The sequence below is a fragment of the Malania oleifera genome, chromosome 4 (assembly GCF_029873635.1).
Source record: "Malania oleifera isolate guangnan ecotype guangnan chromosome 4, ASM2987363v1, whole genome shotgun sequence".
NCBI classification, from domain to species: Eukaryota; Viridiplantae; Streptophyta; class Magnoliopsida; order Santalales; family Ximeniaceae; genus Malania; species Malania oleifera.
In genome coordinates this window covers 38,130,392-38,274,570 of record NC_080420.1, presented here as the reverse complement: position 1 = coordinate 38,274,570, position 144,179 = coordinate 38,130,392, and the positions used below count along the sequence as shown (strand labels likewise).

At 35.9% G+C, this 144,179-nt stretch overlaps 1 protein-coding gene and 1 non-coding gene across 2 annotated transcripts; one reads left to right on the top strand and one right to left on the bottom strand.

Moving 5' to 3' along the window:
• Positions 1-41,872: 41,872 nt before the first annotated feature.
• Positions 41,873-128,354, top strand: LOC131153384 (serine/threonine-protein kinase 1). Its single transcript, XM_058105657.1, has 18 exons — positions 41,873-42,919; positions 43,088-43,176; positions 43,283-43,390; positions 43,552-43,659; positions 44,101-44,191; positions 47,731-47,783; positions 79,085-79,147; positions 91,606-91,650; positions 92,360-92,395; positions 102,587-102,642; positions 104,393-104,474; positions 110,400-110,534; positions 110,634-110,784; positions 112,052-112,205; positions 112,966-113,173; positions 127,440-127,640; positions 127,730-127,815; positions 128,075-128,354. The coding sequence occupies exons 1-18, from the start codon at positions 42,196-42,198 to the stop codon at positions 128,172-128,174; spliced, it is 2,490 nt and encodes an 829-aa protein (XP_057961640.1). The 5' UTR covers positions 41,873-42,195; the 3' UTR covers positions 128,175-128,354.
• Positions 128,355-131,910: 3,556 nt separating this feature from the next.
• On the bottom strand, positions 131,911-132,016 carry LOC131154656 (small nucleolar RNA R71). The gene has a single exon (XR_009136572.1). It is a non-coding gene; the product is annotated as a small nucleolar RNA R71 (small nucleolar RNA).
• Between the last annotated feature and the right edge of the window lie 12,163 nt (positions 132,017-144,179).

Sequence of the window (144,179 nt, the reverse complement as noted above, 5' to 3'; positions counted from 1 at the left end):
CTCATCGACGAACACAAGGCTTCGTCAATGAAATTACTGAAGAACTCGTCAACGAAGTACAAACCTCATCGACGAATGTCGGGCTGCTAGGATCATTGAATCCAACAGAACGGCTAGTTTTTCCCTTATCTTGCATCAATAAATGCCCAACGGCTCTCCAGCACCCAACTCGCCCATTTGGTGTTTAAATAAGGGTTATTGCATTTACTTCTCACCAAGAAAGCTCATTCACTCATTAGATCATTTATTGTGCTTTCACTCTAGGGTTTCCCTAATACTCACTTGCCCTCTTCTTACTGCTCTTGCTCTTGTTTTACTCCATTGAAAAAAGGACATAGTGTGATGATATTGTGGTGATACTCAGCTCAAAAGGAGTATTTAATATTATATTCACCTCTCATCAACTACTTGTATAGAAAGGCCCTTTGTGAGCCATTGTAGGGTATCTCTAAGTGAGTACCTTGTTGAAAGCTCTTTGTGAGCAGTTGTGTGTATTGGCTTCTCTGCTTGAAGGAGGATCATATAGTGGATTTTGGGAATCCTTAAGTTGGTCTCAAGGCGTGGACGTAGGCGGGGTGCCGAACCACGTAAATATCTCTGTGTTAAGTTTCTCTTGTCTCCTATCTCTTTTATATTGCTTATTACAATTTGCTGCACTTTTATATTGTGATTTTATGCACTTGTTCTTGGCAAAATTTTTGTGTTTGTAGAAAATTTGCATATCCGCGAGAAACGTCTATTCACCCCCCTCTAGATGCTCAACTGGGCCAACACAAATAAAAATCCTTTTTACTCTCGTATTACTCTCATATCTTATTCAAGTTTCATATCTCATTTTTGGGAGTAAATCAAAGTTTTCTTCATATATATTCATTAATATATATCTTTCAAGAAAACTTTTTTATTGCTTGTGAATCTTGCACACATATTGCAAGACTTCAAAGGCTCATATATTCTTTATTACAAAATTATTTTTGAGCAAGAATCCTCGTTCCCCTAAACTTTATTTGAAAAACTAGTTTTTGGGAAAACTCTTGGCATATTGAAAAGAGTACCTTGAGCATACTTTTATTTCAATATCTTTGCTTGGAAGGTCTCTTACTCTTTGTTAGTAAGAAAACTATTTTTCACACTTGGATTTTATTGAGAAATATTTTTGAGTGAAAAATACACATTCTCACATTAAGCTTTAATTCATATCATACGTGAGTGTAATGAGCATATTGTTGTACATCATTTGTTTGTATTAGAAGCATTACAATTGTACACAAATTATTTGATTATTTGTTGTATTCCCAATGTGTGGTCAAAAGAGGGAGACTTACCCTATGAGAAGTCCTGAATTGCTCAGACCTGGTTAGGTGAGCATCGGATTGGTTCAGACTTGGTTAGGAGAACTAGGTGCACCAGCCTCTAAGATGTTGCAAACGGTGTCACTCCACCCGTGAAGTGAGCAACTAGTGGAATCCTCTTGCTTTCAAGCTCCACACATATATCCTAGTACTTGAACTGGTGTGAATGTTTTAAGTGCTTTAAATATTTGTATACTTACTTATTTGGGAAATACTGAGCTTGCTATATTTGTCTTGATCATTTGCTCAGTTTTATATTAGTGGGTAGTTGGCATTTGCTTAGAAAGACCCTAAGATGCAAAATACTAGTTAAGGATTTAACCTAGGTAGAAAATTTTAAATGCCAAAGTCACCCCCTCCCCCTCTTAGGAATACACCAATTCCAACACATAGTGAAAAATATCATTTTATTCAAAACCTAGCACTTTGCATTTTAGTTATTCATTCCAAGTGCTCAATCTCTCTTGCTCACTTATCTTTTTTGAATTATTCCTTAAGAGAGTAGTGCGAGGTTTGATTGTATTTGATATCGGCTCATTATGAGGAGCATTGCTTTGTATTATCCATCATCTTGCATGTAAAAGGTTCTTTGTGAACCAAAGGCTCTTTATGAGTGGGTAGGGATTTGTTCCTGAGTATAAGGGGTACCCGAGTTGTAAGGCTTGCTTTGCCAGTGAAGGAGTATTTATAGTGGATTGTGGAATCCTTAACTTGGTGCTAAGGCGTGAACGTAGGCTTGGTGCCAAACCATGTTAAAACTCTGGTGTTAAGCTTTCTCTCCCTTCACTCTTTATTTTATCTTGTGCATGATTTATTTGTGTATATTGTCATATAATTACTTGAAATCTTGCCAAGAGTTTTATTTTGTAGAGAAAATCAAAATACACGAAAAGAGTCCATTCACACCCCCCGCCCCTTGGACTCTATATACTCCCGGGTGGGACAATTAACAAGTGGTATAAGAGCAAGGCCTTTGAATTTTTTGAAGTAAAATCTAGAGCGTAAAAGATCAAATGAAGTATTTGGTGGGCACCTCTTCCAAAGGACAATCTGTGACCAAACCACCATTATTCAATGGTTCAAACTATCCGGCTTGGAAAAACTAAATGACCATCTTCATCCAAGCACACAATCTCAAAATATGGCGGGTCATCACCAAGAGAGATTATAAGTTCAAAAATGCCAAAGGTGAACCAAAACAACTTGAGGAGATGTTGGACAATGAGATAAAGTTAGTTAAGCTTAATTTTCAAACCAAAAATTTTCTTTATTGTGCTTTGAGTGATAATGAATATAATAGGATTTGTGGTTGTATATGTGAAACCGGCAAAGAAATATGGGACAACCTTGAAGTCACATATGAGGGTACATCCCAAGTCAAGAAGTCTAATATATATATATACTAGTTAATGAATATGAAGTGTTTAAAATGGATGAGGGAGAATCCATCACATCCATGCTCACTCGATTCACACACATCACAAATGGTTCAAAAGCACTCAGTAGAACTTATTCTATGGAGGATAATGTTCAAAAAGTTGTCTGATCTTTACTCGAGTCATGGCATGCAAAATCCACTGTCGTTGAGAAGGCAAAGGATTTAACCAAAGTTACACTTGATGATCTTATTGGGTCACTCATGACTTATGAACTTAAGAAAAAATATGACTTTGGATCCCAAAAAGTCTAGGAAGGATACGGGTATGGCATTAAAATCATCTAGTTCAAAATACAAAAGAAATGCTAGAAGAAAATGATGAGGATAGTGAGGATGATATAGAATCACTCACAAGAGATTTTAAGAAATTTCTTGTAAATAGACAACATTTTAGTAAGAAAACTAGAAAATAAGAAACATGCAAAAAAGATAGCATTAGATGCTACAATTGCAAAAAGGTTGGCCATGTCATAACAAATTGTCCCTTGATCAAACACAAAGGAAAATTCCAAAAACAAGTTTATAAGATTATGAATGCTACCATTTGCAATGATGATGAAAGGGAGGAAGAAACACACTTGTGCTTCATGGGTAATGAAGAAGAAAGAACAAGTTTAGAAGATGATAATGAATATATTCCTTCTTATGATGAAGTAGTAGAAAATTGTTCTAAGTTGTATAATGAATTAGTTTTGGCAAAAAAGAATAACAAAAGTGTTGAAAAAGAGCTTGCTATGGTTAAATTAAGGGAATCATCAATGAAAGAAGAAAATGAATCTTTAGTTGTTATAATCAAACACTTGGAAGATAAATTGTCAAAATGTAAAGGAAATGAACCTTGCCTTTGTTCCACCATAAAAGAGGAAAATATTTCTCTTAAAAGGGAAAATGAGGAACTTATTAAAAAATCTCAAAAAGACCATGAATCTTTTCAAGTAGAGGTAGGAAATTTGAAAAATCAAATTGTAATTGTTTAAAAAGAAAACACTTGCTTGAAAAAGGAAAATGAAGATCATGGTAAATTCATAAGAAGGAAAGAAAACTCAAATAAATCTTTGGGAGTTAAAAGAAATATTATTTCCAAAAAGAATTTTAAATCCTCTTATAAATCTCATGGTTATGCCTCCTCAAGTAAAAATAGTGAAAATAAATCAAAACCCTCTCACACAAATAAAATTTGTTTATATTGTGAGAGAAAGGGTCATATCCGGCATTTTTGCCCTTATAGAGGAGATATAGAGACCAACAAAGGAAGCTTGAATGGGTAGTGAAGAAAAATTCCTTGGCACCCACGGAAGAATGGGTACCAAAAGGAAATACATGATCTTTTATTGCTTCCTTAGTACCTAGGATTAGGAATTAGGATTCAGGTAGACTTTACAATACCTTGGTAAAGAGAATGAAGCCAATTTTCACTGCAAAAAAAATTGGTTTTTAGTTATGAAAGTATTAGTGACGGTTCCAATTTCGTCACTAAAAGAGATGTATTAGTGACGGTTTTTAAAAACCGTCACTACTAGTGTAAGGATTAGTGACTGTTTTGACAACTGTCACTAATAAGTCACTTTTAGTGATGAAATTGGAACTGTCACTAATACTATCGTTACTAAAAACTATTTTTTCCCGCTTAAACCATCGCAGGAAACCACTTTTCGCGTAGAAACTATTCTGGGAAAATATTGGTGAAGTTTCTTACGGTATTAGTGACGATTTCAAGGCATCACTAAAGGGTCATTATTAGTGACGGTTTAATATACCATTACTAATGCAAGACAAATAGTGACGGTTTGGAAAAACCATTACTAATAATGCATGTCGACTAAGAAAAAGTCAACTATATTAGTGACGGTTCTTATAAACCGTCACTAATAATGCATTATTAGTAATGGTTTTTCCAAACCGTCACTATTTGTCTTGCATTAGTAATGGTATATTAAACCGTCACTAATAATGCATTTGTTGACTAGAAAAATTCAAATGTATTAGTGACAGTTTATGCAAACCATCAATACTAGTCTATTATTAGGGATGAATTTATTAAATCGTAACTAATATAGTTTTTTATTTAAAAAATATTTAAAAAATTATTTAAGTATATTAGTGGCGGTTTATGAAAACCGTCACTAATATTCTATTATTAGCAAAGAATTTATTAAATCGTCACTAATAGGCCTCCTTGTTCTTCTTTCTCGCCAATATCAGCAAATGTTCCTATCTGTCTTCTACTACGAAGATAGTCTCCTATTGGCCCATCTGAACTATAATCATCTTCACGAGCAACCCACCCATTTATAGATATTTGAACCAAAATATTTCTTTCGCGTGCATCCGATTCCTTTTTAGTATGGTGATAATGAACAACTTCAAAAGATCGCTCAAACTCTATGCCATTTAAAAAATTAGTTCATCATTGCAGAACTTGACCACAACATCATTGGTCTATACACGGTCATTCCAAAGGTATCAACTCCAAAATGTTTAATTAAATTAAGAGAATCTTGGCAAAATACTTCGAAACTGACCTAAATGATGAGTCGTACCTCTCAAACTCGAAAGAGGAATGATCTATATTTGGCCAATTCGGAACTGGGATTGTTCTTAACATAGTGGATGAAAAAAATGGAAAAGCTGTAATTTATATTATAGTTAATATTAATTGAAAAGATTCTCCAAATTTAAACCTTTTTGAAGTTCATACCTTTTGGAATAACCGTGTACAAATCAGGGAAGATCGATGTGGGGTGAAGTTATGCAATGATTGGACTAGTTTTTGAAATGCAATAGAGTTTAAGAGATGGAATGCATGAAATTAAGAACAGTTGCTGATATTGTCCAGTACGCAACTTGACACCACATGCAAATGAGAATCTGGATGAGTTGAAGATAAAATACAACGCGAAGAGGATATCCTAGGTTTAATGGGACCAGAGCCATTACACATCATATTATATAGCTTTTCCCCTTGGGAAGTTCCACTTTCATCATTTGCGAAAGATTTTTCCAACTTCTTTAAGACAGACTTTGTAGTATTATTGTGCAAATTAAGGCTTCACGGAAGCATTACTCATTTTTAGCTTCTTGAATGACTCAGGTCCTAAATATCTTTTCCCACTTTTCCTAATAGAAGCAATCTCTTTCAAATCTGAAGGAAAGATCTATATGTCTGGCCATGGACTGGGATTATTATTCTTAACATAGTGGACGAAAAATAATGGAAGAGTTGTCATTGATAGTGAATATTGGTTAAAAAGATTCTCTAAATTTAAATCTTTTCAAGTTCATAATTTTTGGAATGACCGTGTACAGACCTGAGTCGAAGTAAGGTGTGGTGAAGGTATGCAATGATTGGACTAATTTTTTAAAAATGCAATAAAGCTAGTTTGAGAGATTTTTTGAAACTGTTCATCACGTACAATAACAAGGAATGGGATGCATGAAAGAGAAACAACGCGCTTTCTTCAAATGTCTATACATAGGTGGGTTGCTCATGGAATTAAGATGATTACAATTCAAAACTTGTCCTAAGTTTATGTGACCAGAGCCCTTACACATCATATTATATAGCTTTTCCCCCAAGGAAGTTTCAATATCACCATTTGAGGAAGATTTTTATAGCTTCTTTGAGACATACTTTGTAGTATATATTGTGCAAAGGTTTCACAAAAACATTACTCATTTTTAGTTTTAACTTCTTTAATGAATTAGGTCCTAAAGATTTTTTTTCTCACTTTTCCTAATAAAAGCAACCTCTTTTAGATTTGCAGGAAAAATCTATATGTCTGGTCATGGCCTGAGATTATTGTTCTTAACATAGTGGATAGAAAAAAATTAGAATAGAGAGGAACAATTGCTGATATATATTGTCCAAGAAGAATGTTGGCCTAACTAAGCTTTTCAATCAGTTTTGGTAATAACAAACAAAAGACATTTGATCGTGGAATGTTTGAGTTTTGGTGTTTCAGGAAAACAAGGATCATTGTGGACCATCAAGTTCGATAAACTAACAAGTGATCCAAAAAGAAGCTTAAACCAGTACAAGACTGATCAAAGCATGGGAGGCTAAAACTAGCTCAAGCAAACATCCAAGGGATTTCAAAGCAAAAAGAAAGTGGATGATCTCAAGCTTAGCATATAAGGTTTTAGGAAAACCAATGTAAGTACTTCAAAGTCTAAATATCTATTGAAATATCTTTCGAAGCTTCTTCAGGGGGTTATCTGAACTTAGAGACCTATTTTAAAAATAAAAAAATTCCCCTAAAAAGTTTTATAAAAGAATAAAGAAAGAAAGCAAATCATATTTTGCATATGGATTAAAAAATTCAGAAAACCAAAACATCAAAAGACTAAAATTTCTCTTAGAAGTCTGAAGTGGCAACTTCATATGATTGAACTCCACGTTCAGTTGACTGAAGAATTACTTTAAACGTCTGAAGAATAAGCTCGGGCGTCTGAAGAATTGTTTGAGAAAGATTATAACTGGCAGAAGCACTTTGGTCATCTGAACTTAACTCTTTAGTCGTCTGAACGCGACACTTCGGTTGTCTGACCCTGTATCCAATTCATTTTGTTTAAAGGATTAGGAACTTCAAATGACTGAACTCGAGTGTTCAATAGTCTGAACATTGTTAACAGGCAAAAATTTTCAAAATGTTATTTTTTAAATATTAGATGCTTGGGCTCCAATCTTTCTAAAAACTTGGGAAATACTCTAAGATAACTTAAGTAACAAGGAAACTTGTTTGAATGCATATAAATACATGGTTTTCCAAATCAAAATACAACCAAGTATTGAAAAATCTGCCATAAGCTCTCTTGCTCTCAAAGTCTCTACTTGCTCATCTTTTGCAAACTGAAAGTGCTGGTGTTTTGAGATCATTGATCATCAATCTCTGAGTTCTACTTGCTGATTTCTCATATGGAGAAAAGGGAGTTTGGTGAAATTTACTCTTAAGCTTCAAAAGTGTATTTCATTCTTGATATTTACTTTTTGAAGTACATAGATTTGAATTGTAATGACTTGCTCTTTGTAAGAGCATTCTTTGTACACAATCTTCTTATTGTTTCTCTTGTAGATTTTGGACAATTCCAAGTAGTTGGATCGTTGACCAAGCGAGAGTACATCATTTGGAGAAGGCGAGATCTAGCCTTAACAAAGGAGTGATCTAATCAGTGTTGTTTAGCCCGGTAAAGGAACTGCGATTGTGGAACCCTTCGATAATTTGCCAAAGGCGAGGACGTAGGCTGTGTTGAAGCCGAACCTCGTAAAATCTTTGTGTCTCTCTTTCTCATCCTTATTCATTATTTTTTTTTTTGCACAATATATCTTTGTGTATACTAAAGTGCAGGTTGCAGGCTTAAAATTAAAATCAAAGGAAGAATCTTGATATTTAAAAAGTACATTTTGATTAACCGTTTGTGGAAACCCAAAAGGGGGTATGTTAGTTAATTTGTGAAAATCTTAATCAAGAGAAGCACAAACAAATATTTCATCCAAAGTAGGTTGCAAACATCTACACGACAGCTAATAAAAGGCTTAACAAACTTGCATGATTGTTTGAATACTTTGGTTAATTGGTTTGTGTATCTTGTGGTGTGGTTTTTTGGGTGTGGTTATTAGTTGATTGATTTATTTTTCTCATTGTGGTATTAAAACAAGTAAGTTCTTATAAAAGGTCAAAATATTAAAATGAACCAATTCACCCCCCCCCCTCTTGGGACAACTATCCTAATTTCAATTGGTATTAGAGCCGAGTTATAGTAATTCCTAACAAGAAACTATAAAAAGATCAAATGGGAAATATAGGAGTAGCACCCTTCAATGAAGGCCAATCCTCAACCCGTCCACCAATATTTTGTGGACACAACTATACCTTTTGGAAAAAGAGAATGCAAATATATCTCCAACACATGGGTTGGAAAGCATGGGAAGTAGTTATGAATGGAAACCTCATACCCACTAAGAGAGTTGATGGAAAACAGATTCCAAAAGAGAAAAAGGATATGACTGATTCCGATTATAAAATGCTTCAAATTAATTCAAGCGCGATAAATGTTTTATACTATGCTTTCGATGCTAATGAATTTAATAGGGCTATGGCCTGCAAAACGGCTAAGGAGATTTGAGACAAACTAAAAGTAACATATAAAGGAACAGTTGATGTTAAAGACAGTAGGATAGATATGTTAACAAGCGAATATGAAGCATTTAAGATGAATTCGGATGAAACAATATCAAGTATGTACACCAGATTTACCCACATAATAAATTCCTTAAGTGCCTTAGGAAAAACTTATACTACCTACGAAATGATTAGAAAAATTCTAAGAGGCCTTCCTTCCATATGGGAACCAAAGGCTACAGCTATCACAAAAGGTAGAAACCTTAAAATCACATCTTTAGATGAAATCATAGGTTCACTTCTTACCTATGAAATGACTTTAAAAGAAAGGAATCCTGAACCAAAGCATAAAAGATTCATTGCACTAAAAGCATCTAGTTACAGCTCAAGTGAAGAGGAAAGTGAAACAAGTGACTTAGATCAAGATGAATTAGCATTCATCACTAAGAGACTAGGTAAGTTCTATGGAAGGAATAAAAGATTTCCTAAAAAGTTCAATAAAAAGAAACCTGAAAAAGGAGAGACAAGTAGAAAAGAAAATAAAAATAAGAATGAACCTCCAATATGCTATCACTGCAAGAAACCAAGGCATATCAAACCGGACTGCCCGTTGCTCAAGAAAGACAAGAAGTTAGAAAAGGTAGTAAATAAAGTAACTCAAGAGTTAGGAAAAACTCATGAAGATGATTTGAATAAAAAGGATTTAAAAGTAAATGAACTTAAGAAATCAGTAGAGGATAAGGAGAAAATTATATATAACTTTACCAAAGGTAAAGAAAATTTTGAAAAGATGATTGGACAGCAAAGGCTACATAGAAATAAAGAAAGGATAGGTTATAATGGTAAAACAAATAAAAAGAATAAAAATACATGGAATGCTTCGTCAAGGAAGTCAAGCACTATGCTAGCACCTCATCAAACAACAAATATGAACACACCACTTTCTATATGTGCAAGACTAAATGTCATGTAATGTTCAACTGCCCATTAAAAAGAAAATATGTTAAAATTCAAGGAGAATGGTGAGTCAATAATGGAACTAAAAACAATTCAAAGAAAATTAAGAGAATTTGGGTTCCAAAGACAAACACAATGAATTCTTCATTGTAGATATGCTTTAGGACAACATCGTCAATGGATAAGTGGGACTTGGACAGCGGGTGTTCAAGGCACATGACTGGTGATAAGACCAAGTTTACCACACTAAGACAAAAGCATGGGGGATACGTCACCTTCGACGACAATGCCAACGGTAAAATTATTGGCAATGGAAAAATAGGTAAATAACCTTCTCTCACCATTGATAATGTGCTATTAGTAGAAGGATTAAAACACAACCTTTTAAGCATTAGCCAATTAAGTGACAAAGGGTTGGAAATAACATTTAAGAAAGAAAAATACATTATCCAAAATCCTAAGAACAATAAAACCTTGTTTATAACTCATAGGATAAATAATGTTTATTGTATAAATCTTGAGAACCTAGTAAATCAGAACGTAACTTGTTTGGCAATAATGAATGAAATAAGTTGGCTATGGCATAGGAAACTAGGACATGCTAGCATGGACCTATTATCTAAATTATTAAAGAAAAATCTTGTAAAATGATTACCAAATACCAAATTCATAAAAAAACAAGATGTGTGATGCATGCCAAAAGGGAAAGCAAGTCAAAACAAGCTTCAAAAAGAAAAAAAAAATACATATCTACTAAAAGACCCCTAGAACTATTACACCTAAACTTATTTGGTTCAACTAGAACCTTAAGCCTAGGAAGCAAACAGTATGCTTTTGTAATAGTAGATGACTATTCAAGATTTACTTGGGTATTATTCTTAACAAACAAAGATGAAGCCCGTGACATGCTAATCACCTTATGCAAGAAATTACAAAATGAAAAGGGCTATAATGTAACAAGTTTTAGAAGTGATCAAGGTAGGGAGTTTAAAAACAAAGAGGTTGATAAATTATGTAAAGAACATGGAATAAATCATAATTTTTCAGCACCTAGGACTCCACAACAAAATGGAGTTATAGAAAGAAAAAATAGAACCCTACAAGAAATGGCAAGAACAATGATAAACGAAAATAACCTACCTAAATACTTTTGGGCAGAAGCTGTGAATACAGCTTGTTATATTGTAAATAGGATATCTATAAGATCAAGTATAGACAAAACACCATATGAACTATGGAAAGGTAGAAAACCTAATATCTCCTACTTTCATGTATTCGGATGCAAATGTTTTATCCTTAACACTAAAGATGATTTAGGAAAGTTTGATGCAAAATCTGATGAAGGTATCTTCTTAGGCTACTCTACAAATAGCAAAGCCTATAGGGTTTATAATAGAAGAACTCTTACTATTATTGAATCAATACATATAACATTTGATGAATCAAATAATTATGACAATAAAGTTAAGATTGATGAAAAAGAAGATATTCCACAAAAGGAAGAAGATCTTGAAATAAAAGAAGAAAACAATAATGAAACTTCAAATGAAAACATCATAGAAAATCTAGAACTACCTAAAGAATGGAGATATGCTAAGAGTCACCCAAAAGAACAAATTCTTGGTGAAACATCAAAAGGAATAACCACTAGAGCCTCATTGAAAAATATTTGCAACCATTATGCTTTTTTGTCTCAAGATGAACCCAAGAACATTAAAGAACCCTTAAAAAATGATTCTTGGATTATAGCTATGCAGGATGAACTAAATCAATTTGAAATGAGTCAAGTGTGGGAACTTATACCTAAACCCAAAGATAAATCAATCATAGGAACTAAATGGGTGTTTAGAAATAAAAAGGATGAAAATTGGGTAGTTATAAGAAATAAAGTTAGGCTAGTAGCACAAGGTTATAATCAAGAAGAAGGTATTGATTACGATGAAACCTTTGCTCTTGTAGTTAGAATGGAAGCAATTAGGATGCTCCTAACTTATGCAGCCCATAAGGATTTTAAATTATACCAATTGGATGTAAAGAGTGCATTCTTAATTGGATATATAAATGAAGAAGTATATGTTAAACAACCTCCTGGTTTTGAAAATTCAAAAAATCCAAATCATGTATTTAACTTAACAAAAGCTTTATATGGTTTGAAACAAGCTCCTAGAGCTTGGCATGAGAGGCTAAGTAAATTCTTACTCAAAAATGAATTTTCAAGAGGAATGGTAGATAACACTTTATTTATCAAAACCAAAAACAAAGAAATGCTAATTGTTCAAATATATATGGATGATATTATATTCGGAGCTACAAATGAAGAACTATGTAAAGACTTTGCCACATGTATGCAAAAAGAATTTGAAATGAGCATGATGGGGGAGTTAAATTATTTTCTACGATTACAAATTAAACAAGCTAAAAATGAGACATTTATAAATCAAACTAAATACATTAAAGATATGCTTAAAAAGTTTGATATGGAATAAAGTAAACCCATAGGAATCCCTATGAGTACATCAACAAGCCTTGACAGAGATGAAAAGGGAAAATAAGTAGACATAAAACACTATAGAGGAATAATTGGTAGTTTACTATCTAACTGCTAGTAGACCCGATATCATGTTTAGTGTATATATGTGTGCTAAGTTTCAATCAGCACCTAAGGAATCACATCTAATAGCCGTTAAGAGGATACTTAGGTACTTGCTAGGAACACTTGATCTAGGTCTATGGTATCCAAAGGATAGTGATTTTGATATGATAAGCTATTCCAATTATGCCGGATGTAAGATTGATAGAAAGAGTACTAGTGGCACATGTCACTTCCTAGGAAAATCCTTAGTATCTTGGTTTTCAAAGAAACAAAACTCCATAGCCTTATCAACCGCTGAAGCTGAGTATGTAGTAGCCAGAAGTTGTTGCGCACAAATTCTATACATGAAACAATAATTAAAAGACTTCAATCTAGATTATAAAACAATTTCAATAAAGTGTGATAACACAAGTGCTATAAATATATCCAAAAATCCAATTTCGCACTCAAGAATCAAACATATAGATATAAGGCATCATTTTTTGAGAGATCATGTCCAAAAAGAGGATATAATTCTTGAGTTCATTAATACAAATGACCAATGGGTAGATATATTTACGAAACCTTTAAGTGAAGAAAGATTTATAATCATTAGGAGAGAACTTGGGTTAATTCATAGTAGAGAAGTGAGTTAAAAATGAAATTATAATATCTCTATGATCTTCGGTTATCTAAACTAAAAAGTTCAGACGACTCAACACTGTAGCAGACAGGTTCAAATGACTGAACCAGGAACTTTAGACAACTAAGAAGCTACTAACTCTTCACATTCCAGATCTAAAAATCTTTAGACGACTGAAGATAATCTTCAGTCATCTAAAGTCACGGGATTTAAATATAACAACCATCCTTAAAACCCTAATTTCAGCCTTCTGAAGTTCGTTGTTCTACTCGTCCGAACCTATCTCTCTCTATTCCTCTTCATCCTCACCCAGAAATCTCTCAATCTGAAGCTTGATTCTCTCTTCTAAGGTTCATTCCACGAAACCTAGGGTTTCTACAATCAAGTTTCTTCATCGAATATGCCTCATATTAAGCAAACTTCTAATCGTGTCTCTTCATCTGGCAGGGATGAGCAAAATCTTGATAAATGGCTGATTGCACCTTGAGCCAAGCTTCGATACCATACTTCCATCGGCATCATAGATCCTATTCTTGGAAAGGTATTGGATATCTCATTCCTAAACACTAAATTTCCAGAAATCTTTCCTTTATTCAGAAATATAGGATGGTTTGATTTTGTTACCCAACAACCAAAAGGAATTTACCCTCATCTTATTAAAATATTTTATGCTAATATGACTTATGAAAATGAGATTTTCTCTTCTAAAGTAAAAGGGAAGAAAATCTTGCTAAATCCCGAAATTTTATCTCCCATTTTCAAAATTACTCTAGGAGAATTTGATTGTCCTATGTTTGCTCAATCTTGGATTTTAGAACAAGGGTTTACCCCTGAAATTTTCTTCCCATTAATCATGGAAAGCGAACTTATTTATTTTGGGCATCCTCCTTTATACAAGAAACTTAGTTTGAAAGCTCAAATTTTACATAAAATCGTTGCCAATAATATCCTACCCAAACAAGGTTCGTTTGATCACCTTTCGTATATTGAGTGCTTCGTTCTTTGGTGTCTGCTCAAAGGGAAGAAACTAGATTTGGCTAGTTTAATTATCAAATGGATGTGGGCCAAACTAGAGTCCTCCCGAGTTGTTCTTCCATATGGAGGTGTCCTCACTCTTCTTTTCTCCCACCTTCATGTCTCCACTAGCTCTGAATTCTGCATAAAGAGAACCCGTTATGATTTTTTTAACGTAACCTCTCTAAAGCAAATGGGTTATGACAAAGGAAGTTCAGGTTGGTACTTGAAATCAAGCAGAACTTTGCGTGCCCCAGCAGTTGCCACCTTAGCCTCAATAGCAGCACCTTCTTCTCCCACTCAGGATTTGAGATCCTCTCACGATGCACCTTCATGGTTCTTACCACTTCAAAAGGACTTCTCTAGTTTCTCATTTGAAGTGCGCACTGAGCTTAAAAGCATCAACGAAAAAATTACATCCCTTGATCAGCGCATCACTCGAATTGAGAAGTATCACAACAACTCTTCTCGAGGAGGTGATCCCATGGATATCAACTCAGCCCCTTAAAGTGAAGATGATAGTTCTGATAATAAAGCGGGTTCTGAAGAAGAAGAGGGAGAACAGGAAGAAGAAGAAGGAACTGATGAAGAAGGTGAAGGCCAAGAAGAAGAAGAAGCAGGAGGTACTAAGGAAGAAGAAGAAGGCCAGGATGAAGAAGAAGATCATAAGGCAGCATCTAGTGTCAAAAACTTGTTAAACTTGATTTTTGAATGTAATCTAGTATCTAATTAGCATCTAGCTCAAAATTTAAACTGTGTTGGTACTTTGACTCTTTTTGGTGTAACATCTCTTGATGAAAATTTGGTTGTCCCACCTCGTTATGCAAAACTTCCTTGATGGTCATAAAATTAACTTTCCTATTATGTATTACTTGTTCTTTTTGAATAATGACAAAGGGGGAGAAAAGTTATTAGCAAAGATAAAATGCAAAGAATATACAAGGACATATGAACTTGCAACGACTTATATTGACATGCTTGGATAATATGCCATGTTTCCTTGTTTATTTATTAGCTTGGATACTATGCCATGTTTCCTTCTTTATTTATTTTTTATCGGATGCTTATAGTAAGGGGGAGTATTTGAAGGGGGATATTTTTCAAAGAAACCTTTATCTTCGCTCCTTGTTTGTCATCATCAAAAAGGGGGAGATTGTTGGCCTAACTAGGCTTTTCAATCAGTTTTGGTGATAACAAACAAAAGACATTTGAACTTGGAATGTTTGAGTTTTGGTGTTTTAGGAAAATAAGGATCATTATGGACCATCAAGTTCGATAAACTAACAAGTGATAAAAAAAGAAGCTTAAAAAAGGACAAGACTGATTAAAGCATGGGAAGCTAAAACTAGCTCAAGCAAACATCCAAGGGATTTCAAAGCAAAAAGCAAGTGGATGATCTCAAGCTTAGCATATAAGGTTTTAGGAAAACCAATGTAAGTACTTCAAAGTTTAAATATCTATTGAAATATCTTTTGAAGCTTCTTCAGGGGGTTATCTGGACTTAGAGACCTATTTTAAAAATAAAAAAATTCCCCAGAAAAAAATTTATAAAAGGATAAAGAAAGAAAGCAAATCATATTTTGCATATGGATTAAAAAATTCATAAAACCAAAACATCGAAAGACTAAAATTTCTCTTAGAAGTCTGAAGTGGCAACTTCATATGATTGAACTCCAAGTTCAGTTGACTGAAGAATTACTTCAGACGTCTGAAGAATAAGCTCAGGCGTCTGAAGAATTGTTTGAGAAAAATTGTAACTGACATAAGCACTTCGGTCATCTAAACTTAACTCTTCGGTCGTCTGAACGCGACACTTCAGTCGTCTAACTTTGACTTCAGTCATCTGACCATGTATCCAATTTATTTGGTTTAAAGGATGAGGAACTTCAGATGACTGAACTCGAGTGTTCAGTAGTCTGAACACTGTTAACGGGCAAAAATTTTCAAAAATATTATTTTTTAAATATTAGATGTTTGGGCTCCAATCTTTCTAAAAACTTGGGAAATACTCTAAGAAAACTTAAGGAACAAGGAAACTTGTTTGAATGCATATAAATACATGGTTTTCCAAATCAAAATACAACCAAGTATTGAAAAATCTGCCATAAGCTCTCTTGCTCTCAAAGTCTCTACTTGCTCATCTTTTGCAAACTGAAAGTGCTGGTGTTTTGAGATCATTGATCATCAATCCCTGAGTTCTACTTGCTGATTTCTCATATGGAGAAAAGGGAGTTTGGTGAAATCTACTCTTAAGCTTCAAAAGTGTATTTCATTCTTGATATTTACTTTTTGAAGTACATAGATTTGAATTGTACTGACTTGCTTTTTATGTGAACATTTGTTGACCCTATGGGTCATACCCTGTTTTGATTATGATAAATACTCTAGTATTTAATAGTTTGATGAGTTTGTGTGCAGGACCAATCGAACGTATCATATGGTGCACGCACATGGATTTGTAGAAGACGAAGACTCAATGTGTATTTATTGTAATTTAATCATTTATTTGGGTCTGTAATAGTAATTTGGAGAACATGGTCTGTAATAATTAATGTCTTACCTGCACGGTAGGATGGATAAGCTCAAGACCATAGATGGATCTTAGGGAACACCCTTCGGTCGATCGAAAGTTGATTGACACCGAATTTTTTCGGTGTTCTCAAACTAAAAAAGACCTAGAAATGACCTTAGGACACTCACTCGCGCATATATATGAATGGTCATTTGAATAGGGTGTTTGCATGCTTAAACAAGACCAAAATGCTCGAAATAGACACATTTGGTCGACCGTACTTCCATGTACAAATATGCCCGGTTGACCGAACCCGGACCAGGCCAATAGTTTAACCACAATCCGATCGACCGAACTGATATAGTTCATTTATTCCCGGTCGATCGAACTCCCTTTGAGTCAACTTGTTGACCACCTTGTCGATCGAGCCCAAAATGAACTCCAACCGTCTGGTCAACCGAGGGTCCTCGGGAGATGCCTCAACGGTCTGGTCCACCAAACCATTTAGTTCATTTCTTCCTAGTCGACCGAATTGCGCTGTTTGGAAAAATCACCCTTCCTTATCGATCGACCCTGTAGTTCAGATTTGGCCCGGTCGACCGAACCATATGAACTTCGGTCAACCAAAAATGTTTCTAGTTAACCAGACCTCTCAGGTTGCCCCTAATTTTTTACCATGGTTAACTTTTTTAAATGGGGTTAAAATAATTAAACTATATTAAAACTTTCCTAATAATTCCAAGTGTTTCCTAAATGATTATATTTTGGGGGAAGTCTATATATACCCCCTTATTTGGAATAATTAGACAGAGATTAGCAAAAACAATTAGCAAATATCCTCTGATTCTCAAAAGCTCTATTTCTCACATTCAAGCTTCATTTTTCCATTCTTACTAATCCTCATTGCAAATCTTGCTAAGTAAGAGTGCTATTGTGAGTATCTAGTTTAGCTTACTCTCTCGTTTGTTCTAGTTGATTAATCTATATATTTTTATCCGAGAGTAAGCTTGAAGTTTTTCGAATAGACTTCATTAACAAGTCTTCCATAAGAAAACTTCATAGAGCTTGTGAGTTTTGCATAATCATTGCAATACTCAAGCGTTTGTATTGCTTTTTGTTTGTGAAATAATTTTTTGCAAATCGATTTCAAATATCTCGTGTGATTTACTTTGAGAAATATTTTATTGAGATATTTGTGCATACGCAAAAAGATATTTGTTGAAATATCCTTTTATTGATTTTATTTTCTTGAACACAAAGATCAAATTATTTTATAAATTAAATCTGAATATCTCTTGAGCCTTATATATTGAGAAATATCATTTGAGATATCTGAAGTATTGCTATCATCTTTTCTTGAGCATTGTGATTGAAAATATAGTGTGATACATAGATAGCATTATTTGCACTCTCACATACTGATTGAAATATTTGCATAATTATTTGAGAGTAGATACTTAGACTACACCAAGCTTATCAAATCATATTTCTTGGTAGTGTATTAATTACATTGTGCTTAGTGGTACATAATCAACTTAGTGTATGAAACATTTCCTTGTGCGCAAAATTATATACACATTTGTTGTATTTCCAGGCACGGGCCTGAAGAGGGAGACGAGCCCTTTGAAATAGTCCCGGATTGACTTAGACCCGGTTAGGAAAGTTAGGTGCGCCATCCTGTTAAGGCATGTAGGTTGAGGTCAGTCCCACTAATTGACCTAGTTGTAAAGTGTTAGCCCTATTAGCTACACTATCTTGGTTTATATGTTTTGATGATATTAACCTATTTGTTGTTTCTAGTATTTTCCATCCTTGTAGATCTTATCTAGTATAGGTACAAAGTGTTAAATATGCAGAGGTGTCAAATCAAAAGCAAAGATCGAACCTAGTAGACATCAAATAGAAAAGATCGGAAGGACACTGACTCAGAAGCACCAAAGCACATCTCGGAGTTTTTAATGTGTATAAATTAATTGTAATAAGGGTTGTGTGAGTGAGTGCGTATTATAACTCTTGCGGTGTGTGTCTTGTATGATTTCTGAGTAAGAGTTGAGCCATTGCATAAGCATACCAAGACACATGAGCATATAGGATCTGCACAAAAGTAACAAACTTACAATTCATAGTTTTCAAAGTAAAAATAAAGAGGTTGTCAAAATAATCTTATACTCAATTAAGTTTTCAAAATGGGACAAGTGTTAAGTAATATATGAGTTATAAACATTTTCAAAAATTGGTCCTGATTTTACAAAACTAGCTCTATGTCCTAAAGTCCTAAAAGTCAAGCATATTTTCAATAAAGGACATACTAAGTGTATAAGATATTGAAACGAGTTTTCAAATATGTTTTCATAAAACAAGATATCTTATATTTATGGAGAAACTCACCTGGACAAGTTTTAATCTTCATTAGACTCAATATATTTCATATACTTTTGTCCAAGAATGTTTTAAGTCATTAAAACGCTTTTTGACAAGGAAAAACAAAGCAATCGTCATTACCGTAGTGCAACCTTGAGTCCTAAACACCTTTTGGTATTTTAGGCATAACTTTTAATAAAAAGGTCCAAATGGGACGATCTTGATGTCTTTGGAAATATAAGACAAAATTTCACAACTTTCATTTTTATGACTTTTTCTTATTCAGGGACCTCGTCGACGAACATAGGGGATTCGTCGACGAGTCCAACGGGCAGAATGACACTAACGGGCGAAAAACAGCTAGTTTGCCAAATAAAATATTTTTTCTTCCCCCCAATGGCTAGTTAATGGCTCCTAAGGCTCTTGGGCTATAAATACAAGCTATTAAACTTGTATTAACATGGTTTTGAAGGTCTTTGATCATTGTTAGTAAAAAACATCATTTTATACAAAACCTAACACATTGCATATTAGTTCTTCATTACATGTGCTCATTCTCTCTTACTCACTTATTGTGTTTGATTCAATTCTTGAGAGAATAGTGTGAGGTTTGAGTTTTTGAATCATATTTGCTCATTGTAAGGAGTATTATTTGTAATCTTCCATCTTTGTGTGAAAGGTTCTTTGTGAACCATGTTGTAAGGTTCTTTGTGAACCGAATTGATAAAGGCTCTTTGTGAGCGGTATGGATTTATTCCCAAGTTTGTAAGGCTTGCTCCACTGCGGAAGGAGCAATTATAGTGGATTGTGGAATCCTTGGCTTGGTGCTAAGGCATGGACGTAGGCTTGGTGCCGAACCACATAAAAATACCAGTGTTGTTCTTTCTCTCCCTTACACTCTTTATTTTATATCTTGTGCATGATTTATATTCATATTGCGATATAATTTCTTGTATCTTTCCAAGAGTTTTTATTTTGTAGAAAAATATGTATTCCACAAAAAGAGTCTATTCACCCCCCCTCTAGACTATATACTCCCGAGCTGGGGCAACCAACATAAAGGTTGAGGTCAGTCTTGTGCTAATTGACCGGTTGTAATCGGTTTCGCTCCACCCTTTAAGTAAGCATTAGTGGAATCCTTGTGCTTGTTAGTTAAGGCGGGGATGTAAGCAGTTTGCTGAACCTCGATAACATTTCTAGGTGTCGTCTCCTTTACTGCTTTATTGTGAATGCTTAGTCAATCATTTATTGCAGTTTAAATTCCATTGTATATTTACATTGATTCATTTTACATGCACTAGATTGACCTTAGTCTTGTGTAATACTGTTGTTAGAGGATTGACCTAAGGGATAAAATTTTTAAATACCAATTCACCCCTCCTCTTGGGATTGCACCAAAGCTAACAGCATTCTTTGTACAAAATCTTCTTATTGTTTCTCTTGTAGATTTTGGACGATTCCAGGTTGTTGGATCGTTGACCAAGCGAGAGTACATCGTTTGGAGAAGGCAGGCTCTAGCCTTAACAAAGGAGTGCTGTAATCGATGTTGTTCTGCCCAATAAAGGAACTGTGATAGTGGAAACTTTCGGTAATTTGCCAAGGGCGAGGACGTAGGCTGTGTTGAAGCTGAACCTCATAAAATCTTTGTGTGTCTCTCTCTCTTCCTTATTCATTATTTTTCTGCACAATATATCTTTGTGTATACTAAAGTGCAGGTTGCAGGGCTTAAAATTAAAATCAAAGGAAGACTCTTGATATTTAGAAAGTACGTTTTGATTACCCGTTTGCGGAAACCTAAAAGGAGGTACGTTGGTTAATTTGCGAAAATCTTAATCAAAAGAAGCACAAACAAAGATTTCATCCAAAGTAGGTTGCAAACATCTACACGGCAGCTAATAAAAGGCTTAACAAACTTGCATGATTGTTTGAATACTTTGGTTAATTGGTTTTTGTATCTTGTGGTGTGGTATTTTGGTTGTGGTTATTAGTTGATTGATTTATTTTTCTCATTGTGGTATTAAAACTCAGAAAAGGTCAAAATATTAAAATAAACCAATTCACACCCCCCCCCCTCTTAGGACATCTATCCTAATTTCAAAGAAAGGCCGTCAGTAATAGTCTTTATATTAGTGACAGTTTTCATCAACCATCACTAATCATTCAGCTTAGTTAAGCAGCTAATCTATTAATTTTATTAATAAAATTAATAAAATATAAAATAGTGACTAAATGGTTATCAAAACACTCCAGATTAGCTTTAATTTATGTTTAAATTTGTAATTAATTATTTAAATTGGTTAACCAAATTAAAATATATATTAACTAAACCGATAACCAATGAATCAAAAATTGGTAAAATCGTAACCGATGAATTGAATCGACCCTATTTATTGACCGAATTGAATTAACCGAAATTGGTCACTTAATTTGGTCAATTTAGGTTTCTCGAAATTATACATGTTCACCCCTAATTAGTACAACATGTTTAATTTTAATTTTAAATGACAGACTATTACTGGCGGTTTAGGAGAACCATTACTAATAACTAACTATTATTGACAGTTTAGGAGAACCGTCACTAATAACAGACTATTAGTGATGGTTTTAAGAGTTTTAGTGATGATTTTAAAATCGTCACTAATAGTCTGATTAAAATCACTAATTCCCCAAGCTCTCCCTCCATCCTTTCCCTCCCTTTCTTTCCCTCCCTCGTTTGCTCGCCATTACTCGCTAAACCTCCTCCCGCTACGCTTGTGCATGCAAGGTGCCTTGGTCGGAGTGTGTGTGAGTGTACGTGTGTGTGTGTGTGTGTGTGTAGGGGGGGTGGGATTTCATGTTCTTCTTCTTCTTCTTCTTCTTCTTCTTCTTCTTCTTCATCCTAGAATCTGTGTGTGCGTGTGTGCATGCGTGGTGCGTGGGTATGAGTGTGTGTGCATGCGTGTGTATAATGTATAATGCACTAGGATTGTGTATCAATTGCTACCGCAGATTCAATTTCTGGTTGTGTATCAATTTTATATGGTAGGTTTAATTTATTTTAACGATTCTGTTCAATGATTTTGTAATTTATTTTTGAAAATTGATAATGTAGTTAAGTTAATATTTTATTAATAATCTTTATTAATGAATGATTTAATAATTTTGGTTCTTTTAGTGTGTGATTATATTTTGTTGTAATTGAAATTGGTAATTTGATTTTCGATTGTATAGCACACCACTCTGCCTGTGAAATTGTGTTTTAGAGTATGAATTTGTAGTTTTAGATTGAAATTTGTATAGGTTTTGGATAGAATTCTATTTTGAGTGTGCACTTATCATGATCTTTCAATAATATTAGTGTGTACGCATATTACACCAAAACAATTTATTAAAAATTGTGTTATATTCTCTGTTGAAATGTAGTATTATTGTACATAAGGAGAGTGAGGTTAAGGGATTAGAGTTTTCTACTTATAATAGTTGTTGAACAGTGGAATCAGTGATTTGATATAATTTTGAGAACTTAGCGAATTGTTGAACCTAGCTTTTAAATTTGTGTGTTCTATGAGGTTGACTGTTTTTGATTTCTCATTTTTCCTTTTTTTCATTTGCTAACTTTGTGAAATGCATGCTGCGTAGTTGACTAGGATGTTGCTTGCCAGTTAATTAAACAAATTGAGAACTGCATTTCTTGTGTTCATTGAAGCCTAGAACCGTTCAAGAATGGTTACTATGCATTCATGCCTCATCGTACATGTGAGACAAATCAATTATTGAAATTCAAGTGATTATTAGTCATACTATGTATACTAATAATCAATTGAACATGTTAATTATTTGTTTCATTTACAATTAGTGATGTTTGTATTTCAACCATTCTTGAATTGTCCAATGTGGCCAGTTTAGGAAGTTGTATTTACATTATTGTCATCGTTCACGCTTTATTCATTGTCATTATATATTTCGAGCGTGTCTCTACTTTTCTTCTTTAGGTGCATAGTGGGGTGTTGTGACAATTTGTTAGTGATGGAAAACTAGCAACATGTTCACTTCCCCCATCTTGTGTACTTGGAGAGCCACGGGGAGATGCTGTCGAAATTTAGAATGACTATGAAGAAAGATTTTGAGCGATTGACTGCAATGCAAATGCAACATTCATGAATGGAATAGGATTCTTAGCCTTTAGACGGAAGGTGGTTGATTTTAGGATTCACGATGCATGCGGCTTAAACATTTTGAGAATGTAATCAACACCATTTACTTGAACATGTTATAGGGTAATTAATGAACATAGATAAGAGTTGGATGAAGGCTCAGGGTAGGTTTTTGGATGAATATGTGAAAGGGATACATGATTTCATAGAGTTCACGCATCCTCATGCAAACAAAGTTAGTAGAATACGATGTCCTCGCAAGAAATGCCAAAACATAACATTTAAACACATTGATTTGGTTCGTAGAAGTTTATTACTCTTTAGAATGGAGAAAAGCTACACAACATGGGTTTTCCACGGTGAAGATTACACAGTTCAGAGCGATGATGATGAAGATGAAGCTGAGGGGGCAAATATAGTAGGTGGTTATACACATTCGGAAGGGTTGATTGAAATGTTAGGTGACTTGTAAAGGGAGATTTCAATGGACACGAACGACGTCAGTGTGTCGTGTAATGGTGATGAATTTACTTCAGCAGGTATCATTGCTTGTGATCCTAGTATGTTAAATCAACTCGATAAACCATTTTCTAATCTCGTGAGGGATGCATAGGTGCCCTTATATCCAAACTGTACAAAGTTCTCAAAATTGGAGTTTCTGATTAAGTTACTCCATGCAAGGACAATGCATGGATTATCTCATAGTGCATTCAACATGTATTTAAATCTCATTAAGGCATCATTGTCTGATGGTGAAACACTTCCAAAGTCCTTTTATGAGGTGAAGACATACATGCGTGAATTGGGTCTCGGTTACACTCCAATACATGTTTGTAGGTATGTGTTGGAATTTGTGTATTCCTAAAAGGGGGGTGAATTGGGTATTTAAACTTTTCTCCTAGGTTCAACTAAATTCCAGCAGCGATATAAGCAGAACCTAGGTTCTATCTATATAATCGTAAACCCAATCAGCACATGTACAACATATAATGAATCAGGCATACAACATATATGTGCTGAAAATGAAAGTGCGAAAAATAAATTGCAGAAATATAAAGTACACGCACGATATGATATCGGGGTTTGGCCAATATTGCCTATGACCCCGCCTCGAGCTCACAAGCAATAGGATTTCCACTACGGCTCACTTAACAAGTGGAGTGGCACCATTTACAATCAGGTCAATTAACGAGGCTAACCTCAACCTATAACTACACCTTACCAGGATGGTGCACCTAACTTTCCCAACCGAGTCAAAGCCAATCTAGGACTTTTACCAAGGCAAGTCTCCTTTTTCAGGCCCATGCCTAGAATACAATAATTTGTATAATTTTTTCGTACAAATAAAGTGCTTCTAATCAAGAAGATATATACCAATACGCACAAGCAATAATCAACACACACCAATGATGTAAGGACTATAAGCTCATATAATGATTATCTCAAATCAAGCACAAGAGTGTGCCAACAAGCTAATCCTTGAAACTATGTAAAGATGAATCTCAATCACAGTTTAGGGTTTCAAAGATTTGTATCAAGAGAAATTTAGAATATCTCAAAAAAATTATTTTCTCAATATCACAGCACAAAGAGATATTCAAATATGAGCTTGTAAAAAATATTTTTGCACACACAAAAATATAAGCCCAATGAGTCTTGCAATAATAATGCAAAGACTCACTTAGTTATAAGATTTTTCCCACACAAAGATTTATTAAAAAAAATAGGGGGAAAAACTTTTGCTCTACCCTCAATATGACAATCAACAACAATGAATAAAATGAGAATATCCTAGCAAAATAGACCAGTGTATAAACACCCACAAAGTTTGATTTCTCAAAGGAATGGTAGTATGTAAGTGTCTAGGTTTGTATGAAGAAATAGGGCTTAGGAAATTTTAGAGGCAATTTTGGCTAATCAAATCTCTAATCTTATATTAATTTTGCAAATGAGGATGTATTTATAGAGTTGGGAAGAATTATAGTCGTTGGGGACATGCTGGGTATTTTGAAAAAAGATTAAGTGAGTTTAATTAAAAATAACCCAGTTTAACCTCGGTAAAATTCGAGTAACCCGAGAGGGTCGGTCGACCATTTTTAAGGTTCGATCGACCGAGGTGCTCAATATGATCGATCAGGATGAATTTGAACTAAGAAGATGGTCGACCAAGCTTGAGGTGATTTCAGAACCACCGAGGTTCGGTCGACCAGATTGAGTTCATTTAATCGAACTTAAATGTTCGGTCGACCAGGTCAATTTTCTACTAAAGGTTCGATCGACCATTGTGTTGAGATTTTCCATGTGCTAGTTCGGTCGACCAGAGCATTGACGTTCATTTTGAGGTCGGTCGACCAAGTGATCAACTTTTTGACCCTAGGGAGGTTTGGTCGACCAAAGGTTCTCAATGTGTTCAGGTTTGGTCGACCGAACACATGAAATTTGTGCATTTGATTTCTAACCTTCTTTTGAAGTTACCCCTACTCATATGGATATTACATCTAAGATATGGGGGCTTTTTCATGCAATATATTGGGACCTATAGTTAGACTAAGGTCTTTGAGCTTTTAAATTTGTCCCAAAAATCTGACGTCGATCGACCAAAAGTGATCCTTATGATCCATCTATGGTCTTGAGCTTATAATCCCTACATGCATAAGATGCATTAATTATTACAGACTGATAGATTATTATTACAAACCCAAATTAAAAAAAATATATATATATATATATAAATACAACTTAAAATAAGCGAAGGCTTCATGCTCTGCTCCTCGGCAATTCGATGGATTTCTCCGAAAGAATGGCTTGTTTAATTGCTTCTCAGCATCCATTTCTCATCTGTCATTCGTGCTTAGAAAAGTAAAGTTGTTCAAATACTCAAGGCACATAGATAAGATACTGTGGTTTGTCATAATCGAAATAGGGATGTGACTAGAAAGTCAACAATAAAAGTGTGCACTCTTTTATGGTGAACTTGAAAATGCGAACGAGTGCCCAAAATGTGGTGAACCGAGGTATAAAACTAATTAGAAGAAGGGTAAAAAGATCCCCTAAAAAGTTTTGCGATATTGTCGATTAATACCGCGTCTGCAACGATTGTACATGTGTAAAAAGACTGCTACAGATATGAGATGGCATAAAGAGAAACTTCTTCAAGATAAAAACATCCTTAGCCATCCAGTAGACTCGAAAGCTTGGGTCGAGTTTGATAAAATGCATCTGTTGTTTTCTAGTGATCTTCGCAACATTAGACTTGGCCTTACTTCAGATGGGTTCAATCCTTTTAGTAACATGAACAACTCGTATAGCATGTGGCCAGTTATGATGATGTCATACAATATGTAGCAATGGCGATGTATAAAATAACCCTTCATTTATATGTCTCTGCTTATTCCTTGATCGAGGGAACCTGGTAATGATATTGATGTTAACCTGGGTCCGTTAATTGACGAGTTGAAAGAACTATGGGAAAAAGGAGTGGAGACATTTAATGTGGAAAATGAGACAACATTTCGGATGTATGCTGCACTGTTGTGTACAATTAATGATTTTCCTCCTTATGACAACCTTTCGTACTGAAGCACAAAAGGTTACTTAGCATGCCCAGTGTGTAATAAGGATGTTGGGTCCGTATCCTTGAAGCATGAACGCAAGTTATGCTTTATGTGTCATCGTCAATTTCTCCGACCTGGACATCCTTGGAGGACTCATGGTGTCAGAAGCTTTAATGGAAAATCTAAATGAAGGTTGCAGCCAAATCGACTAAATGGGGAAGATATATTAAACCAGCTTAGGTTGGTCGAAGATGTGAAATTTGGGAAACCATCAAGCAGTTGAAAAAGGAAACGTGCTGAGTGAGAGTTGAATTGGATAAAGAGAAGCATCTTCTTCGAGTTGCCATACTGGAAAGATCTTCCACTACACCACAACTTGGATGTCATGCACATCGAGAAGAACATTTGTACATTGCTGGATATAAATGGGAAGACAAAGGACCCCGCACATGCTCACCAGGATATGGAAGATATGGTAATATGACTTGAGTTGCATTTGATTCGTGATAGGGACAAACTTCTTATGTCATCAGTCTATTACACATTTTCAAAGGATGAGAAGAATATTTTCTTTAAATGGTTGAAATCAGTGAAGTTCAATGATGGATATGCATCGAACATAACTTGATGCATAAGCACGGAAGGAAGGGAAGATGTTAGGAATGAAAAGTCATGACTGTCATGTCCTTCTGCAACAGGTTCTACCCATTTCCTTCGTGGACATTTGACTAAAGATGTTCGCTTAGTGCAAATTGAGCTGGGGATCTTCTTACGACAGTTGTGCTCCAAAAAATTGAGCGTAAATGTACTTGCATGGTTATAGGAGGACATCGTGATTATACTATGCAAGTTAGAGAAAATATTTTGCCAATATTCTTCGATGTGATGGTCCACTTAGTTGTCCATTTACCAAGGGAGGCCATAATTGGAGGACCCGTGCAATATCGTTGGATGTATCCTATTGAGAGGTAAATTATAAAGTCCTTTTACAATGTTCACATGATTTTCTCACTTTTTTTGTGCGTACAAGTCACTAATGTTATGTAAAATGCACAGGTTCTTGTCCACTTTGAAAGGGTATGTGCGCAATAAGGCATGGCCAGAAGGTTCAATCATTGAGGTATACATTGACAATGAATGTCTTGCATTTTGCTCAATGTATCTACATGATATTGACACAAGGTTCACTCGTGAGGAGCGAAATGCAAACATTCATACTAATGGCGAAGATGAAGAACCTGTGAGCTCTATATTTCGAGGAAATGTTTGGTTATTTGGTACACAGGTTTACAATTTCATTTATATGGACAACCTACGAAAGGCGCATTTTTACGTCCTTAATAATTGTGATGAAACTGTTCCATATATTGAGTACATGGTTCCAAACTCCTTACTTTGCATTGTATTTACATATGCATATATATACTTAATTGATATTAACATATACTATTGTTGCATATAGTGAACATAAAGCTGAACTTTTGACCCAAAATAAAAAGAATGTTGACAAAAGACATAAGAAGAAATTTGTCAATTGGTTTGGGAACCATGTAAGTAACAAATTTTATGTGAGTTCGAAGCAATGTACATTTTCAATATTAACGGTTTACTCATCTAAACTCATTTTTTATTTAATAGATGAGAGTCATGTATTACAACAAAGAGCCAACTACAAGTAAAGATTTGTACGCGTTGGCATGTGGCTCTAATCAACGAGTTAACTACTATAGCGGTTGCATTGTCAACAGCTTATGATTTCATACAAAGTCCCTCGAACTGCATAGAAGAACCCAGAATTGTGGGGTTGGGTGCTAGGTGCGGAAGGAGATGAGAAAATTGACTACTTCAGTGTCTTGGATGACATTATAGAGCTTTACTATAGAGCCAACAAACTCGTCTACATGTTCAAGTGTACCTAGTGGGACATTAGTAATAAAAATACTAGGATAAACACATATGCCTACTTTACCAGTGTCAATTTTAGTAAGACATGGTATCAAAATGATCCTTTTGTGCTAGCGATGCAGGCAGAACAATGTTCTACCTTAAGGACACAAAATTGAAGGGTGAATGGCATGGGACCCAAAAAATTCCTCTCTGAAGTTTGTATGATATTACAAAAGTTGCAGATGTGGAGAAGAGTGTCAGCAAGGATGCTTTCTAAGACGATGAGCCATATGTTAGTGCAACAACACAATCTGCTGTCAATGTTGCTGAGGAAGGAGCCAATCCTATACCATTGAATAGGATTGGTGCCATGGCAGAACACGAAGGGACTGCTGACATTGGAATTGAACCTTTTATACACATTGACTTCATCGACAATAATGAAAATGATGGGGAAGATAAAACTATGGTCGAGTACTGTAGTGAAGAGGAAGACATACTAGAAAGTGAGGATGATATTGATATTGAGGACGTATAGGGGGGTAAGCATGTTATGTTGTCACCATGTATTTGATATGTATAAATAACTAAAAATATATTTACTATCCATTCATCTAACATCCAATCTTCTTACATTTACTTGTATATTATTTTACAGACATGGCACTAGGAGGTCGTCATCGCTGACTTCATTCCAGACACTCCACTACATCATCCCTTGAGGATGATTTAACGTCCTCGAGACCAATGGAGGATGTTGGTCCTTATGCTGCTTTTTCTAAGCCCTTGGGACCCTTGCCTAAGGATGTTTATTCATCAGCTAGGCATCAGACCCAAAGTGAGTTACCTACCATAATGAGCAGCGTTGGTAAGGTTATGAGTATTTGATTTAGAATAATATATTGATGGTTGTACACGTGCATGATAACAGTATTGTTCTTAATTAACTCTTCTTACAGCATCGACTTAAGGGACACAAATGAAGAGGTCAGGTCGTGGTGCAACAAAGAACACGGCCGTCAAAAAACACTTAGAGGGGAATGGGGGGTAGCAGATCCGGATCGAGATTCCTCTAGGCTACACAGTCCCATTGGATGATTGGCACACGACCTAGACATAGGAGCTTAGCATTATATGCCGACAATATGCTCCAGTCACCTACTTCAGCTGGCCAAAGGTGACAGAGGCTCAACACTTGGTTCTCTACAAGCGCATCTTGGTAAGTAACTCTAAACCATGTCTTTTACTTTTAATATACTACGCAATTAACTATCTAACATTCTATATGCATTTCATATGCAGGTGAAGTTTGATATGGACATTTTCACCGCTGACCATGGAAAAAATGCGGTGAACACTCAGTTGTGCACTCAGTTCAAGAGCTTTTGTACTAAAATGCGCAAGCATTTCAGGAAGATGAAAGATCAGGTGGAGGCTCACCCATACGATATGAAAAGTCATTACATCTTTTTCGTTGGCTATCTATAAGAAAAATGCTGATAACCGCAGCAAACTAGAGATGACACATTGTGGTGGGTCAAAGTTGTTCGTCAGTCATCGAAAGGTAATTGCTATATTTATATGTCTGAGCATTACCAGAAAAGTGTTATATATGTTTACACTTTCGAATTAATATTGATAACATTTTACATGATAATGTAGCGTAATCCCGAGACTGGCGACCTGGAGCCGACTCCAGATCTTTATTAGAGAACACATCAGAGGCCATTGGGAGAGTGGTGCCTAGGTATGCAGAGCAAACATGTAAGTCAAATATCTTATTTACTTCATTATTTTATTCAATACATCAAAGTTGTATTCTTATTTCTTCATTTCCTACATTTTCATGACTAAAAATATGTGAGGATGGTCGAGTTGAGGAATGCACCGGTTCTAAAGCGGAGTTAGCCAATTTTGGATGACGACGTCTATAGGAACATGCTTAGGAAACGCGCAGGGGTTGGTTAAATGGTCTTAGAAGTGGATACATCACCCCAACATTGTCATCTTCTTCGATCGCGGCGTCTCATGCTGAGCTTGACCGAGAGCATACGAAAGCCGAATCTCAAAAGGAGGAGATGGTTCTCCGGATGCAGATAATGGAAATGGAGAACCAACAACTTAAGGAATAGGTGTCCACTTGGTAAGAGAAGGTTTCCAACATTGAAGTGGAGATGGAAGTCATTAAGAACTGGAAAGCGCGGATGGAACAAATGATGCGCTATTCTCGTCCAGAGGATGTGGGTGGCTCCTCCTCTCATTAGAAGGCATACTTAGTATGCGGTAGGAAAATTTATGTGGGAAGTTTTGAAATTGGGTTGTTCTAAATTACACAATGTAATTATGCAGTTATATTTTCATATTTTATTATATGTATTGTGTATGTAATGAATTAATAGATCCAATTTCTGTAAGAATTCCCATAACAATATTTTTATTGTTAGAATAGAAACAAACTTAGTAAACTTAGTTCATTTTAAGCACTCAGGTGTCCAAATCGAGCATATGAGATCCAAACTAAGCGTGGTCAGTCCCAACATGCCCACCACATTGACTTGGACGTGTCGAATGTGATGGTTCCCAAAAAATCCATGCCAATTGAAAATTATACGCTTAGATGTGAACTTAGTACACTTAGTTAAAATTAACTACCCAAGTGTCCAATTCAGGCATACGATGTCCAAATTGAGTTTGGTCAGTCCTAACATGTCCAGCACATCGAACTGGACGTGCTGGACTTGATGGTGTAAAAAAACTCCTTCCCGAAAGCTTTTTCCCCACTTAGAAGTAAAGTTAGAATACAAACAAACTTAGTAAACTTAGTTGAATTTAACCACCCACATGTCCAAATTAGGAATACGAGGTCTAAACCGAGTGTGGTTAGTCCCGGAACATCCGTGACAATGACTTGGACGTGTCGGATTTGATAGTGCCCAAAAATTCCATGCCAATTGAAAATTATATGCTTATAGGCGAACTTAGTACACTTAGTTGAATTTAACCATCCAAGTGTCCAATTCAAGCATACGAGGTCCAAATTGAGTTCTATCAGTCCTAACTCATCCGTCACATCGAACTGGATATGTTAGATTTGATGGTGCACAAAAACTCTTCCTTGAGAGTTTTTTCCCCACTTAGAAGCAAAGTTAGAATACATACAAACTTAGTAAACTTAGTTCATTTTAAGCACTCAGGTGTCCAAGTCAAGCATATGGGTCCAAATTGAGTTCGGTCAGTCCCAACACATCCATCACATCATACTGGATGTACCAAAACTGACGGTGCCAAAAAAATTCATGCTGATTGAAAATTATACGCTTAGAGTTGAACTTAGTACACTTAGTTGAATTTAACCACCCAAGTGTCCAATTCGAGCATACGTGGTCCAAACTAAGTTTTGTCAGTCTCGACACGTCTGTCACATCGAACTGGACGTGCCAGATTTGATGGTGCCCAATAACTCCTCCCCAAGAGTTTTTTCTCCACTTAGAAGAAAAGTTAGAATACTTACAAATTTAGTAATTGTAGTTCATTTTAAGCACTTAGGTGTCCAAGTCAGGCATACGAGATTCAAATTGAGTTCGGTTAGTCCTGACACTTTTGTCACATTGAACTAGATGTGCCGAAATTGACGGTGCCCAAAAATTTCATGCAAATTGAAAATTATACGCTTAGAGGTGAACTTAGTACACTTTATTAAATTTATCCACCCAAGTTTCCAATTCGGGCATACGAGGTCCAAACTTAGTTCAGTCAATCCTGACACGTCCGTCAAATCAAACTAGACGTGTCGAATTTGACAGTACAAAAAAATTCTCTCCGAGAGTTTTTTTCCCACTTAGAAGCAAAGTTAGAATACATACAAACTTAGTAAACTTAGTTCATTTTAAGCTCTCAAGTGTTCAAGTCGAGCATACGAGGTCCAAAATGAGTTTGGTCAATACCGTCACATTCGTCACATCGAACTGGACGTGTTGGAACTAACGGTACCCAAAAATTTCATGCCAATTGAAAATTATACATTTAGAGGTGAACTTAGTACACTTAGTTGAATTTAACCACCCAAGTGTCCAATTGAGCATACCTGGTACAAACTAAGTTCAGTTAATCTCGATACATCCGTCACATCGAATTGGATGTGCCGGATCTGGCGGTTCCCAAAAACTCCTCCTCGAGATATTTTTCCTCACTTAGAAGTAAAGTTATAATACAAACAAACTAATTAGTAAACTTAGCTTACAGTTTGATTATACGAGGTCTGAACCGAGTGGGGTGACTTTCGACTAATCAAATTTAGTTACTTATAATTGTATCATTTTTTTACACTATGTCCGAATGTCTGATCATTTTGCTATCAAATCATATTTAATTATAGTATATACATATATACTATACCATTATATACTAATTTTTTGTATAATTATTATTTTATAGGATTTGTAGCCGTCACACCACTACGACGATGACAGACACTACAGTCGAGTCGGATGCGCGTAGCTTTAATTTTGCCTTTTCATGTATTCTTTGTTATCTGAACAGAACTATTTTTTATTTTTTAATTTAAATTTATATTTGTATATATGTATTTGAAATTTGAATAATTTGTATTTGAATTTTGAATAATTTAGGAATGTTTTAGTAATTTTGGTTTAATTTTATGTATGCCACAATGTAATTATGGGTTTTTATAGGAATTTTCAAAAAAAATTATTTATTTCAAAGTATTAGTGATGGTTTGCAAAACCGTTACTAATAATAGCAGGATGAACTTTTAGTGATGATTTATAAAGCGTCACTAAAAGTTTAAAATCTTCACTATAGAATCAACATTTTCTGGGTTCAAATTCGTCATTAAAGGCACTATTAGTAACAGTTTTACAATCGTTACTAATATTATATTATTAGTGACGGTTTAAGTAACCGTCACTAAAAGCGTAACATTAGTGACAGTTTATTGACCGTCACTAATAGTTTCATATTAGTGACGGTTATTAAAACCGTGACTAATACTTCAGCTTTAGTGACGAATTTGAGCAAAGAATATGTATAATTTATAGTGATGGTCTTACGATAATAGTAATGGTTGTCTTCTGCCACTAATACTCCACTATTAGTGATGGTTTGAATAGTTCGTCACTAATAATTACTAGTAGCCGCAGATATGGTGACAAATTTATAACTGTCACTAATACTGATCGAACCATGACTAATACTATTAGTGACGATTCTTTTATTATTAGTGATGGTTTAAAACCGTCACTAATAACCTTATTTCTTGTAGTGTTTAATGTTTAAACCAATATAATGTTTTAAATTGTATATATCTTGTTGATTGGTTTATTAGCCTTTGTTTATGGGATGAAAAAACATGCACTCAAATCTTGCTTCGTAAGAAAATTTTTTGAGTGGCAAACTTTGTTTTGATGATATATGATTTAGATTGGATATATATGCTAAGAATTTTTTAAAGCATATCATAGCCTATCCCATACTTAAATTTAAATTTTGCACATACTCACCTTACCACCATGGAAACTTATCTTGAAGGGAAAAATTATTTTAGATAAATGGATGGTACCTCTTTTTTATGATGATCAAAGGGGGAGAGGATTTATGTTGTTGCATTTGTGGGGGAGAATTGTATATGAGGGTAGAAATGCATATAGCATTATGAAAGTTCAAATTGCATATAGTTTTAACTTAAATGAACTTTTTATGAATTGCATGTTGAAGCTCCAATGGATATAAAATGTTTTTATCCCTTATATGCATAGAGTAAGGGGGGAGCAAATGTTAGTATTTTTTTTTTATCAATATGCATAAATTGATGGGGAGCTTTAAAATATACCCTATAGAGAACACCAATGGTTTGTCATCATCAAAAAGAGGGAGAGTGTTAGCCTTGGTGGTTACATGAGCTTAATTGTCTTGTTTTGATGATAACAACCCATTAGTGGTTCTAGGTGAACTTATCTTTGCATAATAAGCTATGGTAAGTCAAACACAAATGCAAAGATTAAGCAAAGTCCTAATAGGTTAGACATCATAAAAAATGAAGAGATTGTTAGCACTGGGGGCTACAAAATCATGGTTTATATGTTTTGATGATATTAACCTATATGTTATTCCTAGTATTTCCTATATTTACAAATCATGTTTAGTACAGGTTCCAATGACGAATACATGAAGTACTGGATCAAAGGCAAAGATCGGACCGAGTAGACATCAAGTAGGAAAGATTATACGGACACTCACTCGGAAGGACTCAAGCACAATCAAAACTTAATGTTGTATTATTTGTAATGTGGGTTGTGTGAGGTGGGAACATGTTGTAACTCTTGAGATTTTGTTTCTTGCATGATATCTGAGCAAGAGTTGAGCAAATGCACAAGCATTAAAACACATGAGTTTATAAGATTTCACTTAAGTCACAAACTCAACTTTCATAGTTTTCAAAGTTAAATTTTAGAGTTTGTCAAACGTATCATAAACTCAAATATGTTTTCATAAGGGACAAGTTTTAAACATCTTGGTTTTATATAACTTTTACATACTTAGTCCCAATTTTGTCAAAACATGATTTTTTTCCTAAAGCCTTAAGAAAGTCAAGCATATTTTATAAAGGACATACTTAGCATATAAGATATCAAAACAAGCTTTCAAGTGTGTTTTATTAATCAAGATATCTTATATTCTAAGGGAAACTCATTTGGACAAGTATTAAGCTTTATTAGACTTAATATATTTCATGTACTTTTGTCCAAGAATGTTTTAAGTCATTAAAAGGTTTTTTGACAAGGAAGAACAGAGCAATCGTCGACTAACATAGTGCAACCTCGAGTCCTAAATACCTTTTAGTATTTGGGGCATAACTTTTGCTAAAAAAAAGTCCAAAAAAGACGATCTTGGTGTGTTTAGAAAGCTAATAAAAAATCCCACAACTTTCATGTTGATGACTTTTTCTGATTTAGGGCACTCGTCAACGAGTGGGAACAACTTGTCAATGAGTCCAGGCAGAATGTTTACGATTGCTGACAAAGTGCCACTAGTCGACGAGTGGGGGTCACTAGTCGAGGAGACGCATCGTGAATAGCACAATAACAGCTAGAAAATGGCTAGTTTCTTTTGGGACTTGCTCCCAACGGTCCAATAATGGCTAGTAAGGGCTTTTGGCTATAAATACAAGTCCATAGACTTGTTTAGCACGGTTTTGGTGATTTCTACAAGTCCATAGTAAAAAAAAAAACATTTTATTCAAAACCTAGCACTTTGCATTTTAGTTATTCATTCCAAGTGCTCAATCTCTCTTGCTCACTTATCTTGTTTGAATTACTCCTTGAGAGAGTAATGTGAGGTTTGATTGTATTTGATATCAACTCATTATGAGGAGCATTTCTTTGTATTATCCATCGTCTTGTAAAAGGTTCTTTCTGAACCATTATTGGTGAAGGTTCTTTATGAGCCGAAGGCTCTTTGTGAGCGAGTAGGGATTTGTTCCTGAGTGTAGGGTTTGGTACCCGAGTTGTAAGGCTTGTTCCACCGATGAAGAAGTATTCTTGGTGGATTGTGGAATCCTTGGTTTAGTCCTAAAGCGTGGACGTAGGTTTGGTGTCGAACCACGTTAAAACTCCGGTGTTAAGCTTTCTAAGCTTTCTCTCCCTTCACTCTTTATTTTATCTTGTGCATGCTTTATTTTGTGTATATTGTGATATAATTATTTGAAATCTTGCCAAGAGTTTTATTTTTTAGAGAAAATCGAAATACGCGGAAAGAGTCCATTCACCCCCCTTCTTTGGACTCTATATACTCCCGGGTGGGACGATTAACAGGGATGTTTGTCCAAAGAATATGGTAAATGTCCTTTGTCTTGCACTCTATAGGTTCATAGAGTTGCCACTAACCTTTTTTGTCTAATTATGGTTAAGTTCACCTAACTAATATCTTTTAATTAGTCTTTGACTAATCTTAGGGTCCAAGGAACTAATAGTATTTGATCTACATTCCATATCTGTGTTCGGGAGTTCATTTATGAGAGTGGAAGGCATTAGGTACCCCCTGCACACCCATCCTTTCAATGGTACCATGATAAGTTCAAATTGTTTAAACATTAATCAAGATGGTCTCTGAAATTTTGTTAAGCTAGGTTATCTGTCCTTTACATATTGTTCCACCTCACAACCATCCAATATCTCCCCAATGTTATAATACTTCCCTCACCTCAAGAACCGCACAAAGAATAACATGTTATTTAGGGATCCATCGTCAAATTCATTAATTAAGTTTTATGACGCTGGCAAATATGGTTTCATAACATAGGTTATACAACATATGTCATTATACTCAATCTCAAATTGATACCATACTCATGTGACACAATATAATTCCGTAGTCAAGGATCAATGTTTAATGAGTTTATTTATCATGCCATTACATATTGTTCCACATTTCAACTATCAGACTATCAGTCAATATTGTAAATCTTTCCTTATCTAAAGAACCATACGAAGAACAACAACATGTTCTTCGAGGATCCATCATCGGATCAATTAAATGTCTTAGGGTTTTCAAAAATTTGATCCATTCTCATATAAGATAATAAACTTGAAAACTAAGATGTAGTCCCAAGAGGGGGGTGAATTGGGTTTTAAAAAAATTTTCTTTTAATTCTTTTCAAGAATCCTTAACCTCTTTTAATTCTTTTAATGAATTCTTGACTTCTTGTTGATTTATCCAATACACAACAAATACTTAAGTCTTTATACAATTGTCAAAAACAATATTCAATCCACAACCATATACCAACAAAGTAACCAATCAATTAACCAAACTTTAAACCATTCAACCACAATATATTCAATCAATCAAACATTCAATCAAGAAAGCTTTAGAAGAATTCTCAGCTTTTGTTAATAGCCCTTTTGTAACAACGTGAAGAATAATGTTATTTAAATGATAAAGAGGGAGGGAAAAGGGAATGGAAACAGAAGGAGGCAGCCGACTCGCGTTCGTCGACGACATTGCGCTTTTGATGTAATAACCCAAGAAATTTTCTCATGGCCTCATCGACGAACACAGGGGATTCGTTGACGAGGGTACAAGAGGGTCTCGTCGACGAAGGCATGTTTCGTCGACGAGAAGATACCGAGAGAATGTTTTCGGTGATTCTGAATTTCGTCGACAAAGGGGAGAGTTCGTCGACGAATTTCCTATTAAACTCGTCAATGAGATGTCATGGCTCATCAATGAAGGTCGCAGTATAAATGGCCCTAAACTTAGTTTAATCGCAGAAAAATCAACGCAAATCTTCCCCTCTCTCTCTCTCTCTCCTACAATCTCTCCTCCATCTCTCTTCGATTTCGGCCCCGTTGTTCACCGGATCGACGATCTGAGGCCACCACGACGCTCTTGGCGGAGTTCTCTTCAAGTTTGCTGGGGTGAATTGTTGGTGGGATCGAGTCGAATTTCTCCCCAGAATCAAGGTAAGGCCTTTTATTCAATTTTTGGCCTTCCAGCAGTTGTAGGAAATGAAGTAGAAAAAGAAATAATGATATTCTATTCTATCGTATGTTATTTTTAGGGTGTTGAGTAGGAAGCCCTGCGGGTGTTGGACCAGTATACCATAAGGGTTTTCCAGTAGTTAGGTAAGGGAAATATGCTATGCTAGGAAAACATTTTACGATTTCAGTACGAACTATATGTTTTTATCAAATTATTATTCAGATTATCTATATTTACAGTTTCCAGAACTTGATAATATTAATATTTATTTGTGTGGCTTGAGTTGATAACAGAACAGTACTATATTTATAGAATTTGTGAATACCATGTTTATAATTATTAACAGAAATACCATGATATTTGCATGTTTATAGAATGACGAAATTTTCAGTGTACAGTATACTCAGAAATATGCATTTTCAGTAATTTCAGAATAACACGTTTATCAGTACCATAACGCCCCAATATACAGATAGTAGTTCAGTTATACAAAAATCAGATTTCCAGTCAGTTTATTTAGAATTTCAGATAAATTCTATGGGGTTATGGTTATTTTAGAAACCACAGTAAAAATAATATATTATAGATATTAGTTTCCTATACAGTATCAGACCCAAATGGATCAGATAGCTGAGCACGGTACCGTAGCTACAAATATTCAGTTCAGAGTGCAACCACTTTACTCAGATAGTAAGTGGTATGAGGTCGATTGTGCCCACGTCGGGACAGGCTCTCTATCAGATATGGATTGATGGGGCCGATCAGACTGTCGAAGTTCAGTTAACTTACCATGGTAGGCCAGTCAGGGTAGGTCCTGCCTTCGACCCACACAACCCTGTCATGAAGGGTTAAATCCAGCCATCCGGGGAAAGTTTCTATGATATTATAAGTATAAGTAGATTTCCAGAAATAATAGTAGTATTATGAAAAGTAATTTATATAGTTTTAATATATGTTATTTATACCAGCATTTACAATTTCAGTTATCCAAGATATTATTTCTAAATCAAATTATTAATACAGAAATATAACTCAGTAGTCACACACTAGTAATAACATGTTTCGTCTTATTGAGTGTTGGCTCATCCTAGTGTTGAATTGTTTTTCAGGTGAACTAGTTAGGCGAGCGGAGCAGGCTCGCAAGTAGAGGGGCTGCTGTACTGCCCTTTTTGAGAGTGAGTATTTTTGGGTGGCATGTTTTGTAATCCCTTGATATCAGTAAGGGTAGTTTCGAGAGAACAGTGATGATTGTATATGAGGAGTTGATTTGTCACTTTGGTACTGTATTATGTGTGGATTTATTTTATATGATTGGCCTTCTGCTGTTTAGGTTAATGATTGGATTTAAAACTAGGGAAAAAGAATTTTATTTTATTAGCAGGTCATTACACCTTTGTATATAAATTTGATTTAAGCCCTGTCATAATGAAATTTGTTTCTTCAATGCAAATCACAACTCAAATTCCTAACAATTTAGAATTTAAATAAACTCTTAGTTAATTTGTCTTTGGGTGTTAACCAATCAACGTACTCCTTTTGAGGTTTTCGCAAAGTATTGAGCAACCAACGTACTCCCTTTCGGTTTTTGCAATCCAAAATCAAAATTAAACTTTGGTTTATTTAATTTTCAATCCATGTAATTTTTATGATTAAGGAATTTAAAACATCCACGTAGTTTATATGTTTGTTGGAATTTAAAGAGAGTAAGGGAAAGAGAAGGAGACCGCAATTTTGACGAGGTTCAACTTATCCCCAGTCTACGTCCTCGCCTTTGGCAAACCACTAAAAGATTCTACTAAACTTGTTCCTTTTTGTGCAGAACAAAACCTTTACAAACACTTCTTCACTAGGTTAGAGTAATCACCTCTCCAAGCGATACCCCACGCTTGGGCACTCTTTCAATAGGCTAGAGTAGTCACCTCTCCAAGTAATACCCCACGCTTGGGCAACGATCCAAATCAACCTTGAACCATCCAAGAACTACAAGAAATGTAAAATGAACACTGCACACAAACTAATTACTTGTTTGGTAAAAAAATCACTATCGATACTCTTCAACTAATTAATGAGTTAATAAAATCAAGAATCCAAATGAAAAAAAAAAAAGATTTATTTTTAAAATGAATTTGAAGGAAAAAAATAACACACCTTTAGGGAAGCAAAAAGCCATTTCCAACAAATTCTAATTTCCAATCAAAATATTAATTTGAGACCTTAATTGTTTGGACTATAGAACTTTTATTGAACAAAGAAGAAAATAATTATGAGAAGGGAGATTACAGTTATGGGAAAATAATTATAATTCTACTATAACGTGCGAGGATAGAAGAAATATAGAATTTTTGTGGTCATTTTTTGTGTTATAATCCATGAGGGCTATTATAAACGCCATCACGGTCCAAGCAACGACATTATTGAAGACAATAGGGTAACAATATTGATTTTGCCCACCTCAAAAGTCAACATTTTAATCATATAAGGACAATATGAAGCATTAACTAAATTTCTAAGAACTCTCAAGAGCTTTCAAGGCTTTTTTTAATTTTATTTTAATTTTTTTAAAAAATTTAATTTCATCGGATCTCAATATAATACAATTAATTAACATGAAGTTGAAAAAATGGTGAGCTTTATTAGGCATGGACAACATATAAGTACCTTCACACAAAAAGGGAAATACACGAGGAAATTTACCAAGCTATGCTTGTATGCGTGGATAATAAGGATGTAATCGGTTTTATTTGGTTTGCTTATTAACAAAACCGAACACTGAATCGAAATTTTTGGTTTTAAAATTTCACATACAGATGCCGAATCATAAATTGTCAATTTATAAAAAAACTAAACCTTCGTTTTTCTGATTCAGTTTGGTTAAACATTGGTTCTCAAACTTTTAAATTATAAAAAACATTTAGCCATTAGCCTCCATGGGCTTGCAAGCTGCAGCCCACACCCAAAACATGGGCCCAACTTGTAAAGCTAAAGGTTGAAGAGGAGGGAGGGGCGGAGTTGGTACTTATAGGAAAGGAAACTAATTCTTTTCCCATGTGCAACCGATGTGGGATGAGAAGTGTGAGCCATTTAAAAGTAGCGTTTGTAGATCCCAGAGTAGTGCGAGAGTTGCGGATTGCAGAGTGAAGAAAGAGTAGGAAAAGGAGTGTGCGGAGGTCACACATTGCCATAGAATCAGTTCGCTGGGACAGTCGAGAGCTTTGCAACGTTCGATGAGTTAACATGGATGCTTCCCAAAATTGGCTTGTCTTCTCTCTTGTCGGTTGTCCAATTCCTAAACTTGAGGGCTTTTCTTGGCGGTTGTGGTGGTGTAGCTGCATTTGGAGGACCACTTGATCATTTTCTCGACAAAATTGTGACGACTACATCTGAAACAGAGATATACGACTCTGAATTGAATGCCATAGCAGCAACTTTACTGCGCGGGTTCTTCGATGAGCAGAAGCTTGCTGCTTGAACTGTGTAGATTCTCTGAATATTAGTATTATATAAAATTATACAATTATAATTTATTAATTCGGTTTCCAATTTTTTTCAATTTAGTTTTGGACCAAAATCGAAATCAAATTTTTTATATTTAATAACCAAAATTGAAATTGCAAAACCAAAAGACCGAATCGAAATGTATTTGGATTTGATTTCGGTCTAATTTTTAGTTTTTCCATAATTTTTGTACATGCCTAATGGATAAACCAAGGATGTTTTGTTAAGGATCTACACTTATTCAAACTCTCTTTGGATGTTTTGTCAAGGACCTTATTCTATCTTGCATGTCCCTATTGTAGCATATTTTCCAGAAGTGAAACAGTTGTCGAATTGGTTCATTTTCAACGAAAAAGCCAGTGGAGGCGAGCTTACCAAATGTGCAGTGGGCCAATCCAACCTCAGCTCGGTGGCGTATGAGCGATGGGGCCGCGTCCACGAGCTCGGTCCAGTCAAGCTTCAGAGCCCATACACAACCTCCATTGGCATTTTGCAGCTGCTACCCAGCTCAGTGCCATCCCCGGAGTTCCCACAAGCCTGGCCATTTTTCAGCTGCACAGAACATCAATGGCCTTCTAACGATATCCCACTTCTCGCTCTCTCTCGCTCTCGCTCTCTCTCTCTCTCTCTCTCTCTCTCTCTCTCTCTCCCTTTTCGTCGATGGATCCTTCTCCTGTATCTCGCCGGAGCCGCAGGCAACCAAACAAATCTGACCTCTACTCGACGGTCGTTATCCATGGCGACGACGGCGAGGAGGAGGAGGAGCAAGGATACCTCCAACGACAAGAAGAGGAAGCGGAGGAAGAGGAAGAAGACATCTATGCCACCATGCTTTACAAAGACGACCAAGACGACGACGACTCCTCCCTCCCTCCTCTCCTCAAACGCGTGCCCAAGGACTTCGGGGCCGCTATTGACTACGACGACGACCGCCGCAGCCGCAGCCGCAGTGGCGATTTCGGTACCATGATCGTCAAAACTACGCGCAATAGACCTTCGTCTTCGTCTTCTGTGTCGTCGTCGCGGAAGCCTCGTAGTTCGCCCCTCAATTATGCGAGTCCGAGGAAGACGATGGATGCCGACGACGGATTCTCGACTTTCGTGGTGAGATCTACTGTTCGTGGTGACAGTGAGTCGGTTAGTGGGACGGTTGTGCGTAGAACTGGTGGTAGTGGTGCTGGTGATGTTGGAGGGTCAGCGATGAGTAGGGCGGTGGCAAGCATGCAGGCGTCGGAGGAGTTAGGGTTCGGGAAACAGAGGAAGCGGAGCGGTTCTTCTCAGGGAGAGGAAGGTCGACAGCTCACCAAGATCTCTTCTAGCTCTATACCGGATAGTGTTACGAAGGAGGATCCTTCAACTAAGTACGAATTGCTTAACGAGCTTGGTGCGTCTTGTGTCCCCCCAAATTCTTAATCTTGAATTACTTGTGATTTCCTTTCTTTTGGAAAGAAAATTTGCAAATATGAGCTTTAGAAAACAAGAAAAAGTACTGCATATATGCTGAACCAACATCCTTTTTGCGTATGAGTGAGATTGGTTTTTGGGATGGCAGGAAAGGGTTCTTATGGGGCTGTATACAAAGCTAGAGATATAAGAACTTCAGAGCTGGTTGCTATCAAAGTTATATCATTATGTGAAGGGGTTTGTTTGCTTTCCCGCTTTTTTTTTTTCCTTTATTTAGGGTAGTTGAATTGTGTGCAAGTTGGGTGAACTCCTGGAAATGACTTGCGGTGATATTTGTTTCTAGGAAGAGGGGTATGAAGAAATTCGTGGTGAAATTGAGATGTTGCAACAATGTAGTCATCCAAATGTTGTCCGATATCTTGGGAGCTACCAAGGAGAAGAGTACCTATGGGTAGGAGGCAAATAGATTACCATGTTTACTTTTCTATCACTTCAGATCTGTAGTTCATTGTTCTTTTCCTTTTAGTAACCATATTATCATTTGTTGGAATTTTGAGTTGGAGAAGCTATTTCATGCCACTATTGTACGTGGTTTTCTCATTGTGTTGTCAGATAGTAATGGAGTACTGTGGAGGTGGAAGTGTTGCAGACTTGATGAACACTACTGAGGACCCTCTAGAGGAGTACCAAATAGCGTATATTTGTAGAGAGGCATTGAAGGTATAGCGGCATTTGGTCTGTTCATTTTGATTGGTTGCATTTCAAAATGTGCATGTTCCAGGATAAGCAACAACACAAGATATTTGATGGAATCACTTTTGAACTATGGTGCATTAAAAATGTGTGATTTTCTTTTTCCACACAATTCAACACAAATGAAACACTCGCATGACTTTTCCATTACTTTGCACCTTATATGAGGTAAATGCTTTTATTACAAAACGCACACACACATAAAACATACAAAACATAGTGTTGAGCCCCACTATGTGGGGTTGCATGTATGTGTGTGTGTGTATTGTAGCTCTTTCTTGTCTCTTTCTCCCCTTCTCATGAAAACAAACCCATGTAGTTTTGGAACATCAATTGACATTTGCTAAAAAAGTTCAAGTTTTTTCATTATTGACATATTGCCCTTACGAACATCCAATTTTTTTGTAGGGTCTATCTTATTTGCACTCAATTTTCAAGGTGCACAGAGATATTAAGGGTGGTAATATCTTGTTAACAGAACAAGGAGAGGTCAAATTGGGTGAGCAGATTCCGTCATATTTTCTGTCTTGCAAACTATTATGTGCTATTGCTAATTTAAGAATTCAAAAGGGGAGGTTCTTGTGATAAGTGAATCTAAATATTCATTTCGTGATTATGGCATCAATAATTGTTTTGTTATGCATGAAAAATGTATTAGGATGATGCTTTGGAGAATGTGCTACTTTTGTTGTGCTTTGGTATTTTGGTTAGCATTGAGTTCAAAAATCTTCAATAGGGGGGTGTTATATTTTGGTTTGATTTTAGTAGGGCTCTCTCTCTCTCTCTCTCGGGAGGCGATAACCATGGGCAAAGGATGAGTTGAACTCAAGACTTTGGGGAACTCCAATGCTATGGTGCTATTGCTTACCATTGAGCTCACCCTACTCCTCCTTTTGACACCAAGATTTGGGAGTAGGGTTCCCTTTCTAGCTTCATTTTAGTGCTGTGGTTTTGATCTGTTTAAGGGAGTTTGGTTGATTAATATGCAAATAATTAGGGGGCCTTGTTACATTAATGGTCTGTTTTAGTCTTCTTATTTTGTGTTTGAAAGATGATGCTTTGTTCTCCAATTGTTGTACTGTTTTTTCTACCTTAATAAAATTTCTTCTTTTGTGAAATAAAAAAGTGTATGCAATAAGGCCGTACCCAGTGCACAAGGGTCCAACTTTGAGTGGGGTCTAGGAGAGGTGGATGTTGGCAAGCCTTACCCCCATTTTTGGAGAGGCCGCAAAAAAGTGTATGCAATGCTATTATTAAATTGGGCATTGCACCCAGGCTTAATATCTTTTTATAATTGAACCCTCCTCACTTATTGATCCAACTTGTTTATGCACCCAGTCATTGCCTTAATTACTCATTAACCTTCAAAAAATTGAAAATTGAAAACAGTAGTTAAATGAAGATTGGTCCAATATTCGGAATTTCAGGCCTATCAGTTTGATGGCTGCTTTCAAGGCTTGATGAGGTTCTTGTTATCTGATTGAGTGGTGTCTTGGCTGGCATGATTTTTCATACCTTGGAGTTGGACTGTTTCTATTGGTGGTTACTGTGATTGTGAATGATGCTAGGATAGGCTTTATAGGTGTTGTCTTGAATTTAGATTTTGAGAAGGCACATGATTTGTGTTGGATGTTCTTGATAGGTCATTGAAGAGGAAAGGAAGAAGTCGATTAGTGGTGGCCTTTTGTCTGCTGTTTTCTTTGTTATTGTTAACAGTGGTAATTTTGAGCTACTAAGACCATTGGGGCATGGTGATAAGTTTTTTCTTAAGTATGGGTGGTGGAATAGTGAATGTTGGGGATCTTTTTGTTTCACACTTACAGTTTCTAGATATTATTTTTTACATGATCTGGATAGCTTTTCTTATGTGGTGACTATACTTCAAGTTTTTGAGGAGGTGTTGACTGTTGATGTTAACATTTAATTTCTCTGAGAATTGAGCAGCAGGTAATGGATGTTGATTTTGTTCATTTCAGTATGCTTTGGTTGCTGTGTTTGGTGTCTTGAATTTGCCTCACCTATTTAGGAGTTTCCTATTTTGGTGCTTCTATGGCAATTCTTTTGGGATAGAGTGGTGGAGAAGACCTAGGAGGTTGGATGGGTGAAGGGGGTGCTCTCTTTTTTTATGCAGGGGGTTTTGAATTACTACGGACACGCTTGTATTTCTTTTATGGTGTTGTATTTTGTCTTTATTTAGGATATATATGTAAGCATCTCCAACATAGATAAAAAATGTTGAGATTTTTATGGTCTAGGGTGTATGCTACTGAGGAAATTATCTTATTAAATGCAGTCTAGCTTGCAAACCCAACTGTTAAGGGTGTTTGGGCATGGAAATTTTCTGTCTAAGAACATCTCTTTGGTGGGGAATTGGCTGTGGGGATTCCTTCAGAACCTCATTCCCTTTGGTACACAAGGTAATTTGTAGTAAATATGGACTTTAGGGCAGGTTTTGGGGATCTTTCTGTTTCACACTTACAAATTCTAGATACTTTTTTTCCCCTGATTTGTTTAGATTTTCGATATGTTGACTATTCTTCCAGTATCCGAAGAGATGTTGAGGTTAAACATTAATTTCTCTAAGGGTGGAACAGTAGGTAATGAATGCAGATTCCCTTTTTTCCTGCATGCTTTGCTGGCTGAATTTTGGTGTCTTGAATTTGCCTCACTTATTTAGGAGTTCCCTAGTTGGTACTTCTATGCCATTCTTGTCGGGATCAAGTGATGGAGAAGGTCTAGGAGCTTTTATGCCAGGGGGTTTTGAATTACAATGATAATGCTCGGCTTTCTTTTATTTTGTTGTATTTTATCTTTATTTATGATTTCTACACTAGTAGCTCCAAAATAGAAAAAAAGAATGTTGACAGATTGTTATGGTCTCAGGGGTGTGCTATTGAGGAAATTATCTTGTTGGATGTGGTAAACCTAGGTGTTAGGGATGTTTGGGCATGGAAATTTGCTGTCTAAGAACATCTCTTTGGTGGGGAAATGGTTATGAAGATGCCTTTAAAACATCATTCCCTTTGGCACACAAGGTAATTTGTAGTAAGTACATACTTCAGAGCCAATGAGATACTAAAGCAGGTGTTAATTTTACCAATGGGAGTCGTTGAAAATTTTTTTCTTAGATTTCGTAACTTTAACTTTGTGATGCTATAATTGCTGATTTTTTAATTTATCAAGGGAGTGCAATTTTTAGAATTACCATGTTATTAGAAATTTGAATGAGAGGTGACTAGTTCTTCTTTTGGACTATTCTTGACTTATTTGGGCCCTCAACAGGACCGAGGGAAGATGTTGGGCTTTGTATTTTTTCTGAGAATTTTTCTCGTAAGTCCCTCTTTGTTCATTTGGCCCATATTCCTAATGCTGAGTCTTTTTATTTGCATTCTCTAATTCGGAAAGCAAAGGCTCTGTTCAAAATCAAGGCTTTTTGCTGGGTTGCAACCATTGAAAGGATCAAACAAATGACTTGCTATAGAGGAGGATCAAATAAAGCACCTCTTCAATATTTGTGTGTAATGTGTTATAGAGCAGGAAGTTTAGTTGACTTTTCCTTTTTGTTGCAGTAGACTTGTTCTTGAGGGCATTTGGAAAAATTTGTTTGGGGTAGGGAGCAGTGGATTTGTCCTTCTTTGGAGAGCTTGTGTCTTTACTGTTTTAGAGGTTATTGTGGTTCAAAAGAGGGAAAGAATCTGAAATTTTGAAGAGTTCTTGGTGCGTACCATTTGAGCATAGTGCTAGAATTTTTAAGAGTTTAGCTGCTCCTTTGAGCTGCTATGGAGTGGAATGGGCTTCTTAGCTTCACTTTTTATTTCAGAAAATGATTTATCTAGAGAAGTTTCTTTGAACAGCATGCAAAGAGATTGGAAAACTCTTGGTTGTCATGCTCTTTTCTTTGGGTTGCCCCTTTTTTCTATTTTATAATAATGTTTTCATAATTATCAGAGTGTGAATTTGCCACATTTTTATGTACTTCTGCCTCTGACAGAACATTGATTCAGATATTTGTTGTACTTCTGTTCACAAAATGAACAGGTGATTTTGGCGTTGCAGCGCAACTGACAAGGACCATGTCAAAGCGTAATACGGTACTGCCAATAATTGAGCTATTTTAGAAAAAAAGCATATTTGTGATTTTAACATAATTATGCTTTTATTTATTTATTTATTTATTTCAGTTATCTATATATTATTATACTATACATAGAAGTACGAATAATGTAAATCATTTTGTGGACCAAGATGCCCTTTTCTATTAGAAGCAAGGCAAAACATTCATAAAAATAATCAAGTTCAACTAAAAATACGAATCAAAATAAGTGTGATCATTCCTGCAATCAAATCAAAATTAAATTAAGAACAATATGATCAATTAGTAACTATATTATAAATTTGAAGTCAAAATAAATATAAATATAACAATGTATTATCAGTCTGAAATATATATAAACTGACACTAGATTACTATATTGCAAGTTTATGAAAAATTAAGTGCTTGAAATTTAGGGTGTCATGGCTATGTAATTGTCATATTAGTAACACCAGCAGTTGATACTTTTCCGACATGCATGGGACTTCACTCACAGATATACTATTTTGAAAACATATTTTTAATGTTTGTCACTTCTTCGACACTTTTGGGAGCAACCATTACACTCCTCCAATAGTTTAAAAAAAAAATATTTTAGACATATAATAATGTAATAAAATATAATTGTATTGTATTTTATTAAATATGATAAACGTAAAAAATGATTACAATTTTTTTATTTAAAAAAGATGATAAATTATTGACATTATTGATGGGAAAAAAAAGTCATATCGAGAATTTGTACAAAATTAAAAAGAACAACTAAGATATATTTGTATAATTGTATTTATTAGTTTTTTACGTGGTGTGGTAAAAGTATTAGAATTCAATATTTATCATTCGTAATTTATTTAAATATAATATCATATAATTTTAATTCCAACAGGGGATGGCTTGCAAACTTGAGAAAATTGTGAGACTTTTTGTGGTCTAGTGTGGGGGGTCACAGGGATGGCTTAATTAGATGAGATGAGGTCTGTAGGCCTAAAAAGGATGGAGGGCTGGGTCTAGGTAAGTTGGTATCTAAAGACACTGCCCTTTTAGCTAAATGGTTATGGCACTTCCTGCTAGAAGATTCTTCCCTTTGGCATTCAGTAATAAGAAGTAAGTTTGGGTTAGATGAGAATGGGTGGGTACCAATATTAATTTAAGATGTTCTTTGGGGAGTCCGTGGAGGTCCATTTATCATATTTATCCTTCCTTTAGCCCTCACACTAAACTTGTGGTGAGGAGGGAGGTCACCTATCTGCTTCTTAAAAGACCCTTGGCTAGGTAATGTAGTTTTGTCCATTTCTTTCCCTCTTCTATTTCGATTGAGTGCTGAGCAAAATAGAGCCATATCTATTTTTTTTTGGGATTTGAGTAGTCCTTTGTTTTCCTGGAATATCTTTAAGAGACCTCTAAATGATAGGAAGATTGAGTATCTTCTTTGTTATCTTTATTGAATTGAAATAATCTTTAGTCAGGGAGGGATGTTCATTCTTGGTCCTCCAAACAGTCAGGAGTGAATTCATGCAAATGTTTTTTTGAATTCTTGATACGTTCTAATTCTTCATTTCTGCTCTTTCCAATTGTATGGAAGACCAAGGCTCTCTAAAAACTTAAGGTTTTGACTTGGTTGGTTGTGCTTAGTAAAATAAATACTAACAACTTGTTGCAAATCAGAAGACCTTTGAAGGCTCTTTCTCCTGATGTTTGTGTGCTCTGTTTCAAGAACTCGAAGACAGCTTCTCATCTCCTTTGACACTGAGATTTTGCTTGGAGGATTTGGAATGAGCTGTTTGGTATTGTGGGAGAGACTTGGGTTTGCCTTGTATCGGTGGAAGACTTACTTGCCATTTCTTTTACTGGTTTTGGTAGAAGGAAAGAGTCTTATGGAGGTGTGGCTATTTTGCAGTTTTACGGGGGATATGGATGGAAGCTAATGCACAGATATTCTTGGGAAAAAAATTAATTTGGGAGCTGGTTTGGGATACAGTACTTAGTCTCACTCTGGTGCATCAGATTTGGGTTTTTCAAAAAAAATAAAAAAAGGAAGAAAGTTTCTAGGAGATTAAAAAAGATTGGAGGAATGTATTGGCTTGTTGATTTTCTTCTCTTTCTGTAGTTATAATTGGTTTTTCTGGTTTGTTTTAGATTTTCTTTAGGAGATGTCTCATTCTCTCTCTTGTACAATTTCCTCTTATTAATAATATTTTCTTTTTCTATAAAAAAATTGCATAATTTTAATTAGCGTGCCCTTGTCGAGTTGTGGCCAATATTTTAAGTTTAATATATATATATATATATATAATAACTTTTTATTCATGCTTTATTTTATAAACTCTATTGTATAACATATTATTATTATTATTTTAAGAAACATTTAAATTATATAATAAATTGTTTATACATATTACCCAAGAATATGTGACATATCTACTAATATAAGTAACTGACCTTAAAATTACTTATAAATAAAACCCCCTAGGAGCAGCTATTAATTGTAGTTCTCTAGGTGATTGTGAGGTGGCTCCATTTAATGCCTAGGCAAGGCCTTGGTGATAAAAAGTAGCTCTACTTTTAGCTGCTTCACTACAATATATGATATGCAAGGAACACGAATTGAGGATATTATATTTTTATGAAGTGCTTGTGTGCATATATATAAACAAAGAGATATATTAAGAGAGAAAAGAGAAGGCATTCTACGTAAACAAAAGTAAAAAACAAAACAAAGCAAAAATTCTAAGAGTGAAAGCTAGCCCTTGTAGAAATTCCTCTAAAAAAAATCGTTGTGGTGGAAGGAGAGACCAAAAGCACTACACTAGACCACAAATGATCAAGAGAAAGTGAAATAACCTTGAAAATATGATCGTTGCGCTCCAACCAAATGCACCAAACTCTGTATGGCCTTCCTCTCATCACTGTTAGCAAAACCCCCACCACACACTAGAATCTTGACGAAGCACAATTAATACAGAGGAATATAAGAAAGAGTAGTCAAAGTAGCACAACCTCAAGAGTCTACAAGAACCACTCCACCCTTTTAACTTTCTATAGACCTTATCAATTGGCGGGACCCAAAATGAAATGAAGGTAGTTTTATCACCCAAGTGAGCACCCAAATAGGGGGCCCAATCTAAGATATCACACCATGCCACCAAGGAAAAATGGGCAAGGGTGCTAGAATCAACATTAATACTCACAATGCCACTCTTAGGTAAATTAATCCTTAAAAAAAAAGTTTCTCAAAAATTTGCAAAATGGTTAATACATTAGAAATGCTTATAATATCCTAAAAAAAAGAAAAAAAAGATGCTATCAGTTGTAAACTATTAATGAGAAATGGATCCATCATTAGAGGTCCGCCATCATCCCTTAAACTACATTTCTTCCCTCTTCTCATCGCATCATCTTGCTTAATACACCCATGGCCAAAGTGAAGTACTTGTATAGTTGTATTGCATCTCCAATTCATCAATTTTTAAAGTCATTGTTCACCTAAATGACATGACTTTTGAGTAGCCATACTCTTTGTACATCTTTCTATCATGGAACCTAATTGGGTTTGTAAGCTAGTTAGATATGTCCACTCAATGGCTTAAGCTTCTAAGTATTGGCCTGACCATATTTTTTCTTTAATTACAAAAGAATATTATTGAAGAGGGAAAGGTGAATGCAAAAATTAGGGGGCACTATGTCCACTAGAAAGAAGGAAAAACAAACAAAAAACTAGTAAAACACAATATGGTAGTTAATAAATCAAGGTTTTGCGGCTTTGTTGGATAAGTTAAAGGAACCCTCGGTGAAGCTCTTGCCCTTGAAGACCGAAGTGAAGCAAAGGAAACCCGTCTATGATATCGTATGCAAAGGGAGATACTTATATTTGAAAAACCTTGTGGTCCTTTATCCAAATGTACTAAATAATAGTGAATCAAAGCACAATTCCTCAAAATCCTCCTTCCTCCTTTTGAAACTTTTATACCTCAAATGAAGCAACTTATGCCACAATTCTACTCCTTAATGCCAAAGATATAATTCCATTACCGCCAAGCAAAAGGACAATGCAAAAGAAAATGGTTTAAGTTTCACTACTTTGTTTGCATAGAACAGAAAAATTTGATAATATAACCTTATTAGACATCCTATCTTGCAAACAATTATGAAGTGACTTTAGTAGGCCTCCTCACTTGCTAACAATCATTACTGTTTATCTTGGTAAGAACTAAGCACCAAAGAAAAGCCATAACTTCGAATGGAACTTTGGCCTTTTGGATGACTTTTGCTAAAGGAAAGGACCATAAGTTGAATTGCAAACAATATCGTTGTAAAAAGATTTGGAAGAGAGAATATATCGTATTACTAGGACACTGAAGCATTATGTCATGAGAAAAGATATCCAGCTTGAATCAAGAATTGTACTTAAAAGAACTACAACTTTCACTTAATTATTAAGATGACTAAAAAGCTAAGGATTCCACGAAATAGAGGAGCCATATCAACTATAAAGTTGGAAGTAGAAGCTTCATGCAGGGCAAGTAGATGGTACGATAAGGAAAAGCATTACAAAAGGAAACATCTATGTTCCACAAATCTTCCTAAAATCAGATTTTATAACCGTCCAAGTTATAAGGGTCAAAAGAAATAAAGCAAGGATAATTCTAGAAATGAACCTCCATGTGTGAATAATTCTCCTCCTTGTTCAAGTGAATATGTTTCTATGAACTATGCTTCCTATCTTCGAACCCCCTTAAGACTTATGACTCCCTCTCAAACTCCTAACAAATTAAATGCTCCTTCCAACCATCAGTTATACTCAACCAAATAAAACACCTGATCTTCTTCTCAATCTTCGCAAACTTCTACAAACTAGATGTTTTTTACTCGACCAAAGAGAACACCTAATCATCTTCTCATACTCTCAGTAGCATTCATTATACTCATATATAAGGACAAAAAATTTAATCAAGAATGCCATAAAGACCAGCCAAATCAAAAGTGGATTAGGGGAGGAATCAACTGGGATGGCGATGCGAGCATGGTGACGCTCCCCGTTGAGCCTCTATGTAATAATGCAACCATAATGATCTTCCTTTCTTCCACTCTCTCAAACCCTTTCTCCCAAAGCCCTCCCCTTATGATCAAGCACACTCTAATAACGACTCGTTCAGCCTTGCAACTTTGTTCTTCACGGATCCGAAACCAACTCGAACATTCCACCACCAGAAACCTTTGAAAATTGATTGATCGCAACCAACTAGCATCAGAACTTCATCGTTCTTCCTTTGTTTGTCGAGCACCTTTGAAACCCTCAAAGTCTACCAGAATTGCTGCTCCTTCACTATTGTGACCGAGCACTTTGGTAACCCTAGACAAACATCATAGCATCATGGCTCAGTATCTCTTGGACCTTGAACCATTTTGAAACCCTTGGTCAACCTCACTCATCTAGTTTTGAATCCCATAGCCGAGTTCTCCCCTCACTCATCTTTATGGAGGAACCTACAACTCCTATGCCCTATTGTCTAGGCCTTCTTCTACCTGATCAGCTTTTCCCTCCTAGAATAAACCCCAATTAGAATAAACCCCCAATTTTCTTTTGTTTTTGAACCTTGTTGCTTGGTTCCTTTGGAAGCAAAGAAAGGTGGCTTTGCAACTTTCAAAATTGAAAGGAAGCTAGTCTCTATGGTAAGTTTGGCTATCACAAAATTTGTGGGGAAATATGTCTCCTCTGTTGAGATGGAGAAAGAGGAGCTTGTATGAGCTACAAAATTGATAGGGTTGATCTGGAAAGCTAGTATAGGGAATGTAGGAGGTTGTAGGAGACCTATTTTCAATGAAGTAGGTAGCAGAGTTAGCCTCTGGATTTTAGAAAATGGCAGAAGAAGATATATCTACTTGAAGAAGGAGAATGAAGGAAAATTTAATGCATTGCGAGTCCCCAAAGGAGTCTAGAAAAGCGGGTGGAGGACCCTTTTTTTTTTTTTTTGCTTTGTTGGAACTCTCGTTGTGCACGAACGAACCTAGTGGACTACTCTTGGCAATTGGAGATGTGCTGATTGTGGCTTGAAGAATGTTAGGTCAGAGGAAAGTGTAGAGAGAAAAAGCGTGTTTCGGAGAGTTAGGCCAAATATCTCCTTTGCTGATGTAACCAAAGGAGTTTCGACTATGGGGAGAATTAGGAAAGGCAATCATTTGAAGCTTCAGGAATTGGGGAGGCTCTTTCCCTTATAGGAACTCCAAACTTATACAAGACGGTGGAGGGAAAGAAGGAATCATTCTTTTATGGAAACTCCAAGGCCCTATTCATATGGGCCTAAAAAAACAAATGACAACGTTGGTTATTAAAATACAGGGAATTGGCCCAATAGGGGATGCTGATAAGACTCGATGTCAAGAAATTTAGAATGTAGGCCTTGCGGCTGAGGTGGAAAGAGCAAACACATAATCTGCAAGATCAGATGATTTGGTACAACAGAGTTCAAGGAATCAAGGAAGTTCTTTGGACGGTGATGGCCAAAAGAGTGCTTGTGATGAAGTAGATGTCCTCACGACGAGCAGGGACCTAACTGTATCAACAGGGGGCAAACTAAAAATTGCAACCAGATCTCACCTTTTTCTTAATGCCGAGAGAGGAGATGATGATGGGACATGTAGGGGAATTTGAAGATGAACTGTTTTATGTGTTATGACTCGGAATTAGAATTGGGCAGCATTGCTGAATCTGAAATGAAATTATTGGTTGATCAGATGAGAGTTGACATTGAACATGCAGGTGATGAGGGTTTAAAACAACTTTTTGAAGACAATAACAGAGTTTGAGGAGCAAGGGCAGTGTGAAAGCAATAGTCCAGAAATGATTCCACAAGAATCAGAGAGAGATCATCTTCATTTGGATCTTGGTTTTTCTCAAGGTGTGAATTTTACTAATCATAATGTTGATCATGGGTTGGTCTTAAATATGAGGGGCATTTGTCTTCGGATACTAGCCTTGCGCTTAATATTTCCCCTTCTGTTAATCCAATCATTCCTTCTATTGGTGTTGGGGGGAGTGAGTTTGGGAAGGGTGATTCTTTTGGAGGATCTTGGTACATCTTTCATTAATATACGAATTCTTCTTCTTCCTAATTCACACTTTCTTTCTTTTGAAACTGTATGCCATAGGTAAGATTCTAGTAGATTGGAGGGTTGCGGTTTGACTATGATGTTACTGAGAGAGACGATATAGACCCACAAAAACTCCTCGAGGACCTCGACTTGGAATTACTTTGGGCATTCAGTGAGGGTGGGTTTGAGCCCTAGGGTGTATGAGAGGGGGAAAAAGAAAGTTTAGAAGGAGCTTAAAAACTTGGTCTTGTTGATAAATTATGAGGGTGGTAAAGGGGTAGGAAAAGGAGGGAGATGTGTCAAATTATGAGGATAGTTATTTGGAATGTTAGAGGTTTAGGGGGTGGGGGTGGGGGGGGGGGACTAGGAAGAGGAACCTAATTAAGGAAGTTGTGGTTAAGTATTCCCCAAACATAGTCTTTATTTAGGAAACATAGCTTGAATTGGTAGATCCGCTCCCCCCCCCCCCCCCGGGGGGGGGGGGGGTTGTAGCAAGGATTGGAAACTTTTTCCCTCACATGGTGCTTCTAGTGGCATCCTCGTCATGTGGGACTGTTGGAATGTTTCTAATGTTGACACCTTGGTTGGTTATTTATTTATTTATTTATTTTTTACCTTTTTGTGTTTTTCAAACTGAGAAGGAGGGGGGGGGGGGAATGTGGGTTTCCTCAATTTAGGGACCTTAGCGATCAACTCTCAAGGAGTTGTACTTCGTTTATGGTTTTTGCTTCCCTAGGTGGATCGTTGAAGGCAATTTTAATGTGGTGAGATTTCCTAAAGAGAAGAAAGGGGGGGGGGGGGGATTAGAGTTTTTGCTAGTATGCAGAACTTTTGAATCTTTGATTAGGGATGGTGGATTGAGAGGTTTCCCCTTAGGGAATGCTTTTTTACTTGGTCCATTGGGGCACAACAACGACAACCAGTAGATTGGATAGGTTTTTGTTTTGTAGGGAGTGGGAGGACTAATTTCCAAATTTCACGTATAACTCTCCCTAGGATCTCATCCAATCACTTCCCTTTTTAAAAATCTAAAAGGTAGTGTGGGGCCTATTCCTTTTGGTTCAAAAATATGCTGATGGACCATGGTTCTTTCAAATCTCTGGTTAGGGAGTTGCGAGGAGATGAAATCAATAGGGGGTGGGAAGGTTTTAGATTTATGAGAAATTGAAACATTTGAAGAGGAAACTTTATGTATGGATTAAGGAGTTTGGGGATGTTAGAATTATTGAGTATCATGGGTTTGTAGGATTCCTTGTATAGGAAGGAGGAGGTAGTTTTTCATTTAGCGAGGAGAGTAAGAGAGTTTCCTTGAAAAATGAGTTGGAAGAGATTCCAGGAATAGAGGAATTTGAGACAAAAGACAAGGCTTAAATTGGTAAAAGATGGCGAATGTAGTACCTTTCTTTCCATAGGCTAGCCAATGGCAAAAGGAACAAGAATTTGATTTGGGAGTTAGACATGGAGGATGGGAGAGTTTCAAATGACCATCATCAGATCACTTTTGCTTCTACTAGTTCTTTCAGAATTTGTATTCGGAGGACAATATTTGTAGACCAACGTTAGAGGGGCTGGATTGGAACCTATTACCGGAAATTAGAAGAGTTGGCTAGAGGGGTTATTTGAGGAGGAGGATGTGAGAGTGGTGGTCCTTGGGATGGAAAGGGTTGAGGCTGCAGGTTTGGATGGTTTCAACATGGCTTTTTTCCAAGATTGTTGGGAGGTTGTTAAGAGTGATCTGTAGAAAGTTTTTTACAGAATTCTTTGGGAATGGGACTTTGACCAAATGTAACTCCTCCTTTATAGCCTTAGTTGCTAAAAGATCTAGATCTATTAAGGTTGAGGACATTAGACTTATTAGTCTTGTTTTTAGAGTGTACAAGATTATTACTAAGGTTTTAGCTAATAGGTTGAGTGCGGTGCTTGCAATATTTTCTCTTGTGCCTAGAGTGCTTTTGTTTTTTTTTTTTTAGGAGGGGGGGGGGGGGGGGTTGGGTTGCAAATTTTGGCTGCCATTCTCGTGGCTAATGAGGTGGTAGAGGATTGTTGTAGGAATAAGAAGAGAGTTTTTCATTTTTAAGTTAGACTCTAGGAAAGCTTGTGATAGAGTAAGTTGGAGCTTCTTGGACAAAGTCTTTGCAAGGAAGTGTTTTGGTGAGCGTTGGCATCGTTGGATTAGGGGTTGTCTTTCCAGAATATGATTTCTCCGGTGATTGTTAATGGTGAACCCAAATCTTGGTTTGCTTCTAAGGGGCATTAGACAAGGTGATCCTCTATCCCCATTTCTATTTGTTCTTGTAGCAAATGTGTTGAGCAGGATGGTGGATAGGGCTGGGGAGAGGGGGCTAGTTAGAGGTGTCAAAGCAGGGAGAGAGGATGTGGTGGTTTTCCATCTCTAGTTCGTTGATGACATTTTCTTCCTTGATGATCACAATTCCTCTTTTAAAAGTTTTTTGGGTTTCTCCAAATTTTTGATTGGGTGTTTAATCTCAAAATTAATGTGGGGAAGAGTGGATCAGTAGCTTTGAATGTATCTAACAAGCAAGTAAGGGATCCATGGTTTGGCATGGGGGCTATAAGGATCATTTAGTCAGATGGGATGAGGTTTGTAAGCCGAAATGAGATTGGGGGCGTGGGGGGGGTGGGGAGGGATACCAATAGTAATCTAATATGTTCTTTGGGGAGTTCGTTGAGGTCCATTTCTCAGATTTATTCTTCCTTTACTCCTCACAGTTATCTTGTGGTGGGGTTGGGGTCACATATTCCCTTCTAGATAGAGCCTTGGCTAGTTAAGTTATCCACTTCTTTCACTTGCCTCTTTCGTTTGTGTGCTGAGAAAAATAGAGCCATATATATATATATATATATATATATATTTTTTTTTTTTTGGGCATTTGAGTAGTCCTTTGGTTTCCTGGAATCTTCATTTTAGGAGTCCTCATAATGAAAGGGAGATGGGGGAGTTGTCTTCTTTGCTATCCTTATTGAAAGGAAGTAATCTTTCATTGGGAAGGGATATTGGCAGTTGGTCCTTGGATCAGTCAGAGGGGTGTATTCTTGCAAGTCTCTTTTTTGAATTTTTGATCCATTCTAATTTTTCATTCCTTCTCTTTCTTATAATTTGGAAGACCAAGGCTCCCTCACAAATTAAGGCTTTCACATGGTTGTTTGTGCCTGGTAAAATAATACTAACACTTGTTGCGTATCGAAAGACCTTTGAAGGTTTTTTCTTCTGATGTTTGTGTGTTCTATTTCAAGGACTCTGAGGGAGCTTCTCATCTTCTTTTACACTGTGACTTTGCTTGGAGGATTTGGAATAAGTTGTTTGGTATAATGGGGGAGAGTTGGGTATGCCCTGTATTGGTGGAAGATTTATTAGCCATTTCTTTCATAGGTTTTAGTAGGAAGGAAGGATAAAGCAGCATTCTGGAGGTGTGATGCATTTGCAATTTGATGGGGGTTATGGATGAAATGGAACACACGGATTTTCTCTGGGAAAAATTAATTTGGGAGTTGGTCTGGTGTAAGATCCAGTTCTTAACGTCAATGTGGTGTGTTGGTTTTGGTTTTGGTTTTATTAGAGGAAATAGTTTACAGGAGATTCAAAGAGATTGGAGGAACTTGCTGGCTTGTTGAGTTTTTCTTATTTTTTTAGGTTTTTGCTGTTTTTTTCTGGTTTGTTCCAGATTTTTATTTGGGAGACTTCTCACTCACTCTCTTGTAAATTCTTTTCCCTTTATTATAATTTTCTTTTGCTATAATCACTCTCTTGTAAATTCTTTTCCCTTTATTATAATTTTCTTTTGCTATAAAAAAAAAATGAACACACTTACACTTCCACTTATCTAGCCTCTTGGCCACTTCCTCAACAATTCGATACCAAAAGGAAATAGGAGGAGGATTCCCTCCAAAGAACTCCTTAGTAAGTCACCACTCTTGAATGTTGCAATCTGCTAGAGAAGCATAAGGAGCGATATATTGGAGGACCCAAAATGCACGCCTGCCATACTAAACTTAGACAAATTATCCAAAGACCAGGGTACTAGAGTGAATAGTGAGTGGATCATTTGTTAAGTGTTAGAATTGTGTGTAGGTCTAATATGAGGGTGGTTTGGGTCCAAGGATCTTGATGTCTAAAAACATCTCCTTGGTTGGGAAGTGGTTATGGTTGTTCATTTAGAATCTGATTCCTTATGCACAAGGTACTTTGCTGCATCACCTTCAATAAAATGGGTGGGATGTTAGAATAAAGGGTAAATGCAGTTATGCTAGTCCTTGAAAGTTCATTTCACAAATTTCATGTTTGTTGTCCTCAAGATTTAAAGTTGGTTTTGTTGAAAGGGTTGCTTTGGAAAGGTTGTTGGGCAAGGGAAGCTCCTTGTGTTGAGCTTTTCTTGCTTTATTAGCTATCTGGTTTTCATGATGCTTATTTGACAATTTGTTCTCTCTCTAGGAGAAACTGCCCACATGAAAATTCCTTTTTATTTTTCCCTTATAATTTAGACGAGAAGGAGACTAATGATATTTTTCTTTTGTTGAATGCCCTTGATTCCTTGTGTTTCAGCAGGGAGTGTTTGTGGATCTTGATTTTGACTCCTCTCTGAGTTTTCTTGCAAATTGTTTTTATTTCATCTCATGCTTGTTCATGAATCATGTAGTTGGTGGGCCTCTCTTCATGTCACAAGGATGGCTGCTTTGTGTTTACCTCAAAGCCGAAAGGGTTGAAAGAAAGGCTTAAGATATGAATAGGAGCACCTTTGTAAATGTCCAAGCAAAGAAGACTTTATCCTCAAGGCATCAAAGAACTTGATGAGCAGGAGATAATCAAAGGTCTTGATGATGAAAGGAGGGTCAAAAGAGTTCTGCTCAAGAAGGGATTGAATGAGGTTTATTAACCTTGAAGAAATATCTTGGAGGCAGAAATCCAGAGCTTTATGGCTGCAAGGAGGGGGACCAAAATACTAAATTCTTTCACAGAACAACAAATGGTCATCGTAGGTGTAACACCTTATCCAACATCATAATTGGGGGAATAACCAGGGAAGAGGATTTTAAAAAAGTAATTTGAGATTTTTATAATGACTTTTTCTCTGAACTTGAGATTTGAAGACCTGCAGTATATGGAATCAATTTCAGATCTCTCAGCTTCTCCACTGCAGGGTGGCTTGAGAGACCCTTTGATGAAGCAGAAATCCTCCAAGCTACTAGAATTTGCAAGGGGGATAAAGTGCTCGGTTCGGATGGTTTCTCCATCACTTTCTTTTAGGCTAGCTAGATTCTTTTCAAGCATGGCATTATAAACATGTTTGAAGAGTTTCATAGACCAGGAAAATTTGTTAGTTGCATCAATACCACCTTTGTCACTCTTGTTTTGAAGAAAGTTGAGGCTGTTTTAACATTAAGGATTTCGCCTTATTTGCTTGGTGGTGAGCATTTATAAAATCATCACTTAAGTTCTAGCCAAGAATCCATTGGTTAGTAGTAGCATGCTTTTGTATCTGGAAAACAATTTATGGATGTGGCCCTTATTGCTCATGAGGTTGTGGATGCCTATCTGAAGGAGGGAAAAAGAGAGTTGTGTGCAAACTGGATATGGAGAAAGCATTTGGTCATGTCAACTGAAACCTCATTGTTTATCATCTTAGGAAAATGGGCTTTGGGGAGCTTTGGTGTAGTTGGATTGCTCAATGTATCAAAACTCTGAGCTTCTTAGTGCTTATAAATGGCTGCCCTTCTGATTTCTTTCACTCCTTGAGAGGTTTGAGACAATGGGATCCCTTGTCCCCTTTTCTATTCATTTTGGTAAATGGAGGTGCTAAGCCTCATGCTGATGAAAGCTACCGAAGGAGGGATCTTTAGAGGTCTAAAGGTAGGCAAAAATGGAAGGCTTACAGAAGTTTCTCATCTCCTCTATGGAAAGCTTACTGAAGTTTTTCATCTCCTCTTCGCAAATGACACGATCATTTTCTGTGAAGATGATCCTTTCATATCCTCAACCTCCAACGCATCTTGTTAGGGTTTGAGGCTGTCTAAGGCTTGAAAGTGAACTTCGGTAAAAGTGAGCTCATTCCAATTGGAGAGAACACAAGGGGTACCTTCCTTGCTGGTATTCTGGGTTGTAAGAGGGGATCCTTTCCCATTAGTTACTTTGGGCTCCCTTTTGGAGCCGAAGTTGAAGACAAAGGAGTTTGGGACCCCATAATCGAGAAGTTTGAAAGGAGGCTGGCAGGTTGGGAAAAAAAGTGGTAGACACAACCTTATCCCAAGCACTTTGACAAATCTTCCAATCTATTTCATGTCCCTACTTCCCTTGCCAGCTTTAATTGCTAGGAGATTGGAGGGTATACAAAGAAGATTTCTTTGGGTAAGCTTAGGGGAGGAGTTTAAATATCATCTTGTTAGATGGGGAGTAGTTAAACAACCCATTTGTTTGGGAATTTTAGGGCTGAAATCCCTCCACACTTTCAATAAAGCCCTTAGGATATGGTTGTGGGGATTCATGAAGGAGAAAAAAAACCACTTTTGGTGTTAAATCTTAGCTTCTAAAAATGGGCTCAAGCATAATGGTTGGATAACCCACAATAGTAGGGGACCATATGGAGTGGGAGTTTGGAAATTCATTTGGAAGGGTTGGGGCAATTTTTCCAATATGTGAGATTTCAAGTGGGGAATGAGGCCAACATTTACTTCTTGCATGATGTGTGTTGTGACAATGGTAGTCTTATAGCTGCCTTTCCTTCCATCTACAGTTTGGCTTGTGACAAAGGTGCCCTCATCAGTCATCATCTCCAAATCACTGATTAGGGGATTTTCTAGAATGTATCTTTTACCAAGGACATGGCAGATAGGAACTTCACGCACACTTTGAATTTTACAGCAATCTCTATAATTTCCGATACCAAAACATTCCCAACAAACCAAGATGGACTCTGGACAAAAATGATGTTTTCAATGTAAAATCTGTCTGCAAGAATCTCTCTTAAATGGGAACAAATTGCAAGAACTCCCCTTGGTTTCACATTTGGAGAACAGTAGCCCCCCTTCAAAGGTTGCCTTTTTTGTTTGGGAGTCTACACATGAAAATATTTTAATCCTCGACAATCTACAAAAAGGGGGTTTATAGTTGCAAGTAGATGTTTACTTTGTATGGCTTATGCAGGATCAGTCAGCCACATTCTTCTCCACTGCCCCTGGACAGGGAATTTATGGAACATGGTTCTATCCTTGACTGGATATTAGTGGGTTGCTGCAAATTCCATGGGAGGGGAGACTTGAGCTTGGAAAGGCATCAAAGTCACCAAGGAGAAGTGAAAGGCTTTGAATCTCACCCCTCTCGCCATCTTTTAGTGTGCTTGGAATTAAAGAAATAGGAGAGCCTTCAAAGATACAGCCACGCTGCTTCAGATTTGCAAAGATCGGTAAATAATTGTTGTTTCCAGCTGGCATAATGGCCAAATTGTGAAATGATCGTAATGTAATTCTTAATGTTTGTGACACTCTATAGAGTGGCTGATGTTTTGTACTACAGGGTGGCATCCCTTTGAAGCCTAGCTAATAAAAGTTTCTCTTTACCAATCAAAAAAAAAATCTGATTTTTATGTGGATTGCAGCCTTTGAAAGAATTAATGCTAATGAGCTTCTTTAGATGAGGCCATTCCAAGTAAACTTTTGTCTCTAGATGTGTGTATGCTTTGTTATCTAGAGTTGTTGAAAAACATCCTATCTATTTTTGGATTGTTGTTATTTGTGCGTGATTTGGAATAGACTATTTGGTTTTTCAATGAAGCAATGGGTTTGTCCTTCTTTGGAGTGCATACTTTTTCTTTTAGGGGGTTAAGTGAAGGGAAAGAGAGGCTGGCTTTTTGGAGGAGTGCCTCTATTTGGTGCATTTGGTTGGACATGCCTTTAGGGGCATTTGACTTCAATTCATCATTTGTGGAGTAGGGTAGTGTTTTTGGCCTCTCTTAGGACTTCATTGAAAATTATTTATTTATTTATTTGTTTTTGAAGCAAAAGGCACTGACCTCTAATGATTTGGCAAAAGCAGTGAACCCTCTCGAAGGGGACGCTTACACCCTATCCAGCAAATTATTGTCAATAGCCAAGTAAAATTTCAACAAGTTTACTATTTTCTTATGACACACATGAACTAAATAGATATTGATCAAATATAAAAAAAGAAAATATATTCCCTACAAACCGAAAGAAGATTCATAAGTGGTTATTAATGGAGTTAAAGTTACCAAATTTTGAGGGGTTGGTATAAATTTATGCCTCATTGCTCCACATATGGTTCCACGAACCATATTTTCTAAACAAACCATGCCCAATCCGAATTGATCTTGTAAGAGATCTATTATAGAACGAATATGTTTATTTTTCAAATGATTCATATCATCATTTGAATGTGTTCCAAATTTCATTCCAATCAAATGATCCGTAGTTGCCACTATATTTCCTGGTATTAAGAATGTATTGTTTTGAGGTATATTAAAGCCTAAACTTTGGTTCATATTTTTCCACCCAACCAAAAAATAAAGCAACAAACTCAATCATTAGCATGGTCAAAAATTTCCATGAACTAGTCAAAATTTCCACTTTCCCTGACCCTTGAAATTGAAATGGTCTTACAAAATATTCATCAAAATTTCAACAAATCATCCAAAATTTATCGAGACCTCGAAATTTGAGCAAAAGTTGTCAAAATTTTAACTATAGAATGAAATTTCTTTGGAATCCAAATGTGGTATTTAAACACAAAGTTAGATTTCTCTCTTAATTTATCTTATTTCTTTAAACCAAAGATTATTAGAAGGGCTTTTTGAATTATATGATAAATTAAACTTAGATATTGGCTACAAGCCTACAACACTTAATTTAACCATTTATGTCTAAGTTATGTCTATTTATATAATAAATAATATCTAACTATTTGTGAATTTCATTTATATTATTGATTATGTTTAATATGAATATTATATTACAACTACTGCATCTCATACACAACATTATCGTTTGTGATGTATTTAATTTATAATATATTAGTTCTAGAACTTGCTTTATTTGTCTATTAACCATTTCTAAAGTTACATAAAATAATTCCAAGCTTTTGCTACTAATTTCCATCATTTTTAAAAATTGAAATTAAAATTAGCACTGAAATAATAAATTTCCATATTTTTGAACCTCTAGAATTTTTGTTGAAATCAAAATTTAAGACCTTGATAATTAGGGATGAAATTTTTTTTTTTTTTTCAAATATCCAAAAAAACTAGGGCAAAAGATGGGTTTACCAAGAAGACATGGATTTCTCCTGTGGTTTTAGAAATCACATGGACCCGACTTGGCATTTGATTTCTGAGGCACTTACTCCCTGTCTATCAATTACCATCAGTAACCAAGTAAAAGTAAATAAATTGTCTATTTTGACATTTTTCCCCTTGAACACGCATAAATTGGCATAACAATGGCTAGAATATTCATATATAGTTACAAAGTTTGCTGTTTTTTTTTTTTTTGGGGGGGGGGGGGGGGTGTTGGCGGAGGGATTTCATAGGTTTTTGGATAATTGAGAGAAATGCAACCCCGATGATTGCGTTTGCACCTTTTAAGGGGAGATTAAAATTGGCTAGTTTGACCTTTTTTCTCTTGTACGCACATAAATTGGCATAACAATGGGTAGAATATTCATCTCTAATTACAGAGTTCGCAATTTTTTTTTTCATTTTTTATTTTTTAATCGGATGGAGGATTACAAAGGTCTTTGGATACTTGACAGAAATTCATCCTCGGTGATTGCATTTGCACTTTTTGAGGGGAGATTACATGGATTTTGGATGTTTGAATAATGTTTATGCTGTTTCATGTGTGTCAAGGGCAAAAGGGCAAAATATTCGTTTTGAAACTTTAGTTATTGGTAGATTGACAAAAGAGGCATAAGTATCCTGAAAATCAAATGTCAAGGGAGGTTTGTGGGATTTTTGTGACTTTACAGGAGATTCATATCTTTTTGCCCAAAAACTATGTAATATGCCCTGAAGAAGTGCAAACTTCATAGATGAATTTCTGGACATTGTTTTGTAATTTCATGTGAGTCGAGCAAAAAGGTGCAAAACAGTCATCTTTTTTTTTTTTTGGAAATATTGATGGTAATTTTATGGAGGAGAGGTATAGGTGTCACAGAAACCAAATAGCCAAGTGGGTTTCTTGGGATTTTCGACATTTGAGGTCTATGTCTTTTTTGCCAACCCCCACCCCTGGGTAGAGGAACTTCTTTGATGATTTGCAAAGAAACTAGCGAGGTGCACTTTATTAGTTCAAATATTCATTTTGTTGCAGTTTTGTTTTTCATTATTTTTTTTCTTTCTTTTATTTAGGGAGGATGCCTTATTCACTTGTTTTGTACATTCTCCTCTCTTACTATTGTTTGTTTTTTTTCCCCAAAAAGAAAAGAGAAAAAAGAAAAGAAAAAAGGGAACCTCAAAAAGCTGTAATATAGTTATCACTAGTAAAAATTCCCAATCATGCTTTAGAAATAGAGTAATGTCATAAGCAAAGTTAAGATGACTAACTAATAAACTTCCTCGTTACCATAGAAGTTAGAATCTCATGATTCACGATTTGATTGATATGATTCGTTTTAGTTCCACACCAAATCGATTCAATTCTTACTAGCGAATCTAAAATTTACTAAATTGTTGCCGAATCACTCAATTCACCTCATGAATCTAGCAAATCAATTCGAATCTAACGATCCACATGACTCTACACCTATTGTATCTTGACAGGCCTGACTTGTTTAAAACCCGATTTCTTTTTTTTTAATTGCGCTTTTTTTTTCCTTTGCATGATTACCTTCCATTCTCTTTGCTAAAAAAGAGGAGAAAGTAGAACTCTATGTCTTATGTTGCCTTCACAAAACCATTCTTCATTGTCAAAGTATGGTGCTCTGCCGTTGAGAAAATGGGGCCGAACACACATCGGCTAAGGTGTTACTCATGATTTGTTATGTTATTAAGATTCAAAAGTTGTTTTTTTAGCATTTTATTGAATTATTATTATTTTTTAAAATTCATTTTTTTCCCTTTTGATTCAAGAAATAATATGCATGAAATATATATTTTCTTAAATTGTTGATAAATCCTACAAGTTTATTTTTTTTATTAATTTTCTCAATTCCTTCCCTTGAACAGCATAATTTTCATTTTTTTTAATTAATATTTCTTGACTCATTCCCTAACTTTTCATTTGTTTAGGGAAAGCATACGTATGAAATATGATTTTTTTAATCATCAAGATGTAGATATATTGTACTATTTTGCTTGTTGTTTGAATATATATATATATATGCATGTCATTTAGAGTTGATTTTGAAAGTTTGTACCAAATCTTATGATTCAATTCGACTCTCGATTCTTGATTCCCAAAATTGAAATTTCGACTCATGATTCGAATCTTAATTTGACAACTATGCTTGCTATCAACACTGAAGCCCTTCACATAACCCACATTGTCATTCCTTGGTATGATTTTGCCCCGGTCGTCTACAGTTAAGGTAAAAAAAAAGTGAGACAATGTATAATCATCAATGCAAGCCCTTTGAACATGTAACAAAGCTTTAGGTTGCTTTAACAATAACTGAATAACTGAATAAGAAGTGGGAAAGCAACTCCTATTCGACTTCCTTAACCATCATCAAAGCCCTTCTTTATGCAAGAACCTTATCCAAGAAAGCCAAATTAAATAACTCTTTATCATACGCATTCTCAAAATTTAGCTTAAACACAATTCCCTTCCTTTCTTGACCTTGTGCACCATCAATAACTTCATTGCCAAGTCAAGAATATATATACCTCCAACAAACTCTGCTTGGGATGGGGAAGTAGTAAAATCCAAAACTGCGCATAACCTTCTTAACAACATTTTAGGCAAAATCTTGTGAACACCAGTCACCAAGCTAATCAGTCTAAAATCCCTAAGCTTAATCACACTATCCTCTTAAGCACTAAAGTTATAGAAGTATAATTAATACTCTTGCCTACAACTCCTTTATCATAAAACTCCGGAAAAACCTTCATAAGATCATTCTTAATAACATCTCAACATTTCTGAGCAGAGGTCATTGTGAATCTTTCCAGGCTTATTGCTTCACCACCCTTCATGCAAAAAATTGTATCACTATCCTCCTCAAAAGAAAAAAAACCCTTTCTAGTTACTAAGTCTATAAAGACAGGATTCCATTCCAAACAATCCACAGAGGTCTAAAAATGTTATCCTGAAAATAAGTCCTTAATCTGTATAAAAAATGTTAATCACTTTAGCAATAGCCATTGGATTGTGAACAATGACTCTTTTTTTGGATAAGGAAAGAAAATTTACTAATGTATGAAGAGGATGAGAAAAATCCTCAAAACACAAGGAAAAGAATAACAATAAATTGAAGCTAATACAATTAAAACAAAATTAAGCTAATAGAACCAATCATGCAGGACACTGGAGAAAGCTGCACTGCCAAAGCACCCTGTAGAGAACCCCGGCATGAAAGCATACAAAAAATCTATCCCAAACCAAATCTAAATTTGAACTAGGAAGCATGATCTCGAGAAATGAAAAATCCAGCCATTTCTTTAAGTACCCATATAACCCAGAAAAACTGTGAACCGCCATGATGTTCTCCCATTATTTTGCCTCTGAAAGCCTGTAAAACCATCAACAGTAAAGCTTCCAAAGTCCAAAGAATGAGTACACAAGCTCAACACAGTCCAATAAACAGAAAAAAAGTTTGTTCCATATCCATCAAGCCACAAAGCAATGAAGAAATAAAGGAGCATGATCCTCGCCAGTAGCATAACAAATAATGTGTGGAGAGAGAGAGAGAGAGGGGGAGGGAGAGGGGGAGAGAGAGAGAGTGAGCCATATATTGTGTTCGAATCTGGAGCACATTGTTGGTGTTAACTCTTTTTAGAATGGTCCAGTCACCCACACAAAAGCCTTTGAATTAATTTTAGAGCCTTTTCGTTTTGGAAAATAGTTTTCATTTTCTATTTTAGTTTTCTAAAAAATTACAAAAAAGTTAGCTAATTTTTCATTTTATAACATTTGTATGAAATAAATGAGCAACAATAATTGTTTGTGAAAATAGTTTTATTTTTCATTTCTAATTTTTCAAATAATTACAAAAGTGCCACCTTGTTTTTCAATTTTCCAAATTTATATAAAAGTTGGAAACATATTTCCATTATGTTTTTTAGATTTTATCCCTTTGCATATGGGAGCATAGAATTTAGATCTTGGACTTTAGTTTGTTTGTTGTGATTATTTTGAAATCTAAAAATAAAAAATAAAAAATTTTTTTTTCACATTTAAACAAACTCTTGATTATCTACCTTTTTTAATACAATCCTTGAAAAATTAAAAAATAAGCTAAAATTTATGTAATTCTTTGGAAAACTAAAAATTGGAAAATGGAAAGTGTTTTTCACAACTAAAATGGGCCCTTAGCTTTTCACACTTGCTTAGCAGGGGCAAATGAATCTAAAGTCCGATTTAGATGAAAATAAAAGGATTTATGGGAAAAATCTTTGAAGTATACAAACACCAAATTCTGACCTCCTCACAATAAGAATTCTGAAATTAATCCAACAAATCCAGGAGTGAGTAAGGCTCCTCCATCTCTTAATCATTAAGATTCCTATGAAATTGAAAATCCCAAGAAACATCAGTATTACCAATGGTAAGGAAAGAAGAAATAGGTGTATCAAGATGTAAAGCAAGACTAGAGACGGAAGGAAAGAAATAATGCACAGTAAGATGAAAGACGGAGGGAAAGGCAACTGAAAAACATAATTCCCCAAGCCAGAGGTCTTTCCAGAAAATGAACCCTACTGCCAACTCCGACTTTATATTTGGTATGAGGATAGAAGAAATGAAACTCTAGCTACAATCTTAGCTTCTTACACATTCTACTGCAGGCCAAATTTACTTTTATTACCTTATGGCTAAGAAATTCAATTTCCTAAATAGCCTCTAGAATCTTGATGGACAAAAAAACTAGTGTCATAGTCTCCCTCTTTAACTCACTTCTAACCTTCTCCAGCTTCTGTCTCCAACTAATCTCCTCCCACTTTATTTTTTAAAGGGTCCTTCCCTTCTACACTATCCAACTCTGCAATCTCCCTTAAATTTTGGACTCTTTTCACCCTAAATGCCCCTAAAGCATCCTTATTATGACAACTTTAGTTTATCCTTAAATTTTGATTTCTTCAAAACAAACCCGCCCAACTTAGAACCCCTTGTTCACTTGATGGGGATCAGCATGCCCTACCTATGTATTTTTTAGATGTTGTGACACGTGGACGGGGACTAGGCCATCCTTTCCCATCCTACATCATCACTCCACCAAAAACTGTCGTAATGTTTTTTTTTTGGTTTTTGATAAAGTGATAATTATATTAAAAAGAGAGAATAAATACGAAAGTGGAGGATAAGTTATTCTGCACTGAAGAAAAAACAGCAGCAGTGGAGGGAAAAAACCAAAAGATTGCATCAAAACAAACCAGTTAAGAACAACTCTTCTGTCCCTTTGCAGACGAGTCACTGAAATTTTTTTCGAAAACCATAGGAAAAGACCAATGAGATTCCAGAAACTCGTCCCTACACCATATCGGATTGATGGGAGTAAAAGAGCCCTTATTCCTGTGTTACCCTCCAAAACTTTATTGAAACAAGACAAGCTAGAACTGTACATCATGCGGTCCCAAATTAGGAAAAACATCTTTCCACTCTAATGTAAAGAAAAAAAAATGAACAAAAGGGGGTTCTTGTCTCCTTCCATAAGCAGACCTAGTGAACTGGACTATAGAGAATAGAATCTCTAGAGTCACAATTCCTAGTTAACCCCTCAACCATAGTCCTAGAGCCCCCGAATTCTTATAAGAAATGATACTAGTATTAACTATGCAACTCATATAGATCCTCAAGCTCCTTGTGAAAGGAAGGGGACTAGGGCCATACTCTATCTAAATTGAACCACTGCTTGACCCTCTATCTATTGTCAAAAGAACTAACACAAAAAAGACCTAACAAATTCCATCTTAGAAGTATACCTACTGTCTAAACAATTAAAAGGCCTTTTGAAGCGCCAATAAACACACCTATTTCTTAAAAATTTGCCTTCCAAATACCCCTATGTAAAGAACCACCCATAGATTCCTTGTTAGTTTATTGGCCACAGACAAATTTCTATTGAATCCCTAATAAAACCTCTCTAATTGCTTCCCTTTTATTCTTAGCACCTAACCCTAGCATTCCAATGCCAAGTCTTCATGAGATACCTTTTAGGCCCTCAATTTTACGATCCCTAGCTCCATCATAAATAATGAAAAATTCAAGTCTTTTCACTACTCTCTCTCTCTCTCTCTCTCTCTCTGTCTGCGCATCTCAATTTCCTATAACCGAAAGGCATCTCCTCTCCTCCCTTCTAGGACTCACCAATTTGAGGTCCTAGGTTTTTTGAAGAAAGAGGATGGATCTAAAGTATCTTTCCCACCCTAAAAAGTTCAATGGATAGCATCTCCTTATGAAGTTGAGACAGTCTCATTTGACCGAAAATCATTTGTATCTTATCCAAGCACCATTCTTTTTTGAAATAAAAAGGATCTCTTTTCCTTATTGGGCAGAAAATCAAGGCTTAACACAAACCAACATTAGCGGAATTCCTCCATTTTCGATCAGGGGGCATTACTAATCTTAAAATGAACCAAGAATTTCAGGTTTAGAGCAACATAGAACCTCTCAAAGACATCTGCCTTTTCATTTCATCCTTTTGATTTCTATTGTTACTTCAATTTTACCTCTATAATCTGTCTCTATGGCAAAGGTGATGTTAGAACAAGTAACAGAAGTTAGATATAGAGAGAGAATTAAGAGATGTTGGTAGAGAAGAAGAAGAAGATAACTACAACAGATAATTGTATATCAACTTACATGTCCTCCTTGCCGAAAGGAACTCTGATCCGAAGAGTGGGACTGCAAATCACTCCCGCAAATCAGGTGCGCTATCATTGACATCATCCTTAGTTGAAAGGAACTCTGATATGAAGAGTGGGATTTTCAAATATCACTCTAATAAATCAGGAGTGCTATCTCTGATATCATCCTTATCTTAAAGGAATTTTGCTTTGAAGAGTGGGACTGTAAATATCACTCCAACAAATTATGAGCGCTATCGCTGACGTCATCCTTGGCAAGCCATGTAGCATTTGACTTTGGAAAACCTCTCAACTGAACCTAGTAGCGATGGAATCCACCATGAGGAAACATCATGCATTCATCATCCAAGATAAACTCCACTATTTTCTGTGGTTGAGAAATAGAGGAAGGTTGAGGAGCTGCTGAACTTGCATGAGCACCAAAGGGAAAACCGAGAGGCTCAAAAGTGCCTTGGTAAGATGTCAAATCGTCTATATTAAAAATTGGACTAATGGCCATAATAGGCAAATCAAGTAAATATGCATTAGGTCCAAGTTTCTTAAGGATGAGGAAAGAGCCAATGGCATGAGCATGGAGCTTTTTAAAGAATTTCTAGGGTAGCATTTAGGTCGCATGCGAACCATGACTCTTATCACTTGCATTAAACTCTCTAGCTCTACAATGCAGATTTGCAACAAGTTTATAATCCATATTACTTAACAAGTTTTCACCTAACCTAAACTTGCAACTCATGAAGATGATGAACAAAAGACTTAATAAGCTTAGAAATATAGGCATCTGGCGGCAAAGGAACAAGATCAATGGGTTCACAAGTTTTTAATTGTATACACACTCAAAAGGACTCTTACCTATGGTTTGTTCATAGAATTACTATAAGCAAACTCAACAATCTCTAGCACCAAGTCCCAATTGCCTTGTTTTTCTTCCGCAATACACCTAAGTAGGTCACCAAGGCTATGATTCACAACCTCAGTTTGACCATCTATTTGGGGGTGGCAAGCGGAAGAAAACAGCGAGTCTCACACATTTTCCTGAATTGTCTTCTGAAAGTAGCTAGATAACTTGATATCCCTACAAGATATTATGGAGGTTGGCAGTCCATGCAATTTGAAAACTTCTCTAAAGAACAATTTAGCTGCATGAGGTGCATCAAAGTCGTATTACATGGGATGAAATGTGCCATCTTGGAGAATCTAAACAACAACAATTATGAAATCATGTCCTCAGGCTGTTTTGGGTTGTCCAAGAACAAAATCCATACTTAGGCCTCCCCAAGGTATGTGCGGCAATGGCAGAGTGGTATAAAGCTAGTGTCGTGTCCCTTGGATTTAGCTAATTGACAGGTGCGACACTAAGACACTATCCTAGCAAAATAAAATCTATCCTCGACTAAGGCAATGGTTTTATCCCTCCCTAGGTGACTAGCTAACCCTCTAGCATGCAATCCCCAAACTAAAAGATCTCTAAAAGAAGTATGGGGAATGCATAATCTAGTACCTCTAAATTGTTATCCCTCATGGATGACTACAAAATTTATACGATAATCCTCATTTACCTCTTGAAAATAAGCCCAAAATCATGACAAGTAGAATACTCAATTACTCATCCTTTAGACGATCAAACCCAATGACCTCAGCTCACAAGATATCAAGAATAACTGCCACCCTATGAAGGCCGTTAGCCACTTTATTCTCAACACCAAAACGATGCTCAAGTAAAAGGGTGTACTTGTTGAGGTACACTACCCAACCGGCATGCTTTGCACTTTATTTTTTTTGTGAGGTTAAATATCCCAAAACAAGGTGGTTAGAAAACATTACAAACTCTTGGGGTAACAAGTAGTATCTCCAATGTTGGAGCGATCTCACTACAATGTAGAACTCTTATCATATGTGCTATTTCTATATCTAGCATCTGAGAGTTTTTGATTAAAAAATGCTATAGGGTGCCCTGCTTGACTTAAAACCTCACCTCTACCTACCCCAGAGGCATCACAAGCCACCTCAAATACTTCAATAAAGTTTTGATGCCTAAGTACAGGTGCTTCAATCATCTTCTGTTTGACCTCTCTAAAAGCTTCATCAGCTGATGTGGTCTAGTGAAACTCTCCTTTCTTCAAACATTCAGTGATACGAGCCATGATGGTGCCCAAATGCCTTATGAATCGCCTATAGAAAGTGGCAATTCCATGAGAACTAAAAAACTCAGTAATAGTCCTAGGCTCAGGCCACTCTCTAATGGCTCTAACCTATTCTTGATTAGTGGCTATTCCATGCGTGGAGATCACCAAACCAAGAAAGGGCTCACTAGACTATAAGAAGCTGCACTTCTTAAGATTAGCAGACAACTTTGCTTCTATCAAGGTGAGAAAGACCTCATGAAGATGTATCAAGTGCTCCTCCCTAGTTTTACTTTTGACCTGCATGGGTTTTAATAATGGTAACGTCTGTATAACGATGCAGGTGTGGCTGTCACGGACGTTACGTAATGGGTAACGAACACCACATTTGTGAATTCATTTTTTGCATTAGAAAATCGTGGCTGTTGTGGACGTTACGTAATGGGTAATGAACACCACATTTGTGAATTCATTTTTTGCATTAGAAAACTTCTTAAAACCATATGAATTCACATGTTTTGAGCCCCAAATCCTATATATAATTGTTTAAAATGATTTTTATTAAATTCTTATCAATTTAAATATAACATATACTGCAACTATTAGGTGTCATCTTGGTTGCTTTAGTTGTTATTGGCGAGAAGAAGCATGCATTTGCTAGTACTCACCACTTGATTGATTATAAGTGGAAATTCAAACTAAGAAATCATACATATAAAAAAAATATAAATATAGAATGCCATTCTTTTGTACTTTTTAGTTTTAATGGAATTTTTGTTATCCCAAATGAAATATAGAATACTCATACGTTAACCAAGTACAAAAATGGATAAAATAGAGAGTATTTTAGCCTCCAAACTAGGTGTGAGAAAAAAAAATTGAAAAAAACTTAGAATATGAACATATGTAATGTAATGAGAGAAAAAGAAAAAGTTTGGTCTATTTGAATGGTGGTTATTACAAAAGTGCATACTAAGTGTCAAGGAAAATAAACCAAAAATGTGTTTTTTTTTTTTGTTTAACTAAAAAAACCACTAACTAAATAAACCAACTTAAATTGAGTTTCTAAGCTTCAAGAAAGGGAAAAGAGAGGGGAAAATGCAAAAAAAGACTCAAAAACTTGTTTTTAGTCATTCACAACTAATTTGACACTATAATGGCTTGTAACGGCTATAACAACTGTTATGGTACTATAACAAACCATAACGGTCGTTTTGGTTGTGAATTAGACGACCTCCAACTTATCAACCTATAGTAGTCTTGGAAGCCATCAATACTGTTACATAACATTCGGAATGGACGTTATGCACTGATATTTAAAGTATGCCAGTATATCTTTGAAGTAGACCACTAGGAACAGTCCTATGAATGGTTACATGACGTATCATAACCTCATAAAAGTTTAGGGGGCATTGGAGAGTCCAAAAGCCACGACCAACCACTCAAATAAATATCCTAGGTCTTAAAGGCCGTGTTCCACTCATCTCTTGGTCTAATTCTAGTATGGTGGTACCATTGCATAGGTCAATCTTAAGTGCTAACTAAAGGCAACTAACATGTCTAGTATATCTTAGTTTCTACGGATAGGGAACCTATACTTAATGGTGATTTTTTTTATGACTTTGCTATCCATACACATCCTCCAAGACCCATCCTGTTTCAGAGTTAGAAGAGCTTGTACTGCACAAGGACTAAGGCTATGTCTCACAAAGCCCTTGTCATAGAGTTTTCCTACCTACCTATTTAATTTAGCATGCTCTTCAGTGTTGATCCAGTGATGTTGCCAATTAAGTAATTGTGACCTGGAATGAGATTTATGGCATGCTGAATGTCTCGCATAGGTGTTAGCTCACTAGGTAATTTACTGGGAACAACATCAGAGAACTCAACTACCACCTATCCTTCCTTAGGTGGGTAGTCATATGAAAACTCTTGATCCTTAGAAGGAACCTCTTGAGTGATGATTGCTAGAATGTGCCTATTTTCTAGGCTCTCTTGCTTAAAAGCCCAATGATCAAGCAAGTGAATGCTCCTTTGAACTGGGAATTGAAGGGCTCTCTTGTTCCTTAGGTTAGGATCCTTGGAAGTGGGCTTGGTATGGGTCAAGATGATATTCTTATCTTTGTTCCTAAACACACTAGCATTTTCCCTAACAAGATTGGTTATATCATATTGAATAACCATGGTTGCCCAAACAAGACACATACCGCATCCAGCATCCATCAGGAGTACATCACAATAGACCCTATCCTTATAATCTTCCATTGGATGGATGATAGGTACCTCTTGGTAATTGGTAGATAAGTAGATCTGTGTTGTCTACCCAATTCATCTTCAAAGGATGAGGTGTGGCTCTCCTTTATGGTTCAATCTTCTTAGAGCAGCCTTGGATATCACATTCATGCTACTACCCCCCCTAGATGTCCTATCTCTACAACGAATGAAAGTGTGGAAAGTAGTGGTCCATTTCCAGTTCTCACTATCCATGGTAGTGGATAAGACACACCTAACCACACTCCACGCTAACATGGCAGTCATCCTCTTCAAAATCATCAACAAGCTCACCCTCATCTCTATAGTTCTCGACAACATCGACAACCAAATCTTCATAATTAGGCTGGTCTTCAATTTCATGCTCTAAAGCTTAGTCTCGTTGGGGACAATGGGTAGCAATGTGACCTCTAGCATGACAAAGATGACACTGCACAGATAAGCTACTAGCTTGAGGAATACTAGGGCCACTAGAGTGAACAACATGATGTGATTCTATTTGCTTTGTAGAACTCTCTTTAGGGGTAGACTGAGGGACAATAGACCTAGACTAAGGAAAATGATTTGGAATGACGAGACTCACTTGAGGTGAAGACCTATGGGAGATCTTGAGGTAATTTTTGATGGCAAGAGCTTTTTGATAAGCTGCCTCTAAAGACTCTGAGCATCAACTCCTCAAGTCGATCAATGTGGTTGTGCTACAGTAGTGGTCTGTTTATGGTGCAAAGGCTCACTGAACAATTGGCTCTTATAGGAAGGAGAAATGCGCTTATCTTTCAATTGTTGTCTCATCACTTCCAATTGGGTAATAGATGGTTCATCCAATTGTTCCAGGGCTCGTTGCACAGATTTCCAATACTTCTTTGCTTGGTTTTACAAGTTTCATTTTGGCAACTGAATTTTGTCCTCGCCACATATACGGTACTAGATAAAGAAAGCCTCCATCTCTGCTAGCTAATCTGAAAAGGAGCTTGGGTCAAATTTTCAATCATAGGCACACACATCTACCTTGACCCTTCAATAGTCCTCCCAACCTTGCCTAGGGGAATGTGGAGCATGCCTAGGGTTAGATTGCCTACATAATTAAAATCCTCAAAGTTACCTTCTCGAACCTAGATTCTAGATTGACCTGATGCTGGAGGGGTGTAACTGATCTACCAGTCTGTTTTTGAGCTTAATTCATATTGTTGTTAAGTGCTAGAGGAATTTCTGGAGTAGGAAGAATACCCTGGGCTGACCCTACTGAATGTGAGGACCCATTAGGGTGTCTAACTGATGGTTCTATGCCTTCTACAATAGGGCATTTACCTAAAACTTCATGACTTGGACAAACTGTTGTGTAAGGTGCTCAAATTTTTAGTCCATTGACTGTTAAGAGTGTCTATTTGGTTAGAATGATTGGGTATCATTTGGTGCAAGTTCAGTGGGATTGTTTTAAATGTCTTTTTTGGTAACCATGGCTAATGTAATATGGTGAGATAAAGCTGAAGAAGACTAATCTGGGCTATCAGTGATATGGATCCTAAAATTACTACAAGGCTTACACATGAAGCTATTGAACATAATGCATATGAATTGACATGGTTTCACATGACATGGCAACAGGGATCCCTAAACTAGGTATGGGAATGAACAAGGATTCAAATATGAATAAGCTAGGGGAATTTACAATACAATGGGAAGATATATATTTTTTTAATGGTGACAAGAAACTTGGAATTATGCAATCACAAATTTTCCCTAATCATACAAACGTTAGTCAAGAAAATGTGAGAATTCGGTACCTCAACAGAAATTGTGAGCAAAAATTGAGCTGACCATCAAATTCTTAAGGTGAGTTGAGCAGTTTCTCAACTCCCTATTCTCAAATCCTCAAGTAACAGCCTTCAAACAGCAGGTGGGCCTCAATCTGAATGCTGGCAAGGCTACAAAATTTGAAATTTACTTTGGTAGTCCAAGATTTGGTTGAATTTGTCCTTAGAAATGTGAACCAAGCTTGAAAAATTCAGTTTTCACTCAGAAAGCTTCAGAAAGTCCAAATGCTTGAAGCTGGGAGCTGTATCTTTTGAGTCTGGGCAATGGGGAAGTTCAGCACGTCCCTCACTCAGGCGGCTAGTGCGTGGGGTGTGTGAGCCGCTCACAAGGGTCCTCTGGTGATGCTGTTCCAGCTTGTGGCAGATTGAGGGGTGGGGGTTCAAGTGAGGGTGGCGGTGCATCAAGAAAATTGCAGGAAGTTGGAGATTCAGAGGTTAGTCAGCTGGGATAGAGATCAAGGGCATGACTTTAATTTTCTGGAAAGTTGCAGGTGAATGGTGCTTGCAATTTTAGAATGACTGCATGGTGATCAGGGCTTGCTCTGATGCCAATTTGATGTAGGGCAAGTAATAGAATTTAGATATAGAGAGAGAATTGAAAGAATTAGATAGAAAAGTAGAATAAGAGAAGCAGCAGCAGCAGCAGGACAGAAGAAGCGAAGGTCAAAAATAGAGGAAGAACAGCGCAAAGATGAGAGAGGAAGAAGAAGAAACCCATGGGGAGAGAGACAAAGAGGAAACTGCAGCAATCTGAATTCAAAATGATAACTGTACGTCAACTTGCATGTCTGGCCCTTAAACCACTACAACTACTAACACATATTTACAAAAATTATCCAACTAAACACATAATTACAAAATATTGAAGGTCTCGACCAAATAATTGGAAGAGGTCTTCATACAAACACTATTTCCTAAACCTTCGTCTAAAATTCGTGTGCTGAATGGGGGACCTGTAGGATGTAGATGGTCCTCCATCAAAATGTGATGAGCCATGAAGGATCTTTAATGTCCTTTCCTTTGTTTTAGTTGAATACACACCCAGCAACACCTCCATCGTCTGTAGAAGCACCACCAACTGGCTTCTTCATCTCTTCTGAAATCCCGATGAACTGATTACCCTTGTTTCAAAGTTTTCCAACAGAGTGGAGATGCACATTCTCATTCAACACAAGTCATGGCCAGTGAAATAACCTGAAATTCTAAAGTCCTCATCTGTGGATCATCACTCTGTTCAGTAACAAAATTTTTTCAGTTGTCTAGCGATCCATCAATATTCCACTTCGGACACCTTGATGAAAGATGATCCTTTTCTAGCAAACTCAACAATATGAAGTGTGATGTTACTATCCCTTGATAACTTGAAATTAATGATGTTCTTGTTGAGCACTATTGTTCAACAAGACCCAATCTTTGACGAAAGAAGTATGGAGCCATACATACCTCCTCATTTCTAAATGAAGAGATTGAGCAATGTATCCCAAGATATCCAACACTTGCCCTCATGATTGATCCTTTACACATAAAAGAAGAGTTGCAATATAACATGTGTAGTGGGAACATCAACGGCGATCTCAAGACTTCAACTTGGGACCCCTGGAACCTATGCTTTAGTACCATGTTATCCTAAGCTAGATGTTGTTAATTTCCAGTTTGACTTACCTCTATATGTGAGGACATGCATGTGTGGGGATTGGGGAAGTCTTAAAGCTTGGTGCCTTGATATAGGTTGTCGGGGCAATCTTGCACCGTAAGCTTTTAGGCCAAAGGATGACTTAAATTTTACATTAAAAATTAATGAATTTGATTCCTTCTTATGTTGTATTCTTCTCTAAAGAGACATGGCTTTTTAAATGTTTTTGCTGCTATATTACTTTCAGTTGGTTTTACTTTTGGTGATGACCTATATAAATATGTATGTGTATATATGTGTTATATATATATATATGTGTGTGTGTGTTTGTGTTTGTGTGTGCTCAGTCCATCGAATTCTGTTGATGATATTTAATTTAATTGCAGTTCATTGGCACCCCTCATTGGATGGCTCCAGAAGTTATTCAGGAGAGTCGTTATGATGGAAAGGTATTGCATTTTTGGATGTCTTGCATGGATTTAATTCCCTAGAGTCTTTTGTCACTTTTTTTGACCTCTTTTTCTGTGTTCTCTGATAATGTTTCTCGACAAAATATTATGTAATTTTGTTAGAATAAAGTGGTATGTGGTGTGGATAATTGTTGGAGTTCACATTTATTCCCATGCTTTCATAATTTCCATGTAGCACTTGTAGCACTTGGGGGAAAAAAGTTGTCTTAGATGTATGTGCGTGTGTGTGCGTGTTGGGTGGTTGTGGTAGCTTGCTTAAGGGCCAGGTAAGTCAGAATCATAATGAAGAGTTGGGAGTACAAGGTGCTGAGGGAACTATATTGCAGATGGGTTATCTAGTGTGGGAAAAAATGGTGGAAATAAGTCTCTTGGTGCTGCAAAGAAATCTGATTAGGCTGGGCCTACTAAGGTTTATACTTGTTAGGCGGCAATGCAGGCAGGGATTGGGATGAAGAACTTGTTGACCACAAAATCTTTTAAAAAATTTACACTGAAGACAATTTGTTACACTTTGGAAAATATCTTAAAGAATAATTGTTGGAGAAGTTTAGTAAGGAGGTTGTCTTAAGGGAAAGAAGAAATGGGGCAATGAGTATGATAATGGGAGTGATTTGATATTGAATTTTCTTGTCATGGTGGTTTTATTGTCATATTTTGGTTTTTTTTTTTTTGTTTTTTTTTGCTTTTTCGTTTTTAAATGTATGACATGGGGTTTTGTGATTCCTTTGATTCAGTTGGCAATATGTCTCATGTTTTAGCGACTCTGCTTGAAGAGGATAATGGCATGAGACTATGGGCTAATAGCAGCTTGTGAATGATCAGATTAGGGATGATATTTTGCCTACCTTGGTCCCCCTTGTGGTGGAGATCAATGGGAAGGATATTTGAAGCTCAACAATTGATGTATATGGTCAATGCAAGCTAGCAAATTTGAAGTGTGCAATGAACTATGATGGAAAGGGTTTACAAAGGGGTTTTCTGATTTAGTAGGTGTTGGGTTTTCTTCTTCCTTTTTTTTTCATATTTTTTTTTATTTTTTACTTTTGTTTTTTCTTTTGGCGACCTTTTATCCTCCTTTGGATTGTAATTCTTTTTTTTCTCTCTCTCTTAATACATTTCTTTTTTCACCTGCATGCCTGCATACAGACACATGCATATAACTACTATTAATAAAGGAAGCTGTGGTTGTTTTCAATCTGTTTTTTTACCTATATTACTGCAAAACAATTGTTCTAATTTCATAAATTCATACTTAAAATAAAAATTAGATGATGGGTAGATTAGTGAATTGACAAACATATACATAACTGCATGGGTAAATGTTTTCCTCTTTTTTTTTTTTTTTTTCCATTTTTTAAAAGCATTTTATTGCACACTTTTCTTGCCATGACTACTGAAAACTCCAACCTATAAACCAGAGGACAGGCATTGTGCCTTGAAGACATTTATGGTTGCTCAGCAGGAATATGGCTGCCGTAATAATGCAAGAAATAGAAGTGTGAATTGCTTGTTTTGTAGATTGAATATTATCTTAATGTGTGGTATGGGATGTGCGAATATCATGTTTTTTTGTGAATGAGGTGTTGTTGGTGTCTTCTCCCCTTTCTCTCAAGACAAGGAAAAAATTACAATTGCTGCCTTGAGGAAGAAGTATTTACACTTCTATAACTTATTTATGGCCTTGGCAATGAGTTGCTGTAAGGGTTTGAAATTTTGTTTTGAAGATGAGATTTTGCCAAAAAAATTGAAATTTATTAGGCCTTGTTGTCGCCTAATGTGTGTGTCCTTCAATTTAAATTTTAAGAGTGGGGAGACTTGTTCACATTTGTTCTTACATGTTTACTTCCCTTGGGCTCCTTGGAGTAGTTTGTTTGGTATTTTTGGTGACAGTTCGATTTCTCCTCTTGTTTGGAGCTTCCTTGAGCTATTTTGTTTAGGGGGTTTGGGAAGGTAGGAGAGATAGGCTTTGTGGTGGTGTTTGATTGTGACTATTATTTGGTGTATTTGGGTGTAAAGAAATGCCAGAATTTTTAAGGGTGTGCCTACTTCTCTTAAATTGCTTCGGAGTAGAATGGTGTTTCTTGTGTCCTTATGGTGTTCTGTGAATGGCTTGCTTCGGCATATATATATATATATATATGTGTGTGTGTGTGTGCGTGTGCGCGTGTGTGGGGCAGATTTATAGCTGGATTGGATTACTTTGTTCCATTAGAGCTGTGTTGTAATTATTTATATATTTGCTTAATTTTTATCTTGCTGTTTTCCTTGTGCAATGGGAGGGTATCTTATTCTCCCTGTTTCTATTTTCATCTTTTTGTTGTATTCTTCCTTTTCATTCTTTCTCTAATATGATTCTTTTGTTTATCGAATAAAAATTGCACATGAAAGAGTAAAATTTTTTATATGTAAGGAAACATGTGATCGCACTTGGACACATAAATCAGAACTTAATAGAATGCAAAAGTTAGATCAGAAAATAATGAATTAAATATTTCAGAAGTCCATAAAATGGTTCTCATGGCAAGGTGATGGTTGTAGTGCTGTGCACTGGGCATCATGTGCACCAAAACTTTTGACATCATGGACAAAAAGACCAAAAGTTGTTTTATTTCACATTAAAGATGTGAATAGGGCAAGTAGAAGTTCATAGTGTAATGCAATAACAGCAAAACCTCTAGTCCTGCTGTTGGATTGGCTATTTGAATCCTTTTTTGTGCATCTTCTAAAAGATCTCCACAAAAAAAATAGCAAGAGGGAATGCATAACTTAAGGCTTTTGCATTTGACTGAATAGGTCAAGAGAATGAGTAGGGTGAATTTGCACTTGGAGGATTAATTCAAATTCACTGTTTGGACTTGTTCTGAAGGGAATGTAATTGAATTTGAGTGAAATTTCCTCATGAATTTGAAAAGACATATTTTGAAATCACTCACGGGGCCATTTATTTCTAGCCAAAACTTTTTTGATGACTCTGAAGTTCTAATTAACCCACACTTATATCTTCTCTATGACTTGAATCAGTCTCTGGTGGTAGGAACAACTAGACATGTGTTGTAACAACTAACAACACAGAACAGAAGCCAGTGGCCAGGGCACTGAAGGAATTGATTCCTAGAGAGCGATGCTATCAGTGCTGCTACATCATAAACACTGGTGGTTCTCCCGCTTTGCCACCTGATGCTCTTTTAGTGATCTTGCTTTTGCATTCCACTTCTGCTACCAAATTACCTTAGTAACATTGCAAGAAATATGAGGGGGATGGCAATTTTGCAATTGGATACAGCACTGATCAGCAGCATATGTGGATGCCTTTTTGATGGCTTGATGCCTTAGTGTTGCTTGACTGAAAAGTAGTGGTTGGTGCTGGCTGGCAAGTTGGTAGGACGAACTCATGGTGCTGTAGGCATGAGGCTAGTTCTTCTTCAAGATTTAGGCCTGGGCCCTGTATTAGCTAAGCTTTTGTTTGTTTCATTTTTTCCCCAATTTAATGCAATGAATTAGGACGACTTTTGAATTTTTTAAATAAATATTCTTAAAATTCAGTCCTTGTAGACAGTACCCAAAACAATGAATTTGTAAAGAGGTGATGCAGAGGTGATTCAGTCCTTGTAAACAGTACACAAATTAATATTCTGATTTCTATTTCAAATTCAAGAATTTTAAATACATGAAGTTTGACATACAGAGGTGATGCAGGATAGATGTTAGAATATATAGATATAGATATAGATATATGTGGGAAAACCATGTATAATTAGTTAGCTATTTTAAGATATTCTTTTAATAACAGATTGTATTCTTAGAATTAGGCCTGTACAGCTAAGTTTCCTATTATGTTAGGGTGTCCTATAAATCATGGGATTTCCTATTCTGTTAGGGTGTCCCATAAATCAAGGGATTTGATTTATTAATTTACTTTTTAGGAATGCTAGGATTGTTGTACATATTCACATGTAATGTTCAGATCAACAGATAACTCTTTTCAATTTTCAACATGGTATCAGAGCTGGTTACTAGGAGGTCCTGGGTTCTAGTCTTGTTGCCCGAAATTTAAAAAATAAATAAATATTGCATTCCTTATTATGGGTGCTATTTATCATGTGTTTATCTCTCCACGTGTTGTTGGGCTGCATGTGCGGGGGAGTGTTAAAGCTTGATATACATTGTTGGCCGACAACCTAACAACTTAAGCTTGTAGGTAAAGTGGTAATCTAACATTGTTGAAAATTGAAGAGAGTTATCTATTGATCTGAACATTACATGTGAATATATACAACAATCCTAGCATTCCTAACAAGTAAATTAATATATCAAATCCCATGATTTATGGGACACCCTTACAGAATAGGAAATCCCATGATTTATGGGACACCCTAACATAATAGGAAACTTAGCTGTATAGGCCTAATTCTAAGGATACAATTTGTTATTAAAAGAATATCCTAAAATAGTTAACTAATTATACACGGTTTTCCCACACTCCCCCTCAAGCTAGTGAATAGGTATTCTCCATTCCTAGCTTGGAAACAATAGTTTGGAAAACAGAGCTACTCAACCCTTTGGCAAGGACATTAGCAGCTGACCATGTGTAGACACGTAAGGTGTACAAATCAATCCCCTCTCCAACTTTTCCTTGATAAAGTGTCTGTCAACTTCAATGTGCTTCGTTCGGTCATGTTGTATTGGGTTATGAGCTATGCTGATTGCAGATTTGTTGTCACAATAAAGTCTCATAGGGCCATCCCACTTATTCTTCAAATCTTCAAGGATGATCTTCAGCCAAAGTAGTTCACACACACCTTGAGCCATTGCCTGGAATTCAGCCTCTGCACTCGACCGAGCTACCACACTTTGTTTTTTACTTCTCCATGTCATAAGATTCCCACCGAAAAAGGTGCAGTATCCAGAGGTTGATTTTCTATCAACAATTGATCCAGCATAATCTACATCAGTGTATGCCTCAAGTATCAATCCTCCATTTCTTCTGAACATGATACCTTTCCCTGGTGTTCCCTTGAGATACTGTAGCACTCTCTGTGGGCTGCTTGTAAATGAACTTCCTTTCGGCTATGCATAAAATGACTAATCACACTCACTGCATATGCTATATTTGGCAGTGTGTGAGACAAATAAATGAGTCTTCCTACCAGGCGTTGATACGTTTTTCTGTCTACTGCGACATCCTCCTTAGCTTTTCCAAGTTTAAGATTAGAATCCATGGGAGTACTTGCTAGTTTGCATGCTGTCTTGCCAGTTTCCTTGAGAAGATCTGTGACATACTTTTGTTGAGAGATAAAAATTTCCTACCTAGAATGAGCAACCTCAATCCTGAGAAAATACTTCAATTTCCCTACCCTAACGCTTTAATCTCAAACTCTTTAGCCAAATATTGACTTAAGACCTGTTTCTCCTTAGCATCATCTCCTGTCACTATTATGTCATCAACATACACTAGAAGGACTATAACTCCTCCTGAAGGAGAGTGTTTAATGAACAATGTGTGATCCCCTTGACTTTGTTTGTATCTCATAGTCAACATAACTCTTGCAAATATCCCAAACCATGCTCATGGTGATTGCTTAAGGCCATACAATGCCCTTTTTAATTTACACACAGTGTGAGCAGCCAAATTCTTCCCATATCCCGGTGGAACCTACATATAAATCTCTTCCTCTAGTTCCCCATGTAAGAAAGCATTCTTGACATCAAATTGTTGCAACTCCCAACCATAGTTAGCTGCTAGTGATAATAATACTCTAACCGTGTTCATCTTTGCAATAGGAGCAAAGGTCTCTAAATAATCAATCCTATAAGTTTGGGTATACCCCTTGGCTACCAACCGCGCCTTGTATCTCTCAATTGACCCATCTACCTTATACTTCACCGTATATGCCCACTTACAACCCACTGGTTTCTTTCCTTCCTGTAACTTCACCAACTCCCAAGTCTTGTTCTTTTCCAACGCCTCCATCTCCACATTCATAGCTTGTCTCCATTTTCCATTGGTCAAAGCCTCAGATAATGTGGTAGGAATGGTGATGGTATTTAGGCTTACAAGAAAGGCTCTATGGGTTGGTGAAAAATTCTTAAACGACAAAAAATGTGCAAAAGGGTGCAATGGTCGCTTTGGGCATTTTTGAGTTCCTTTTCTAATGGCAGTTGGAAGGTCCTGGTCATCATTATCAACATGGGATTCAGTTTCATCTTGCAATGGATGGTTAACAATTGTTATCTCATTCAAACGATTTGAGTTGTACTCTTGGACCTGCATTGGTTCAGGAACAACCATCTTCCTTCTTGCGAACACCTTGCCAAATATGGTATTTTTAGGAGCAGAATAGGTCTTTTCTTTGGGTTCATTTGGTGTTTCAGGAACAGGTTCAAAAGAACTCTTAGGTACATGGTTGGAACAAGATGAACAAGGAGGTACAGGTATAGGGTTCGAGGTTTTAGACATAGGAATTGATGGCAAATCTAGCAAAAAATCTTCCTTATCTTCCCCTGAAGATAAGGATTAGTGAAATAAGACTCTTGTTCATTGAACGTAACATCCACCGAGACAGAATTTTTTTGATGGAGGGTGGTAACACTTATATCCTTTTTGAGTCGAAGAATAGCCCACAAAGACACATTTTAGAGCCCTCGGATCTAATTTCCCCTTGTTGTGGCTATGAACATGGACAAATGACACACCTAAAAATCTTAGGAACAAGGTTGTTTGTAGTGGTTAGGTCTGGGTAGAATGTGGAAAGTATGTCCATAGGACTCTTGAAACCCAAGACTCTTGAAGGCAAATGATTTATCAGATGAGTGGCTGTTAGAACTGCTTCTCCCCAAAAAACCTTAGACACATTTTTTTGAAACAACAAAGCTCTGGTTTTTTCAAGGAGATGGCCATTTTTCCTCTCTACTACCCCGTTTTGCTGTGGGGTATTGACACAAGATGACTCATGTACTATTCCTTCTGTTTGAAAATATGGGTAAGAATTTGATTGAAATAGTCCCTAGCATTATCTAATCTAAACCTTTTGATATTGACCCCAAATTGGTTTTTGATCATGCAATAGAAATTTGGGAACACAATACTAACATTAGACTTATGTTTAAGCAGGAAAATCTAGGTAACACGAGTGCAATCATCAATGAAAGAAACAAACGATCTCGCCCCAGAAACATTAGAAACAGTAGATGGACCCCAAATATCACTGTGAATAAGATAGAAAGGAATTGACCTTCGTTTGTAACTAATTGGAAAAGGTACACGCTTGGTTTAGCAAGTTCACATACCTCACACTGAAAGTTTTCAACATCTAAATCCTTAAACAAGGAAGGAAACATAACTTTAATAACCCTAAACAATGATTGTCCAAGTCGGCAATGATGAAGTAAAATTTTTTCTTTATTGGATAAGACAAACTTTGACATAAAGGAAGAAGATAATCTGTCCTTGGTCATGGTGCAACTGACTTTGTGTTTCAAGATAGTAGAGGCTATTCCTTTCCCTAGCACGTCCAGTCATCTTCCTGAATCCTTGTCTTGAAATATACAATTACTATTGTCAAAAATCACATTACAACATAAATCTTGAGTGAGTTCATGTATAGAGACCAGATTTGTGGATAATTTATGAACATGAAGGACATTTTTCAAAGTTACTGATGGTCTTATTTTCACCTCCCCAAAACCAGCTGCATTGGTCAAGGATCCATCTGCTGTGGCTATTTTCCTATTGCTTGGGCATGGAGTATAGGTTGAAAAAATATTGGATAAATGGGTCATATGATCGGTTGCTCCTGAGTCCATGACCCAGGAGTTGGTAAAGGTTTTATCTGAGACATTTAATCCTCACCTGAATTTGCCAAAGAACAAGTACCTGGAGATCCTTCAGGTTTTCCAAGACTGTTGATAAGTGATCTCAGCCTCTCAATCTCTTCTTGGTTGAAACTACTCAGCTCCTGTGATGTCAATTCACCTTGTGGTCCTGCAGCCATGTGGACTTGTCCATTGTTCCGTGGTTGTCCTCGTTTTTGGCCCCATTCTCGGCTTGGAGGCTTTTCATGAAGTTTCAAGCATTTTTCACGGGTGTGATGAGACTTTTTGCAGTAAGTGCACCATAATCCGTCACGATTTTGGGCTTTCAGCTGGCCACCTTTTTCTCCTTCAAGTGTTGCTCCTCTCTCCTTTTTCTCCTTCATGAAGTTTCAAGCATTCTCCTACTTGTTGGGGTCGGATTACCTCTTCTGATTGGGCTATAGTAGTAGTCTCCACGATTTCTGACATCTTGAAGGCTTGAACAATCAGCTAATCAATGATGATGTCAGCCGGAAGCAGAAATGATGATGACGACTGGGCAAAAGTGATACCCATAGAGAAAAATTGGCAATGAAGGCAAACAGAAGTTTTTAAGGCTTTGATGAAACAAGCCCTGTTTGGCAGAAACAGAGGTGCATGGGCTCAAAAAATAGAGTAGAACAGAGGACTGCAAAGACGGGAAGAAACCAGCAATGAAGGCTGGAAATATCAACGATGAAAGCTAGAAAAAAATTGAAACCCTAAGGAGCCTAATTTGGCTCCGATACCATGTTAGATTACCACTTTACCTAAAAGCTTAAGCTGTTAGGTTGTGGGCCAACAATGTATATCAAGCTTTAACAATATATGTAGATAGATAGATTGATTAATTGATAGATAGAATTATGAGAATTAGAAGAAGAAGAGGGAGAAGAAGAAGAAGATAGGAAGGAGAGAAGAAGAAAAGCAGCAGCAGCAGTGGGAAGAACAGAACAGAATAGAGGTGAGAGACAGAATCAGAAGAGAGAAGAGAAGGAAGAAGGAGAAGAGAGGAGGAGGAAGAAGAAGAAGAGGAAGAAGAACAGCAGAGCCTGCACGCTCTTGCGAGAGGGGGAGGGAAACTGCAATCTGATTCAAACAATAACTTGCATGTCCAGCACTTATACCCACTACTAACTAGAACACATATTTACATAAAGGTGCCAATAAAACGATAAATTACAAAATAACCCTACACTACTAAAATGCACAAAAGAAACCTAAATTGACTAAACTTATAAAATAACAAGACTTTCCCCCCAAAATAAAATCTAAAAAACTTGATACAATATGCACATCTAAAATCCTCCATTGGTGGTTCTCCATCAAGAGGTCAAATGCAAATTTGCATTTCACAACGCAATCTAAAGTGAAATAAATGCCGCCAAAGTCTTTAGACAAATCTATCGTTCACCAAAAGGCCCAATCAATTTGCTCCACACACACATTAGGAAAAGATGGTAGTGTGACTTGTGTATCCGAATGCCATTGCATTAAAGAAGGATTTAGTAGGCCTCCTGACCTCCAACACTTTGTTGGTGTTGACTCTATTAAGGACCACTGCCGAATAGAGGCCCTAACTGGAAAACTTTAGGTTTTGATGCAGCTTGCTGAGGGAGGAGTAGGCTTTTGTGGTTGGATTAAGTGAAAGCAAGGATTTGCACGAGTAAACCCTGGAACTCCACAGGCTACTAGCATGTGTAGAAAAGGACTGAAAAGTGTCTTGTGAAGTTTTGAAGCCAGTAAGAATGATTTTCAGCCTCCTTGTTGCTGAGATCCTTTTCTGTTCCCTAATCAGCAAATAAAATCTTACTAAAAGGGCATCAAGGGGATGCAAACTGAGTACAACAAAGACAAAAAAAGGATCACCCATGCTGCAGGTTGCACAAAAATCAAGAATTACAAGAATATCATTCAGAAACAGCCCTTCTGTGCCAGCTCATAACAGTGACAACCTACAGATCTTTACGAATGGGCATAGCGAACCTTTGAAGGCTCTTCTATTTCTTGCCTTCCAAACAAATAAAAAATGACGAGGGGGATGAGGGTCAAAACTTTCCTCCTCTTTAGTGGCTTGGATACCTTTCCAAGCCCATAACTCCTCTCCCACAGTGTTGCTGCTGCCTGGTCAAGGAAAAGGCCATGTGCCAAAGTTTTGTTTGTCCAAGTCTATTGCACTCAAGATGGGGTGAGGGCCCTCCGCGGCGCGGGGGGGGGGGGGGGGTGGTGGTGGTGGGTTTGAATTGGGTATTTCAAAGTTTAAAAAAATTTTTAGAATCAAGTATGTGAAAATCAAATCAGACACCAGACAATCACAAGGAAAGGTGAACACAAAGTTTATTGTGGTTTGGTCAACCCTGACCTACATCCACTTTCCAAGCAATTTGCTTGAGATTTTACTATAATTAATTGATCAACTACAACTGTGCAAACCTTGTACTTAGAATGACCTATCCTTACAAGATGTGGTGGAAGGGGCGGGGGTTTGAATTGGGTGTTTCAAAGTTTTGAAAAATTTTGAGAATCTATATGTGAAATTAAAATCAGACACCATGCAATCATGAAGAAAGAGAACACATGAAATTAGTGGTTAGGCCAACTTTCACCTACATCCAACTCCCCAGGGAATTTTCTTGAGATTTGAGTATAATTAGTTGGTCAAGTACAACTGTGCAGAACTTCCACTTAGGTCAACCTATCCTTACAATAATAAGTTATTCACCTATCTTTGACTAAAAAGCCTCAAAGTTGTGCTATCAAGCACTTTGAACAGCTTATCCTTCTCTTGGGTAAACTACCCACTATAGTGCGTTTACAAGTAATGAAAAAACAATCTCAAGATCTTTTCTAGTTCACCCACAATCACACTCGGCCTATGTGAGATGACTTACAACCAGAAAATAATAATGACAATTTTAGCTCGATTATTAGAGTAGAAATGTATAACTCGATTGGGAATAACTCAGTAAAGATCAATTGAAGATAAATTTTCATGTTTTTTTCTTTCATCCGTGTGTTCTCTCTCAATCTCTGATTGTTTTCTTCTTGCATGTCCCTTGCTATTTATAGACGTAGTAAGAAATAACCATTTGGAGAGCCACCTGCAAAAATTAATTGTTCTAACAAGCACAAATAAATGAAGCACTTAGAATACCGACAGTGAGCTCAGTTTTTCAATTAATTTAGTTTCAAGAAACTAAAATAATTCCAAGCACTTCTTTAAAGCACAAGTCAAAGCTCAAGAAGATGTTTTCCGTGATCTGTATAGCAACCATGTTTTCTTACACCTAGGATTAATATTAACTTCAATAAATTTTTTAGAAGATTAGGAGAGTGATATTTGAACTAACAGTGAATGAGGCACATTAGCAAATAAATAACACAATCATGTCTTAGAAAAATCATTTAATCAGAGTGGTCCATCTTAATATAGCATATGATATGTTGACCATAAGTGCAAATTTGAAGATGCATTTGAAGATTCATCTCAAGATGCGTCTATTTTCCAAATTTTTTTTAAACCTTTGGTGTTTCAGAAATCGTCCAAACTCTCTATCTAACACACGTAGTTTCAACAAGATTCTTGAAGAAATGAATCCAGGATTCAGTATTACTTTTGACCTTCGAGAATCTACAAACAGGAGCATTGTGAAGTGTGGATATGAGAAAAAATTAGGGAAAGCAGAGATTTCCTAAAAAATCTTCCAGATTCGAATTTCGAACCATCGCCTTTTTATGCTTGACCAAAGGAAATAACAAACAAGAAATCTGAGAAATGAACTTAAGGAAAGAACCTGTGATTCAACAATAATGCTTTGAATGTGATGTTTTTTATTATAATATTCTGACACGTGATTTTGCAATTTATTATTTGGGTTGAATACTTTAAGCCAATGTTTTTAAAAAGGCTTAATCGAGGCTCGCCTCAAGGCATTACATGCCTAAAACGCCTTGAGGCTGAATCTAAAATGCCAAATCCCAAAAAGTCTAACGCATTACACAGTAAGGCTTATGCATTTGTACAAAAAGCATGCCTTTTGTGCCTTTTTAGTTGAGGCTAATGCATTTTGGATGTGTGATTCTCAAGTAAGATTTGGCTAAACAATATTAACTGCATGTTTATATAAAGGAATATCATAATATGAGTTGATTTCTAAAACTCTTAAACCTCAATCTTTCAAAAACAATTGAGTTGTATCTTAGATCTTGAAAATTAATTTGAACTTTGTAATGTTATAGATATCTCTTGTCATGATTTATGTAATGAGTTTAAGTTAGCAATTTCTTTTAATGGCCAACAAGTAATTTGAAAATTCTATTTGATATTTTTCTACATTATAATTGTGATTTTCTTAATTTTTTTATATTTAAAAATGTAATTTTTTTTTACATATTTTTATCTAAAGATAAAATTCTCAAAAGGCTTACATACCAACACCTTAAGGCTTATGCCTCGCCTCATAAGGGTTAGAGTGCATCGCCTTACGCCTTCACCTTTTAAAACATTGCTTTAAGGCATTGATTGTTTGAGATGTTGTAGCTATCTTAATTTTTGCTGGTTATCTACCACTGACATTCTGGGAATGTGTTCATCTTTTACTCTTTAGGTGGATGTTTGGGCACTTGGCGTGTCTGCAATTGAAATGGCAGAGGTATGTCTATTCAGTGCTCGTAATATTTATGTTTTGTGCTGAAACCTAGAAAATTTGGCCTTAACCATTTTGGTAACAATAAGTTGGCTGGTGGTCCACTTTCTTCCAGTCGTACTTTCTTCTCTCTCTTTCCCCCCTTATTATCCATGATATTTTACCCCATTATTCTTGCAATGCTAGGTCAAAGCCAACCTGATTGCTTACCTAGTTGGAAGTTAGGAAACTGGAATGTTGCAACTGAAACTGTTAAGTTACCACTTTACTCAACAGATTAGGTTGTTAGGTGGTAAGCCAATAATATATACTGAGCTATTCAACACCCAATGTATCAAAGAGTGTACAAGAACAAAATGAATAAAGTGCACTATAACGAGCATAATTGGGGAAAAGACAAAGAACAATACTTGAAGTCTTGAGTCTACGATCTCCTGGAACAAGATCTCTTATACCATGTTAATTCGCCACTTTATCTAAAGTTCAAGTTATTAATTGGTGGGCCAACAATGTATATCAAGCTATCAAACAAAAACCTAAAACCTAGTATCAAATGGTTGACATTGCCTCTCTCTAAACTAGCAATTTATAATTTTAATATTCTGATATCAGTTCCTATGTTAAAATGTATGAAGAAACCAAGCAGTTGAACTTTTGTTGATTGTATGGTGTTGCTGTTCTTCATCTAGTAATTCTTCTATATATTTGTTTTCAGGGTCTTCCTCCAAGATCAACAGTGCATCCAATGAGGGTTAGTGCATGAATTTGAAGCATTTGAACCTCTGAATTTAGTTAATATTTTGGTATAGCTTCAGTTTGCTTTCTTGTAATATGATCGGTGATCCAATTTTTTTTAAGTGTCCCTTCTGTTCATTTGTTGCTTTAAGTAGGGATGTAAATGCAGCAAACCCATCAGTGTGGGTATGCTTTATTCATTCCATTTTGTGTATTGTGTATTGTGTATTGTGTATCATGTCATATTATATTGTAAGATGCGCAAACACTATGGGATTTTAATAAAAAACAAATCTAGTAGTGTATGAGAACACAATTATATGGCAAAATGAACTAAAAACTGACAATGACACCTTTTCATTCACAATGAGAGCCAGAGAGTCACATAGCTGCTTAGACATATGAAAAAATGAAGAGCATATGGCCTATTTCAGTCTATACGCAAAATTATATAGTATTAGAGTTGTATGTGAAAATGGAGAGCGAAAGAAAACATCTATCAATCATCAAAATCATCGTCTCTATTATCTGTGTCAACATCAACCTCATTGATCTCTTCTTTCATCAAATCGTTTGTAAACAACCCTTGCTCTGTCTTCAATATCTACAATTCCTTGTTATCTTTCTTAACAACATTCTTCTTCCCTTTTAGTAGTCCATGCAACTCTCTTGGTCCCCAAAAAATAAAAAATAAAAATAAAAAACCCCACTAACACTAAATCATCATGATTAAGTTACAAATTTAGAAACAAAAAACAACCAAGCCTTAAGTCCCACTAGGTGGGGTTGGCTACATGAATCCTTTTTTTCCAATTTACACGAGCATGGGCAATTTCTTCCAACATTTTTAGGGCTATTAAATCCTTTTTCACCATCTCATTCCAAATTATTTTAGGTTTACCTCTATTCCTACTAACCCTCACATTGACTAGCTCATTTCTCCTCACTAGTACATTATTTGGCCTATGTTGTAGATGCCCAAAGGCTGCAAACCATTTGAGCCACCCCTCCCTTATCTTATATTCTACAGGAGCTGTGCCTAACCTACCGCAAATATGTTCATTCCTTAATTTATCCTTTAATGTTATACCACTCATTCCTTAATTTTACTAATTGTCAAATATTAATTAAGTAGCGAATTACTGAATACTTAATAGTAAGCATTAAGCAACTAGAAGACAAGTCTTGACTCAATTATAAGAATGTCACATCCAAACCCAAGGGCTAGAGGTTCAAATCATGGATGCAGTTTCTGCAAGTGCAAAGGTATGGTTGTGTATGTCACACCCTTCCTAGATCCTAATAGGATAGCAGCCTTGTGCTCTAGGAGTTACTTGTAAGCATTAAACAACTAACGAATAGGCTACTGCAAATAATTAATAGGTTATTTTACCTCCTCTCTTTTCTTTTCTTTTTTCCCCACTTCATTTCTTTCTTACTGGGCTCTCCTTTGTCAACCTAAAAATAATTCTTGGATGTCTATCTGGGAAGCGTCTTTCAAAAGCCATGCATCTTCCTTCTGCATTGTTTGCTCGTCATTATATTCCATATTAGATAGAAAAATAGAGTTGTATTTTTCTTCATTCTCTGTCTTTTAAATTGTCTCATCTCCAAGTTGATATTATATAGACAAGTCCTTGTTATTAGAGATTTAGATTAGTCTTGGGGGGATACTATCACCATGGTTCAGTTTGCATTTATTCACGATGGATAGAATTTAGATGCCGTTTTGGTGGCTAAGAACGTGTTTGAGGACATTTGGAGGAAGGGAAGGAAGGAGATTCTTTTTAACTTGGACTTCGAGATGCCTATGATATCTTAGACAAGGTGATGTGTAAGAAAGGCTTTGGGGACTTGCAAAGAAAGTGAATTAAGGGGTGCCTAAGTTCAACCCATTGTCGATGGTCAACCTAGGGAGTGGTTTAGGGCCTCTAAGGGACTTACGCAAGGGGATATGCATTCTCCTTTCATGTTCACTCATGTAATAGACACCTTGAGTTGGATGCTTCTACATGCTTGGGGGCTACTGTAGTGGTGAGATATCTGCAGTGGGGAGGGAGATTGTGTAAAGTCTCACACCCCCAGTTTGCATGACACCCTGCTCCACCTCGAGAACAACCTAGCAAAATTTCGAAAAGTTATTTTGTTGCTTAAAATTGTTGAGTATATTTTAGATTTAAAGATCAACGTGTCTAAGAGTGGGATTGTTAGCACCATTATGGGGGATAGGATCCTATAGAGCTCCAAAATATTAGTGGGTTGTGCTTCCCTTGCATGGCCCCTCCTATCTTGGTGTCCCTCTTGTTGGTAACTCAAATTCCAAATCCTCTTGGGACCTTGTGTCAAAAAGGTCGGTAGAAGACTGGAGGGTTGGAAGAGAGCATACTTTTCTCTTAGGGGTTGCGATACTCATTAGTGCTTCCCTCTCTAACATTCAAATCTATCACCTTCTCTTGTTTAAAATTCCTTAGAAAGTAGCTAGATATTGAAAGTGGTTGATGCATGATTTCCTTTGGTTTGGTTTAGGGAGGGTAGGAGAGAGAGCATCTAATTAGCTAGAAGGTGGTTAGCGGATCTAAATTTGCGGTTTGAGCATTGGAAATGTGCTACCCAGAAGCATCTCCCTAATAGGTTAGTAGATTTGGACATCTTCTCTAGAAGTGGACTCCCCATGGCGTTAGGTGATAAAAAGAAAATATAGGATCCAATGAAATGGGTAGAAAATGACAGGTAGTGGTATTATCTCTCATGTGGATTTTTGGAAATTCTTGTCCTAGGTGGTTAGTCTATTGTTCCCTTTTATCTGGTTCAAGGTGGGTAATGGTTAAAGGGTTCGTTTGAGTTGAAGGTGCCTCGACTTACATAATGCTCCATCAAATCTTTCATTTCTTTTGAGGGGGTTTCTCTTATGGAATTTAAACTTTTTTAGGCATCTCAATGAAAGGAAGGTTGATGAGCTCACTATCCTACTTTTCTTGCTAGACCATTATATTCCGAGGACAAAAGAGTGTGGGAGAGTGATTCTTAGGGTATGTTCACTTCAAAATCTCTTTCTCACACCTTTTGAAAACACTGTCCTTTGACGTTTTCCCCTAGAATCACATTCTTTGGAGGGATAAGGCTCTTGGGAAGATTTGGGCTTTTTTTTGGACCACAATTCTTGAAAGGATGAACACATGATTTTCTTTAGAGAAGAAGGCTGTAAAAGGCTCTTAGTCTTGACATGTGTATCATGTGTCATAAATTTGATGCACTCATCTCGTCATGCATTGCAGGGTGGGAATGTAGCTTTGTAACATAGTCTTTTATTTTGCGGGGGGTGATTGGATGGTGCTGCAAAAAGTGGGTGGGGATTTGGCAAAAATAGAAATGATACATCTTTGGATGTGGCCATTTTTGCTATTTTTTTGGACCTTGTGGATCGGGAGGAATGTTAGAGTTCTTAAGGGTTGTACAACTTGCTCACGACTATTATGGGATAGATTGGTCTTCGTTGCTTTCTTTTGGGTGTACTCTCTTGATCTTTTTTGGGGTTTATCCCCTTTAGATCTCAAAAGGGATCGACAGGCAGCACTTTTGTAATTAAACTCATGTACTTTTTCTATTTTTTATGCTCTTTGGATCTTTGGTGAGGTAATATGCTTTTTGGATATTACTAAATTGTCCTCTTATAAAAAAAAAAAAAAAAACGCGGAGTCTTTGTTGCTCCAAAGTCCATATTGTTACTCTTCTTGGAGTCAACTATCAAAGTATTGTGTGAATGGCCGAATCGTTTGGTCTTGAGTTCTGTATATTATATATAGACTTTACAAGAATGCTATACATGGAAAGTAATAAGTTCCAACATGATTCTAGCCCTATACATGTAAACTATAATCTATCAAGCCCTATACATGTAAACTATAATTTAATATTTTTTGAAAAATTTACCTAAATGGAAGATTTTCAAAATTAATTCTATAATTTAATACTTTTTGAAAAGTTACCTAAATGCTTCATGTTAAATGAGGAAACTTTTCTTTAAAAAAGTCTATAAATACCTCCTTTGAGCAATGAAAAAAGACACAAGCAAAAGTAGCAATATGCCGAAGTTATATACGATCCCTGCACTGAAATTCTCCTAAAAGTTTTTGTGTGCTCACATCATTTTTCTGGAGAAAAACTATACGATATTGGTGGATTGACAAACAAGAGATTGGTTTCGAGTTACATTCAAATTTTTTTTTTTAAGAACCATTGGTGACTTTTAAATCTTTAAAGCTTCACATTTTCTACTTGGCTTTGGTTTTTGAAGTACGATTTACAATTTAATTTGACAACCTGCTCTGAATTGTGAGAGTGTTTTTGTATGCAGATCTATTTCTTTTATCTTGATCTTTGACGGTTCAAAGGTTTGTTGGATCGTTGGACCAAGCACAAGTTGTTGCTTGGAGAGGTTTCTCTTCCTAAAAAAGAGGGCAATTGTTGTAAGGTTTTTGTTCCACCTGGAAGGAACAAGGTATAGTGAAGTCCTTAGGTGGTTGACCTAAGGCGAGGACGTAGGCTAGGGTAAGCCGAACCTCATAAAAGTTGTGGTGTCACTCTCTTTCCTTTACTCTCTTACATTTCAGCAACGATATAACCTGCGTGGACGTTTTAATATTTTTAATCATAAAGTAATGCATATTGGAAATTAAGTAAACCCAAAATCTAATTTATTTTTGGACTTGCGGAAATCGAAAGGGAGTACGTTGGTTAATCTATCTTTTGCGAAAACCGAAAGGAAGTACGTTGATTGGTTAACATCCCAAAACCTATTAGCTGAAGGTTTATTTAAATTCTGATATTAAAAAGGTGCTTGGATGTCATTTTAATATTCAAATTCAAAGGCCAACTACAGGAACTTCACATTCATATACAGGGTTGCTATATATTCCAAATTGATTTCTTGGTGTATGGTTGTTTTGCTTGAATAGTTGATTGATTGATTGTGGTTGTTGTGATTGTGGATTAATTAGAGGAAATAGGAGTTTGTGTGGATTGCCCGGTTAACAAGAATACAAGAAAGCCTTAAAAGATTGTAAAAAGGAACAAAAAGGATCTAAGGAATTAAAAAAAAACCCAATTCACCCCCCCTCTTGGGACTACACCTTAGGTTTCAAAGAGAACTAGGTGGTGGAAACTAAAGGGAGAAAATATAATAAAATTTAAAGATAAAATGATCACAGATGGGGATTAAACTATAGAGGATGGGATAGATACAAATACTCTTTGGAGTAGATTAGCTAGCTCTATTAAAAAGATAGCAAAAGAGATTTTAGGTGAATTAAGGGGAAGATTCTTGAATAGCGAAGAAAGTTGGTGGTGGGATAATGATGTCCAAAAAGCTTTAAATACAAAAAGAATTTGGTATAAAACGTGACAAAAATGTAGAAACATGGATAACTTTGAAAAGTATAAGGAGGCCAGAAAAGATGCAAAAAAGGCTGTTAGTGAAGCTAAATACAATTCATTTAATAGTTTGTATGATAGATTAGATACAAAAGAAAGGAAAAGAGATATGTTTAAACTTGCTAAAGCTAGAGAAATGAAGGAAGAGTAAGGACTTAGGAAATGTAAAATGTATAAAAAGTGAGGATGATATTGTCTTGGTCAAGGACGAAGACATTAAAGAAAGATGGCGAAGTTACTATAGTAAGTTGTTTAATGAAAACTAAATGGAAGATTTAAACCTATATTTGAAAAATGAGGAAAAGACTAAAAATATGAGATTTATTCGTAAAATTAGAGTTAACGAAGTTAAGTTTGCACTAAAAAAGATGAAAAATAGGAAAGCTATAGGACCGGATAACATCCCAATTGAAGTTTGGAAATGCTTAGATGATAATGGAATTATATGGTTAACTAATTTATTTAATACAATAATAAAAACTAAGAAAATGCTAGATGAATGGAGGAAAAACACTTTAATACCTATATACCAAAATAAATGATATATTTAAAATTGTAATAAGTTAATAACTAGCGTGGAATTAAACTTATGAGTCATACGATGAAACGATGGGAAGAGGTAGTTGAACAAAAATTAAGGTTAGAAACGAAGGTCTCAGAAAATCAATTTGGTTTTATGCCTGGGAGATCTACCACAAAAGCTATATATCTTTTAAGAAGATTAATGGAAAAGTTTAGGGAAAAGAAGAGGGACTTGCATATGTTATTTATTGACTTAGAGAAAGCATAGGATAGGATACCTAGGGAAGTTCTATGGTGGGTTTTAGAAGAAAATGGTGTATGTAGTAGGTATACTGATGTCATTAAGGATATGTACGATGGAGTAATGACTAGTGTAAGGACTATAGATGGAAAAACTAGAGAATTTCCAATCACCATTGGTGTGCATCAAGGATCTGCTCTGAGTCCTTTTTTTTTTTTTGCTTTAGTTATGGACCAACTGACTAAGAGTATTCAAAATGAGGTTCCATGGTCTATGTTGTTTGCAGATGATACTGTATTAATTGATGAAATTAGGGGTGGAGTAGAGGCTGAGTTAGAATTATGGAGAGAAGTTTTGTGATCTAGAGGCTCTAGGATAAGTAGAAATAAGACAGAATATATGAAATGTAATTTCAGTAATGGTAGGAGGAATATCGGAGACAAAGTTAAACTTGATGATGAAGAAATAAATAGCACTTGTAGATTTTGATACCTTGGATCTATTATGCAAACTAAAGGCAAAATTGAAGATGATGTAATGCATAGAGTTAAAGCAAGTTGGGTAAAATGGAGAAGTGCTTCAAGTGTGCTTTGTGATCGTAGAATATCCTTAAAATTAAAAGGGAAGTTTTATAGGACAGCAATGAGACCAGCTTAAGATGTTTAAAAAATAAAAAATATATATGTAACTAAGTTAAGTAAATTTTAAACTTAGTTTTTTGGCCTTACGAGGCTTAAAATCTTATTTTGATGATAACAAATAAGAGGAACTTAACATATTTGGTTAAGTGATGATATTTCATGACTCAAATATATGACTACAAGGTCAAAAGCTCACAAGGATCAATGAAAACTTATACTCCAAAGAAAGATGATAAAATGAAGCTTAAAAGGCATGGATTCAAAGATGATCTAATAAAGCTTGAACATCATGGAACATGGATGTTAAAGAGGACTTGCTAAAAGCTTAAAGTATGTTGCAGCTTGAAGATAAGATGGAGCTAAAGAAAGACAAGCATGAAGACTTGATTGCTTAGAATGCCAAAAGTCCTAAGGAAGTCTTATGTAAGTACTTCAAGTAAAACTTAATATAAAAAGGATTGAAGCTCTTTTAGGAAAAAATTAAAATCCTAGAAACTATTTTTAAAAACCTTGAAATATAATTTTCAAAGTTGTAAATTATGAAGGTCTCAAATGAAAAGAGTTTTCAAAGTCAAATCTTAAAAACAAATGTTTTTGAAAGCTTAGGTGCCTGCCCAACATTTCCAGGCGATTGACCATTTTTGTGTTTTTTAAGAACTGGCAGACAGAAAGGTGTCAGGCGCTTGCCTTGTCATCTGAGGTGTCTTTCTGTGTTTTGATAGGCGACTGTCAGTGTTCTGACTTTGAATTTAACTGAGATAGGCGACTGCCACTCGAGAGATTTTTAAAAATACTAACGGGAAAACTTTTACATTTGATTTCTTGGGCTCCAATCTTTTTGTAAACTTGACCAACACTCCGGGTAAACTTGGGGAGCAAGGAATTAAAATTTTAAACTCTATAAATAGCCCCCAAGACAAGGATTTTAATAACCAAGAAATATTTTCAGCAATCTAATACTCCCAAGTGCTCTCAATTCTCAAAAGCTTTCTTGCTCACATCTTGCTGGTATCTCAATTGAGTTTTTGCTGATCATCTCACACAAAATTGTCCTTTATAGTCTGAATCTTTCGATTAAAGGAAGATTAATCCGGTGATAGAATTTCATTGAGCGTCAATTTCTTTATATTGAAATTTACATTGAAGTATATTTTGTGCTGATTGTTGTTCTAACCTGCTCTATGTGAGAGTATTATTGTACACAGAGGTTACCGATTGTTTCTTGTAGTTTCTTTGACGATTCCTGGTTGTTGGATCATTGATCGAGTGTGGGGTATCACTTGGAGAGGTACTGCTCTAACCTATTGAAGGAGTGACCGAGTGTGAGATATCACTTCGAGAGGTGTTGCTTTAGTCTACCAAAGGAGTGTTAAAGCGTGGGGTATCACTTGTAAAAGGTTTGCTCCGCTCGGAAAGGAGTGGTATAGTGGAATCCTTTGGTGGTATTGACCAAAGGCGAGGACATAGGTTGGGGATAAGCTGAACCTCCTAAAAAACATGGTGTCACTCTCCTTCTTTATTCTCTTTACTTTTCAGCATATATTAATTGCGTGTTTGAATTTAATTTTTGATCATATACTACATGGATTGGATATTAAATAAACTAAAGATTAATTTGATTTTTGAGATTTGTGGAAACCGAAAGGAAATACGTTGGTTAATCAATACAAATTGTGGAAACTATAAGGGAGTACGTTGATTGGTTAACACCCAAGACTAATTAACTGAAAGTTTATTTAAAGTCCAAGTTCTTGGAAGGAGTGTTGGATTTCATATTGTTAATCATATTGAGAAATCAAATCTGTCAACACAGGGCTTACATATATACACAGGGCTGCAAACAAAGCTGAAAATTGCAAAGTGCTGCATTCTATATCTTGGTTTGGTATTTTGTGATTGATTACTTTAAGTTGTTGATTGGTTGAATGTTTGTTTAAGTTTGGGTTTGTGGATTGCTTAAGTAACAAAGCTTTGCTGTGTGTTTGTTAAACAAGTGGTTTAAGAATTTGTTAAAAGAATTAAAAGAAAATTTTAAAACCCAATTCACCCCCTCTTGGGGCTACACCTCAACTTTCATAGTTAACTAAAATTAGAAAATAAAAAGGAAAAGGGGGGTGGGGGGGGGGGGGTGTGGGATTAAATAAATTATATATGCTGGTAGTGGACACTGGACAAACCCACGAACTGATGAAGAGCAGTGGCAGCACTCAAAGCAGCCAAAAAAGGAGAATTTCGCCCACCTCTTCCAACCCACTTTGGATCCACCCAAATTACAAGATTCCTGCTTGATTTTCAGCTCAGATTTACCCAAATCACTTCCAAACAACAACAAATTTCCTCGCAAACGGATAAAATTTCTAACAAAAGGGGAAGCACGCAGTCGACCTTTGGATGGCAATTTCAAGTACAAAATTACATTCTTGCAGCTGTAGATCACTAGATCTAAGCTGGGCGAGCTTGAGGAATGGGAGAAATGCAGCAGAAGGCAGAAAAATTGGGAAGAAATGAGATGAGGTAGTACTGTATAAAGGCTGTTGGAAGGTGCACCTGGTGCAATGGGGCATAACAGCCCGTAACGGAAGCATAACTCCCATTACTGCCCATTACAGAAGCGTAACAGCTGTTACGGCTGTGAATTTTCTCCACGTCGCTATAGCGGCCTGAAATGGTATTGGTGCATTGATTTTCCATTACGTAATGGCTGTTATTCTATGTAACGGCTATTATTTAAAACTATGAAAAGAAATCATTGAGCTTTTGAAGGATTTATATATTTCTCAAAACTCTAAACATTGCATAGCTCAAAACATTGTATTTTTTTGTTTAGTGGGTAGTGAATTGTCAATGGTCAGGCAGCCAGTCTCCTTTGTGCTCTTAGTAGATATTTTTCCTTCCCTAGAAAAAAAAAATCTCTCTAAGCATATCTGTATGTTTTATCATTTAGCTACACTGACTTGGCATAAAATATGACAACATAATTCCAACTCGGTGAGGGAGAGGGGTGAGGAGATTGTAATGCTGACTCTATATTTGAGTTTCTTTTTAACAGCTTGTGGGAGGGGGCTCTTTTTGGATGGTTCTATAAGTTTGAGATTATTTTATGTTTTTTGAAACATTTGGGTGGCTTAGTATTATTTCTTGAAGCCTTGAGGGTGTTTGATGGTTTTACCCATTAAATCAATACTATACTAAAATGCCCTTTGCGTGCGCATGCCATGCATGGTTATGCATTTTATGAGCATTTCATGTCTGTCCATACAGTTTACATCTCACATTTAACTCTGAACTCTGTCCCTAACGAGGATTTATAATGTCTTATTGCTATGAGTATGTATTAAACATGGATTTGTGATGCCGTTGTTGTTTAAGGTAGGTTCTCTTCATGATATCTATCGAGCCGGCTCCAATGCTTGAGGATAAAGAAAAATGGTATGCCTTTGGTTCTTTAACTTAATGAAAAATTTATGATAAGTAAATGGACAAGCACCCTGACACCACACATGTACACACTTGCAAAGAGTCCCCTAGTCCCTAAGGGGACTTGAATTCTGGCCTTTGATATGGAGGGCCAAGAGATGCGCCCTAGGCCTCAACCCTATGCTCATTAATGAACTTAATAATAGCAAGTATTTATTCCAAATGTTCAATTATCCATTTTAAGAATGATAGTTTTTCCACATTGCGCTTGCAAAACTAGGAACTTAGGTACTACTCTAATTTATTGTTATTTGTCCCACTTTGTGGAGTCAGGTAAAGCCCATTGACTACATCCATTTCACTTCATCTCTTATATTGAGTAGTAGGTCATTATGTGCCTCCTGTGTGTAGATTTGATTCATGCTTCTTAGCTTGTGTCACTCTAGCTTATTTTATGTCTCTCTTTGCTCACACAATGAATGGTTGTCTTTGTACACGGTCAAGGCATCTGAGATCACCATATTTTTTGTCCTTAATTAGCAATCTATCATTGCGTCCCTGCATAACACGGCATCCTTATTAATTTTTGTATCTCATATGTTTTGTCATCCTTAATTTAGATGCCCTCCTTTTGTGGATATGTTTTGATGTTGAACAGTCTTTTGTCATTTTCTTGAGATAGTCTTGTGTAGAAAATATTATAGTTGCAATTCTACATTTTCATCCTTCTTGGCCCAGCTTTTTCCTCCCTATCATTAATTTAAGATGATGAAAATGATCATAGTATTAAAAATTGGTGCATGACGGCCGTTACAGATGTTATGTAACGGTATTGGCGGCTTTCGAGATCATTACGGGGCGATATCTCAGAGGTACGCCAATTCACAATCATAACGCTTGTTATGTCCGCTGTGAATGACTAAAACAGGGTTTTTTAGTCCCTTTCTTACATTTACCCCTCTTTTCCATTTCTTTGAAACTCAATTTTAAGTTGGTTTATTTAGTTGGTGATTTTTTTTTTATTAAAAAAAATCCATTTCTTGGGTTTTTTTTTTTTCCCTTCAAATCTAGTATGCATTTATTTATTTTTTTCCAATTACTACCATTAAAATAAACCCAACATTTAGTATGCATTTTTTCTCTCATTTATTTTTCAGTTTTTATTACCACTATTTGGAGACTAAAATATGTTATATTGTATGCATTTTTGCTCTTGTTTAATATTTGAACATTCAATATATATTTTTTTGGATAACAAAAATTCCATTAAAGATAAAAAGAGTAGAAAAGATGGCATTCTAAATTTTATCATTCTCTATATTTATGATTTCTTTGTTTGAATTTCTCTTATAATCAGTAAAGTAGTGAAAAGTAGCAAATGCATCCTTGTCACGAATAGCAACTAAAACAACCAAGATGACATCCAAATTCCAATACTTGTAGGAAATGTTACATTTAAGTTTATTAAAATTTACTAAATTCATTTAAAGCATTAGTATATTATGATTCTAGGATCAAAACATGTGTATCTATATGTTTTTAAGAAGTTTACAAATGCAAAAAATGAATTTGCAGACGAGGTGACTGTTACTCATTACATAACGTCCGCAACGGTTGCGGCCGTTACCATTACGCAGACCATTACCATTATTTAAAACCATGAACATGATAACTTTTTGGTATGTAACTCATTGGAAAAGTACCTTTGTTACCTTAAGTGTGTTGGTTTATATTTGAGTTTGTAGTTTTTTTTCCTTTTCAGGTCTCTTGTGTTCCATGATTTTGTTGCAAAATGCCTCACAAAGGAACCACGTCTACGGCCTACTGCGTCTGAGATGCTAAAGGTATTGTAGAATGATTTAGAAGTTCATATTGCATTAGAAATTATATGCTCTACTCATAGTGTGTAAATGAACTCACTTATTGTCATCTTCATATTATAGAAAAGCTCTTATTCTAGGCCATGTTGGGTAATTAAGAATGGGAAGAGGGGCAGTTCAAATGGGAGCAAGGGGAATGGTTTATCTGGAAGAATAAAAATGGCCCATTTTGATTCCAGTGTCTTGGTGATCATTTGCTTTATTCTGAGGCTGTAGGATTGAGATGGTATTTTTTTGATTTGTTGGAATGTATGTGGAAGTGTGAAAGTTGGAAGTCATAAATCAAAATAATTTGTCTTCTAACAGAATGTCTCTCCCAACCCTTCGCTCTAGAATGTAGGTAGAATGACATTTCTGAACATCACGGGTAACTCTTAGTCTAATTATGTCGTTTTGGTTAACAAATACTCAATTACATAAAGTTGGAATCGCCTTCTCATTCCTTAGTTTTGATTGTCCTTTTACCAAATTTGGTATGAAGTTATATTCTTTTCTAATCACAAACCATGTCGCTATATAAATTTCTGAACTCCTTCAGATCTTGTAAACAAGACATTTGAAATGGTTGACTTCTTGATGGTGTACTTTTATCTTCTTTTTTATTTTATTTATTTTAAAATTTTTATCAGTAAAGAGAAACTTTTATTAGCTGGGCATAAGAGAATGCCACCCCATAGTACAGAACGTCAACCACTCTGTAGAGCATCACAATCATCAAGAATTACATTATGATCATTCACAAATTGCCCACTATGCCAGCTGAAAACAACAGTAAACCACTGCTCTTTGTAGATCTGAAGCAATGTAGCTGTACCTTCGAGGATCTCTTATTTTTATCTTTCCAAGCACACCAAAAGATGGTGAGAGGGATGAGATTCAAAGCCTTTCACTTCTCCTTGGTGTCTTTGATGCCTTTCTAAGCCCAAATCTCCCCTCCCACGGAATTTGCAGTAACCCACTGACATCCACTCAATGACAGAGCCATGTTCCATAAATTCCTTGTCCAGTGCCTGTGGAGAAGAATGTGGTTGACAAAATTTGCATCAGCCATACAAAGAAAACATCTATTTTCAACTATAAGCCCCATTTTCTGTAGATTGTCAAGGGTTAAAATATTTCCTTGTGTATACTCCCAAATAAAATAGGCAACCTTTGAAGGGGCGGCTGTCTTCCAAATATGAATCCAAGTGGACTTGTTGCAATTTGTTCCCATCGGAGTGAGCTTCTTGTCGAAAGATCTTACATTTATTTGATAGCAAGAAAGGATCTATTAATGAAAAGAATAATTACAAAGAACGGAGTATAATAAATCCTCTAGGAAAACTGAAAAATAACAAAGAAGCACTGTTAAATTAAAGCTACCATCCAATCTATTTAGACATTAGACAGCAATAAACCCTTAAAAATCCCATAGGAATGTACCCAAAAGGTGTAAAAAATGACTTTCTCCCAGACTAGAGAAGGAGAGGTCTTCTTATCTCTGAAAATTCCGTCATTCCTTTCAATCCATGTCACGCACAGCACCGAGAAAACTGTGCAGACTCAAAAATTCCTCCCTGTTTTATTCGTTCTAAAACCCCAGAACTTAACCATTAAAAAAATCAAATATAGATGCTGGAGCCACACTCTCTTTTCAGAAAATTAAAAACAGATTATTCCATATGAATCTAGCCACCTTAAAATGAAGAATAGATGGCTAAAACTCTCTTTTGAACCACTGCACAGCATATAAATATTTGGACTTCGCATTTTGTAAGGTCTCCTAATCTGTAACACATCATTCGTATTAATCTTGTAGAGTATGAGAGTCCAAACGAACGCCTGGCCTTTAAATGGAACCTTTTATTTCCATACAACTTTATTTAACAAGAAAGGTCTATGATTTGTGGATTTAGTAAGATTTGAGAAAAAAAACTTTGAAGAGAAGGACCCCAAAGTATCCCCAATCCAAAGCCTTGTGTCCTCCCGCAAATTAGGCTAGAAAAAATCCAACACACTTAGCAAACAAGTTAGCTCATCAACCTGTTTCTCATTAAGACCAAGGTTGTTAGAATCAAGTTCCTACATAGGATCGTTGGGAGGGTCCACAGGATCGGATCCTGGATCATAAATTTCTACTTACAATATAAAATAATTTTTTTAAAGTTTTCAGAAATTAAAACTTGGTAGTAAGTTTAAGAAATTAAAACAAATTTACCTAGCAGGTTTTTCCTTCAACAATTTTGACCCTAGAAGAAAAAATCTAAATAGCTTGAACTGCAAAGTGCTCTGCAAAGGGCAGACTGTTGCTAGCTTATTTATTTAAGAAGTATAATTAAAAAGAAAAGAAAAAGGATGAGGAGGAGAAGAAGGAAGAAGAAATTGCTAATCTTAATTCAATGAACTAATGTAAATTTTTTAGTTTCTGCGGTTTTGTCATGAGACCATAAGAAGAAGAAGGAGAAGAAGGGAAAAAAGAAGGAAGAGGAAGAACTTTTTGTTAGTTGCAAAGAAGAAGAGGAAAACAAAAGCTATGTATTCTCTGCTTTTGGGAAAAAAAGATAGGTCTCTGGCTTGTATTGATAATAAGAGGGAAAAAGAGAGAGGATGAAAGTAGAAATAACTACAAAGATGATGCATAACTGCCACAGGCCTGCAACTTTAAGCTCTCAGCCTGACTCTGCAACTGCCTATTTGTTGAAGCTTTCTGCTTATCTCAAATCTCTCAGCTGACCTCTACTGTTGCTGAAAGAAGGAAAAGTCCAAGCCTAATAATAGACAACCTATGATCTGTCTATTAAGAACTCTAAGCTCTCAGAGAGCTTTCAATTGTGAAGGAAGAGAGCTTTCAAGAGATGCTCAGCTGCTCTCTTGAGTTGGACCAAACAAATCCTAGAATATGCTCGTTATGTTGCCCTAATTTTAATGCATTTGAGCCAACTAGATCAAATTTTGTGTCTATTGCAAAAGTAAAGTGTTTGGGTCAATAAAAAATATATGTTGGGCCTTTTCTTTAAAATCCTAAGTAGAAGAAATCCATATTCCATTGCAAATCTAGTATCGGAAGGATTGCGATTCTAAGATCGTAACGATCCAGATAACTACTGGGATCCTACTTTATTAAGATTCTACTTAAGCTCTGGATCAATTAGATAAGAATGGATCATAGGATCATAAAATATCATGATTCAGATTGGGATTTTGATAACCATGACTGAGACTCCTAAAAAAATGGATATCCCAAGAAAAAGAGCCCCCTTCATTGAAATAAAACGCTGAAATTGGTGCCTCGTGGATAGAGGAAAGTCTAAACAAGTCTAAACAAACACACCAACAGCTCCAATGAAGAGTTGCCAACCCAAGTATCCTCCCATAAGTGAATTTTGTCCCCATTCCCCACTTTGATATAAGTAAAAGTAGAAAGATTTTACATTGAAAACACCATTTATGTCCAAAGCCCACTTTGGTTCATTGGGAATGTTTTGGTATCGGGAACTATAGAGATTGCTGTAAAAGGCAAAGAGTGCATGAAGTTCCCTTTTTGTCACATCTCTAGTAATAGGAACATTCTAGAAAATACACTAATCAGTGATTTGGAGATGATGATTGATGAGGCATCTTTGTCGCAAGAGAAACTGCAGATGGAAGGAAAGGGCAGCTCTAAGATTACTGTTGTCATGCCACACGTCATGCCAGAAGTAAATGTTGGTTCAATTCCCCACTTGAAATCTCATATATTGGGAAAAAACATCCCAACCTTTCCTGATGAAATTCCAAACTCTCACTCCATGGTGTCCCCTGCTTTTGTGTGTTATCAAACCATTATGGTCGAGCTTATATATTTTCCCACCAAAAGTGGTCTTTTCTACTTCATGAACCTCCATAACCATTTCCTGAGGAGGGATTTCAGCCGCAAACCTTCCGAACAAATTGGCTGTTTAACCACTCCCCATCTAACAAAGTGATATTTAAATCCCTCCCTTAAGCTTCCCCAAAGAAATCTTCTTTGTATTTCCTGAAGTCTCCTAGCAACTGAGGCTGGTAATGGAAGTAGGTTCATTCAAATTCTCCTAATAAGGGGTGAGTTTGCCACCTTCTGATAAGAAATTTCTTTTCCAGCTTGTTAGCCTGCATTCAAACTTCTGAATAATGGGGTGCCAAACTCCTTTGTCCTTGAATTTGGATCCAAGAGGGAGACCAAGGTAACTAATGAGAAAGGATCCCCTCTAACAACCCAGAAGACCAGCAAGGAAGCACCCCCTCACTTTTATAAAGTTTTACTTTCAAGCCTGAGATAGTCTCAAATCCTAACAAATGCATCAGAGGTTAAGGATATGAAGGGGATCATCTTTGCAAAATATGATTGTATCATCTGCAAATAGGAGTTGAGAAACTTCTGTAAGCCTTCCATCTTTGCCTACCTTTAGACCTCTCAAGATCCCCCCCGTTAATAGCTTTCATCAGCATGAGACTTAGTACCTCCATTACCAAAATAAATAGAAAAGGGGACAAGGGATCCCCTTGTCTGAAGCCCTCTCAAGGAGTGAAAGAAATCAAAAGGGCAGCCATGTATGAGCACTGAGAAGCTTGGACTTTTTTTGCATTGTGCGATCCAACTACACTAAAGCTCCCCAAGCCCATTTTCTTGAGAAGATAAAGAATGAGGTTCCAGTTGTCATGATTAAATGCTTTCTCCATATCCAGTTTGCACACTACTCCCCTTTTTCCCTCCTACAGACAAGCATCCACAACCTCATTAGCAATAAGGGCAGCATCCATAATCTGTATTCCAGCCAGGAAAGCATGCTTCTACTAACCAGTGACTTTCAGTATTGCTTTTTTTTTTTTTTAATTCTCTTGGCTAGAACTTTGGTGATGATTCAACAAATGCCCCCACCAAGCTTATAGGGTGGAAAACCTAAATGTTAACGCCCCAACTTTACTCACGTGATAGATAGCAACCATTACAGGGAATATAATAATTTTTTTAACACCACACAATAAAGAAAACAATGAGACTAGAACCTAGGATGGCCTGGTGACCAGCTCTGATACCATGTTAGGTTACCACTTTACCTAAAAGCTTAAGATATTAGGTTGTGAGCCAACAATATACATCAAGCTTTAACAATTACGATGTTGGATACAGTGTTACATCTATGATGAGCATTTGCTTTCCTGTGAAAAAATTTAGTATTCCGGTCGCCCTCCTTGAGCCATAAAGCTCTTCATTTCTGCCTCCAAAATGTTTCTTCAATGTTAATAACCTCGTCCAATTCCTTCTTGAGCAGAACTCTTTTGGCCCTCCTTTCATCATCAAGACCCTGGATTATCTCCTGCTCGTCAAGTTCTTTGATGCCATTGAGGATAACAATCTTCTTTGCGTGGACATTTCACAAGGTGCTTCTATTCCATATCTTAAGCTTTTTATTCAACCCTTTCAGTTGTGTACTTTTATCTTTGAAATTTTTTTGTTTTAATTTTCTGTTTATATCAGTGGTTCAGGTATCACTTTGAATTCATAATTTACTCCATTTTGATATTTTAGTTCAGGCTTGGAGTTATTGCTTGGTTGTGGGTAATTAATTAAATAATTTCTCAAAGCTGATGCATTGAGAAAATTGTATTTGTTATAACTTACTTCTAACTTCAGGATAAAAAAGGATGTAGCGCCACTTTATAAGTGGAGCAATGGTCATAGGGCTTGGCAATCTTAAATAAGTGTCTGGCAGAATGGCTTTACAGATTTAGTTCTTTATGCAAGGCCGTGTATCTATATGCTTGTTGATGCCTAAAAATGAACAATAACTTTTATATAGCTTTTTGTTTGCCATGCATATGCATACATATTTTAGATTCTCTATTTAGAAATCTTGACTTTGAATTCTTGTTTTCATGTGTGAAACATAGCACAAATTTATTGAAAAATGCAAATGTGGAGCTTCTGCTATGTTGCCGAAGATTGAAAAAGCTAGGCAAAATCGGGCTTCAATGGCTCTGCAAGCTCAAAATCTTACTCCAGGGACCTGCTTATCAAGTGATGGTGTATGACAAATATTTCTGCTTTCTTGCTTGGTTTCACCTCACTTCTCACTAATTTTTGTTTTTAAAAATCTTGCTTTTATTGGTTCTAAATTGAAACAGCTCATGGAAGGTCCAAAATTGAATGAGGATTATGGAGATACTGTTCCGTCAAAGCCTCAGAAAGTTGAGCTTCAAGTTACAAATGAAGTATCGACAGTTAGGGTTTTTGGGAAGCAACAAGTTTCTAATGATGTGGAACTGACCGGAGAAGGTATGCATGTCTGTCCTAGATTTTTTATGTTGTACTATTCTGATAAATTTTTTTTCTTTCAATTCCCTGAGATGGTTAAAATCATATAACAATCTTCCACTTTGTGTATGTGTGTGTGTGTTTTTTTTTTGGTATGTGTGCACCTATCCAACTAGGCACAAGTTAAACTGTTTTTGCCACCAAAATTTCTGAAACATGAGTGGCAGTAGATTTGTAGCCAAGCGTCGGCAGTAATTCACATACTATCACCTCGAATCTGACCAATTTTGTAGTGGATTGAATATTGTAAAATTTAACCACCCAGTTAAGCTTCCCCTTCCCCAAAAACATATACATCCGTAAATACATTTGTGCATGCGCAAGAAATCATTGCAAAACGATTCTAATTTTTGTAGAACATTTAGCTCTTAAAAACAAATTATCATGTCACAACCTCATGGCAACATGTGTTTTTCAATGCTTTTATAACAACTCAGCCTTGATTTACATTGCAATATGCCCGAGCTTGTACAGGTAAAACCAGCTCTACGTACTATATTGAGAGCAGCCTTGAACCCCTACATTGCTGACCCATTTTGTATCTAAGATTTCAAAGAATGCAATTTGTATGCTCTTTCATGTGTTTTATTGGGTACATAGACTTTCCTATTTAATTCACGCTTTGAACAAAGTGCCCACACTTTGATGGATCTTTTTAGTAAACCTATAATAAAACTTATAATAACACTTGCCTACAGACAGCCATGGTATTATGTTTTGAGGTCCTACTCCTACATAACCCTAGTCTTTCTTATTTAATTCAAGCTTTAAAGAAAGTGCCCACACTTCTTTGATGGATATTTTTAGTAAACCTGTTATAAAGCTCAGACAGTACTTGCCTACAGACAGCCATGGTATTGTGTTTTAAGGTCCTATCCCTAAATAATCCTGATATACCTTTGATTTAAGTGGCATGAACTTTATGACTTGTGCTTTTTCTATTGTCGCTGGATTTGGCAAAGTTCATATTTGTAAATTTTAACCATGATCGTTCACTATGGTTATATTCTCCATTTTGGGGATTATTGAAGATTTTTCACTTGCGAAAAACAAACTCTTTAAGATTCTGAAAAAAAAAAAACAGCTGTGTAATTGGAAATGATAGCTTCTCAAGATGCTGCATGAATTTAGTTCTTTTATTTTATGAGAATCACATTTTCTGTGTCAATGAAAAGTATTTCTAAAATTTTGCGAGGGCACTATGATATGTTTGAATATTATGTAACAGGTGACTTTAGGACTGTAATAGTTCATGGCAGAGTTGAAATAGATCAGAACAATATTCAAACAGGAGTTTCAAGTGCAGAAAAACCCTCACCTGCTCTTAAAAATGTTGAGAGCTCTGCTGTTAGTAGCACAGGAGACAAATCAGTGGATCCCTGGTACGCCTTGCTATATATTTATGTTCATTTAGACACATATTTCAATAAAAAATTCATTAGAAATCTCATCAGATATTTATGTTAAGGTTATGTTTCATGATATCATTCTAATGAATGATGTTTCGGGTTTAGTATAATGTTTATAAGCTAATTAGTTTATTGGGGATAAGGATAAGACATTGCCTAATTTACTATCTTCTGCCACTCTTTGGCACAATTTCTTGATTACGTATTATCTGGGCTGCTCAGTTGTACCAGGTGGCATGCGCAAAGTTGTCTCACCTTTTGGCTGCTCATGTATTTTGTTGTTTAGCTGTCAAAATGTTTTATTCTTAGGTTCTTACGCTGTCTTAATCTTTAATAATGCAGCTTCATTTCATTCAAAATTTTATTTTTTCATTATAATTCAATTCTCTCTCGATTTTTTTCTTTTATTTTTTTTATTTTTGTGTGTTGCTGGTTGCTTACAACATGGGGGAAAATAAATTATCAATTTTGAAAACTGTGAGTATTTGCATTCTTTTTCATTAGGCACTTTGTTGTAATTTTACTTAATTCATTTATATGTGATATGACAATTTTATGTTTTAAGTCATCTTTGGTTTGCGGAATGGAATGTAATGAAAATTTGAATGAAAAGAATGAAGAAATCAAGTGATAAATTTAATTCCATTCCTACCCAAATCCATTCTGTTCCTATCTACCAGACCTGCAATTAATGTTTCAAAGAGTTCACTGTGTGATTGGGATCTCTTATCAGGGTGGAGAAGACTGTTGCTGCAATAGGACAATCACATCCTGGTGCGCAGATGATTCAGAGCTCCTCTGCTTCAATACTTGCCTCTCCTGATCAAAACCTGAAGATGAATAGCATTTCTCAGGCTCGTGGGAGAGATGATAGTGGTGTGAGCCATAGCTTATTGAAAAACGAGACTGTTGGCCGGAAATCCTTTGCTTTGCAAGATAAGGTAATTTTCATTCTCAATCTTACATCAAGTTCTAGTGTAGCAAGAGGTGTTTGATCCATTTGCACGAACTTGACCCGAAGTCAACCATGGTTGAATCCTTAGCTTTATGCTCGATGATTAAGGGAATAAAACCAAGTATTTATGTTCATTTTTGGCGTGCCTGCACAAGGGTGGTAGGAGGACTCTGAACAATCAAGGCTATATGCGTTGTTTAATTTTTTATTGATCTAAATTCTTTGGACACAAACACAGGGCTACAAAATTTCATTTTGAAGACTAGAAAAAGCTAGTTGGAGTGGGCTAAAAATTTTAAATTCTCTATAAGTGGTCAATTCTCAAATAGAAATTACATTAACACAATGTTCTTTAGTCACATTAAATATTTTTCAGATATTTGCTTAAATAGCTATATATATAAGGAGGTTATGCATTTATAAACCTGGGTCGGGCTGGACAGCTGGACCAGGTTTGACTGGAACTGGTGACTTAACCGGTATGTACGCATGAGAGAACTGGATCTGAACTAAACCAGGTTCAACTCAGCCAACTTGGTGCAACTCGGCTTAAACTGGCTGAACCTGATGAGTCAGGTGAGTTGATTCTGTTTCAAAATTGTTTGGAAATGTAGGAAGTGGAAAGAGGTGGGGCTTGAACCTTGATCACTCAGTGGAGGGGAGGAAGACTAACCTGGTGGACAGGATTCTGGTCGTGTAATATTGCATATTATATTTAACCCACTGGTTCATCCAACCTGACTTACACAGTTAGTTTACTGGATCGATCACCTGTTTGGGTTTTAAAACCATATGGTCAAGTATTCTTGTCACTAGTGTAACATCCAATATAGAAATATTAGCTGCCTGTATTGTCACCTATGAAGTGTTTTGTATAATATTTTTCTAGGGGATTGATCTTTTGATTTTGTCTGTAGGTATTAAGTGGCAAAATTAAGGATGTGTTTATCTATGGGAAACAGTTTTCCTTTTTCATTTTAGTTTTCCAAAAATTACAAAAAATTCAGCTAATATATTTTTTCATTTTTTACAACATTTGTATGAAATAAATGAGCAACATTAAACAATTTTGGCACTATTTGCTTGTGTAAATAGTTTTATTTTTCATTTCTAATTTTTCACATAATTATGAAAATGCCACTCTCTTTTCCAAATTTCCAAATTTATATGAAAAAGGTTGGAAAACGTATTTTCACTATTTTTTTTAGATTTCTAACTCTTACTTTGCTTATGCAAGTATAGAACTTGGATCTTGGACTTTAGTTTGTGTGGATTAGATAGAGTTTCTTCTAAATCCACACAAATCCAAACTCAATCCTCAAAATCCATAATTCCAAATATTACTGTTGTGCAAATGAATGCGCAGCGGAAACAAACGATTTTGTAATGCAGTAACTAACAATGAATTATACAGAAAACACAATTACCCAGACTATATGAAAGCAATAAAAATAATTACACAAAAAATTACGTGGTTCGACAATACCTACATTCACGGGAGCAAACGACAGTGATTTTTCACTATCTTTTGTCGAAAAGACATGGATTACAACATAAAACATGTATATATAATCTTTCCGGAGGTTTTCCCCCTGAAACCCAACCTATCCAACTTCCCAATTCAAAATTCGAAAACCAGCGCTGAGTAACCGAGCAAAATCGTTGACGGTTTTAGGCATACTGTCGACGGTTTAATGTCGAGACCAAACAGTCGATATAACACTACAAATCCGTCAACTATTTCTTCTACGCCTGAACAAAATTGTCTACCGTTTCAGGCAAACGGTCGCCAATTTCTTCCTGCAAGCCAACTTCTCTATTAATGTCCTAATTTCTCACACAGCCAGTCCTAAGCCCGGGTAAAGGAGGAGGGTTGCGTTAGATAGCTGACAAGCAGCGTAAAATTTGTCAGATCACTATGATATGAATTCTTACCGAATATTTGTTGAGGTGTCCCCTATGAGCGACGTGTTGCACTTGTACCACCCGGGTGTAGCGAAAAGGGGGCAAGGGTGGGATAGGTCATCTCCCCGAAGTGATGCGCTGTGTCGACGTCTGGGTACGGTGTCAAATATGTAAGGGTTCCTGCATCATTATGGACGTGGATAAGTAAAGACGTTAGTTTAGGAAACTAGGATTAGATTAGCAACAACTTGGAATATAGGGACACTTACGGGTAAGAGCATGGAAATTGTGGACACAATGATAAGAAGAAGAATTAATATAATTTACCTTCAAGAAACTAAGTGGGTGGAGGAGAAAACTAGAGAAATTAATAAATCAGGATTTAAACTTTGGTACACTGGGAAAGAAAAACATAAGAATGGAGTAAAAATTATTATAGACAAAAACTTAAAAGATAGCGTTGTTAATGTAAATAGAGTTGGGGATAGAACTATAAAAATCAAGATGGTATTAGGACAAAAGTTAATAAATATCATTAGTATTTATGCTCCTCAAGTGCTTAGGAAAAAATCTTAAGAGACAATTTTGGGAAGATATGAATAGGTATTATACAAGGCATACCAGGGATTGAGAAATCTGAATGGACATGTTGGAAGTGATAATAAAAATTATGAAAGGATACATAGAGGATATGGATATGGAGATACAAATGAGCTTGGGGAGATGATCTTAGACTTCGCTATGTCATGATTTTAATATAATGAATACTTGTTTTAAGAAGAGAGAAGAACACTTAATAACCTTTAAAAGTGGACAAAATAGAAGTCAAATAGGTTTTTTTTTTTTTAACTAGGAGAGTAGATCGTTTATCATGCAAGGAATGTAAAGTTATTTCAGGTGAAAGCCTAACCAAATAACATAGTCTTAGTATTAGATATATACATTAAAAAATGGAAGAAAAATGATAAAATAAACCAGTGTAAGAGAACTAGATGGTGGAATCTAAAAGGAGAAAATATAATAAAATTTAAAGATAAAATGATCAAAGATAGGGATTGAACTATAGAGGATGAGATAGATACAAATACTCTTTACAGTAGATTAGCTAGCTCTATCAAAAAATAGCAAAAGATATTTTAGGTGAATCAAGGGGAGGATTCTCGAATAGCAAAGAAAGTTGGTAGTGGGATAATGATGTACAAAAAGCCATAAAGACAAAAAGAATTTGTTATAAAACGTGGCAAAAATGTAGAAATAGGGATAACTTTGAAAAATATAAGGAGGCAATAAAAGATGCAGAAAAGGCCGTTAGTGAAGCTAAATATAGATCATTTAGTAGTTTGTATGATAGATTAGATACAAAAGAAGAGGAAAGAGATATATTTAAACTTGCTAAAGTTAGAGAAAAGAAAAGTAAGGACTTAGGAAATGTAAAATGTATAAAAAGTGAGAATGATATTGTCTTGGTTAAGAACGAAGACACTAAAGAAAGATGGCGAAATTACTTTAGTAAGTTGTTTAATGAAAACCAAATAGAAGGCTTAAATTTAGAATTGTCAATGAGGAAAAGACTAAAAATATGAGATTTATTCGCAAAATTAGAGTTAACGAAGTTAAGTTTGCACTAAAAAAGATGAAAAATGGGTAAACTATGGGACTATATAACATCCCAATTGAAGTTTGGAAATGCTTAGGTGATAACGAAATTATATGGTTAACTAATTTATTTAATACAATTATAAAAATTAATAAAATGTCAGATGAATGGAGAAAAAACACTCTAACACCTATATACAAAAATAAAATAGATATTCAAAATTGTAATAACTATCGTGGATTTAAACTTATGAGTCATACGATGAAACTATGGGAAAGAGTAGTTGAACAAAAATTAAGGTTAGAAACGAAGGTCTCAGAAAATCAATTTGGTTTTATGTCTGGGAGATCTACCATGGAAGCTATATATCTTTTAAGAAGATTAAAGGAAAAATTTAGGGAAAAGAAGAGGAACTTGCATATGATATTTTATTGACCTTGAGAAAACATATGATAAGATACTTAGGGAAGTTCTATGGTGGGTTTTAGAAAAAAAAAGGTGTATGTAGTAGGTATACTGATGTCATTAAGGATATGTACGATGAAGTAATGACTAGTGTAAAGACTATAGATAGAGAAATTAGAGAATTTCCAATCACCATAGGTGTACATCAAGGATTTGTTTTGAGTCCTTATCTTTTTGCTTTAGTGATGGACCAATAGACTAAGAATATTCAAAAGCAGGTTCCATGGTGTATGTTGCTTACAGATGATATTGTATTAATTGATGAAACTAGGGACGGAGTAGAGGCTGAGTTAGAATTGTGGAAAGAAACTTTGGAATAAGTAGAAATAAGATAGAATATATGAAATGTAATTTTAGTAATGATAGGAAGAATATTGGAGACAAAGGTAAACTTGATGATGAAGAAATAAATTGCTCTTATAGATTTCGATACCTTGGATCTATTATGCAAGTTGAAGGAAAAATTAAAGATGATGTAATGCATAGAGTTAAAGCAAGTTGGATAAAATGGAGAAGTGCTTCAAGTGTGCTCTGTGATTGTAGAATACCCTTAAAATTGAAAGAGAAGTTTTGTAGGACAACTATAAGACTAGTTATGTTATATGGATCGAAATGTTAAGCGACAAAGAAACATAATATCCAAAAAGTAAAAATTGCCGAGATGAGAATGCTTAGATAGATGAGTGGTATAACATTAAAAGATAAATTAAAGAATGAACATAGTCGCGGTAAGTTAGGTGTAGCTCTTATAGAATATAAGATAAGGGAGGGACGACTCAGATGGTATGAACACTTGCAACGTAGGCCACTTAGTGCACCAGAGAGGAAGAGTGAGTTAGTTACTGTGGGGGGTAGTAGAAGGGGTAGGGGTAGACCTAAAATGACTTTGAAGGAGATAGTGAGTAAGGATTTAATATCCCTCAATCTGTCAAAAGAATGGTCCATGATCGCATAAATTGGCGGAAAAGGATTCATATAGCCGACACCACCTAGTGGGACTTAAGGCTTGGTTTTTGTTGTTTGTTGTTGTTGTTGTTTTCTTCGTACATGTGTTCCACTTTACATATGAGCCACATATAACAACAATCTCCACCTTGGCAAATATACACCCATTAGGAGAAAATTGAAAACATAACCCGCAGCTCCACTTGAGACAATAGTTTGGGACCACTTCCCGTCTAGCAACTGGAGACATTAAGCAAATCCAAGTAATGCTCGAAATTATCCGTGGTAACATGTTTTGTCAAGATATCTGCTACATTCTCAAAAGTGTGAACTTTCTCAAGCACAAGTTCACCAGAAGAAATCAATTCCCAAATCCTGTGAAGCCTTACATCTATGTGCTTGGTTCTCGAATGATACACTTGGTTCTTTGCCAAATAGATGGTAATCTATCACAATGCAGCTGAACTCCACCTTACTAAATACCCAGCTCTTAGACCAATCCTGTAAGCCACAATGTTTCCTTAGTAGCTCTGGCGACTGTCATATACTCCGACTCAGTTGTTGATAGTGCAACCAGAGACTGTACCATGAACCTCAAACAAATAGACCCTCCCACAAGGGTAAACAAATACCCTATTGTAGACCTCTTGTCATCCAAGTTCCCTACATAATCTGTATCCACAAATGCTACAACTGATGGATCACTATATTACCTGCCAAACATGATGCCATAGTGTGAAGTATCCCACAAGTATCTGAAAATCCACTTGACAACATTCTAATGCTGTATATTTGGATTTGAAAGCAACTTACTTACCGCACTGACAATTTGTGCTAGATCCATTTTTGTACATACCATAGCATACATTAAACACCTTACTGCACTAGCATAGGGGACCTTTGATATGTCATGAATATCAGCATCCATCTTTGGGCACTGGGTGGTAGACAATTTCAAATGATTCGACAACGGTGTACTTGTCGGTTTTGCATTAACCATGATAAACCTCTCAAACACCTTCTCCACGTAGCTGTCATGAGATAACCACAATATTCTTGCAGCTCTCTTCTTGCGAATCTCCATTCTAAGAATCTTCTTGGCTGTACCCAAATATTTCATGTCAAATTCTATATTCAACAGTTTTCAACTGATTTATCTTAGTTTTATCCTTCGCAGCAATCAACATGTCATTAACATAAAGTAACAGAAAAATGAGTGAGCCGTCCTCAAGACTCTTCACATAAATGCAGCAATCATACTCACACCTTCTGTAGCCAAGTCGGATCATGTAGGAGTCAAAACCATTTGTAACGCCCCGAACCCGAAGCTGGGGTCCGGAGTGTTATTTAAAATAAATCTCTGATACCATATAATAAAACAGCGAAAGATCTCCATAACAATTACTAGAATAACTAAAATATCCTAATATAACTTTAAATCCATCCCAGTATGTCAATGAAGTTCCCAACTCATCAAAACCTAAATAAAATATCAATAGTATCTTTAATATCAATTTAATACATCCTTAGGAATTTCAAGATAAACCACAAATAACAAATTTAATAATTAATCTAAACTACTATTTCTAACCTCACCTATGCTTCCGCTGTGCTACTTCGATTAAAATGACGAGAATCGAAGTTAGGATCCTGTGGTGGTGTCCGATCGTCAATTTGCCTGAAGATTTGAGAGAAATTGAGGAGAGAAAGAGCTTACCTCATCCCAGGAGTGGTGCCTACGATGCCCTAATCACGAATCCACTCTAGTTAAAATATTGGTGGCTGAGAATGGAATCCAGAGGTATTTTCCGTTTTTCGATCGGTGCACGTTTGGTCGAGAAAATCGAGGGGAGAGAGAGAGAAGGCGTGAGGAGAGAGAGTGAGATTGCTGGGCGCCTCTCTGCTTATTTCCTGAGGATGATATATATATACACACACACACACACACATTACTTAATTCATAATTTTATATGTATACTTATATATCCATCATATCATTTATTTAATTACTTTAATTAAATAAATAAACAATTAATTTAATTTAATTTAACTTAACTTAATTTTTTTTCCAGGTTACTACATTCTTCCTCATAAAAATTTCATCTTCGAAATTTGCTAATTAATCATTTTACGTAACCCTAAAATTACTTGACCATCATCATACCACAAATTCATTATACCCCACAAATATGCATAAATGTGTTACTTAACATTCAAATCTTCAATTAAAAACATCAAGCACTCAATTTGACCACAAACCGTCAAATCACAACACCTAAATTACCAAGATTCTCATTCAAAGACTTTTCTCTACAAATCAACCAACCTAACCTTCGAGTTCAAATTTCAAGTTCCAGACTCTTCGCTCGGAAACTTCACCGTCGATGGATTTACCATGATTTTCTGAAACTTACGATTGATTCAAAAAATCACAGACGACCATCAAGGGGTTTTTGCCTCCAGGCCACGAAACAAAACTCAAAATTTCCTACCAATATCCTAATCTATCCGTTCCTATCCTCGTCATAACTTGAACCTATACTTTGGTATTAATCCACCCTAGCGTCTGCAGAACCTAACAACCTAAAGCTCTGATACCACTTTTACGCCCCGAACCCGAAACTGGGGATCCGGTGTGTTATTTAAAATAAATCTCTAATACCATACAATAAAACAGCGGAAGATCTCCATAACAATTACCAGAGTAACTAAAATATCCCAATATAACATTGAATTCATCCCAATATCTCAATGAAGTTCCCAACTCATCAAAACCTAAATAAAATATCAATAATATTTTAATATCAATTTAATACATCCTTAGGAATTTCAAGATAAACCACAAATAACAAATTTAATAATTAATCTAAACTACTATTTCTAACCCCACCCACGCTTCCGCTGCGCTACTCCGATTAAAAAAACGAGGATCAAAGCTAGAATCTTGTGGTGGTGTCCGATCATTAATTTGGATGAAGATTTGAGAGAAATTGAGGAGAGAGAGAGAGAGAGAGAAAGAGTTTACCTTTTCTTGGAGTGGTGCCTATGATGCCTTAATCACAAATCCACTCCGGTTAAAATGTTGGTGGTCGAGAATGGAACCTAGGAGTATCTTTCGTTTTTCAATCGGCGCACGTTTGACTGAGGAAATCGAGGAGAGAGAGAGAGAGGGCGTGAGGAGAGAGAGTGACATTACTGGGCGCCTCTCTGCTTATTTCTTCCTTAGGAAGATTTAGTATATATATATATATATACACACACACATTACTTAATCCATATTTTTATATGTATACTTATATATCCATCATATCATTTATTTAATTACTTTAATTAAATAATTAATTAAAAAAATTTAATTTAACTTAAATATTTTTTTTTGGGTAACTACATCCCCCCTCCTTATAAAAATTTTTTCCTCAAAATTTTCTAATCAATCATTTTACGTAACCCTAAAATTACCTGACCATCATCCTACCACAAATTTAATTTACTCCACAGATATGCATAAATATGTTACTCAACATTCAAATCTTCAATTAAAAACATCAAGCACCCAACTTGACCATAAACCATAAAATCACAACACCTAAATTACCATGATTCTCGTTCAAAGACTTTTCTCTACAAATCAACCAACATAACATTCGAGTTCAAATTTTAAGTTCCAATCTCTCCGCTTGAAAACATCACCGTCAATAGATTTACCATGATTTTTTGAAACTCGCTACTGATTCAAAAAATCGCAAAAGACCATCAAGGGGTTTCTGCCTCCAGATCACGAAACAAAACTCAAAATTTCCTACCAGTATCCTAATCTACCCGTTCCTATCTTTGTCCTAACTCGAACCTATACTCTAGTATTAATCCGCTCTAGAGTCTGCAGAACCTAACAACCTAAAGTTTTAGTACCACTTGTTACGCCCCGAATCCGAAATTAGGGTCCGGAGTGTTATTTAAAATAAATCTCTGATACCATATAATAAAATAGCGGAAGATCTCCATAACAATTACCAGAGTAACTAAAATATCCCGATATAACATTAAATCTATCCCAGTATCTCAATGAAGTTCCCAACTCATCAAAACTTAAATAAAATATCAATAATATCTTTAATATCAATTTAATACATCCTTAGGAATTTCAAGATAAACCACAAATAACAAATTTAATAATTAATTTAAACTACTATTTCTAACCCCGCCCATGCTTTCGCTGCATTACTCCAATTAAAATGATGAGGATCGAAGTTAGGATCTTGTGGTGGTATTCAATCGTCAATTTAGCTGAAGATTTGAGAGAAATTGAGGAGAGAGAGAGAGAGAGGGTGTGAGGAGAGAGTGAGATTGCTAGGTGCTTCTCTGCTTATTTCCTAAGGAAGATTTCTTCCTCATGAAGATTTAGTGTGTATATATATATATATATATTAGTACAACTTAATAATATTATATTTTATATATATACACACACATTACTTAATCCATATTTTTATATGTATACTTATATATCCATCATATCATTTATTTAATTACTTTAATTAATTAATTAATTAATTTTAATTTAACTTAAATTTTTTTTTCCCGAGTTACTACATTGTTTGTACCACTGCCTCAAAGATTGCTTCAACCTGATTTTTTCAATTTACAAACCAAGTGCTCTTGTTCGGTTGACTAAATCCTTTTGGCTGTACCATGTAAATCAACTCTTCCAAATCATCATGGAGAAACGCTATCCTTACGTCCATTTGCTCCAAATGCTTATTGTAATGCACCACCAATCCCAGCACTACTTTGATGGAAGTGTGTATGACCACAGGGGAGAAGATCTCTTCATAATCAACTCCTTTCCTCAGTGAGTAATCCTTTGCTACTAACTGAGCCTTGAACTTCTCTCATTTTTCGGATACCGCTTCGTTCTTCCTAAACACCCACTTGCATCCTATCGCCCTCTTCTCTTCTAGAAGCCCCACCAACTATCATGTCTTGTTCTTATGCAATGACTCCATCTCCTCCACCATAGCACCTATCCATCTACTTTTCTCTTAGCTGTGTACCGGCTCTTCAAAAGTAGTAGGATTCTTGCAACTAGTAATAAATGCATAAGACACCAGATCATCAAATCCATACCTAAGCGGTGACCTGATTGTGTGTCTGAGTCTGTGTATAACTATATTGTGATCCTGCTGGTCTCCTGAGTTAAAACTTCCTACATTCTGAACACTATCATCTCTGCCCTGAGTCTTTAACTCTACCTGCACTACATGCTCATTTTTGCTATAGTTTTCTAGCTCTCGTTTCTCTTCTTCTTCCTCCTAAGTATGCTGCAACATGACTTTCTCATGAACAACCACGTCTCTCCCGATCACCACATTGTTTTCCTTTGGATCCCATAACTTGAACTCTTTCACACCTTTCTGATACCCTAGAAAAATGCAACGTTTATACATTGCATCAAGTTTAGATCTCTCCTCACTAGAAATGTGCACATAGACTGGACATCCAAATACTCAAATTAGAGTAGTCTACCATATTACTTATCCATACCTCCTCTGCAACTTTCCCATCTAGTGATGCCCTTAGTGATCGGTTAACCAAGAAACACGTCATATTCACTGCCTCGGTCCAGAAGTTCTTAGTAAGCCTTGCATTCAACTTGAGACACCGAGTCCTTTCAGCTAGAGTTCGGTTCATTCTTTGCGCCACACCATTCTGTTGTAATGTCTTGTGTACTGTAAAATGTCTTGTTATGTTATGCTACTCGCACAACTATGTGAAGCTCAAATATGTGTCCTTAGTTCCATTGTCTGACCTGAGACACTTAATCTTTCTCCCGGTTTGGTTTTCCACCTCAGCTTTCCACAATTTTAACTCGGAAAACGTCTCTGACTTGTGTCACATGAAGTACACCCAGACCTTTTGTGAGTAGTCATCGATAAAGCTCACGAAGTACATATATCCACACCATGATGCTACCCTCACCGGTCCCCAAACATCTGAATGAATGTAGTCAAGGATACCCTCCGTCTTGTGTGTGGCTAACTTGAATTATATCCTGTTATGTTTTTTAAGAACACAATACCTGTAGAAATTTAGCTTGCATGTTTTGACACCCTTCAAAAGATTTCTCTTATGAAGGTCCATCATTTCACGCTCACCCATATACCCTAACCGCATATGCCACAAAACAATATTATTTGACTCCGAATTTGCAGCTGCAACTCCACCTACAACTATGGTATACAACCGCTAATTTTTGTCCATCACTACACACTTTCATTACTCCACTTTCAAACTGGTAACTAAATTTGTTACAATCCAAAGTGCCCAATGAAATTAAATTCTTTTGTAGATTCGAAATGTGCCTAACATCACATAATGTTCTCATAACACCATCATATATTTTAATTCTTGTATTTCCTATTCCAACAAATTTGCATGAAGCATCATTTCCCATTAGAAGAGAACCAGAATTTACTGACCTGTAGATGCTAAACCAATCTTTATTTGGTGTCATGTGATAAGAACACGCCGAATCTAGGATCCAAGAATCCATGAGGCAATATAAACCCAATAAAAAAAAAAAAACATATCACCATCACTGCTCTCTAAGCCTCCTTCTTCGACTACATTCACCGATTTGGACAAACCCTCTTGATTTTCTACATTCTCCTTCTTCCTTTTCTGGACACTACGATTTTATGTGCCTTTTTTTTCCGCACTTAAAACATCATATGCCCTTCTTCTTGGACTGAGACCGAGATTTATAATTACTCGATCCACTTCGAAACTTGCTTCTCCCACGCTCCTGGTTACCCTTCACCACAAGCCCTTCACCTTGTGAAATCTCATCGCTAGTCTTCTTCCTTTGATGAAAGCCTAGCGGAGCGCTTGTAACCTTTTCCAAATTTAGGATTTCTTTTCCCTATGTCGGAGTTGTAACCAGATGTTCATACGTATGAGATGCAGGTAGAGAATTCAGTAGCATCAACGCCTTGTCTTCTTCCTTGAACTTCACATCAACTCGCATCAAATCACTTATTATCTAATTGAATACATTGATGTGTTGGTTCAAATCGAAACCCTCCGCCATCTTGAGTCAATACAATTTCTGCTTAAGATATAACTTGTTCGTTAAAGACTTGGACATATACCGACTTTTCAGTTTCTGCCAAACTACTGTCAGAGATTCTTCATCCATGACGTGATACAACACGTCATCAGCTAGACAAAGTTTGATGGTCGCCACAACCTTCACTTTCTACTTGTTTCGTCCATGCCTTTCGGTTGACTTCCGTATAATATCTTCACCATACCTTACTGCACTAATAAATTTTTAACCCTCTTCCGCCATAGTTCGAAATTTCCCATTCCTTTGAACTTAACAACATCGAACTTTGTAAAAGAAATTTCAAAAGCCATTATAACCTAATGCTCTTATGCCAATTTGTTGCGCAAATGAATGCGCAGTGTAAGCAAACGATATTACAATGCAGTAACCAACGATGAATTATACAGAAAACACAATCACTCAAATTATATGAAAGCAATAAAAATAATGACACGAAGTATTACGTGGTTCGGCAATGCCTACATCCACGGGAGCAAACGGCAGTGATTTTTCACTATCTTCTGTCAAAAAGACATGGATTACAACATACAACATATAAATATAATCCTTTCGGAGATTTTCCCCTCGAAACCCAACCTATCCAACTTCCCAATTCAAAATTCGAAAACCAATGTTGAGTAACCGAGCAAAACCGTTGACGGTTTTAGACATATTGTCGACGGTTTAATGCTAAGACCAAATAGTTGATATAACAGTACAAATCCATCAACTATTTCTTCTGCACCTTAACAAAACCGTTGCCGGTTTCTTCCTACAGGTCGGTTTCTCTATTTTTCTACCATGTTTTCTTCATACATGTGTTCCACTCAACATATGAGCCACATATAACAACAATTACCTTATATAAATTTTGGAAAATTGAAAAATAAATTCTTTTTTTTGTTTTTTAATTGTTGTGAAATCTAGAAATAAAAAATGAAAAATTATTTTGCTCATTTAAACGAACTCTTTAATTTTTTTTTTTAAATGCAAATCTTGGAAAAAAAAAAGTTAAATTTTTATAATTTTTTGGAAACTAAAAATTATTAGATGGAAAATATTTTTCACAACTAAACGGGTCAGAAACTTTTAGAGAAAACGAAAAAGAGTAGATAATGCAAATTATGTTATTACTGGTATCGGAGCTGTCTTTGAATGGTCACTCCAGAGATAGAAGAAATTTGTGAATATTTAGATGCATGGGGATTTCAGGTCTTTCTCTAGGGCTGATTGTACGAATTGGGTTGTTCTAAAGGCAAATTTTTCTGTTCTCACAGTCACATAGTATCCTGCCTCTCCCTTGACGAATTATGTTTGAAAAACTGAGGCCAGTTCACAGGTGGAAAACAGGTTTCATTTTTCATTTTTTAATTTGTATAAGGATTACAAAAGCATCTAATTTTCAATCTTTCATTGTTTGTATAGAAAAGAAGAAAAAAGGTAAAAAGATATGTTCTACAAATGTTGAAACTGGAAAACAAGGAGACATTTTTTGTTATTTTTTAGAAAACTGAAAATGTAAAATAGAACTGTTTTCCACTACTGAAGAGGCCCCAAGGTTCTTTTCCAAGGTGAGTACTTCTGTTTGGTTGGCAGTCCTTAAGGACTCATCTTATTCCACATTGCTCTGCCGCGTGGAATGTGGATTATACTTTTTGGTTTGTTTGACCAGTGTAGTTTATTCAAATTTGTTGGATGGTTTTCTACTTTTAGGGGTTTAGGAAGGATGAGGGGGTGAAGATTTTATGGAGTTGTGCTATGTTTTCTGTTAACTTCGGTGGTTTTATTTATTTATTTATTTATCCTCAATACCTGAGCTGGCTGTCTGAAGACTGAACTCATTTTCTCTTTTTGTTTAAAGAAATAGCATTTGTAGTTTCTTATTCAGCATTAGGTTTATCATTTTGTTCCATATTGAATACTTCTACTTGATTCATTTCCCATTTTATTCTAAACGAGGAAAAGAGAATTTCTTTGGAATTTTTTACCCTTTTTTTTTTTTAACAGTTGGCTTGGATCTTTTGTCTCCATAGCCAAATCGATGATGCTCTTTCCACTTGTACCCAAACTATTCATCTCTCCAAATATAATGTACCTTTCCAAATCCAGCTTTGACTGACCATGTTGAGTATTAAGTTTTCTAGGGTGGTTTCATTTTACAATGGAGTTGTCCCAATATGTTTCTTCTCAGTGTGATTTACTGCCTGCTTACTCGAGGTTTCATGGTTATTGTAGCTTTGGTCCATATATGCAGCTGGTAATACAGTGCCCATCCCATTCTTGCGGGCAACTGACATATCCCCAATTGCTCTTTTGTCTGACAATGGGCTGGGGGGTAGACAGCGGGATAATAGTGGAACAATAGCTGCAGAAGCAGTGCAGGAGCTTTTTACGGGTGATGGGCAGTCTAAGAAGGGGCGAAGGGGTCAAAATGAGGTTCAGTCTCTCTCTCTCTCTACAACTGTGTGAGAACATATGCAGGTTTCCTTGGGTTTTTACATTTTCTGCTATTTGATTTGCTGCAGATGCCCCTTCCTTCAAGTGTGTACCAGAGACTCACTTCAAGTTCAACGCTACTGAATCTAGCACAGGCTTTAGCTTACCACAAAATGTATTACTATTTATCTGTTATGTTATTCTGCAGTTGACTGGCCGGCAGTTTACCATTCTTGGAAAACTCAATGCAATAAATTATTGAACAAGCTTGAATTTCTGTTCATGTCCTTAATACTACCGAACCTGTTTAGTTATTTGAATTACAAGGGTTTTTGGGATCAGGACCTGTGTCTCAATCATGGGTAGCTAATTCATTGCTCTATATTTTAACCATCTATTATTTTTTGTTTATCGTTGGTTTCCATTTGTGGCAGGTGTTACGAAGAGATGCCACTCCAGGACATGCAAGCAGCACATGAGCAACAGACTATTCAGAACCTTTGTGATACACTTCGGACTATTCTTCGGTTATAGATGGTCATTCTCAGCGGGAAATGTATTTTATTCGATGTATGATTTTGATACCTTGTCCTTTTTTAGCTTTGATTTGTAAAGCTTTGGGAAGAGGGAAGGCTCTTCGGCACTGTATATCGTGTACATAATGTCATTTTGCTACAGCACTGAATGAACAAAAATTCGTTAATTTGAACTGAATTACCTACTTAAACTGATTCGTAATTGATCTGTACATTAAATGAATTGAATATGATTTAATTTATTTTTATTTGCCTCTAAATGAGTTGGTTAGCGGAGTCAAGATTTCGTCCGAACAATACCGACCTATCTGTCAATAATTAATATCTAAATTTATTGATAATTTTATGCCCATGTTTACTAGGCATTAATTCAATTAGCATAAGGTTTATTGGTCAAGTTCTAGCCTTACATTGCACGGCTCTTGGTCCATTCTATGCCTACATTTAAATTCAAGTTTAAATATTCAATGGTTCTTGTGATAGAAAAACAGAAGCTCTTACATTTATGATTTTAAAAATAAAAAAGTTATAATTTTGAAATTGGTTTTTAAATGTTTAATAATTATTAATTATAATTTTAAAAATGATTTTAGTTATTATGTAATAAAATAAATTATTTATAGAACAGTAAAAATAAATAAATAGGAGTGAGAATGATGGATTATTTGTCATTTGTCATGAATTATTTTGATTGAATCTTTATAATATTTGTAAGTTAATCGAATTGTAATATTTTCTTTCAATAATTCATCAAATTCATCATGAACCGATTTGATTTGCTTTGCCAGTTTTACTGGGATTTAAAGGTTAACAGAACGGGCAATTTGAATTTCTTTGCACCCTTTTCTTTGCCCCGTTGCTACAGCAATTTGTGGGCAACAGTTTTCATTTACCTTTCGAGTTTTACGTTAAAAGTGTTTGTATTATTTTCAATTTTTATCATTTGCATAGAAAAATTGAAAAACTTTTTATACAAATATTTAAATCTTTTTAAAAAAATGACATTTTTATAATTCATTAGAATTTTGAAAAGGAAAAATATAACTATGTTATGAGTGAGCTGGTCCTAAACTTTTACCACTTGTGCTAAAATATATTAATCCTTTTATAATTTTTACCTATTCAAAGCAATAATTTTTATTGTTATAGCTAATTTTGGTATCCACCCTTTATTTCTTAAAATACTTTTAACAAGTCTGTTGAATAATGAATAATGTAATACCAAAATATATTAATTAATTTGCAATCAATTATGAATAACAAATAAATATATTCTAAGACATTTTAATTTTACATTTTATTGTCATTATTTTTAGACATTTTAAATAAATTATAATTTTTAGTTAAATTTGTTAGTCTCTATTCAACAATTTACTATAAATCATACTGTTATAATGAGAAATGTCACAAACATAGCAAACAAAAATAAAAGATGAAACTAATTCATTAATTACATAAAAATATAACATGAACAATTATACATACATCACTTGTTTTCACATATAATGCAAGATTGTTGCAACATTCATTAATTACATAAAAATATAACATGAACAATTATACATACATCACTTGTTTTCACATATAATGCAAGATTGTTGCAACATTTTCGGGGAGAGTCCCTAAAATGCATGATTTTAAACCCTCATCTACCTTTGTTTATCTTTACTTTATTATGTACTTACCCATTGTTATAATTGTTCGGAGCTATGTAAGGGTTTGTTGGTCTTTTCAGGAAAAACAAGTTAAAACCAAAGAGTTAGGCATACGAGAAGTTAAAGGAGAATTTGGAGTCCACAAAGCTCAATTCAGATGTTTAGCCAAGTTCCGAATCACTAGGAGAAAAGAATACTATGTTCGACCAAGTGGTGCGACTAGCAACACAAGGAGCGACTTAGTCATCATCTGCAGACTCCAAGGTTTTAGAATGAAGAAGAATTGCTGCAAGGATCGACCAAGTCTTCGACCAAGTGGCTCTCAAGAAGCGACCACGTCAAGATACTGAAGCATACTGAAGCCAAAACTACCGAGAGTGTCGACGAAGTGTTTGACTAGAGAGACCATGAGGGGCGACTATGTCGAGTTCTTGAGATTTCCTGAAGTTGGTGATACTACAAGTCTTGACCATCAACTCGACTAACAAGCCCCTATGGAGCAACTCAGTCAAAAGTGCTAAAGATTCAAGTCCCTGTTTTCGTGTGAGTCTTAACCAAGGTGTAATCAAGGGAAGCATAGGAGTGACTTGGTCGACAGCAACAATCTTCTGCGCGAGCTTTCCTACAAACTTTACTAAACTGAAAATCAAACCTTGAAAACCCTGGAGCCTATAAATATTCACTACGAACATGAGTTCTGGGTTCCTTTTTGGCCAATTCTGGGTTAGTGATAGAACATCATTGAGAACCACGATAGAGTAGTTTTACTTGCTTTCCTTTACATTCCTACTGTGGTTCTCTTTTGTATTTATGATCGTTAGTGACAGAGGAATCCGTTTGTAATAAGAAACCATTTTTCCTGCTTTCCTTTACATGCTTTGATTTACTGCTTTGATGTTGATGAAGTCTTGCATGATAGGATAAGCACTACTATAGTCTTAACCAGATAGAAGTATTTGGCTATGGAACCGCGGAGGTGCTCGTATGATCGTTGAAACAGGGTATACTCCAGTTCCCGACCGTGCTCCGGACGGTTGGTGCACCCTTGCTACCCTGTGCCCTCGAATGACTCTCTCCCGCTTGCTACCCTATAGCTAGTTGAGCGTAGTTAGAGGCACGACATCCTGAGTCTAATTCATGTATGAGCATTACTTTGTAGGAGTAGGGTTAACTTAGATTTTATATGATTTCCAGTAGTTGTTAGAAAACACCCATTGAAAAATACCATCTTTTTCACTTTCTTTTACACGAGGCAATAATAGACAAATTGAGGAAAGGTTTATAACTACACAGTTTAGTCCCTATAGATCGACACACAACTTTCCCACTTTCTATTGAGCTTGGGATTGTTAGGTAGTATAAATTTTATTTTTGGTAGTTAAGGACCCAAGCCTTGCCGAGCTTACCAAATTTTGGCGCGGTTGTTGGGGACTAGGGTATAGCTATTAGCCAATTTCTCATCTAGTATATTGTTTCTTTGTTTGTAAGTATTTTTGTTTTTGTTTTTGTTTTTTTTTTTTTTGGTTTATATATTGAAGTCTTGAATCTCTGTGCCTAAATTGTGTATGTTTGGTTTGCGTTCTTTAGAACCAGGGTTGATTCCCATAGACCCCGAGATTAAGAAATCTTGTACGTCCCTTGGGAAGCCAACCTTGAGTCCTGAGTTTGCCGAGTGGTGTGAACCAAAAGTTATGGCCAAACAAAACCTGCCAGTTCCTGCTGATCAAATCCCGAAACACCAAGCTCCCGGCCTACCTATGGTGGGAGAGCAACCCCTTCGGTCTCTTAGGGTCTACTTTGTAGCTAATGCATACACTTCGTCATCTTGCATCCAATTCTTAGATATTCAGGCAGCACAATTCAAGATAAAGACTTCTATCATCTCGATGCTACCCACCTTTCATAGGAATTCTATAGAAAATTCTTACCAGCATCTGGATGAGTTCTTGGAGATTTGTTCCACCATTTGTATACCCAATTTTAGCGATGACGCTCTCCATGTTAGGCTCTTTCCGTTCTCTTTGAAGGATAAAACCAAATATTTTCTAAAGAAGTACTTCCTAATTGAGAAGACTAATCAGTTTTAGAGAGCCATCACGAGTTTTTTAAAGATGGATGGCAAACTTTTCTTTGAGATCTAGGAGCGTTTTAGGGACTTACTCTGTAAATTCCCTCATCATCAGGTTTTTAAATGGCAATTGGTCCAAACTTTCTATGAAAGGTTGGCCAAGTGAGATAGCTCAATTGTAGATACATCATGTGGAGGTATTTTCCTCGCTAAGCATGAGAATAAGGGTTGGGTTCTCTTTAAGAACCTAATTGAGAACTCTCAGCAGCACACTATTGCTACTCATAGACCGTCCGCACCATCCATTTCAAAACCTAGGGGAGTTTATGAGTTGGCCTCAAGCCACTGCCTAGCACCTACCCTGCACACAATCATTCAAAAGCTAGATCGGTTATTGTCCTTAAGACGGCAATCACAACCTGCGGCGTGTGCAGAGGTGTGCGCCATCTACTCAAACCCTTCACACACCTGTTATGATTGCCCACACATGCTTTCCCAGCCTGAGTTTGTGCAGGAAGAAGTAAAAGTTACCCACAATTGGTATAATAGGCCGTCAAACGATCCTTACTCCAACACGTACAATCCTGGGTGGAAACAACACTCTAACTTCTCCTCGAGGCCACAAGCTTTGGGGTTTCAAGCCCAAAGATCTCAACAAAGCCCTAATCCTCCACCTACCCACCCATGCCCAAATTCTCAAAATCGTCCTATTTTTGCTCTTGAAACTTTATCCTCTCAACATCCTTCTCCTCCTTAACTCGAATATAACAAATCTTTCTAGGAGACAGTGTTGAGAACCCTTAAGGGCATTGAAGCTAATAACCACGTCGATAGGTAATTAATCCACTCTAACTCTCAGTCTATCGCTAAGCTAGAAGCCTCAATGGGCCAACTAGCTACTTCTTTGAATCGACGGGATAAGAGTAAATTCCCAAAGCAGCCTCCAGTGTACCCTAAAGGTCCACATGGAGTAGAATGTGAATTGGACACAGGCCCCTCATCGTTTCATGAGTAGGCTCAGGCGGTGACCACTCTTCGAAGTGGTAGGGTAGTGGAGAAGTTGAAAAAGAGCATGAGTAAGGAGATGATGATAAAAAAACTCGAAGGTTCCATGCCCTTTGCGGGAAAAGCAAAGCCACATTATATCCCCCCAATTCCATACTCAGTAGCCCTTCAGGCACATTCCAAACCAAAGAAGGAAGAAATTGAGGAATCCAAATTGGACACCCTCAGGTAATCAAAGATCAATCTTCCTCTCTTAGATGCCATTAAGCGAGTGCATGCTTACGCTAAGTTTCTCAAGGATCTATGCACCTACAAGCATAAATCTAAGGTGCATCTTAACAAAGGAGTTAAAAAGACTAAGAATATGAACTTAATTCTTCTATGTTCTATTCTCCCCAAACTTAAGGACCCCGATGCTGCCACCAACTCGTGTGTAATCGAAGAGTGCACTATCGATAGGGTCCTCTTGGATTTGGGAGCAAGTGTGAACATACTTCTTTACTCGGTCTATGAGAAATTTGGTTTAGGAGAACTGCAGCCTACCCTAGTCACCTTACGTTTTTCCAACCAATCCGTCAAAAAGCCCCGGGGTATTGAAGAGGATGTCCTAGTAAAGGTTGATAAGTTCTTTTATCCTATTGATTTCCTGGTTTTAGATATGAAACCTACCGATCCAATGCAGTAATCGGGTTTGATCCTTCTGGGTAGACCATTTTTAGCCATAACTAATGCAAGCATCCAATGTAAAACCAGTGTTATGTACATATCATTTGGTAACATGAAAGGTTGAACGTGTTCCGCAACCCCCGAAAACCACCTGATGATATTCCATTTGAGGATATAGACATGATTGATGGCGATGTCAAGAAGGAAACCTCTTGGACTCTTTTGAATGCTTCCTCTAAGAATACACCTCCAATTGATTAGCCTTCTACTTCAGGATTAGAGGGTCCATGTGCACACACCTCTACTATTATTGAATCGGCCTCTAACCTAGAAAAAAAAAAGGCCCTAGAAGGCTAGGTTTGAAAATCTTCTGACTCTCTCTAGTGTTCCAGCACATCCTTCTATTTAGCTCCCACCATCACTTGAGTTAAGGCCTCTACCAACTTCTTTTAACTATGTTTTCTTAGGCCCCCAAGAGACCCTATCTGTTATTATATCATCCATCTTAGAAGGTTCATAGGAGTCTAGGCTCATTTATGTTTTGAAAAAACATATGAAAGCCATAAGGTGGTCGGTGGCTGACCTCACGGGTATAGATCCATCTGTCTACATGCATCAAATTCACCTTGAACCGAATGCTAAACCCATTCTTGAGATGCAATGGAGGTTTAATAGCAATATGAAGGAAGTGGTTTTGAAGGAAGTGGTCAAACTATTAGATGCAGGGATCATATTTTCCGTCTTAGATAGAGAATTTGTGAGCCTTAAGCAAGTGGTTCCCAACAAATTTGTGATCACTATTGTTGAAAATGAAAAGGGTGAAGGTATACCCACGCATGTCACTAATGGGTGGGGTGTGTGTATTGATTATCCAAAACTCAACAACCTCACTTAGAAAGACCACTTCTCATTGTCATTCATCGATCAAATATTGGAGAGATTAGTAGGGCAAAATTTCCATTGCTTCTTGGATGGCTATTCAGGATATAATCAGGTCATAGTCCATTCAAATGATCAGGAGAAGACTACCTTCACCTGCCCACTTGGAATCTTTGCATATAGGAGGATGCCCTTTGGGCTATGCAATGCACCAATGACATTTCAAAGGTGCATGCTAGCCATCTTTTCCGACATGGTTAAAAAATTCCTTGAGGTATTTATGGATGATTTCTCTATGTTCGGACCCTCCTTTGATGCATGCCTCGAAAACTTGTCCAAGGTCATTGAGCGATGTGTTGAGGCGAATTTAGTGTTGAGTTGGGAAAAGAGCCATTTTATGGTTCAAGAGGGCATTGTGTTGGGGCACATCGTCTCCTCTAGGGGGATTGAAGTAGATAGGCCAAGATAGAGTTTATCTCCAAGCTTCCTCCTCCTACTTCTGCAAAGCAAGTGCGGTCATTCCTTGGGAATGTTGGTTTTTACTGGCGGTTCATTAAAGATTTCAGCAAAATTTCCCGGTCCTTGACCAACTTGTTACTCAAGGATGCACCCTTTAAGTTTGACGAACATTGTCTTATTGCATTTGAAACTCTCAGGACGTTGCTCTCCTCTGCCCCTATAATGTAGCCACCCGATTGGGCTCTTTCATTCGAAATCATATGCGAAGCATCAGACTATGCTGTAGGTGTTGTGTTGGGACAATGGGTGGACAAGTTACCCCATGTGATTTACTATGCTAATAAGACTCTTCAAGGAGCAAAATTGAACTATACCATTACCGAGAAAGAGCTTCTAGCGATAGTTTTTTCCCTCGACAAATTCCGCTCTTATCTTCTAGGGTCTAAGGTCATTATGTACTCCGACCATGCCATGTTGCGATACCTTCTTGAAAACTAGGTTGTAGTCCCAAGAGGGGAGGTGAATTGGGTTTATAAAATTCTTTTAAGTTTTTTTTTTTATTATTATAAATTCACAACCTTTTTTATACTTAGCAAACACATAAGAATGTTTTGATTTTAAATGCTCAATTAAACCAACCACAATCCACACTCAATATCAACACAAGCCAAATAGCTTTAACAATAATAATCAACCAATCATTCAAACACACGATACTTAACAAATTGTAAGAGCTGCAACACCTCTTTGATTTAGCATTTGCAAAAACTCAACTTTGAGATTTAAATAAAGCCATGTATGAATGAATATTGGTGCACTTCTTTTAACCAAGATTTTCGCAAATGATTAATCAACGTTACTCCCTTTAAGGTTTCCGCAAAATATTAATCAACGTACTTTCTTAAATTAAAAGTTTTTCTCAATCTCAATTTTCAACTACCTACACTTAGAAACACAATTTATATATGCTGAAAATTTAAAAAGTAAAGGTTAAAAGTGAGACCGAGTTTTTTACGAGGTTCAGCTTATACCTAGCCTACGTCCTTGCCTTAGGCAAGACGACCTAAGGATTCCACTATAACGTTCCTTTGCAGGTGGAACAAACCGTTTAAAATCCCTCCTTTAGGGTAGAGCCCCCTCTCCAAGCAATACCCCACGCTCGGTTTACAACAATCCAATGACTTGAACTGTCAAAGAAACAAGGAAACAAGAAATATTTCTTTTGTACAAGAGATGCTCTTAGATAGAGCTGGTTAGTACAAATAGAGCTCAGCTAATATACTTCAAAACAAATATCAAAGAGAAACTAAATTGAAGCTTAAGAAATATTTTATCGAAATTCTTCTCTAGATATGAATCAGTAACTCAGAGGTTTGAGCTTAGATAAGAGTGATTAGAGACTCATTACATCTTAGCAAATCTCAGTATGAATGTGTAAGCAAGAGAGCTTTGAGAGAGAAAGAGCAATATGGCTTGAAAACATATTTTCAATTCTAGGTACTAATTTGATTTGAGAAATCATGTATTTATAGGCCCAAAAAGTGTTTAATTCATTGGAGTGTTTCCCAAGTTTATACGAAGTTTACGGCACAAGCAATATAAATTTGAATTTTAAAAACTTTAAAAATTATAGTCATTAACAAGGGTCAGACACCTGAGGCTTCGGGGTCAATCGCCTGAGCCTTTTGAACACAGTGTAATTTTTTAACTTGAAACAGGGTCAGGCGCCTAAGGTTTCAGGGTTCAGTCGCTGGGCCTACACTGCCTATTTCAGAATTTCTTCTGAAAAATCTTCAGGCGCCTGAGGTCAAAAGTTCAGTTGCCTGAACAGTTATAAAATCTATTTTTTCAATTTAGTTTCAAACACTCTTAGCCATCTTGCTTTATTGCTTTAAAAATATTTTTTCGGGATTTTCAAAATAAGATCTCTAAGTCCATATCAACCCCTAATGAGATTCAAAGCATTTCAAACTGATATTTATAATGAAGTACTTATATAAGTCATTCTAAAAACATAAAATCTCTCTAAGCTTGAAGTCTTCATATCTTTGCTTTGAATCCTCTTAGACTTAAGCTTTAATATTCTTTAAGCTTCCACATGTTTTAAACATCTAAGTCCTTTTGAGCTCTCTTTTGATCACTTTGTTGATGAAGTATGGCTTTATGGTACTTGTGATCTTGAACTTTCATTTCTTTGATCCTTTTGACCTTTGTCATACAAGGTTTCCTGAAATATCATCACTTAAACAATAACTTGTTAAATTAACCTTTATTTTTATCATCAAAACAAGATTTGATTGCCATGTTAGCCCAACACTTCTTACTAAGAAAGAGACCAATCCTAGGCTGATTAGGTGGATACTACTCCTACAAGAGTTTGATTATGAAATCCGGGGCGGGAAGGGGACAAAGAACCATGTAGCAAATCATTTATCCTGAATCTTAATCAAAGGGTCTACTGACCCATATCCAATTAAAGATTCCTTTCCCAATAAGCAGCTTTTTGTGGTGTCTTCCCAGCTCCCATGGTTTGCTACGATTGCAAACTACTTAGCCACGGGAGTCATCCCTCATAACTGGACACGACGGGAAAAAGACAAGTTCCTCTCCTAAGTGCGCCAATACATCTGGGAAGACCTGAATTTGTTTAAAATAGGCCCAGACTCCATCATTTGGCATTGTGTCCCTGAAAGTGAATACCGCAACATCCTGGAGTCTTGTCATACTTTAGAATGTGGTGGTCACTTCGGTAGGAGTAAAACTGCAGCCAAAGTACTTCAAATTGGCTTCTTTTGGCCAACACTCTTCCGAGATGCTCATGAGGTTTGTCAATCATGTTCATGATGTCAGCATACTGGCAATATCTCTAGGTGTGACATGATGCCTTTGAGCCCAATCTTAGTAGTAGAACTTTTTTATGTTTGGGGGATTGATTTTATGGGTCCTTTTATCCCTTCTTATGGGAATATGTATATATTGGTGGCTATTGATTGCATTTCGAAGTGGGTCGAGGCAATAGCTACTAAGACCAATGACCATTAGGTAGTCGTTCATTTCCTTAAAGGTTTTTTTAGTCGCTTCTTTTTCCCTAGAGCTATTAGTGATGGGGGATCCCACTTCCTCAATCACGACTTCACAGCCCTTGTTCAATGGTACACCATTACCCACAAAGTCGCCACACCATACCACCCCCAAACTAGTGGGCAAGTGGAAGTTTCAAACCTTAAGGTAATCATGCCATTTCACATATAGGAATATAACATTATTACAATTAGGCTCCTCCATAGATAACTCCATTATAAAGACAACTCCGGACCAAATCACACATACATGTCTAAATAGTGTATAGCCATCAAGAAAATCATAACCTATAAAGAATCAACCAGCAATTATAATTTAGAATTAATATCATCATATAAATCTGAGCATAAACAAGCATAATCACAAGGCATATGTAAAGTGAATGATTCATTGCACTTGGGTTAACCTCGAACACCGACATAATGGTTGTCTTGACTCAACCTCACCGGTATACTCTAAAAAATACTCAAGAAGATAGGGTCACTCTCGTATGTGAGGAAAAACATGCATGGTCAAACATCTATGTTGGCCTAATAGGGCTTAGAATTTTATTTGGATAATAACAAATCAAAGGTACTTAACATGTTTGGTTAAGTGAAGTTTTAGAGCTCAAATGTTTTGATAAAGGATCAAGATCTCAAGTGCTTGAAGAGTTCATTAAAAGTTTATATTTAAAGCAAGAAGTGATAATATTGGTGTAATCCCAAGAGGGAGGGGGGGTGAATTGGATATTTAAAAAATTTTAGGTCACTTCTATTCTAATTCTATTCACAACCAGTATGATTCAACGTAACGTCTTTTCTAGTCAATTCCAATTCAACAGATACAAGGACGCTCATATAAGTTAGGCAGATAAAGCTGTTCTAGTATTACTCAAGCGTATACAAATACATAATTAAATAAACGTGCAATGAATTCAGAAAATACAAATAAGCAAGTAAACGCAGGAAAGTAAGGAGAAATAAAAGAACAGAGATACATGATATATTATCGATGTTCGACAATTGTGCCTATGTCCCCGCCTCTAGCTAACTAGCTCGAGGATTCCACTAATGCCCACTTACAAGTGGAGCAACACTGGTTACAATTTCCTCTCCTTATTGGGTGAGGAAAACCCCAGGTCAGATTATAGGGTTGACCCCAACCTTTACAACTGATCTTTATAGGCTAGATCAACACCTCCTCAGGCCACACCTGGAATACAACAGCAAATATAAATTTTGTATACAATACTAGTGCTTCTCCAATAGGAAAATATGTACCACATGTTGGCCTAACAAGGCTTACAAATCTTATTTTGATGGCAACAAATCAAGGGAACTTAACATCTTTTGGTAAGTGATGGTGTTTCAAGAATCAAGCATATAAGTTCAAGATTAAGTGCTCACAAGATTTGTTGAAAGATTATACTCCAAAGACAAGTGATCAAATGAAAGCTTAAAGTATACTTAAAATATGGACTCAAAGATAGAAAAAATTTGATGAAGCTTAAATCATATTGAAGCTTGAAGACAAGATGGACTCAAGAAAGACAAGCATGAAAACCTAGTGCTTAGAACGTTTAAGTACTTCATTTAATGTTGATATGTATGCATTGAAGCTCTTAAGTTTCAATATTGACTTAGAGACCAAAATTTTGAAAACCCCAGAAAATATTTTCAAAAGTCTCAAAGCAATGGGGCAAGTATAAAAGTTAACAAAGGTTTTTAGAAACAAAAATGAAAAAGCATATGTTGTTGCACGTTTAGGCGATTGCACTTTTATGTTGAAAAAAATTGGGAACACAAAACAGGCTCAGTCAACTGACCCCATAAGTACAGGCGACTAACTCCATTCTAATTTTGAAATTTCACTGGTTTTTAAAAGCACAGGCGACTGACCCCAATAGAACAGTCGACTGTACTTCGTAACGATCAAATTTAAACAGCGAAGAAAAGTTTCCAAATTTAATTTTTTGGACCTCAAAATTTACGAAATCTTGGGAAATACTCAAAGAACTTGGGAAACACGGAATAGAAGCTTTTTTCATCTATAAACACATGAGAAACCAAAGGACTTCAACCACTAATTAATTGCAAACAACATTCAAGCTATATTGTCTCTAAACTCTCACTGCATACACTCAGCTAAAGTTTTTTTGCTGAAATCTTTGATGATCATATCACACAGTTCTTTGCTCACTTACGGAGAAATTCAAATCCAAAATAGAACCTGATGATAAATTTTTGAGCTTTAATTCTTCTTATATTTATATTTAATTGAAGTATTTTCTGTGGCGCATTCAATTGTACTAATCAACTCTTTTGAGAGTGTTATTGTATACAAATTGTATCTTGTTGTTTTTTATGATTCAAGTTATTGAATTTTTGGACTAGCGAGAGGGGATTCTTGCTAAGGAGATTTGTTGACGGTTTAGGGATTGGATCATTGTACTAACAAGATGGGATTCTTGTTAGAGAGGTCGTAACTTTGGCCTGATAAAAAGGTAGGAAAGAAAAATCCTCATAGTGGTTTTCTTGGGGCAAGGACGTAAGTCTTGGACTAAACCTTGTAAAAATATGATGTCACTCTCCTTGCCATACTCTCTTTAATTTTTAGCATTTATAAATTGTGCAGATGCTTAGTTAATTGTTGGAAATTAATTTGACTTTGATAATTGCGGAAACCTTGATTTAAAAAAGTACGTTGATTGTGGAAATCTTGATTAAAGGAAGTACGTTGATAAATATCAAAGTACATTAATAGATTTAAACGTAAGTAACTTGTTTGATATCAAAATCTGAATTTTGAAGGCTTGTTGAAATTTCTATTTTATTGTGAAGTCAAGCTTATCTTATTGATTGGATTGAGTTTTGGTCATTGCAAACCAATTATACTTGTGTAATTGAGATTGGTTAGAGTTCAAAGGATACTTAATCATTGTGTTTGTGTGTGATAGCTGAAAAGAAAAGTTGGGATTCAAAACTAACTAAAGGAATTTATCAAAAAGAATTTGTAAAGAATTTTTTTTTATAATCCCAATTCACCCCTCCTCTTGGGAGTATACCTTACTTTTCAATTGGCATCAAAGAGGGTTGTAGTAAATCTTAAATTAGAAGTTACATAAAGATCTATATGGCACACCTAGGTGTATCTCCTTTTGCTGAAGGTCAATCCTCATCTACACCTCCTATTTTCTACGGTGTAAACTACACCTTTTGGAAACAAAGAATGAGATTTTACTTACAAACTATGGATTGGAAAGAATGGAAAGTTGTCACACAAGGTGACCTTATCCCTACTAAAATTGTGGATGGCAAAGAAACAACTAATGAGGAAAAAGAGATGACCGACAATGACCATAAGACGTTGCAATTAAATTCAAGTGCTATGAATGCTCTATATTATTCTTTTGATGTAGACACCCTACTTTTGCCCTAGCCAAATAGAATAAGGGGTCCCCTCTTATTATTTATTTATTTATTTATTTATTTATTTATTTATTATTATTATTATTATTATTATTATTATTATTATTAGTACTTTACTATTATTTTGCTTGTATTTTTATTATCATTATTATTATTGTTATTTTTCATTTTTATTATTATTACTAGTACGTTTATTATCTTTATTTTATTTTTACTTTATTATAATTACTTTTATTTTTCATTTATTTTATTGTTTTTGATATATTATTTATTTATTTATTTATTTTTATTATTATTATTATTATTATTATTCAAAATTGATACTTTATTATTAGTATTATTATTATTATTATTATTATTATTATTATTATTGTTATTTTATTATTATTATTATTATTATTATTATTATTATTATTATTATTATTATTATTGTTATTTATTTTCCTATATTATTATAAGTAATTTATTATTATCACTATTATTTATTTATTATTATCATTATTATTATTTTATCTTTATTATTTTTATTTTTACTATAATTATTTATTACTATTTACTATTTAGTAGTATTATTATTATTATTACCTTATTGATATTGGTATTATTATGATTATTATTATTAATATTATTTCCTCTTTCATTATTACCATAGGAATAAAAGCATAAAAATAAAAAATAAAAAATAAAAAAAAAAGAAAGGATTTTAGGGTTTTAGGGAGAGATGCCTTTAAAAAGGCACATTCCAAGACCATTAGGTAGGGGGGGGGCGGGGGGTGGGCTGCGCACACACCGGAGAGGAACCAAAGCAAAAAAAAAAAAAAAAAAAATCCTCCTTCTGCTTCTGGCTCTTCTTCTTCTTTTTGGCTGCTTCTTCTTCTTCTTCGCCGCCGCCACACTCTCTCATCTCCATCCCTCCCCACCGCTCCATCACACCAAAAGAACCACCATCCTCAGCTCCACAACTCACCCGCACCTCCAACCATCATCCTCGCAGCTCCGGCCTCCGACGAACCAGCAACGCCATCCTCATCTCAGCACCATATTAACACCGTCAGCCCCTGCAAAGACACTCGAAGCTACCTTCCAGACTGCTGCAACGCGGTCACAACATTCAGCCTCGGCTGTAACCAACCCAGCCATTGCCGTCGCCGTCACTCTCTCCCGAACACAACGGCACCACCCTCTGCAGCTGTCTGCAACCACTGAGATCTCCCCCTTCCGAACCAACTACAGCAGCCGCACCCATACCAGCAGTTGAGAACCACCCCCACAGTTTCTGACAACCCTGCGCCCCCTCGGTGAGTGTTTTTCATTCAAGCCACACACGCGCATGTGTATATGTGAAGTTTATTTTTTTTATTTTATTTTATTTATTTTTTTTATCATACATTTAATTGATGTTATATATATATATATATATATATATATATATATATATATATATATAAAAACTTTAATTTATTTTTTGCAGGATTTTTTTTATTCATTTTTCATCTTGTGTAATAATATTTATGCAGGTTTTATATATATTTGATGTCCATTTGTTTTTTTGTTAATTAATGAATTTATTTATTTCTCTATTTCTTTTCTTATTTTGACTTGTTTTAATACTTAAAGCTTAAGACTTCATTGTATAGGTGTTTATATTAATATGTTATTTATCGTAGTAAGTAAATATTCGCATTTAGGCTTTCTATTATATATATGATAAATTTTTAAATATTGTGTTCACGATCTTATTTAATCGCGGTGATGTTTGTTTAAATTTTTTTTTTGTAATAATTATTATAAATATTACCCGGTTTGCTCTCATTATTGTTGTCCTATCATGTACATAGTTTATCATTTTAGTTCCTTATTATTATTATGTATTTATGATATATAGTTTTGTCATTGTTACATATTTGTGGTATATTATATATTATGGTGGGTATATTTTCATAGGATTTTTTATTATCGTTATATATATCTAAGGGGTTCGTATATCATGTTGTTGTGTAGATATTATTTAGGTTTTCGGTGTATTTAGGATATTTATCATGTTTATTTTTCATACGATATTTAGGAATTTTGTTTATTATTTAGGATTGTAATATTTATGCATATCTAGGATTCTTGATTATTTACATTATTTTCATAATACGACCATTTAGGATTTTGGGTTATTGTTTTATTTTAGGGTTTTGACTATTTCACGTTATTAGGGTTTTGAGTAGTGTTTTATTTAATTTACTTTATATTGTTATTGCGTATATATTTATGTTCATTATTGTTTATTATTTATTTATTTCTTGTATACGATTGTATTATTATTTTGTCGTGTTCATAACATTGTTGTGGAATTTTTAATGCTATAATATTTATTTGAATAAGTGATATTTATATTTAGCAACTTAGAATTTTAAGTAACATTATACATTTAATTTAGTATTTTAGGTGACCATGTACATTTAGTAATATAGCATTTTAGGTAATATTATATATTATTATTATATTTTTAGTATGTTAATATACAAGGTATTATTTATTATGGTAAGTTTGGCATTTTAGTTAATAATGTATAATTGGTGTTTTGGTATCATGCTATTATATTATATATTTAGTATATATACTATTATGGTAGTTTGTTATTTATTATAATATTTGTAGATATTAATTATTATTATTATTATTATCATTATTATTATTATTATTATTGTTGTTGTTGTTATTATTATTATTATTATTATTATTATTATTATTATTATTATATGTATAAAGGTATGTTTGAGCATTTTAGT

Coding starts and splice junctions, on each gene's coding strand:
- LOC131153384 (XM_058105657.1), top strand. CDS start 42,196: ATGGATCCTTCTCCTGTATCTCGCCGGAGCCGCAGGCAACCAAACAAA. Junction 47,784..79,084: donor CCATGTCAAAGCGTAATACG/GTACTGCCAATA, acceptor ATTTAATTGCAG/TTCATTGGCACCCCTCATTG. Junction 102,643..104,392: donor CTTGAGGATAAAGAAAAATG/GTATGCCTTTGG, acceptor TTTCCTTTTCAG/GTCTCTTGTGTTCCATGATT.